Source organism: Spea bombifrons, chromosome 3, assembly GCF_027358695.1.
Source record: "Spea bombifrons isolate aSpeBom1 chromosome 3, aSpeBom1.2.pri, whole genome shotgun sequence".
Taxonomy (NCBI): domain Eukaryota; kingdom Metazoa; phylum Chordata; class Amphibia; order Anura; family Pelobatidae; genus Spea; species Spea bombifrons.
In genome coordinates, this window is record NC_071089.1 from 80193788 (window position 1) to 80337966 (window position 144179).

The 144179-nt window shown below is 39.8% G+C and overlaps 3 protein-coding genes and 2 long non-coding RNA genes across 5 annotated transcripts; 1 reads left to right on the forward strand and 4 right to left on the reverse strand.

The window, feature by feature from the left end:
* The first annotated feature begins 15455 nt into the window (after positions 1-15455).
* On the forward strand, positions 15456-15733 carry LOC128483725 (uncharacterized). Its single transcript, XR_008351098.1, has 2 exons — positions 15456-15547; positions 15647-15733. It is a non-coding gene; the product is annotated as an uncharacterized LOC128483725 (long non-coding RNA).
* A 20367-nt stretch (positions 15734-36100) lies between these two features.
* LOC128483723 (uncharacterized) lies at positions 36101-36446 on the reverse strand. The gene is made up of 2 exons (XR_008351096.1): positions 36332-36446; positions 36101-36292 (listed from the first exon to the last, which is right to left on the reverse strand). It is a non-coding gene; the product is annotated as an uncharacterized LOC128483723 (long non-coding RNA).
* Positions 36447-36534: 88 nt separating this feature from the next.
* Positions 36535-38902, reverse strand: LOC128483719 (transmembrane epididymal protein 1A-like). The gene is made up of 3 exons (XM_053459996.1): positions 38655-38902; positions 37412-38333; positions 36535-37372 (listed from the first exon to the last, which is right to left on the reverse strand). The coding sequence occupies exon 2, from the start codon at positions 38300-38302 to the stop codon at positions 37457-37459; it is 846 nt and encodes a 281-aa protein (XP_053315971.1). The 5' UTR covers positions 38303-38333; positions 38655-38902; the 3' UTR covers positions 36535-37372; positions 37412-37456.
* A 13327-nt stretch (positions 38903-52229) lies between these two features.
* On the reverse strand, positions 52230-78982 carry LOC128483717 (major facilitator superfamily domain-containing protein 8-like). The gene is made up of 13 exons (XM_053459994.1): positions 78784-78982; positions 76398-76481; positions 68518-68703; positions 68080-68142; positions 67567-67686; positions 61989-62068; positions 58259-58559; positions 57143-57216; positions 56973-57056; positions 54744-54873; positions 54457-54579; positions 52794-52924; positions 52230-52524 (listed from the first exon to the last, which is right to left on the reverse strand). Exons 1-13 carry the CDS (start codon positions 78806-78808, stop codon positions 52459-52461), a joined length of 1467 nt encoding a protein of 488 aa, XP_053315969.1. The 5' UTR covers positions 78809-78982; the 3' UTR covers positions 52230-52458.
* A 7119-nt stretch (positions 78983-86101) lies between these two features.
* On the reverse strand, positions 86102-88936 carry POLR2H (RNA polymerase II, I and III subunit H). The gene is made up of 6 exons (XM_053459003.1): positions 88839-88936; positions 87710-87798; positions 87541-87624; positions 87310-87403; positions 86990-87073; positions 86102-86879 (listed from the first exon to the last, which is right to left on the reverse strand). The coding sequence occupies exons 2-6, from the start codon at positions 87780-87782 to the stop codon at positions 86762-86764; spliced, it is 453 nt and encodes a 150-aa protein (XP_053314978.1). The 5' UTR covers positions 87783-87798; positions 88839-88936; the 3' UTR covers positions 86102-86761.
* Positions 88937-144179: the final 55243 nt, after the last annotated feature.

Consider the following 144179-nt stretch of genomic DNA (forward strand, 5'->3'; position numbering starts at 1 on the left):
CATAGACCCTGCTTTTTAACCCATTAAGCTTTTAAAGCCATTAACTTTCTTATCTATTTTATTGTGTCCTGTATTTGCTTTGAAGTTGTTTCCAGCACATAAGCAACCACAGAATATCTTTCAACAAGGGCGATCAAATAACGGTGTGTGGGTTTCTCTGGATAAACAGTTTGCAAAGTGAAGAAGGTAGGTTCCTATTGAAGTGGTCCTTTACCATGTGTACCACCTTCCATCCAGCTGTACTGACTTTTGGGCTGAAGTCATCATACATCATACATATAAATGTCATCAGGTAAACTTCTATATCATGTCAGCTTCTAGACTGAGGAAGCAATGGGCTTTAATCCCTTTGAGTTCATTTGGAGGCTAATTCATTGGCACTGCTAGTATCAGTAGATTCCTTGTAAAGTAGGGATGCTGTGCAGTAGTAGCATGAAGCAAAGCCTTTGGCAATTCATTCATTTACAGCATCAACAGACTCTTCAGTGTCATGCCCTGATTCTCATTAAATTGTGATGATGTCCACACAGTCACCAATGAACAGAACCTGGCTCTCGCTAACTATATTCCTGAATGACACCGGGTGGCAAAATCCACTTACCAGCCAAACAAACTATGTTTCAGTATGGCTCATTAATGCTGTCTGACCTGATACGTTGGCTTGTGTTGCCTGCTGGGAATTGTGGTTTCCAGTATTATAGCAGATTCTACATCTTATAGTTCTACATACTAAAAAAGCATCAGCTTTATCCATTTTTTCAGAATCTGCATGGTTATTCTTTACTTTGGTCTACCTAAAACCACTGAACTTGAGTCCTAAAGCAAGAAGACTGCATCTGCCAAAAGAGCTATCATACAAGGCAATATAAAAAGGCATGGACATTTATTCACAAAAGGGAAAAAAATACCCATCATGGATTTTGCAAACACAATGCAGATTATCTCCAACCTTTTGTTAGGTTGTAGGGAAATTCTGCAAAAAAAAAGATTACATTGCAAAAGCTGTCTGGAATATGACCCATCATGAAGTTGCTGAGGTTATTTTATTCCTCTCCTTCAATATAAATTAATTTCTTCCTTTTACATAGATATTTGGTTTATTGTATTTTTTATCGGAATATACGTAAACTGCGCGGCTTTACACAAATTTCAAAAGGCCACTGTTTCATTTTAAGGCAAAACATTTAATCTGTAAAATCCAATTAAAGATAAGAGGAAACATATCGTGCTTTTATTTAATGCAAAAAAAAGGATAGGTTGAAAGCCTGGGGTGTTTGGATAAACATGTGTCCATTAGTCCATTAATCCACCACCCTAGTGATGGATTAAATGAATGACCTGTTTGTATATCCACTGCCCCTGGGTGCAACCCTATCCTAAAAAAAAAATGCAGCCTGTCGGATAAAACCGATGCAAATTGTTACAAAATAATCTGTCCATGCCTTTTTGTTCCTTTCTTTTATCGGCGTTTGATTACTAGTATACACCCACATTTACATTCAATTCCGTTCCTACTAATTACCCAATATTGGATGTCAAGCTCACTGGCATGGAACTGCATTTAGAAAATTTCCAGTTAATTGGAATAGTAATTAGTTAAATTGTTATGCTTGCGGTGGTCGTAGCGGCTACGCTTTAACTCAGTGTGTTAATCGACCGTAGGCAGAACATAAGACTTTATGCATCCTTCCTGCTTTTCCATACAAACAGGGCATGTAATAATGTTTCCTTGTGTGCAGACTCCATTATCTGTACAATGTCCCTTAGGATCAAATCAATATGTTTGTCCTGTAATCATATTTAATATTGAACTTTCAATTAGCCACATTAGCACTGTGTACTTCCACCCCAATATTACATGTTGTGGTATCTATACATACAATGTAACTTTGAACAGGACTCTCCTTTTGTTGCTGTAAATAATAATAATATTAATACAAATAATAATTAATGTATTATTATTATTATTTAACTAAATGTTGTGTCCTGTTTACCCATTGCACAGCGCTCTAGAATATGATAAGGTATAAAACAAATATAGCAATAACAATAATGACATGGTAACTTTTGCCTCCCTAGTGTTTTTATAACCTATATAATATGCAATGCAATTGTTCTCCATATAAGGGCAAATGAGTGGATTATAACGTTTTTAGGTAAAACATAAAAGATCATATATACATTGTGCTTGCAAATGCGTGTAAAAAAGTATACTTTTACAATGTAGTTATGTCATGCTCCAGTTGCATTACGTGTGCTTGCCCACTGCATACTGCTTTGTGATTGGCACCTATATGTATTAGTATATACATTTGCATTATGAGTTAACGTTTAATGTGTGCTATGGTATCATTTATAGCGTACATGCAATCCTATCCTATCAAAGGGACACCCATATTACATGTCAAGTGAATATATTAAATATCTTTGTTCTGTTGTATTAAGAACTGCCAAGCTCTCCCTGGGTGGAAAGACCACTTTAAATTAAATCATTATGTTGACTTGTTTCCATGTGATCTCTGATGGACTGATTTCACTGGGTAAAACGTAACCAATTCATTTTGGCACATTCAGATTTAAAGTCTAGGAGCCAAAGCAGGTTGGCCCAATAATCTTGAGAGTCCACGTTGTTGGTCTGAGAAAATGACTTGTGGATGAGCGTGTACTGGATTGTAAACATGTATTTCCGGTGGAATAGGCTGAGAAGAACACCTGGAAAGCAGCCACAATCTTTCATTTTTAGATGCTTTTGGCATCTTCATCTTTATCAAACGTCTTGTAAATGTAATGAAGGATCAAATAGGAAATGATCTATAAAAACAAGGTATGACTAATCATGTATAATTAAATGATTCCTTTTCACACATCTTTAAGGGCAGTATTTTAATTATCTTAACAGCATTTCCAAGCGTGTGGATGCCTTCAGTGGTTTGTTACTGTTCATTATGAAGACATTTTTCATGTGTTATACTTTGTGTTTTTCAAATGTAGTAAGTATAATAAATGTACTATATAGTAATACGGGAAATTTACACCACACCTTGGGCGTCATATCTCAGTGCCATTAGGTAACAAATAGCAGGTACTGCGGAGATCTGCGGAGACCTCTGAAGTGTAACTGGTCTAGTTTCAAGGCTGGTCTTTGATCTCCCCAACAAGTCTATTAAGAGCTGTTATGCATTAGCGGGTCGAATGCCCTATAGGGCGATTGCCCATAGTGAAGTGGTTTGCCGCCCTGACTGTGAACATTATCTGCCCCATCTTCTGTTATCTATCATTGGAACATTTGGATGGGCTTGTCGACTTACCCCTGCCTGTGCAAAAAAAAAACAACCTATCCCTTAATGATACATATATCATGGTGACATAATTGTAGTATTATACGTTGAGCTATGTGTACCCACTATAGAATTAATATTCTACAGTCAAACCACGTGCACATATTGACAAATACTAAATGTATTTTCCTGTATAAGAAGAGAGAGGCTGGTTAATGCTATTATTCTCAGTGTGTGGGCCCTATCCAGGGCACTCCCAGAACCCAACACTTTTATGGATAGTCTCATAATACATCTGGAGCATGTCAGCATTGTAACTGTTTATTTCTTCAATTGTTTAATTTAGTAATCTAATAGCCACCACCCCCATCCCACAGCTGTACCCTTGTCAGACATGAAACATGGGTTTTATGTGGTTTGCGATCCGTTTTCCTCTCTGCTGCCCCTGTAGATACCGAATATTTTAGTTCATTTAATAGTTCTCGTTTGAAATATTCAACAGGTAATCTTTAGACAAAGTGCAAATTGGTATTGGACAATAATAAGGTTGTTTTGAATTGATTGGCCAGTTCATCGTATTTTACGCAAGTAGGGTAACAAAACAATCCGCATTTAGAAAGAGCGTGCGGCTGCTGCTCGATTTGGGGATTATAGGCTGCATTGTTCTGAGGCTTCTTACGTTTTTGGGCAACAATCCAGTCACCCGCCCAGCTGCACCTTCACCTGACACAAATTAATTGTCATTAGGATAAGCCTATACTTCATTTAAAGATACAATATGAACAAAACACTATTTACTGGGACAGAAAGGCCACGGCAGCTCGCAAACAGAAGTAAATCAGTCACATTGCGGCCGCTCAAGATGAAGAACACAGAACCTTCCTCAGGGCATCATCTTTCTATTTTGTGTATATGTTGATCTTGTATTGCAGCTTTGTTTCGCAATACTAAAAGCACTAAAATTAAGTAGTTTTCTCTACTTTAGGATACCCCCTTTAAACTTTGTTTTACTGTAGCTTAACAAACCATCCATCTCCTTCGCTTGCTGGTAATCATTAGGAGCAGGTTATACATTCAAGAGAAATATCACAGACTCCAGAAAATCAATCCTCAAGTGTTTCCTCTCTTCTAGTTTTAGTGTGGGGTCTCGGCCCCCCTGAAGCTCCGCACTGATGTGTCGCAGATGGAGAGAAGTAAAGTGTTAAAATGCGAAAGCTAATTGGCTTCACAGCCAAACTTCTTATGTTTTTATATACTAGATATTGAAGAAGTACAGAGCTATAAGCTTTTCATTCCACAAACGTAATATTAAGAGAACTAGTAACTTGTCACATCCTTAACTTGGTGATGTTTTCCAGTCCCGACACATAGATGGTTTTAAGGAAAGACATGGTGTTCAGGCCAACAGTGATCCCTCTGTGTTACAGTAGATTTGCGAACATGCAAATAGGGCTGCCCTTTCAGTGAGAAAAGATCATGTTGTATTTTTGGGGCCACTGTTTTTGGAAACGGGCCTGCAGTTTAAAATTGACATTTTAAGACAGCATTCATCCACAGGATTTTGTACGATTTGGTACGATGACATTATCAATACTTTAATCATAGTGATTAGGTGATGGGTGCGGCTGGTTTAGATATAAAACATGTTGGAAGTATGTAACATTAGAGTATTCCTTAAAAGCAATGGATGAGAGAACCGGCATTTATTTTTTTAACTGATTTTTTTTTCTAATTTTAATTTGTTTCAATTTGTTTTGAGTGTTACAAAACCTACTTTTTATTATTGGTATTATTATTTTAGATGTGGCACTTTCTCAAGTGGTTTACAAAGCAGGTGTTGGACAGTTGCATGATGATTCATTACTTGGGATAATATTCAGTTTGTATGTGAAACTGCCTCAGGGGTATGTTTGACTTTCAGGTTTTGATTAAAGATTTCAGTGTTTCTTAGGCAGATAAAAACTGCTGTCCCAGGAGCATTTTCCGCTCCAAGGTATTCAGTAATTTAGCAAAGCACTTCGTGGGAAATCAAGTATATGGTCCACATGGGTCCTGATTTGTGATGTTGCTTGGCCAGGCTTAGACCTAGTGGCACCACAGACAAGAATCATTTTGATGCCCACTTCCCATTCTTTTTGATTTTAGGTAATACTGTGCTTTAATTTGTAAACACATTTCTGCTTCGCTTTGGTGTTTTAAACATTATTGTGGGGATGAAGAACACAGTGATGCAAACCAAACATTCTCTGCTCTTCCTGAGACATCAGAAAGGAATGAGAAGCATAGCGATATGGGTCCCAATAGGGCAATCTGCCCCTAGTTAGTCTTCTCAATGGCTGTCAGGCCTCCATACCCATCTTGTTATGAAGAATATGCCACTGCCTGGCAGGCCTCTGATTAAGTTGCCCCAGGCAACTGTTGACTGGGCTTTCTTGACTGGGGCTTGATTTGCCATTTAAGCTTTATGAAGCGATATTTGAATGTTAAGTCTGTCCTTTTGGAAACCAGTGTCTGAACATTGTAGACATTCCAGTTCTTTCAAAACATTACTACCCTTGTGAAATGAGCTACTCAGGCACAGGAGGAATCTGGGCACTCATTACGGTCAGATTTGAGGACAGCAAAATTGGTTTACAGCCTGTAAACAGACTCTTAAGCGCTGTATGTGCGCTCGGTTATTTAAATAATATAGTTTCCAAGCCTGGATGTCTCAATCATGCTTCAGTATTACATTATGTAGTACAGTGCTTTTCTTAGATTTATTATGATTGTTATTATTATTATTGTATGTACCACCAATCAGTTACCAATACTTATTACATTTGTTTAACCCCTTAATGACAAAGCCCGTACATGTACGGGCTCAAAATGCATTGTTTTCAATGGGTTTTAAGACTGTCCATTGTCCTTAAGGGGTTAAAACTTGTATTTAATAAAAATAAATGTGAGATAATCATATAATAACAACTTATCTGTAATACATTTTGAAAATATATTTATTTTATCCCTCTCATCCTTATAATTCAGTTTTCATGTCTAAATCATGGATACAAGAAGGTCAATTGTTCCCTTGCTGTGCTTCCCAAAAGAAGTCCTATTATTCACAGACAAAAAGTCACATGCATCTTCCTAAAACACGGACAACTGTTCTGGCCACACTGAGCAAAGAACATTACCTGACACTGAAAATTGGTTTAGGCTATGTACCCGGCACTACAATATTTCCTTTCCTTTCATATCCTAGATTTTGTAAGGTTTCAATAATATTCTCTGTGATTCTTAATGGCAATCCTGACACAACATGTCATGTGGCCCAAGGCACAGGATTTTCGGCTACCCTGTTTCCTGTACTTTTAATTTGCCCCCTAAGCAAAAGGCAAGGCTTGTTCTAAACAATACATACTGTGTAATGCCATTCTTTGCTTTGGAATAATGCACAAATGCAGATTCATGGGCTGTAGCTGTAACAAATGTACATAGTAGGATCATTTTACTGACAATCCTAACGATGGATGTCAATATGATAAAGGGTATCCAAGATCCCCTTCAATACTACGGTATTATACTCAGAAATGTTGGTATTCAGTAATGGAAGGTCTTCTTCAGACCGCAGTCAAGCTGTGAAAAATATTACAAAAAAAGGTTACATTTGGTTGCTACTTGGTTCAAATGGTTTAGCAAGCAGTTCTGTTCCTTGCTCCAAAACTGATTCACTGTTCCCCGAAAAAAATAATAATTTGGGTGTAAATTTTGGATTTACTTTATTGGGACTGGAGGTTTTGAGCGACTTTTTGTAATTCTCTGATTTTATCGACTCTCTTAGGAGCACTACCTCATGGGATCAGCTCTGGATTTATTAGAATAACCCCTATGGTGGGTATTATTATCTATGACAAAATACTACCAAAGGCAAGACATTGAATTTAAATTGCAAATTAATAAAATTTAAAATAGTTGTGCTTATTGTAATAATAATAATAATAATAATATAACTGAACAGATGGTGAGGCTCAGCATTAACCAGTACTTGTCTTTCATCTCACGATACCCATCTTATTACATGTGTTAAAATCTTTTACAAAACAGAAACATGACCATTTAGAAGTGAATGCAGATAATGACATGGGCCTGTCTCTTGTATATGGCTGTGGCGAGGAATGCGGTACTATTACTGTTTTCTGTCTCGGTTAAGCCGAACGGTTTTGCATGTTTTGTCACTGCTGAGGGATTTGTGTTTGGGTGGAGAACACACATCACAATGATCTTGTCCTGACAACCAGCTTTTCTGCTTTTTTATTTTTTTTTCCTGCTCCTCCTCCTCCTCCTTTTTTATCTCTGTACTTAAAGCTTTTAAGGAATGTCTCAGAGCTTGACCTTTGTTTTAGATGAGCTGTACAGTATATTAGTCACTCTGTGTCTACCCGTCATAACTAGTCAACTAAGAAGGACCAAAAGCAAATATGTATCAACATCAAGGGACACAGGTCATATTGAACACTTAAAGGATAAATAGTCAACATAAGGTACGTTTATTCAAACATTTGGATAAAAAGGTTAAATAAAAATAAACTGACCCATGAGCGTCTCTGCATGTGCCCCCCAATTTCCTGAAGCACCTTCATTTTTAGGACCACTACTTCCTCCTAACCTCCCTCCACCTTAACCCTCATTGTCCTTTCTTTCAGCTCAATTGGGTACAAGAGCCAGCAGCTTCATCTACCTAGCTTAAAGACAGCACAGGCCAAGTATGTGTCAATCAATAAACTTCAAAAACCAGAAAAACAAAGCTCTGCATCGTGTGGCACATGTATGATTGCATGGGATGCATGATATGCTTCCCCTTTGGACCCCAGTGGTTTAAGTATAGTCCATGTAATCCTATTTTCACATGAAGGCCCTATCTTCCCTTATTTTGTATGAAACCAAAAAAATCTTTCTTAATGTATGAATGGTGGCATTGGTATGGTTCCATGGTTCCTTGAACTGTTTATGACACCAGACTTAACAGAATAACAGACTTAAACAGACTTTCCCCAGTAGAGTTGGCAAGAAACCCAATGTTCCTTAATTTCCTCTTTAAGGGTTTTCCAAAATAAAGACACAGGGCGTTCAGCCTATAACTGTAAACGTCCCAGTGTTACACATTCACAAGCTTGTGTGTGAAAGACTCTCGCTCCAGGGCCTGTCTGTTGCTTTTGTGTGTGTTTTTGGCTAAACAGCTTTTCCTACACAGTCAAGTAATAGACTTTAATTACATTGCACGCATTGCAAGGATTTCGACCTGAAGATCAGGATGTCTGTCAGCGCTTGCAAGACACTAACACATAGGCTGGATTATTATGACCCAGAGGCAAAGTGTACAGCACAGGGCTTTTGGCTCCCTTGATGTTTAGTCTGTATTGTCACTACGTTCATTTAACTTATTTTCGTAAAACTAGTGCGCTCTATCAAAAACACTTCCTGGATATATCTCTTAGCCTTCCCAAGGTCACTGGTGACAGCAAATCTCCACCCTGCTATGTCAGGCGGAATTCTGCCAGAGAGTTCATGTCACTGGTCAGCAGGAAAAAAATGGCAACCAAGTGGCATTCTCAGACTGGAGCAAGCTGACAGTTTACAAGTGACAAAGTGCAGGTCTCAGCAGAGCACACTGCCATCTCACTCAACCCCGCTGTCATCATCAATCTGAGGAACACTTCATTGTGAAGTGTTACTGCCTGTTGGTCAGATGCTCCCACTAACTACCCATTACAAACCAAGGGAGGTTTACCCAAGTGCGGCAGTGTGTCACATTTGAGGGAATTATACCGCTGTCTGTTATAGGATGAGGCTGTGCTTCATTTTTCCCCTATCCTTTACTGCTATGATTTAAAAAAATACAGCATCCATTTAACGCTCTTTGGACTGCAACGCCCAGTCAGCACAAGAGAACAAAAATGATCAGATTAGTCTGGATTCTTGCAAATGAACAAATCCAGATTGCCTAGATTGATTTGATGTGCAGTCTACAAACAGCTGAACGGAGGCAGGAAGTCCAACAATGCAACATGCCATAAAACTATTTCTTCTGTTGGAGAGTTTATGTTGATCTCATAAAACAAAAGTGAAGTTAAAGAGAGATATTTATTGTCTGAGTTAGATTAAAGCAGACAATTCCAAGAACTTTAGGTCTCTTCCCTAGCAGACCAGACTCCTTTAAATAGAATGGTTTTTTTTTCTTCTCTCTCAAGTATTGGGTTGCTTTCCTCCCCCCATTTTTCTTCAGTGTAAGCTCCTTGTCCCTCCCTGCCTGTGTGCCTATCCCTCTAAATCTCCATGTGCCTCAGTCTGTTTCTTTGTCTTTCTTTCTGAGCTCTACAGTCACTCCCCATTCCCCCTCCTCTTTCTCCCAGGCCCTGGGGCTGAGACATGATGGAAAGCAGAAGTGACTCTTTGGATTCACTAACAAGTAAATGGCTACAGAACAACATACACCAAATCAACTCTGTACCGTCTGTAGCTACAAATGTTATGTCCCTGTGCGAATGTCACGTCCTCGTGTCCCTGCCTGCTTTTAAGTGACGCTTTGATACAATGTCAAAGATTTAAATGAAAAAGGGAGGGGGTAGGAATTGGTGAGTGAGACGTTGGGAAAATATCAGGTTAATGGATAAAAAAGGAAAAAGGAATGAAAGAAAAAGAGAGTGCAAACTTGGGGGAGGGATAATGTGTAGGAGGCGATAAAGAAAAACCAGTGGGTGGGATTTTCAATAGTGGTGAGGGAATAGAGAACAACCAGGGGAGTTTGGATATTGAGGAGAAAAGGGGGCAGGGATGATGAGAAAAGAGAAAACACTAAAGCTACTAAAGGAATAACAAAAGCCAGTTGAATGGAGAGGAGATAAAGTAATGTGAAGGTTCTGGAGATAACTAGGAATGATTTATTGTAAGAGATGGATATAACAGAATGAGTGGGGTAAAAAAAAAAGAGTGGAACGTAACTTATGGAATTTATTATTGGAAAAAATATGAATAAGTGGTACTTAAGGGTTAGTACAGGGAGATGATTTCTGTTAAAGAAAAAATACAATGCAGCTATCGTGGAGTAATACGTGGGAAGGGGCACTGAATAAAAATATATATATATATATATACATACATTTTTAACTACTTTCCAGTGTGTTATGGTAAATCAACACCATGCTTGCATTAGTCTCTCTCTCTCCCCTATGTGCATCAGAAGGGGCCCAGACATTAAATAGGGGCCCTGCTCACTTGTTTAAGCTGCTTCTGTTTGCTTTTAATGAGAGCTGTATGATTCATGATAGCAGAAATATCTTATATTTTTGAAGAGCCGAGGAAACAATGCGGTATTATCTCAGGTAAAGTAAGCGACAACAAAGGGCAGGCTGAATCCAGGTGGTTTTGTTTTTGAGGCTAAAAGTAACGCTCTTTTGAGCATTATACGTACTGCATGACAAAGAGGTGTAAATTGTAAACTTTGACACGAAAAATATTCTCTGGGCATGAAGCAATTTATGATATTTTCCCTCCTTTTTGTGCTCCTAAAGTTTTTTTTATTTAGCCAGCTCTACAGGTTGTGCTGATTTAATGTGTCTGTGAGCAAGCTGAGGATATTTTGTCAGCAAACAAAGACATTATGTACAATGCTATGCTTCCAAGTTTGTGGGAAGAGTTTGGGGCAGGCCCTTTTCTATTCCAGCATGACTGTGTCTCAGTGCACAAAGCAAAGTCCATAAACACACGGTTGGGTGAGTTTGGTGTGGAAGAACTTGAATGGCCCGCACAGAGTACTGACCTCAACCTCATCGAACACCTTTGGGATAAACTGGAACAGAATTGTGAGCCAGAATTGTGAACCTGACCTCACAAATGCTCTACTGGATAAATGGGCCAGAATCTTGTGGAAAGCAAAGGGGGGACCAACTACATATTCATGTATTTGAGAATGTGATGTCATAAAAGTCCCTGTTGGTGTAATGGTCAGGTGTTCCAATACTTTTGTCCATATAGTATATGTATATGTGTATATATATATATATATATATATATATACACATATACATATACTATATATATATATATATATACACAAACATAACCATTTTCTATGTTTGTTAAACATTAATTGATATTAATGAATTAATCAGTGTGAGTCGTCGATAACTTAAAAGCATGTTACAAAATAAAAGCTGAAGTAGTAAGAAAATGCTTCAATTGCAAAGCCTGCACTTAAACGGTTCCTCCACCAAGTCAATTCATCATCTCTTTATCAACATATTGCATTAAGATGTTCCTCCTGCTACTCCTGGGAACCTTTTGTAAACCACTACAGATTTAATTCTCTGGACACTGAGGACATGATCTTCAGATATAGGGTCATGCAAACCATGGTTTCTAGAAGAACCCGTAGGCTTTCTTATATCTCCCTTTTACATTATATCTCTAAAGTTTCTTTTTATTTAGCTGGCTTTGCAGGTTGTACTGATTTAATGTGTTTGTGAGCAAGCTGAAGATAGTTTGGATTTTTTCTCAAAAATGAAAATAAAACTTGGTGTGAAAATTATACTAGCTGCATGAAATTAAATACTGGCAAAATATATCTTTGCATAAGTGTCCTCAGTTATATATATAAATTACCACCTTTTGCCTCTATATCCACTTTATAGAGGCAAAAGGTGTTCATTGTTGACCTTGTTTACATGCGCCTACCCAGAAACCTCTGTGGTTGTGGCAGCACCATGAGATTTCTCTGTAGAAGAGTGTTTAATAATGCTTCTACTGCCCCCTTAAATTTAAATGGAAGGGTTTCTATCACCTTTACCCACCATAACCTTTGTTATATATATATTTGTTTGTATACTGTATATACATGTATATATATGTATTATCTAGGTATCACTGTTATTTTAGGGGTGTTTGGGTATTTATATACCTTACGTACTTATATTACATACACTATATAAGTGTGTGTGTATATATATATATATATATATATATATATATATATATATATATATATAGACACACACTATTTGTATATATTTTATATATATATATATATATAATTCATATGAACAAAAATATAACAAAATAGACTTTTTTGTTCTATTGTATAGACTTTTATTTTTGTTTATACCATATTGATTATGTCTGTATAAAAAGGAAATTCAAGCTCAACAAAATGATTAAAAACAATGTCGCGCTCTGGTTTATTGTTTCAAACTGTGCCAACAACACAAAATGTAAAAAAATCTTCATATTTATATTGGAGCGTCTGTTTTGATAGTATAGCCTGCTTCATACAGATAATATTAATAGCCTGCATACTAGAGCGACAACTAGCAGGATATATATATATATATATATATATATATATATATAATGTAAAAGGGTGAAGCTGGATTAGTCCAGTAGACACAATGTCAAAAAATTCGTATTGCTTCGGACCTGATGAAGGGAGGATAACTCTCGAAAGCTTGTCTTTTAAATATTATGTTAGTCCAATAAAAAAGGTATCACCGCATACTCTGCAATACTCTGAATGATGGGAGTTGGGGTTGTGTGAATATTGTCTAAACATAACAAATAGTTGGCAATTATGGATTACAAATTTATAAAGCTGAAACCTTTGGCTCTCAAAGTCAGTGTCAGTTTGCTGAAAGCAGGCTCTCCCGTCTCTTTTGCTTGCCAAACTGGGAGGTGATTAATGGCTCATTAATGTCACAGGTTCCATCCCAAACTTCCTGCAGCTTCCTTGTGATTAACACCCACCCTGTAAACACAACAATTAGAAACTCGTTCATCAATCTCGAGATTAAGACAAGGATATTTACTGTCCATCTGACGTTAAAATAGAAGAGTTATAATAATATCACCTTCTATTCACACATTGACACTCTGTGACATCATTACAGATGAGCCCAGGCAAAATGTTTTGTGTCTGTAGGTGAGTTAAGTTTTGTGAAAGGTGACAAACTCTGTAGCGAAATGGATTCGTAAGGGCAGTACGACCTACGTCTGACCCTGTGCAGTTCCTCTAGACTTATCCTATCTTCCTTGCTCTGTGTCTTCTTCATTCACTACTTCTAGACATCCATAGTGTTAATTTGGTAGTAAAGTGGAGGATCAGATATCTCCCTAACCTTCTCATTAAGGTGCAGTCCAATAGGACAATCTGCCACTAGTAAAATTTGGATGTGGATGTGCTGCCTTTCTCCTGGGTTAGCCAACATAGGACATATACCACTAAATGAAGCAGTGAATGCAACAATATATACGTTATACTTTTCTGGTTAATTTGCTATTTGGCACCTGGATGTGTCGGAGCCAAAATTCCAGATGTCAATATTTACCACCAACTGTTGTCTAGCATCAGTGAACATTGGTTACATTTTAATACCGGTACAATCGCCTGAGTGACACAACCGTCTTGCCTTATTATCTTGTATAATTATAGGTTGGTATATCACACCTCATGTTATAAGATATGTGGTATGTGTTTTGTTGATATTGTTTTCTCTCAACAAAGTGTGATCTGTACTCAAACTCCTTGCAACCTCTTTCCTAATAAAAAATAAAATTAAAAAAATACACCGTGGTGCCTTAAGTATATAGAGAGAACACAACAATACGTTGATATTAGACTCACTATTACCAGAGTTTTATTTATTTGTTTCATGCTGGCTGTAGTAAAACTTGGGTACTGCTGACACGAAAACTAAGAATCTCCTGTTTACTAGATGTCGACTAATCCACAGCACCTCCACTTGTTTTGAGTATTTTTTCTGTTCTGGAAGATTTATTTGCCTGCTTCTATTTCCCACATAACATGTGCATTGCTACAATAGTGCCGAGGTGGGTTTTAATGCAACCTGTTGGGAGTTTTTTTTCCCATCTGTTAGCCTAAGTGTTAATAGCCTAGAGTAGAAGGCATAGAATGCCCATTATGTATATATGTATATATATATATATATATATTATCCCCAAACATCTTGTCAATGCCCTCATACAATGTATCTGTGCCATCTTTGTCCCCAAACAGCTTGTCAGTGTCCCATATTGTCTTGAAAATAACATAAATGATTCTAAAGTGAATGCAACTAAAGGTTAAAAAGCACATATGGGGCTGTTATTTCTCTTGTGCAGAGGAAATCTGCCTTTCTGTATTTCTGGTCTGGAGAACATTTATGGGTAAGATCAACATGATATGCTAATGCACATTTCTTTATCTGCAGTACCAGAAAGGGAGCAAAACATGTTTTAAACACCCTGAAGGTAAAGTTACCATTCTAAGGGACAGTACATCACATTACATTTATTTATAAAGCACCAGCAGATCCCGTAGCACCATAACTAAATCTTGCAAACAAGATATAAATCGTGTCCTTCCAAGGGTGTATGAGTAGAACCAGCAAGGTGGCAAATATTTTTCCATACTGGACTTTGGTAGCTGGATCAAAGAGTTTAGGCGTGTTAAGCAGATCGGGCACATTCAAAAGACCTTCTTTTTCCAGATCTGTAAACTAAGTAAACCTATATGAAGTTGCTTATGGACTAAAACAAGCAATATATTTTCTAATGTATTATAATAAATAATAGAAAGAAATTTGCCTTGTGTGTATAACATGAGAATTGCCATCTGGAGTGCCCCTTTAAGTCTGCAATTTATCCATCCATGAATCCACAGATTTTTCTAGACTTTCCACTGCTTTATCTTTTTTCCCTCATTTATATCCATATTTGTTAGTTATATTAGAACTCGTTGGGTGAGTTTCAGGCTTTGACATGAACTATTGTTTTGTGTCTCTCTTTTACTTTGTTTTTATATATATCTTGAACAAAATAAAACAACAAAAAGGACATGTTTTTACTGTATATACAGCTTGTGTGCCCAGACACATTGCAGGCCCCTTTAAAATCAAGCCAGTACATGTTGAAGGAAACAGTATTCCTCATGGCAGGCTTTAATATTGCTGTGATGTATTGCTGCGACCATGTTTATTATTGTGTCTGTAATATTTCATTTCAATGTGAACTATTGTTTGTGTCAGAGTGTGTTATTGCATGTGTCAGGCTGTATTACTGTGTTTCATGTTTTTAAGCCTGTATTATTTTATGTGTCTGTGTAACACTTTTGTTAAAGCTTGTTTTCCCATGTGTTCCCTCTCCCATTCTAGAAATCTTTGTTTAGCTCCCGGCTCTGGAAAAAGAGCAGAGACCGGGGCACTGAAGGTCTGAGGGAAAAAGGAGGCGAAGACAGAGATAGAGTGAGCATAATTCAAAATTCTCTTTTCTTTCAGGTCTGTTTTTCTCTGTGCAGTTATCACACCTCTTCCTTCTCCTCTCATCTCTCCTCTGTTCCACAGTTTATCATTGGAAGAGTTCCAGGAGCTAACCTTTCGACCCATGGGGGAGAAGAGGAGGTGGAGGAGAAGTTGCAAGAGAAAAAAGAAGGGATGAAGTATGACAGGAACCGGGGGAAGGTTTCTGAGGAGTGATAAAGCATGGATAAATTCCTTATATAAAGGTGTGTGAAAGCGATACAGGCAATCTCATTTATTATGTTTCCATATACGGTACTTATATGACAGTTTATACCAATTCCTTCATTTCAATATTAAAGAAAATGGGCATGTGGTTACGGGAGAGCATTAAACCGAATGCTATTGAGGTAGAATAGACAACATGGATGAAGAAATGTGTGTGGTGTCACAGAGAGAAGTTATCGTTACCGGAAGGAAAAGTGCAGTTGGATACTAGATGAGGGCAGTGGTGCGAAAAAGGATTATAAGGTCAACAGAATTAGGAGTCGAAGGTAGAATGTGTAGAAGTGTTGATATAGATAACAATTGCTCATCTGTAAAGCATTTGGCTATTAACTCAAGAAAAAAAAATCATATTTATCACTGTGACAATCTCTCAGCATCCACATGAGGTCATCACCCCTCTTAATCTTTTGTTCAGTCTTTGTACCATAGCACACCTCATGCTTTCGCAGTCTATGTATCATTGTGGTGGGATTCTGACCTCTAGGTCCCCTCATAATTGAACCCTACTGACAAGGTGAACACAAGCTTGATTTGCTGATTTGCTGATTAGCTGAAGATTGCCTCTTTGTTGTTCCACTGGTGAAGGATTCTGTAACCATTCCCAGACTCTAATGAGAATCACATGTTCATCTTCTCCTTGGCCCCTGCTGTGGCAGCCTGACCATTCTGGGGTGAGATGAGGACAGCAGCCCCCACACCCCCATGCTCCCCTCTGTTCAAATTTATTAGGGTAGTAAGAACGATGCAATAACTGACTCAGATATTTGGGGCAACTACTTTTTTTTTTTGCATTATTGGTGTAATATGAGGCAGGCTATAAAATGACTATCCAAAATGTAATGCGTCTATGAGACTGGAAGGAATAAAACTCAGGTTATATACCATTGACTGCTGGAGAGCTGACCAATCTCTTGCAGCGCTCCTTCACACTACTGACATTGTAATAGTTAATAGGCATGTGCAATACGTATCTATGGGAGAGCTGTATCTTATACGTCCTGCTCAGAGATGTCTCTGTGCTTCATCTTTTTTTTTTTGAAAAAAGCTTCTACAGAGATCATTTACCAAAATGGCTCCAAAGAAGAGGGTAGCTTTTGAACTCTCTTAACCCTTAATCAGAATTTCCAAAGTTATTTAAAAGTGTGGTTAGATCCATGTGCTCTTGTTTTAAGAACATAAATAAACATCTATGCTGCACATAACAGCATGCTTCTTGTCTGTTATCGGTTTTACTTGGTCCAACCACTAATTCCTTTTCTTAGTTGATTTAAATGGAAGTTATCACCTTGTTTCAAGGTATGTTAATTTGATGTGACAAGCGAATAGCTTAGAAATTTAGCATGACTCAAAAATGGAATGTTTTTTCCTTTTGCAATTGGAGATAGGAAATAAGACTTCTACCTCATTTTGCTCTTTCCCAAAACTGTCTCTCGTGAAATCAGAAAGCTTCCTCAACAGGACACTCCAGCCATCATATGTACCTTAATGCTAATGATAGCTGAGCGGTACCTTTAAAATATCATGCCGCTGGCAGGAGTTCATTGATTTAAACTCAATGTACTTTCCTGCCTCTTATAGGCAGCTTGTCAGTGGCACAAAACTTTGGAGCACAGAGGTGGCGTTCCCCTGCAGTTTCTCCTAAAGGCTGAATATAAACACTGGAGTGTCACTTCAATATTCAATATAAGTACTACCTCACATGTACCAGAGATGGCGCTACCAGGAAACGAGATTAAGCTGCAGTTTTTTATAATGTGATCATAAATATTGTGTTTCTTCATTTTAGCATAAGTATGTATTTCATCACTTGTATATGAGATGAGGCCTCTCTATATAATTGTGATTAGAGGGATTATTCATTTTGTAACCCGTGATAATTAAGCATTAAAACAATCGATTCATGAGCCCCTTACCTATAGTAGCCACATCACATGTCGGTCTATATTAAAATAGCAGACGTAACCTCTCATGTATATATTATCCTCTAGATTGTAAGATCGTATGAGCAGGGCCCTCCTCACCTGTTGTTTCTGTAAGTCAAATTGTTATCTTATATACTACTTGTTATGTGTTGTCTACCCACTGTACTGCGCTACAGAATTTGATGGCGCTATATAAAGCAATAAATAATAATTATAATACCGTATATATATAGATGCGTGTGTAGTTAGATTTCCATTTGTTATACATATATAACAACTGGAAATCTAATTCACAGTTGTTAATATTTTTAAAGCATTTGATAGGAGATTTGTTCTCATTAGACTTATTTTAGATGCCAAGAGCATGGACAGATATACTGTGCTACGATAGCTATACGTTTATTTTTCAGTAGCAGTGGTGAAATATATAAAATATATGTATAAAATGTGTATTTTATTTAGTATGTTTAATATACTACATAAGAAGAATATTCAACGAATTCTATTCTTTTCCGCTCTAAAGGTGTATTTATGGACAGCATATTTGTAATTAGGAATGGTGTCATGATCTTGAAAGGTAAGGCTTCGGCATTCACATATAAGATGTCTCTGGCAGGTATTTATTGGTAAGTAATGTTATATAATAACATTGTAAGTGCCTTTTTTAAAGGACACAAGATTTTAGTGCTGTGCATAAACTAACTGTAACACTCTAGGTGAACAGAAAATTGAGATTTGAGTTCTCTCCTTATCTGTCAATGCATTGCGGTTTTGCCAACCACATCTAGATTCTGCCTCTTAAACTAAACCACTGCAGCAGAGAATGAGGCTTGTACACAATACTATGAATCTGTCGGAATCAGTGCTAAAATTTCCATCTACGAAGGAGGTTCCTCTAAGAATTAGATCTGTATAATATAATAAAATATGTTTATAAAGGTACCACAAGTACATGATAGGCACAATGCCTACAACAGTGTTGCTGAATAATGACGTATATATAAAATGAGAGTTAACGGCTTTGGTGCATACAGTATATGTGTTGATGACACTATGCCATCACTTCCAAACAGATATTTGTATATGATATGCACCATTTTTTTTTTAGTGGGATTCTACTCCTTTTGTATATATAGATTTTTTTCGGTTCTCACGTTCTGGAAAGGGGTGTCACACCTTCCTAAATCATTATATCTTTATATGCATATACAGTATCTTTAGGTTATTTTTTTCCTAGAAGGAGAGCTAACTCTGCATTCCAAGTTAGTAGATTTCTGTGACTGTTAGAAAATAACATGTGGTATGTGATTAAAATTCTAGGGGCAGACTGAAGCCAAGGTTGGGAAATACGTGAGTTAGATACTAACAGGAAGGTAGGCCAAGGTCAGTGGCAGGAGACAGCTGAAAGGTCAATAGTCAATCCAATGTGATCAAGAGTAATGGGAATATATTTTCTGAGTAAACTGGAATCAAGTGACACCATGCCAGTCATTACTATGCCAACATTAGGCTACTAGATGTACCATCGATTTATCACTGATGTATTGTCACTATGGTTCTTTGAGATTCGCAAAAATGTATAATTAAAAACTTTTAATTAATGTTATGGACTGTATCATACGGGTAAAAATGAGGACTGAGGAGGATAGTGGAGAGTTCATTAACAGAAGACATGTAAGCTTGCGAGCAGGTCCCTCGCTACCTAATGTATCTGTTTGTCTTAGTCTTTTTCAATTTATTTTTGTCTTGTCATACCCCTTGAATATATCTATAGTATTAAGCTCTGCGTAAATTGTTGGCGCTATATAAATAAAAGATAATAATAATGATAAACACATAGAGTAGCATAAAAATTACTAGATTTTAGTGTAGGGGAAGGAGTTGTAAGAATCAACAGCTAATCTAATGTTTATGTATATATATATATATATATATATATACACACACACACACACACACACACACACACACACACATTATTATACACAGAACAGGATTCTCTTCTTCTGATGTTTTTGTATGTATTAAATTTATATTTGTAATGTGTGTTAACTGTCCCGCATAATTTGTTGGCTCTTAATAAATACAAACATAATAATAATAAATCTCGGACATGTAATATGGTGTGTGCCCAAGTGTACATACACAGTAACTGATAGAAAGAAGGATTTGTTCAAGTGTTGTCAGGGAAATGTTTTATTACGGGCATTGGCAGGACAGCATGTACAGATTTTAAGTTTATTTGAAATAGGTCTGGATACTAAATATGTGGGCATTTTTAAACCACATCTTTTTTCTTTAAGACAAGTTACTTATTGTAGATTAGATTTAAAGTCTGGCACATTTTACTTAAATAAATACACCAAGCACTATGGATCCATTTTAAACCTTCCTCTGACTGTTTGTGCATAAACTTCAATTAAAGTACAATCATCTACTGCCCCCTAGTGACCCAGCAGACTTAACAGCAAGTCATTAAAAGGCATGCAAATCAAATCAATTGTATTTTAAAGACAAGTAATACTGTAAAAAACAAACAAACAAAAAACAAAGCATAAGCAATATCTTCATATATAATTAAATAATATAATTAATATATTATAATATCATTTATTAACTATATAATTTGTTAATATTTTAAAAAGCAGCAAATCTGTAAGAATTGTACAATGCTGAAAAATATGGTAGTGCTATATGAATCAATGAATAATAGTACTAGTAGTAGTAATAAAAATAATAATAAACACGATGCAAACCAATACTTATCTGCTTCCTAAGCAGTCTGTAGCAGTCTGTACAGCTACTAGATGTCCAGTTTCCAGGACACAGACCCCTGTTTGGGACATAAATTGCTGGAATTGTTACTGAACCTCCTTAATCCTTAAAAAAGGTAAAGTATAATTCAAAATGATCTTGGTCTTTTTTAATGTTTTGGTTTTCTTTTGTTTTATTAACTCCAAGCTATACAATTTATATACGTTAAGCATTAAATCATATATTAATAGTATGTATATATATATATAACATAAATAACCTTAAATGTTTGGCAGGACAGACTGCCAAACTACCACATCAACATTCACAATTAACTTTTTTGTACGCAGCTGTAAAAGTGTAAGGTGTGAGTAGAGTGTGTATAATATTGCTATATACGGTATATGTATAATCAGACCCAGAGCCAGAGCATCCAGCATCGTACTTCCTGTGAATCATAATCTTAGAGTTCATTTTGCTGCGTTAGGACTATTTGTTTCTGTGGTTTGTTTCTGTGTGTTGGAAAGCAAATAAACACTGTAACGTGTAAACCAAGATATTTAACTACTTCAGTACCCCAAATCTTTTCGTAAAGTTTTTGTGTTACAAACCAAAGCACTCTTGATGACATGAAGATATTAGTTATGATAATATTTAAAAATTTCCTTTTCAAATTCCTATTAAGAGCATGTTCATTGTATGCAATTATAGAGTGCTGACCATTAGGGCACTACTAACTAGGTTACTAAATTGAATGTCTATTGGTGTTTTCCTGCAGAGGCTAACACCCATTGGTCTGTCTAATATATTATTGTTTATCCTTAAATTGTTTTATCACGTGAAAGTTACTTATAAGATTTTAGGATAAGGTTTTACTTTTTAATTTTCTATTCTCCAGCCAGAAATAGGTGATTGGATGTATCTTGTCGAGCAAAAAAGACATCAGAGATACAAGTCCTATCAGCCCAGCCTACACACACTGGTGAGAAGCTGGTCTATGGAACAGGCAAACTGACATTTGTTACTATGTTTTGGCCACTACAACTAAATCAGATGCCATTTGAGTTGGCCACTACACTTAAGAACATGCAATTTCCTCCAAATGTATCGGTTTGTCTTAGTCTGTCAATTCTTGTCTTGTCATATCCCTTGAATTTATGTAATGTATTAAGTGATGCGTAAACTGTTGGCGCTATATAAATAAAAGATAATAATAATAATAATAATAATAATAATAATTTTGCCTGCCACATCACTACTCAAGAAGTAAGAAGTGGCCCTTGCAAAACAATCCATTGAAAGGAGCACTGGGTCGCCGACCGGTTGCTCAGGAATAAGTTTTCAGCAACCGTTCAGCGCCTCTCACTCTCCTCTGCTAGGCTTCTGTCGTGGTGCCGGCATTTCATGCTGAGCGCCGGAATATGACGCTCAGCAGTGATGCGGCGCGCACCGCGGCAGAGCAGGAAGACAGAGGCCTCGCTATCCCTCCGCAGGACTTCTACAAGGTAAGTGAACTTCAAAGGTGGGGAGAGGGTAAATAGGCAGAAGGGAGTAGATAGGGAGAAGGGAGTGAGAAGGGGTAGATAGGGCAGAGGAGGGTGAGAAGGGGTAGATAGGGCAGAAGGGAGTGAGAAGGGGTAGCAAGAATATTGAAATAAAGAGTCAAAATGAGAGAGAGAGTGAATGGATTAATGTGTGGATGAATTGTGTGAATGAGTGAGAGAATAAATGAATTAATGTGTGGATGAATTGTTTGAATGAGTGAGAATAAATTAATTAATGTGTGGATGAATTGTGTGAATGAGTGAGAGAAGTAATGAATTTGTGAGAATGCATTAATGAATATGTGTAAATAATTTGTGAAAGAGTGAAAGAATAAATGATTGTGTGAATGAAAGTGAATTAGTGAGTGACTGTAGGTGCATGATTGATTTGTCAAAAAGGCAAAGATGGTACAGGCAGGGTGTTTATGGGACAAAGATGGCACAGGTAGCGTGTTTATGCGACAAAGATGGCGTACACTCGGCTGTTTGGGGACAATGTTGACTCATTCTGGGCTGTTTGGGGACAAAGATGGCACGTGTGTGTAATTTGGGTGCTGGTCAGGTTCTATGTGGGCAGTGTGGATGCCAGGGCTGGCTTTGGGGTGTGCAACCTGTGATCTATGCCTGTAATTTAGGGGGTTTTATCTATACCTTTAATGCTGAGTTTTTATGTGAATTCCAATTGATCTATACCTGCAAAGCTGTGTGTTGTGTTATTCTGTAGATCCATATCTGCTATGTTATGTTTCCATACATTATTTATGTTTACCTGCAAATACAGGATTTGTATGTCTTATTCAGTTGATCAATACCTGGAGTGCTGTTTCCATGTGTTGTTTATTTGATCTATACCTTAAGTGCTGAGTTTACATGTGATTTCCAGTTGATCTATACCTGCAATGCTGGGTTTGTGTGTTCTGTTGATTTATACCTGCAATGCTATGTTTCTATACATTATTTATGTATACCTGCAAATACAGGGTTTTTATGTCTTATTCAGTTGCACGTGCTTTTTCCATGCGTTGTTTATTTGATCTATAACTGAACTACAGGGAGTAAGTAAAAGAGAGGTGTGGTTTAGTGAATGTTATCCATCTTCTGGAGGTAGAAGCTCTCTGTTTTCATTCTGCACAGAAGAGCCAAAACATAAAGTGTAAATTGGCATTGTTTATACCAGAAGGGGGAGCCAGGATCCTTTTTGGATGGCAGCAGAGATGTCCAATAACCAAATATTTTTGCTCAATTAATGCCCTATGAAAAATGTGGACAGCCAGTTAAGACCACCTTTTGTCTAACACAAGGCACTTGAAATAATTATAGTGATCAGTTCTGCATGTTACAGAAAAAAAGCAGGTTTCTATTTTGAGAGTGATTTCTGTTTATGAAAAATAAAAACTTTTTTAACCCCTTCCGTACCGGGACGTACCTGGTACTTCCTGGTTAACAGTCACCGGTAGACCGGGACGTACCAGGTACGTCTCCTCCAAAAAACGCCCCCACATCACCACAATCGCGGTGATCGCGGGGGCGCTGCTGCTGCCGTCTGCCCAGGAGTCCTGGGCAGACAGCACAGCCTGTCTAAGCCCTCCCCCAAGCCTACGATCACTCCCACGGAGTGATTCTCTAGGCAGAAACAGCGATTGCAGAAAAATCTGCAATCGCTGTTTCAGCTGCCACAGGCAGCTTCAGGGAAGGGGTGGGGGTGTTGAATGGGTCCCCACACAAGTGTGGGGGCCTGATCCAACACCCCCCTGCTGCCTGATCGCTCCATGAGAGCATCAGTGCAGCGTTAACCCCTTCAATGCCGCGATCGCTGCATTCAATGCCGCGATCGCGGCATTGAAGGGGTTAATTCCCGTTTTTTAGGGGGTTCTGCTACTGGTGGTCTGCCTGGAAGCCCAGGCAGACCTCCAGCAGCAAAAACGAACCCCCAGAAGTCCTCTGATCAGCCCTGTAGGACTGATCAGAGAGACTCCTCTCCCACAATCTCCAGTCCACTGGAGATTGTGTCCCAGCTGCCAGAGGCAGCTTCAGGGACAGGGAGACAGGGCTCTTTGGTCTCCACATTAGTGTGGAGACCAGCCCCCCCACCCCCACCCCCCATAGTTAACCCCTACCCCCCCTCTTCCTCAATTAACCCCTTCAATGCTGCGATTGTTTATGACCCCCATCGCAGCATTGCAGGGGTTAATATTAGTCCCCACAAGCTTGTGGGGACTAAATATCAATCAATGCTGTGCTTCAATGGAGCATCAGCATTGAAAGAGTTAAAAAAAAAAAAAAAAAAAAATAATTTTTTTTAAAAAAATACTAATAAAATAATAAATAAAAAAATAATAAAAAAATAATAAAAATAATAATAAAAAAAATACCAGCACTGACCTGAAAGTCCAGGGTGCTTCCAGGTCAAATGCTGGGCTGATCAGATCGCTCCTGGCCAATAGGAGTGATCGGATCATTATGGCAGCCCACGGATGACCCTGCTCTACAAAGAGAGAGGGGTCATCTAGGGTAATTATGAAAAAACACAAATTATTAATAAATGAAATAATCATAATTATTACCTGATCACTTGTCGGTGACATTTTAAGTCGCTGATTATTGATCGGTCTCCCTGATTGATGTCAGCGGCCTAAACCTGTCACTTACAAGTAATCTGATAAAAAAAAATATTTAAAAAAATGTAAATGCACATGTTCCAGTTTTGCCCTCATAGCTTCCTCAAAAAATGCATGAACCATGCATGTGAGGTCTTGTTGGAATCAGGGGATCTTGGTGAACAAAATGTGGTGTTTTCTTCCACTGTTGCACTTATGGTGTGCAAGAAATTCAGTGCAACATTGAAATGTATGCGTTAAAAACGCAATAAAATAATTTCCCTGTGAAGTTTGGCAGAAACGAGTGAAGAAATGGCTAGCTGAAAACTGTCAAAACTACCCTAGTTGAACACCTTGACTTGTCTACTGTTCATAAATATATACTTTTATGGGGTAATTTACAGCGGGGGGCTTCCAAAATGTCCCAAATGGGATATGGGCCCAGGAAACCAATTTCTGAAAATTCCAAATGTGAAAACGAAAATGCGCATGTTCCAGTTTTGCCCTCATAGCTTCCTCAAAAAATGCATGAACCATGCATGTGAGGCCTTGTTGGAACCGGGGGATGTTCGTGAACACAATTTGGTGTTTTTTTCTGCAGTTGCACAAATTCTATACAAAATATAATATAAAATCTAAAGCAACATTGCAACATATGCAAAAAAACCCAAAAAAATATAAAAATACCTCAAAATTTGGCAGCAACTGGCGATAAAATCCCTGTTTGAAAAGTGTCAAAATGACCCTAGTTGTACACCTTGACTTATCTACTTTTCATAAACATATAATTTTGGGGGGATAATCAGTATCTGTGACAACTATTGCAGTTATGAGACTACCATGCCAAATTTGCAAAAAATTACATTTCAAAAACACGATGCATGCCTAGCAATATTTGCCCTATACTGGTCAAAATAGATGAAAATCCTGGCCATGTTGGGTGGTTTCCAAATCAGGACAAGTTAATGAATATATTTGGGATAATTTTTTCCCATTGGTTCAATGTGTGTACAATTTGTATGTATACAAAACTGTAAAAAAATGCGTTTTTTTCATTTTTTCACCACTTTTTCCAGTTTATTTCAAACAAAACAATGTACTACCCAGCTTAATATGGTTTCAAATGAAAGCCCTACTTGTCCTAAAAAAAACAATATATGATTTGTGTGGGTGCACCAATTAATAAGAGAGAAATTACAGTTGAAGAAAGACATGGCAAAAACACAAAAACGGCTCCGGTCCTTTAGCGACACGTTAGTATCAAAATCCCGGTCCTGAAGGGGTTAACCACCTACACACAGGGCCAGACTGGGACTGAAAAGCAGCCCTGGAAAAATTTGGAGACCAGCCCCATATAGTTTATCTCACGGTCGCGCTCTTTAACCACACGCACCCCTTATACACACCCGACTCACACTATTCGCCATTCTTTTTATCTCATTATTTGTATTCAAATGCCAGAAAGCAAAAGTGTTAAAAGGCCCTAATAAATGAAATACATTACACATAATGGGATCAAAACAGTGGAACAAAACAGTGATCACATTATTCTTCACGATATTCTGGTAAGAAACTTTTGTTTCTTTATTAATTCATGTAGACTATTTTTTTCATATTTAATATAAGCTATGATTGAGACATGTTTGTTTTTTTTTCCTTTTATTTGCCAACCTACCCCCGAGTTATGCACATCTGCCCCCAGGCTTGCCACTCTGCCCCCCTGATTTGCCTTCTAACCCCCTATATGCCACTCTGCCTCCAGAAATGCCTTATACCCCCTATATGCCACTCTGTCCCATGATATGCCTTTTAACCCCCTGTATGCCACTCTGTCATATAGGGGTCAAAAGGCATATCATGGGACAGAGCGGCATATAGGGGGTATAAGGCATTCCTGGAGGCAGAGTGGCATAAAGGGGGTTAAAAGGCATATCATGGGGCACTCTGCCTCCAGAAAAGCCTTATGCCCCCCTATATGCCACTCTGTCCCATGATATGCCTTTTAACCCCCATATGCCACTCTGCCTCCCTGATATGCCTCAACCCTCCTATATGCCCCTCTGCCCCATGATATGCCTTTAATCCCCTTTTTGCCACTATACCTCCAGATATGCCTTTTGACCTCCTATATGTCACTCTGCATCCAGAAATGCCTTATACCCCTATATGCCACTCTGTCCCATGATATGCCTTTTAACCTCCTATATGGCAGAGTGGCATATAGGGGGTTAGAAGGCATATCATGGGACAGAGTGGCATATAGGGGTATAAGGCATTTCTGGAGGCAGAGTGGCATAAAGGGGGTTAAAAGGCATATCATGGGGCACTCTGCCTCCAAAAAAGCCTTATGTTCCCCTATATGCCACTCTGTCCCATCATATGCCTTTTAATCCCCTATATTTCACTCTGCATCCAGAAATGCCTTATACCCATATATGCCACTCTGGCATATAGGGGGTTAAAAGGCATGTGATGGGACAGAGTGGCATATAGGGGGGTAAAAGGCATTTCTGGAGGCAGAGTGGCATATAGGGGGACACACTTACATACACACACATGCTGATTTTTTTTGTTTTTAACACATACAAAAAAATATTATACATTTTGTACAAAAAAAATACATTAATTTACTCACCTTCTACTTCTCTTGACTTCCGTCCTCTGGTAGCCGCACACCGTTCTCCTCTCTCTCCTGACAGGATGTCACTGACCTGACATCCGGTGCTGCAGCAGTCTGAGTGCGAGGGGGCGGAGCTTCCACCTCACGCTGCTCCCATCACTCTGCAGCCATCAGACTGCTGGGAATGTAATCTAAACGGCCGGTGCGTGCTGATGCCCCCGGCCGGAGCTACTTTAACACTTTTTTTTTATTTAAATGGTAAGCTGGATCGGCTCGCCATATAAAGTAAAAAAAAAGTATTAAAGCAGAACCGGCCGGCGGCATCAGCACGCACCGGCCGTTTAGATTACATTCCCAGCAATCTGATGGCCGCATAGTGATGGGAGCAGCGTGAGGGGTGAAAGGTCAGTGCGAGAGGGTGGAGCTTTCACCCCTCACGCTGCTCCCATCACTAGGCGGCCATCGCACACGGCTGCTGGGTGCCGATGCGGCCGGCCGGCGATACTGTAATACATTTTTAAAATTTAATATGGCAAGCCGTACCAGCTTGCTATATTAAATTAAGAAAAATGTATTATAGTAGCGCCGGCCGGCCGCATCAGCACCCAGCGGCCGCTCAGATTAGATTTCGGGCAGCCTGGGGGGCAATTGCCCCCCCTGGACCCAGCCCGCCCCTGGACCCAGCCCGCCCCTGGACCCAGCCCACGGACCTGCCGGCCCACCGGGAAATTTCCCGGTATCCCGGTGGGCCAGTCCGGCCCTGCCTACACATATTTGTGTGAAGAAAAAAAATAAAGCAATGTATGGGATTGAAAAGAAGGCAGTCTGAGCGAGTGCACATGCAGACAGAACACCCAAGAAGCCACATTGGAAATCATCAGGAACCAGCACTGGCGGTGTTCAGGAAACTATAACTTTTTATTTATATGTATACATATTGTGTCATACCTGCAGATGTCCACTTTAACTATAGGACAGAGATAAATTAAAATAGGAAAGAATAACTAAGCAGATCATGGGAAAATGACTTAAACACATAGTTTCTTGTACAAAAGGGATAGTGATCACAGCACTCAACTCAGTGTGGAGCAGCAACAAATACTGTAATAACCCTAAATTACCGAAAGATACAATATAGTGAAAAAAAGTGTAAAAGTGCGCTCAAAAAAATAAGAAATTATAGTCTACACAAATGGTGTAGAAAAATATATATAACAAGGAAATGCAACCTTTCGAAAATACAGATCCTCTGGACAGACCCTGGAGGGGATATCCTGTCCTCCGATGACCTTCCGCGTGACTTCAGGGAAGGGAATGCGCGATCGTGCTTATCGGCGTTTAAAAATGTAACAGTTTTCCGGCTTTCGAGCCGGAAGCTGTTACATCAGATCGGCAGGAGAAAGCTGGCTTATACTGTCAGGGGAGAGTCCAGGCTGTCAAACGATGTGTCTCTGCCGCTGCAAGAAGGGCAGGACGTACCGGTACTTCCATAGGGGATTCTTGGGATGCATTGTTTGGACGTACCTGTACGTCCATAAGGGACTGAAGGGGTTAATAAATAAAATGTCAGAATAATAATATTCTAAACTCTCTACTTGAATCTTTAAAACAAGTAGTTGAGGAGCCAACCCATAAGGTGGCCATATTAGATTGTGTTCACAAATGGAAATCTGGTATCAGATATTATTGTAGACATTACATTATATATACTCTTATAAAGCGTTATCAGACTCCGTAGCACTGCTCATCCAGAGTCAGTGAAATAATTTAAAATCACACACGGTAAGAAACTCGTACAAAAAGAAAAGAAGAGCCTGTGGTTGAGGGCGAACAGTAGGAGATGACTTCTTGGAAATGGATGAGTTGATTGAGTCAGGATGATCTGGATAGGCTGTTGGTCGTTCAGATGGCTTAATTGTGATGCTAGGTGATAGGGGGAAAGGCTGTACGATTCTCGAAAAGGAGGAAGTCTGATGTAACAGGGAAGGGAATACCAGAGAAGGGGAACAGAATGCGTAAAATCCTTAATACAGGAGCGGGAGTAGGTAATGACGGTACAAAAGATATGCAAGTCATGAGAGAAATGAAGAAGGCACTTAGGGATGTGTTTGAATAAGAGGGTAAAGAGATAGTGGGTGCAGAGTTGGTAAGGGCTCTGTAGGTCAGAAGTTTGAATTTGATTCTGGAAGGTATGGGAGCCAATGGAGAGATTGGCATTGTGGAGCAGCAGATGAGGAGGATTAGTCTAGCTGCAGTGTTGAGTATGGATTGGAGAGACGAAAACACCACACAAAAAGTTAGCAGGAATTATGAACAAAAACCCAGAGGGAACTGTATATATATATATATATATATATATATATATATATTTCCCTTGTGTATTGTCTATATTGTCTAATTGGTTCAGCCATTTTAAGGGGAATAGGAGAATAAAAATAAATATGATACTCCTAAAGCTTCATCAACTCATCTTACGGCATTACATCTGACATGACCTGTGTCTAAATGAAGCTCGTTACTACTTGTGACTACTGAGCTTGGACACAGAAAACTTTTACTATTTTTGTTGCAGGAGAACCGTTGTGAAGTTAGTTGACCCATGACTACTCAGATTTTTACCAATACCGTGGATACATCTGATCATTTGAAATTGGTGTCCTGGAATGTGGATGGTAGAAAAGAGAAAAGAGAAGAACAAGAAGATGCAAGAAACAGAAGTGGAGCTGCAAGACACGGAAATTGAAGTGGTCGGCATGGAAGGTAGGAAGACATTCAGAGACTGTGAGAGAGAAAAATTCAGGGGATTTTGCTTTGCTTATTCGTGGGGGTCTGGGATTGTTTTTCGGTGATTCATGCGAATTGACGAAATCGGAATGCACAAGTATATAATTCATGACAAGAAAATTGATCATGGGGGATCACTATATCATAAAAGTTATTACTACTAAAAAACAACCATTTCTTGTAGTCAATGTCTATGCCTCAAATAATGATGACTTTTTTACTTTTCTGTAACAGTTGTTATCTACTCAGTAACAGGACGTTATTGTGGGAGGTGAATTTAATGAACGGGACAAATTTGAGTCTTTTTAGGACTCTTTAAAATACATTAATGACAAACTAAAGGTGGAAACTGTTGGCCCGCAGAACACTGGATTAGCGAAGATCAGGAGAAGGAAGACATTTTAGATCAATGCCTTTAGGTTTTCAAAGTTTTGCTACAAAATGTTTGCAGTGATCATGTGACTGACACAGGACAAGGTGATAAAATGGTTAAATAAAATTAAAACTGATAAAGCCCCAGAGCCAGATAGTATGGATCCACGGGTACTTTGGGAACAAAGCCAAGCTTTTGATTTTCAAGGATACTCTCTAGCCTGGCATGATCCCTAAAGAGATTGACGTAAAGCAGAAGTGGTACAAATATTTAAAAAGGGCTCAAAAGCTCAGCCAGGTAACTACAGACCTGTGAGCTTGACATCTGTTGTGGGGAAATTACTTGAATTGTTGCTAAGGCATAATATTCAGTAATACGTGCTGGGCAATAACAACATTAGTCAACACGGTTTTATGAAGGATAGATCATGTGGAACTTAATTGGATTCTATGAAGAGGTGAGAAAAATATAAACCAGGGTCTGGACGGGGTTTATTTGGATTTTGCGAAAGCATTCGATACAGTTGATTACAGTAGGTTACTGTAAAAATTAAAATAGGCAAAATTAGGTGAAATTGTTTGCAAACCTAAACACAGTCCTAGGTCCACTGTTATTTACTATATTTGTTAACCCATTTCAATCTCAGGGATTTTTCTGGTATTTTGCCATTTTTACCATACTAAGATTTACCCATACAAATGACACATGCTTTTTTCTGAACAAAGATAGCTAGTGTGTGCTAGTGTCTACAAAAAAATATTTTTAATAGTTATTACTTAACAGGTTTGGGGGTAGTGAATTGGGGGGGTTATATATTTTACATGTAGAGCTGGGGCAATGGGATGTAAGGGTTTTTTTTTTTAATTATTTTGAAGACCTCTCAAACATGTTATTATGCAAGTGATATAAAAATGTTTCCACTTGCGATCCCCTTGCATTGATCACACACTCCATAGACTTGCTTTGGGGATTGCAATTTGTGTGATTGGACAGTAGGTGGAGCGATCGGATATCCCAGCAGCGTCTAGACTGACCCTGGAAGGGAGTGCCTGAACGCATGATCAGACATTCCTTATGTAATAGCTTTGTCTTTCGTCTTTCTTTGTCCGCATCTCCACAGACATGACCACCCGTAAAATGCCGAAGCTTCCGGTGTCATCCTCTCTTCTGATTGGAGGATCGGAGGAAAGGGGTCCACAATTTTTACCGAAGATAACCTCCTGTGAAAGTCTGCAAAAATGGTCACAGGAAGTACCAGCTTTTTTGTGGAAGTTCACCGGTGGTTTTGTCTGCAGGGATGGGGCTGAATAGACAGAAGAGAAAAGAGAGAGAAGAATATTGTTGCAGATGGATGCTGGGAAAAGAAGCGGAGCTGCAAGACACAGAAGTGGTCAGTGGCCAACATGAGAGAGATAGTGAATAAAAATCATTGTGTGTGAGAGAGTGGGAGTGAATGGGAGCGTCAGACAATTTTGTTTCGAAATCTCAAAATCTACCGATTTTCTTCCAAAATGAATGGGGAGGAAATGGGGAGTTCAGAGCAGAGCATGGTGGCCGAGCTGGATTAAAGGTACAATTTTCCCAGGATTGATTATTAATTTACATCACATCATATAAGAGGCACTTTGCTGGCCTTCTATAATGGTGTGTTATAGGGGAAGCCTCCCTTACTCTGTTTACAGAAGCTTGCACTATTCTGATCCCTAAGCTAAATCCTATCCAAGTTACCTCATACAGACCCATTACATTATGGAATCATGACTGCGATCATGGCTGCTTATTTACAGATATATTTGCCCTTCCCTAACTATTCACAACCGTTCTTCAAGGTCTTCGATCTAGGGTCTTGGATACATTTGGTACGGACCTTAATATTTTGCCTACCTGTATACCTTTCCGGAAACACAAATAAACATGAATGGTCAGCTCTCCCTGATACTTTTTAATATTGTGTTGGACCGCCTACTTCCTCCGCTGATTCTCTGAAATGTAATTTTCCCTATAGGGAATAAGGAGATAACATTTATAGTATTTCTGGATGATCTGTTATATATTTCTTATCCCTCTTGATGATTACCTAGCATTCTTCAGTTATTGTCCAAGTATGGCAAATTTACTGGTTTCATGATTAATACTGGAAAATCCCACCTATTGCATTTAGTTCCCTTGAGAAATCCTAAATATCAAAAATCCAACTATATGCACTTAACACACCATCTACTATAACATCTGTGTTGGCAGAGGTTAAGAGTGGGGTGTCTCTGGCACTTACCTTTTGGAATAGATCATCTCATCAGATTTCCAAAACCTTTGTATCTGTTACAACAACCCTACCTATTTTGTTGTTCTGAGATATGACAAGAAATTTGAACATGCACTACAAAGCAAGGAAAGTTGTACAGATACCTAGGACAGAACGCTTACATTTTTAGTCTTTCCTTAAGAACCCCACCTTCCAAGAGGGTGAGGCCTCAATCTCCTTTACCTAATGGGCACAAGGAAACATATCTCATTGACCACCTCTTCCATCATGACTCAATGATTAGTTTTATCTTACATAGATTGTAGAGAGAAATTAACTGTATTCCATTATTAGGAAGCGTATTAATTATACTCAAACCAAAGTGGATACGCTTCAATGGGTCAGAACATTGGACAGCATTACTGAAGAATAGACATTGGTCTTGAGTAAAATTTGACTCCATTCTAAGTACACAGACATGTATCATGGAACAGTATATAAATTGTATTGAATGGGCAAATGTCAGACTGTTGTCCTAAGTTTAGAGGGGTGGGAAGCATTCCGCTCGTTTTGGGGGAGGGGTGAACCCATACCCAACTCAACTTGCACTAACTACCATTTATTAAACTTCAACCTATATACATACAACAAAGCTTACAAGTGATGTATCATCATACCACCTGGTATGGTAACAGAGTAATTAGTGGTAGGCCACCTATTACAAATACATATGTTATCATTTAGACTTATGTTTTGTAATTCTTTAAGTGCAGCATGGCTTGGGTGATTCTGACTAGAAGGGGGAGGGAGTAATGGTCGGCAGCATGAAGTTACTGGTTTTGGTGTTTTGTGTTTTTGTTTCTTTGAATTGTCTCACTCTTTGATCTACGCTTGAATCAATAATTTTGTGAGTTTAAGACACAAATAAAAGAGTTAAAAGAAATACCTACATAGGTTTATTTTATATAATGAACTGTAAAAATTGGGATTTTGGAAAAGTGGTTAACATATTTTAAGTATGCCTTAGACCAGGGGTGGACTGGTACTTTCTGACTTAGGGGTCAAGTATAGTGAAGAATGATAACCAAACCATTTACAAATCTTCACACCCAAAAAGCAACATATCAGTTGTATTATTTGTGCCAGAAATCAAGCAATATATGCATATATAATTACCTACATTAAAGGTTAAAACAGAGTTGGAATATAGGCATCCAAATTACAAACAAAAGTTATGCAAGTTATTTAAAGTATACAAAGAATCTGCTTTTCTTATACATTTTGAAACTTTCTTTTCCGAGTAGATGAGCGGAATGGTTCTTATCAAAGTTGTTATCAAATTCCGTGTCTCGATGTTTCTGTAGTAATGCTGATGATAATGCCGTTTCCTGCAATTCAATCCAAAGGCATGATTTGAATCACTTGGTGATGACTGCATGTTCATGCATCAGTAGGTGTGTGAAAGGCCATGCTGTGACCCGAGGAACTCTACTATGCAACAGAAACCTGCTGCATACATACTTTACAAAAGGTAAAGCACATTCTATGCATACATATTACACATGAATGCAAAGTGTACACTTGCTAACAGGACCTACCTGAAATATCACTTTGTCTATTCAGCAATGTTTGCAATGTTTGCAATGTACCGTATTTGCTCGATTATAAGATGAGGTTTTTTTCAGCGCTAATGCTCTGAAAAATACCCCTTGTCTTATAATCGAGGTCGTCTTCTAATCAGACCTCAAATGATGCCCCCACCAGACGCCAGGGAGTCAGAAGCACTGGTAAGTCGGGGGGGGGTGTTGTATGGGTGGCATAAGGCTTTTCTGGAGGCAGAGTGGCATATAGGGGGGTATAAGGCATATCAGGGAGGCAGAGTGGCAAGCCTGGGGGCAGATGTGCATAACTGGGGGGCGGGAAGGCAAATAAAAGGAAATAAAAACAAAAAAAATATTTTTCTCAATCATAGCTTTTAGTAAATATGAAAAAATAGTTTACATGAATTAATATTTACTAGTAAAACTTTTTTTTCCTATAGCATCGTCTTATATTCAGGCTTTTTTCTTTTTTTCCCCCTAAAATAATATTCAGATTTTGGGGGGTCGTTTTATAATCAGGGTCATCTTATAATTGAGCAAATGCAGTAATTTAAGGGGCAATCTACTGCTCCGAACAGCCTCACCAAATGTGAATGCATACTTAGTACTTCAATAAGCATTTTTACATTTGTGAATAATATAAATAAAAAAAGAAAGACAAATATAAAGAAATAACTAATACAAAGAAAAAAGAAAACTTATCATATGAAAATGTTACCTGCAGAGCTGCATAGAAACACCCCCTCTTCTCTCCATGCTTAATGCATGTGCATGGGGGGTCTCACCAGAGCCCCTGGTAATCTTGAGCAAGCCAGAGCAGGAGTTAGATGAAGGCAAGTAACTTACACCTGAAAGGTCGTTTTTTATCTAATGGGGCCTGAGGTAAGCTCCAGACTTGGTCTTATCCCACTGAGTCCACTTGCTCCATTACAGTGCAAGGGAAAAGACCTTGGGTAGGCAATATATAGAGAGGATTCTGTTAAATCCCCCTGTGCATTTGGATACAAATAAGTGATATCACATAAAATATATTGTATCGATTTTTCTATATATATATATATATATATATATATATATATATATATATATATATATATATGTGTCTAACTATGAGAGTACGATCCAGAACCCCCCGCAGCACTGCAGAGGACCTGGATCCTCTCTCCTATGCGATGCACATAGACAACCTCCGTTGGACATTTGGACTCTTTTATTCAAAGAGTGAGTTTCCATAACATTGCTGTTGTGCTAAAGTTACTTGTAAGTGCATTTCTATTTCTCCTTTTCTTTATATGAAGATACTTCACTATTTTGGCACTTATTCTTCACAAATTTTAAAGAAGTTATTAAAGATACTTTTACTGAATCCTTGACGGGCCTGATTCACTTCATTCGTTGGTGAGTTATATTCACATTATCAACCACTGAGTGTCATTTAGCAATATTACACTATTGTTGTTTGTTTTTTCACACATGCGCCCCATTGTTTGTCGACTGGCTTTTCCATACAACCTATATATTCAATAGGGTTCTGTTACAGAATACAGCATGTCACAAAGCACAACTGCTCCATAACTCTTGGAATGTTTTATTTTTTTGTACACATACCAGTGCTTGAACACAGTTGTTTTAAAATAATACATGTTTGCTCAGAGACATTTTTAAGATCAGTTTTGTGTTCTTAAGACGTGGAAACCATAATTGCCAGAATGTCCAAGACTGACTTGGTGGTGGAGTGTTCTGCGCATTTTCTACTATAAAAACAATCCCAGTTTGAACACTGGTATACTGAATCCTGGTACTGCCTGCTATAATAAACTTCTATAAGAACGCATTTTAATAAAGTCATAAACCTATAAATCATTTTATTCCGGGTATAGCTCTATGACCTCAGATTTAACACAAATACAGCAAACAACAGATCCTTGAGATCTCTTTGAATCTGCCGGTGATATTGTTGTAAGCTAGGAGTGGTGGTTTGATGATGTATGTGTCCCAATACCTTATGAAGCAAGGCTTTTCCTACCTGGTCTCACTGATTTGGCAACACCCAAGACACAACAACACATCTGTCTAGGATTTCCTGCTTCAAAGTAATTATAAAATTATATTCAAATTATAAATCTTTACCACCTACTGCAGTCAGCTTCTCCATCTCTCCAGCCAAATGGTAGCACAGTGTCATATAGGGGGTATAAGGAATATCTGGGGGGGCAAAATGGCAAGCCTGGGGTTGACAAATAAAAGGAAATAAAAACAAGAAATTAATTTTTCTCAATCATAGATTTTATTAAAACGTAAAAATATGGTAATATGTGAATTAATATTTACTAGTAAAACTTTTTTCCTATAGGGTAGTCTTCTATTCAGGCCTTTTCTTTTTTTTATTATTCAGGCTCTTTCAAATTTTGGAGGGTCGTCTTATAATCAGGGTCATCTAATCGAGCAAATACGGTATATATACACACACACACACACAGGTATATATGCGACATGCCCCATACATTAACATGTTACCAAAGCAGAAATCAGTATATATGCTCAACAGCAGACAACACAGTGATACAGATATTAGACATATTATAAAACATTGCAATAGGGTTCTGTTACAGAATACAGCATGTCACAAAACACAACTGCTCCATAACTCCTGGAATGTTTTATTTTTTGTACACATACCAGTGCTTGAACACAGTTGTTATTAATCATTTTAAATAATACATGTTTGCTCAGAGACATTTTTAAGATCAGTTTTGTGTCCTTAAGACGTGGAAACCATAAATGCCAGAATGTCCAAGACTGATTTGGTGGTGGAGTGTTCTGCGCATTTTCTACTATAAAAACAATCCCAGTTTGAACACTGGTATACTGAATCCTGGTACTGCCTGCTATAATAAACTTCTATAAGAACGCATTTTAATAAAGTCATAAACCTAGAAATCATTTTATTCCGGGTATAGCTCTATGACCTCAGATTTAACACAAATACAGCAAACAACAGATCCTTGAGATCTCTTTGAATCTGCCGGTGATATTGTTGTAAGCTAGGAATGGTGGTTTAATGATGTATGTGTCCCAATACCTTATGAAGCAAGGCTTTTCCTACCTGATCTCACTGATTTGGCAACACCCAAGACACAACAACACATCTGTCTAGGATTTCAAAAGTAATTATGAAATGATATTCAAATTATAAATCTTCATCACCAACTGCAGTCAGCTTCTCCATCTCTCCAGCCAAATGGTAGCCATTTCGATTTATTTTTTCACCCCAGCGACGGTGTAAGATCAATGTGACCCAAAATATTACACCAAGTAACCCAACATTAAATGCTAAGTGCCAGCAGTAAAATGTTGTGAGAAACATGAGATCCGCATGATCACTAGCATTCCAGGTATGACCAGTTGGTGGATTGTACAAGATAAAGGCAGCATGAAAAAGCCATGTTCCCTGCACAAGTACTAGCCATGTTTTGGAAAACCATAGTCGTGGTTGATTTGGCAACCAGATCTCAATTATGAAGATAATACTGGTAAGGGCGCAAGTGACTAGCAGCAGGTAGTGAACTTGAACCTCAATCATATCTTTCCCATGACTATGGAATTTGAGAAGGAGGGTGGTAATGAAAAAAGCTGCAGTAACTCCCAAGTGTTCCAGCAGTGGCCAGCGTTGACGCAAACAGGACTGACTTATGATGTCCAGCATTCCGCTAACACAGAAATACCCATACATTGTGGCATGCTGCCACTCGCTTGGATTCTGGAAGTGAAAATCAGGGTCATCTGACCTGAAGAACCTAAGTTTCTGGACTCCAGGAGGAAAGAAGAACTCAGCTAAGACAGCCATCAAGCCATAAATCAACTTCATCACCCCTTCTACAGGCAGTGTCTTCAGGATGTTACCAGGTTTCTTTGTTCTAGGAGGGTACTGTTCTCTGCATCCATTCAGCACCATCAAGGAGTACCTGACAGCGTACAGGATTCCAAAAGACAGGAATGCCAAACCGGGAGAAATGTGACCAATGTACGTACCCATCACCAGAACGTGAGGCTACTAAATTGTGATGCTGCAAAAATATAGGAGAAAACATTTATCAGAGTGCCTGCAGTGTGAGATCAGTAATGTGTTGGACCAAACCTTACTAACATTGGACCAGATGCATATTTAACAATCACTGGTCTGAGACACATATTGATCAAGCTGCATGAGATGATCCATAAAACATGAACTTAGATTGCTTGTGCCAGGAAAGAATTTGAACTTACGATATTAAGGAAAATGTCAAATTAGTTACTATTCATTAAATACTAATTATTATTAAGCCAGTAAATCTGAGGAACTCTCTGATATTCTGATATTTATGAACATAAAAACTCAGACTACTCACCTGTGTATTTCAATGGTTTCTTCTTTTGTTGGCGCAAGAATAATAATGTATTGTGCTGACCTCCTTTTAGTTACTGCAGCTCGGTATACAACAGTCTCCTGGTGACAGCTTCTGCTGACCCTGATGAACAGTGTTCTCTTTTTTTCTGCTATGCTGTAGTATCTCGAGGTGAAGCCTGTCTCTGTGACTCTGTTGTCTGAGTGACAAGCTGCATACATCTGATGAATGTGTAAACCTGGCTAACAGACACACCCTGCAAAGGTGGTACCTACAGCACAAAAGGAAATGTTAGTATTTCTCTAATACAGAAACTAGTAAATGGGATATAGGAGTATTGGAGACAACCAACTAGTGAGAAATGTAAGCATGGAACAAATGAAATAGGGGCTTGTGAGTGTATAACCAGGGATATTTTCCTGCTTTTGGGAAAATATCATAAAAAATATCAAACCAGACATCCTTGTAATACATTTATATATGTAAGAGGCTTTTAATTAATGCAATGCATGTTTTTATCTACACGTGTGATGTCATAAACTATGAATTGTGTGCGCACTGCACTAGTGTGCAATTGTTGATAAGATGACCCACTGATAAATTCTACTGTCCCTAGAAAGGTCCCCTGAAACCCTCTTAAACACATGGGTAAATTATGTTTAAGCAGGGTCCTCCTCACCTGGTGTTTCTGTAAGTCAAATTGTTAGGTTATGTACTACATGTGGTATAGCTTTCTTGGGTATTTGTCCTATCTGCGTATCATTAGGGGTTTATGAAGCTGCGTCTTGCCTCCTGTACCCCTACCCCTACTGTGTTATCTACAGAATACAATACAATAAAACCCAAACTTTTTTCCTTGAAATGTTATTATTTACCATAGTATGAAAAACAATCAGGGAGATTGACTGTAAAAGAAAAAAAAGTTACATTTTGTTTTCACTACAGATAGTACACAATTAGAGTATGATTCCTTTGTTATGAATACATTTATTTCCATCCTGCCAAATACAGTGTATACTTTCTGCCCCTTTTGCCTCCTGATGCAGGCAGTCCGATAACATTATGTATAGAATGGACTACAAGTGTGATTTAGTGGAGTATACGTATGAATGATATGTGTGTAAAGTGCACATTGTCATTGTTCCATTCTGTGATGTTCACACCTGTTTCTTCACACCAAACTACTCTTTTATTTCCATCCGCCAAACAGACACTTTGGATTAATGTTCAGCGAAAAGCAAACACATGCTTAGTTGGGAGGAGGAGTGGATTTGATCTATGATCTGGTGGATGGAAAACTGTAATCACCAAAAACGAACAAACTACCGATAATGGTAGAGATACGTGCACTGTACATATATAAACACCAAAACCTATTGTAAGGAGAGCACGTAAGGAAAAAATGTATATACAAAGTAAATCTTTATTAAACAATATGATTTAAATATATATAAAAAAATATATGTAATAAAAAAGCATCTCGGCACCAAGACACATTATTATTATTATTATTATTATTATCTTTTATTTATATAGCGCCAACAGTTTACGCAGCGCTTAATACAATACATAAATTCAAGGGATATGACAAGACAAGAATTGACAGACTAAGACAAACCGATACATTTGGTGGAGAGAGCCCTGCTCGCAAGCTTACAATCTAGAGGGAAAATGGGGTGATAAACATAAGGCATAGAGAAAGGGTGAGAGATATTGTGGGGGTATCAATGACAAGGAAGTTCTAGCAGCTAAGATGGTGCAGCTTCTCTGAAGAAGTGGGTTTTTAGATGTTTCTTGAATGTCGGGAGGGAGGGTGAATTCTGAAGGTTCCTTGGGAGCAGATTCCAGAGATATGGGGCAGCTCGAGTGAAATCTTGTAGACGGGAAAAGGAAGAGGTGATGAGTGAGGAGGAGAGCCTTAGCCCATGGGAGGAACGTAGGGATCGAGTAGGAGAGTATTTGCTAATGAGGTCAGAAATGTACGGAGGAGCAGTATTGTGGATGGCCTTATATGTCAGTACCAGGATCTTAAATTTAATTCTAAAGGTAATCGGAAGCCAGTGGAGGGTTTCACAGAGGGGGGAAGCAGAAGAGGAGCGACGTGCAAGGAAGATGAGCCTAGCAGCGGCATTAAGGATAGACTGTAGTGGAGAGAGTCGAGACAGTGGAGTGCCAACCAGAAGAGTGTTGCAGTAGTCAAGACGGGAAATGATAAGTGAATGAACCAGAGTTTTTGTGGATTCTTGGGTGAGGAATGGGCGGATGCGAGAGATGTTTTTTAGGTGCAGGTGGCAGGATCTGGCGAGGGACTGAATGTGAGGGATGAAGGAGAGGTTTGAGTCAAGGATGACCCCAAGGCATCGGGCCTGGTTAGTAGGAGAGATAGTTGTGTTGTTAATGGTGATAGAGAATTCAGGTAGTGGAGTGGAGATGGAGGGAGGGAAGATAATGAGTTCCGTTTTAGAAAGATTAAGTTTCAGGTAGTGTTGTGACATCCATGAAGAAATAGCAGACAAGCAGCTGGTGATCCGGGACATGAGAGATGGAGAGAGATCAGGAGAAGACAGGTAGATTTGGGTATCATCTGCATATAGATGATACTGGAGGCCAAATGAGTTGATTAGTTTGCCAAGAGAGGAAGTATAAAGAGAGAACAGCAGAGGGCCAAGGACTGAACCTTGGGGGACACCAACCGAAAGTGGAAGGGGCGATGATGTGTTGCCTGAGAAGTTGACAGAGAAGGAACGGTTAGACAGATATGAGGAGATCCAGGAGAGGGCTGTATCTCGAATGCCCATAGAAGCAAGTGAGTCAAGAAGAAGGTGGTGATCAACAGTATCGAAAGCAGCAGAGAGATCCAGTAGTATTAGAATAGAGTAGTGACCTTTAGCTTTGACAGAGAGCAAGTCATTGGAGACTTTTGTTAGAGCTGTTTCAGTAGAGTGAAGGGGTTTGAAACCAGACTGTAGAGGGTCAAGGAGGGAATTAGAGGAGAGGAAGTTAGTGAGGCGATTGTACACAATCCGTTCAAGCAGCTTAGAGGTAAAAGGAAGCAGAGAGATAGGGCGGTAGTTAGTCAAACAGACGGGGTCTGAGGAAGGATTCTTCAGAATTGGTGTGATTAGCGCATGCTTGAAGGCAGATGGTACAGATCCAGATGATAGAGAAAGATTAAATAGGTGGGTAAGTGATGGACCAAGGGATGGACATAGAGACTTTGTGAGGTGTGAAGGGATGGGGTCAAGGGGACAGGTTGTTGGGTGAGAGGAAGAAAGAAGAGTGGCTATCTCTTCTTCGGTTGTAGGGGAAAAGGCAGTTAGTATAGTAGGAGTAGAGAGGGTGGTGGTGAGTGGTGTAGGAGGGAGTTGTAAGGAAGAGGGTACATATGAACAAGGGCACAGGACTACAGGAACTAGGATGGAAATACGTATGTATATGAAGGCACAAATAAGAAACACAAGGATGACCACAGCGATAAAGTAAAAAGGAACAAATGAAATAACATACAACAATGGTGCATCGGTGCTCAAAAGTTACTAACCAAACCTAGAAACAATGCTGGTACGCTCTATGGTCACGAAGAGTTTAAAAAAAAGGGAGTACCACCATCACAGATTTTAGCACAATCAAATGAATGTATTAAACTTAGCCTTAACCTATAGCTAGTGTTTTTTTTTGTTGCTTTATATGGACTATAATAGCTTTGAAAATAAGCAATCACGGAATGCAGATAGTGAGAAGGGGGATAGGGAGGGAGAGGGTAGATAGTGAGAAGGGGGGTAGGGAGAGGGTAGATCGTAAGAAGGGGGGCAGGGAGAGGGTAGATCGTGAGAAGGGGGGGCAAGGAGAGGATAGATAGTGAGAAGGGGGCAGGGAGAGGCTGGATAGTGAGAATGGGGGGCAGGGAGAGGGTAGATAGTGAGAATGGGGGTAGGGAGAGGGTAGATAGTGAAAAGGGGGTAGATGGGTTGGGGTGGGGGGTACCTGTAACGGGTTCACCAAGAGATCTGTAGTAACTCCCAGAGATCACCCACATGTATCCTCCTCTTGTCCCCGGAGTCACTTCCAGCACCAGCCAGCATGCGCACCTTGGAACCCTGCTATGTGTACCCAATAAGTAGACACACAACTACCTTGAATTGAGTGCAGCAGGAATGAACAGTTTATTGTTGTAAAACATAGACTGATATAGCCACAGAACTTCATTAACATTAATCAACATTAATAAACAGGTACATGTAGACAACCCAACCTTTAATCCCCTTTAGCTACTGAATATCCCCCTGGTAGCCATCCTGTTAATGGGATTACTTTACACAATGGAGTTCCTGCCTGTTTGGCAGCCAGGCTGGAGCCATCTCTGAGTACCTTGGGCTCCTGGATGACAGGTCATTCTGTCACAGTACCCTTAACAGATTCCCTTACGTCCTAACTGGCAGCACAAGAGGGGGTATTGCTGCCCCATGTGAACAATTAGGACAGGTGGAAAATTAATGATTTACACAATTAAATAAGCAATTAACCCCCTTTACCCCACCTATAAAGGGAACTCCACCCCTAATCACAGTGTGCTTTTTTCTGTCCTTTGGACATATTGGGACAGGTGGTGGTCTCTGTGTGAGACCTTGTGTTAGCTTGCTAACCTTTATTTTACTTTTTTTCAGGTGCCCTCCTGTTGGATTGTGTATCCTATTTTTATCTGCTGCCCTTCTGTGCTGCAGGACGGCCTCATTTCACCAGCATTATCTGTGTGTTTGTGCTGGATCTATACCTGACTGGTTTGGATGTCTCCTCCCAGCTGCTTATCTTCATGTCTGCTGATCTAGGCTGTGATGTTCTGGAGTTTCTCTATGCCTCCCTGTACTCATTTTAGCTGCTGAGGGGGAGGAATCCATTTCTTTTCCCTCAGCAGCAGTAATAATCCCATAGAAAGTTTGTTCTTACTTGGATTCCTGATTTTCTTTTGTGACTTCTGATGTCACTTTCGGGGGCGTGGCTTCCCATTTTGGCTCTCTGCCAGTATATATTAACCTGTTAGTGTCCTTTTGGCTGTCTCTTGGTACAGCTATTAGTTAGCCTTCCTAGAGTCTCCTGTCTATCTTTGGCTTTGTGTGTTACCCTTCCCTTGCATTTTCAATCCCGGGTAGGTATAACTAAGAAGATTTTTATGTTTAATAAAACTCTTTATATTATTTTGGTCATCTCTTTTGCAGATGTCATCCCATACTCCAGAGGATCCTGCTCCTGAGGGGCGCAAGTCCACTGTCAAGCACAGGCATTTTACCTGCCGCGGGTGTGATACACCTCTAGAGGATGCTTACCCTTATAGTCGCTGCTCAAGTTGCAGAGATCCCCCTGAAGCAGAACCCAATATATGTGATATGATGATTGGGTTAAAGATTTTGTTGGCTGCTCTATCAAGAGATTTGAGGATACACTCCAGATAAAGAGACCTAGGGCCCAGTCCCCTCCTAGGGTGGCCCCTATGTCTGAAGACGCTTATGTCACTGTAGATGAGCTTGACTCTTCTGAAGAAGAAGAACCTGCTTCATCGTTCTGGTTTCCCATTGAGAAAACCCAACGGTTACTAAAGTCCATCCGGTCGGGGGACCAGGATGTTGACCCTAAGGAAGCTCCAGAAACCACCTCTAGAGGGCAAAGGGCCTTCAAAGCGGATGAGTCTCTCATTAAGTTAATGGAGACTGAATGGAAATTCCCGAAAAAAGGTCCGGTTATTACCAAGCGGTTCAAATCTATGTTTCCGCTTAATGTAGACCAGCAGCGCCCATGGGGTCCTCCCCCTAAAGTTGATATGGCCATCGCCAAGATGTCCAAGAGGATCTTCTTTACAAGATGCCATGGATAGGCGCGCAGAGTGTTCCTTGCGCTGCAAATATGCGGCTGCTTCTGCCTCAGCTTCTGTGGCTATAGCCTCTAGTGAGGTTATTCATTTTCTGCACACCAGAATGTCTCAAATCCAGTCGGATATTGATGCAGGTGTTCCAAGAGACGATATCTTGAAGCAGTTTAAAACGGCTCAACTGGCTGTGGAATTCCTTTCGGATGCTGCGCCTCAACATCTGAAGCTAGCCTCCAAATCTTTGGCGCTATCTGCTGCTGCAAGGAGACCCCTATGGTTAAAACCCTGGAAAGCGGACGACGCCTCCAAATTTTCGCTTTGTGGGTTGCCTTACGAACCTGGCAAACTGTTTGGCAGTGAGCTGGACAGGATCATGGAGGGCCTTTCTGACAAGAAAGGCAAATCCCTCCCCCAGCAGGCTTCTAGAGGGAGGGGCAGACAGTCCAGAGGATCCAGGTCCCAGGGACCTTCTAGATCCCAATGCCGTCAGGGGACTCAGAAGAGAGGAGCAGGTCACTCCCGCGGGTCCTATGAGAAGAGAAAGGACGTCTGGCGCCAGAGAGTCTGGAGGTAACCCCTCCTCCAGTGCTAGACCCCCTGGTGGGAGGTTGTCTATCTTTTTTTCTGGAGGCTTGCGAGAGGTCCATACCAGAGCTCTGGGTGTTAGATGTAGTCCGGTCAGGCTACAAAATAAGTTTTGTTTCCCTACCTCCTCTGAATTTTGTTCAGACAAGGATTCTCTCGTGCGAGAGGCACAGAGTCCTAGAGGCATCTATCCACGCCTATATACAACAGAAGGCGTTGGAGGAAGTTCACAGGAGACTGGCGGATGATCATAGATCTTCGCTATTTGAACAAGTATCTATAGACTTGAAGGACGCTTACCTTCATGTTCCTGTTTGCCAAGCCCACAGGAAGTATCTGCGTGTGGCTGTATCCCTTTGTGGCAAAGTGAAACACCTTCAGTTTGCTGCCCTTCCCTTCGGAATCTCCTCTGCTCCTCATACCTTTACCAAGGTTGTAGTTGCCGTGGTAGCAATCTTGAGTCTAGAAGGCCTAGAAATCGTCCCATATTTAGACGATTGACTTCTAAAAGCCGCTTCTACAGAAATTCTGTATTCTCATCTTCAGCAGGCTCTGGCTTCTCTCCACCAGTTAGGGTGGATAGTAAACTACCAAAAGTCCGAGTTGGTTCCATCCACTTCCAGGAAGTTTCTGGGGTTCATAATTGACTCGACCCGGATGACTCTCTCTCTGTCTCTCGACAGACACAATCGGGTTGTCAGAGCCGCCAGTTCTCTAAGGACCCCTCAGTTGGTGTCCATCAGAACGCTTATGAAGATGTTAGGGCACATGTCAGCGACTGCGCATGTAGTCCCTTGGGCCCTTTGGCACCTACGCCCTCTCCAATCAGAATTTTGGGCATTTGGAATCGCAACCCATTAGGGTTGAACAAAATGTGCACCCTGTCTCCTCAAGTCCGTCGCTCCCTCAGTGGGAGCATCTGAAAGATGGGAGGTCCTTGATTCAGCCAGCCTGGATTCTGTTGACCACGGACGCAGGCCATCTAGAGGACATTCCAGTACAAGGTACTTGGTCCCGTCCAGAGAGCCTTATGTCTTCGAACTTCAGAGAGCTCAGAGCAATCAGATTGGCGCTCCTTCACTTTGCTCCTCAAATCCGCAGCAAAGCGGTGAGAGTTCATTCAGACAGCATGACGGCGGTTTATTATATCAACAAACAGGGTGGCACGAGATCTCAACCTCTTCTCAAGGAAGTGGGAATGATCCTATCGTGGGCAGAGCAGAACCTCTCCCACCTCTCTGCAGTCCACATTCGGGGATCTCTCAATGTGGTAGCGGACCGTCTGAGCCGGGGTCTCAGTGTTCCAGGCGTATGGTCACTAAATGGGGAATGCCAGAAATCGACTTAATGGCTACGAGGTTCAACGCCAAGGTGAAGATCTTCTGCTCTCTATACAGGGAGGACAATCCTTGGGCGATAGATGCTCTGTCCATCCCTTGGAGGTTCGGGCTGGCTTACATCTTCCCTCCAATTTCCATGATACCAAGGGTATTTATGAAGATCAGGCAGGACCAGACCTCGATTATTGCGATAATTCCATTTTGGCCAAAGAGGTCATGGTTCACCCAGCTCATGGGGATGAGTCAGGGTCTGTACTGGAAGCTTCCAATATCAGAGAACCCTGTGTTTCTGGGAACAGGTTCTCGCCTAGATCTGAGAATTCTCAATCTGACAGCCTGGAGATTGACAGCTCCCTATTGAAGGATAGTGGACTTTCTTCTGGGGTCTTGAGGACTTTGGCTCATTCGAGAGCAGAGTCTACTATTAGAGCTTACAACCGGATTAGATGCTCTTTTTCATTATGGTGTGCGAAGAACTAAGTTGGTTTCTCAGATCCCCCCATTTCTTCCATATTCCAGTTCTTCCATGATGGACTGGATAAAGGCCTGGCTCCCTCTACACTCAGAGTGCACACCTCAGCCATATCGGCTTTTTTAGGAAACCTCTGTCCCAAGAACCCCTTATCAGGAGGTTCCTTAAAGGAGCTGAAAGGTTAAAACCTAAGATCCTGAGACCAGTCCCTCAATGGGACCTTACTGTCGTGCTCAGGGGGTTATGCTCTCCCCCCTTCGAGCCTTTGGAAAGCGTGGACATGACGTACCTTTCCTGGAAGGCTGCCTTCCTAGTGGCGATCACCTCTGCCAAGAGAATTGGTGAGTTGCAAGCTCTGTGTGCCTTTGAGCCTTACACCCTATTCCTGCCTGATAGGGTTCTCCTAAGGTTCCTGCCAGCTTTTTTACTGAAGATTCCTTCGTTTCAGAACATTAATCAGGTCATTTCTCTACCTGTTTTTCACCCGGATCCCTCAACAGAAGAAGAATCTCTTCTACATACTCTTGACATCCCCAGATGTCTGCAGATCTATCAGCAAAGATCCGGTGTCTTCAGGAAAGATGAAAATCTCTTTCTACAGTTTTTTGGCAGGAACTAAGGATCTAAAGCTTCTAAACCATCCCTGAGCAGGTGGATGAAGGAAGCCATCAGAGAATCCTACTCAGCTCAAGGCTTGCCTCCTCCCGCCTTTGTCCGCGCTCACTCTACCAGAGCGGTAGCTACCTCGGCTGCTGAAAGGGGCCTCATCCCTCATCCCTTCAACACATTTGTGCTGCAGCCTCCTGGAGTTCTAACTCCACTTTTATAAGCCATTATAGGCTAAATTTAAGATGTTCGGAAGACACTGCTTTTGGGCGGTCTGTTCTGAACGTCGTTCAGCCGGAAGACCCTCCCTCATAGGTGATCTTCTAGCTACTTCCCCTCTTGTGCTGCCAGTTAGGACGTAAGGGAATCGTTAATTTCTAACGATAATTTGTTTTCCCTTAGTCCTAACGGCAGCACACTAATATCCCTCCCTCTTATATTTTTTTATTATTCTTGTTATAGCACACTGTGGTTAGGGGTGGAGTTCCCTTTATAGGTGGGGTAAAGGGGGTTAATTGCTTATTTAATTGTGTAAATCATTAATTTTCCACCTGTCCTAATTGTTCACAGGGGCAGTAATGCCCCCTCTTGTGCTGCTGTTAGGACTAAGGGAAAACAAATTATGGTAAGAAATTAACGATTCTCGCACTGGGGCCCTGAGGCTTCTAGTTACACCCATGGCACAGGTGGTTTCGCTTATGAAATAAACTCAATCACACCCTAATCAAACCTGCCAGAATCAACACACTTCCACCTGCAACCTAACTAATGGGACATAAATGAATGTGACATAAAGCGTACACATCCTGATATACAGGTAAGGCAAGTTGCTAATTTGCAACATATAAAAAAAAGTATATATCATGTATACTGTTCACACTAATCTGGAAATCCTTTGATATAAGTTGATTTTGTGTACTTAAGTATATGTTAGCTGCCTTTATAAGGGTAGGTGGAGTGACAGGATGAGGAAATGCAAATGTACTGAAAGCACTTTAAACATGGATGTGTTTTATAGATTGGTGCATGGTGTGTAAAGGAAAGGGTGGGTGCATTTAAAATGGTTGCTCAATGAAACCAGTGTGCCAGTAGATGAAAATACTAAACGCTGAAATGTGTCCCCATAAAACATAACTTTTAAATTATAAAGTTCGTTAAAAATAGCTATAAATTGCTCAAAGGAAATAAGGAAATAAAAGAAAAAAAAATTATAAAATCAATGTGTAGGAAAAATGTGCCCTATAAGAAATTCCCAGAAGTGACGTTATCATCATGGACTCCCTCTAATTACAAGGATACAAACACCAAGAAAGGATCTTGGTAAAAAAAAAATTGTTTAAAAACAGTCTCCAACGAAAATAAAAGAAAACTACTCAAAACTCCTTTAATACCCACCAACCAAACGTATAACAATATAGTACACCAGGGAAGTCTATCCATATGGGGTGTCAGGATTTCTTTGAAACCATTGGTGCATAGGGTGCATGAAAAATGCAGTTTTATTTTTTTGACATAATATGGTGAACTTGGGAAATTACTGCATAAAATGTGGTTGAATGACCCATGTGAAATATCTTAGGTTGCCTGCTTTACCTTTGTAAGCACTGCTAAGGTGCCATCATGCCCCCCAAAAATAGCAGTTTGCAAGTCTTCAAATATTTGACTATAAATATGGTAAGGATGAAAGAGAATTCTAGCAGTTTCCAAACTCAGGATGAGATTTCTATTTACATAAGCTATGTGTAATCTATAAAAAATGAGAACATGTGGGGTGTTCCCCAATAAAAGCACTATCAAGCTGTCCTGAAAAAATATATACAATTATGTGGGTTAACAATATAAAAACAAATAATATAGACATTGCAAAAGAGCTGATCATGCCTGGCACGCTGCCTTTAGAAAAACAAGGATTGGACTTCAACAGTACTAGAAATGATGTTTCTAATGCTGCACTTACTTACAAAAGCATTAAATTCACCAGAGCGCCTCTAACATTGAAAGCCCGATTTCACACAATTCTGTCAATTCAGAAACCAGAACTGAAGGTGGTGTTATATTTGCTAAATACATGACACCCAGCCTAACATTATTTTGTGGAAAACAGTTGCAATAAACCTATTTTTAACCAAAGATTGCTCAGGGAGGATTGATTCTAGCTTATGCAATGTTTTAATGAGGGATGTACTATACGTGATAAATACAACATGAACAGATAAGAAATTCATTTGAGTCGTTGCGTCAGAAGGACACAATGTTATGGGTTTCTAAAAATAGAGGCAAACATTTGTTCATCCAAAAAACAAATTACTCAAGTGTATTAATTAAGAGTATGTGAATCTTTTTTACATTGCTCACCTATTTGGAGCTGCAAGGTTGAGCATGAAGAAATCAACAAATGTGTAGCTATAGTTGTCATTTTACCATAAGATTTATTGGAATTTAGACACCAGAGTATGAGAACACAGGAGAGTTGGAGTTTCAATCTACTAACTTTACAAAACAGCCATCCCAAGAGAACTTTAACTGCAAGGAGAGTTGAGCCGGCCTTGATTAAAGCATAGTAAAATCAGTGAAATTTATTGAAAGTCATCTCACTGAACTTATGCATTATACAAGGCGAGCCCAGGGTTGGTATTTATTTACAAAATATAGATAGAAGACAATAAAAAGCCTCACCAAAATACACATTATATTTGATAGCAAAATGTATAGATAAGAATTTTCCTTGCACTACTCGGTCATTTTTCTTGCCCAAGATCGGTATAGAGACTTTTCTAATCTCTTATACAAACTAAATGATTCATGTTTTGCTGGCCAATGAACCTTGGATAATGTACACCTCTGGGAGCCAGACTTAAAGTTAAATTTTAATGCCTTGAATTCACTCCCTAATTCACAGGTGATCAAGTATTTAGATCACATTCAATAACCTTTGTGCCAATGAGTATGAAGGGAGAGAATCTAAAAGAGGTTTTTCTTCAATTTGAAATGTAAATGGTTGCAAAAAATGAGCATTACGTGTCTACACTTAACACCAAACCAGAATACAAATAAGAATTTGTACTTCACTAAGGCAGGATCAAGGCAACCGTGGGAGATTACCTAGGGACTGTGTGTTTGGTGATAAGTACTCATCATTGATATATTAAATGCTCGCATTCCATTTTCTTTATAGATTGTGTGTGTGCTAGAAATTCTTTTTTTTTTTTTTTTCTCAATACAATAAAGCAGCCAAATAACAGTATGTTAGAAGAGAACAGAGTTGAGTGGCCATGTGATGCAATTCTGCAAGGACAGCCCATGACCACAGAATGTTTGACTGTGATGAGACGGAGACATAATAACTTGTTGAAAACATTGGGTAAGAAAAACAAAAGAAAACATAATAAAACGAAAAAGGCGAGGCACATAACCATGTGTCATCATAGAAACAGTAAAATCAATGGCGAAAATAGATAGTCAACAGCGACCCAAGCCTAGAACTCACGGTAGGTCAACCACTACGACCAGGGATAAAGAGTACACAACAGTCGGCATCAAATCAGGAATCCAAGACCAGCGGAGAATGAGGGAGAGGAAAGGAATTTGTGCCACGGATACCACTTCAACTCGTGTTTGTGTGCAAGACCTTTAGCGGACATAATTAAGTCTTCCATTTGATAAACCAAAGACATTTGGTTAAAAAAAGTATTCAACCTTACTTGGACTACTAATCGAAATCATTTGTCAAACAACCAGACAAACCCATGCATGGGTGGTATCACTGTAATCAAAAGATGTAGCTGAACACATATTGGGGTGTTGTTTGACAGTGACATATACCAGGAGCTGTAAATTCACACCTGAAGTACAATTTGTGTGATACATTTTTTTGACAAAGGCTGGTGGTAAAATTAGTGCATGGAAGGGTTCAAATACCACTATTTTAAATACCCTGGGGTGTCTAAATTTCAAAAATATATGGTTTGATGGGGTAAATTGAATTACTCGGATTCAAAGATGGCCCTATTAGGGCATAGGGGCAGTAGGACCAGATGTTACAGTTCCAAATATAAGGTTTCATGGGGTAAATTGCTTTGGCCGCCTTTTAAAGATACCCTGTACTTATTGCAGAAAAAAGCAAAAAAAACCCCAAAACATTGGGTATTTCTAAACTCAGGAAAGAAACTAGTTAGCAGTTTCATTAGCTTTATTGGATGAGTAAAAGATTTTTCAAATAAAAGTGAGAAAAAGTGTGTTTTTTTAAATTTTTCTTCATATTTTATTATTTTGTTTATGGGAATTAGATATGATCAAAAAAATGGTAGAAAGACCTTCTTGTCCTGAAAAAAAACAATACATAACTTGTGTGCGTACACTAAATGGGTGAGGAGAAAATTACAGCTAAACACGAGCTCCGCTACAGTATTAAAACAGCCTTGGTCACAAAAGATAAAAGTAAAAATAAAAAAAAAAAACAGCCTGGTTCTTAAGGGGTTAATTGACTAACAAAAATGTATGGTAACATGAAATGCGTGGAGTTGTGAAAACTTGAGAATGTCTTTAGCCTACATGTATGTAAACTTTCAGCCTCAACTCAGAAGCCTCTTTTTGTGTGCATATATACTTGAACATAAAATTCAATTTAAAGGAAGTATTGAAAGAAAGGGACATAGGTTCCCGTGTCACTGCATGTGACATTTATATCTCTTCTGTGTAAAGAGGGTTAATGTCAAGTAATTTCATTTCTAATTAAAAAAAATGTCTGCACATAGAAATGTCTTAAGTGTTAATGATTCTTGTGTGTCGTGTGAAGAGGCAAGGCAGTGGGGTTTTACACCACTTGACCAGCAACTTAAAAAGGATCCTGCCTCTCCCCTAAAACAACTAATTCAAGTTCTAGGATACAGTAATATGTGGCTGCAGTGCAAAATTAGGCAGCATAACATATCAAACGTGTGCTCTTCATGGACCTCGGATTTCTGGCATTACAGGTTCCATCAGGTATCTGTAGGATACACCGAACATTATCTGCATGACAAACAAAATAAAAATCAGGAGAAAATTAAGAACTGTTCAATGTCAGTGCTTTCTGCCTAAGGATGGAGTAAAAAGAGTTGAATCTCACCAACATTCTAAATAAGGGGAAACTCTGGTGAGCAAGGGCTGGATAGGTCCCACATAATTCATTGTTAATGACATGGGATGAAGTGGTTTAACTAGTAAAGCCCACTGTATAATTGGAACCTATGGGATGTCCTGCAGATTTGGCCAAGTATGCCCTATGAGGACATTCTTACTGTGAGTAGGACAAGCAGTCCCATCATGACTCCAAGCATTATGTACAATTCTTCTATCAGACCCGCTGCCCACAAGGGCCCAAGGATTGTGGCCAAACCGCCTACAGCTCTTCGCACACCATGGTTGAATCCTGAAATTGTTAAAATTAAGAAAAAAAAAATTTGAGAGAGAGGGACACTGGTCAATTTTTTCTTTTGCGATTAGTTGCCTTGAATGATTAAAAGCTGTTCAGCTGTTCACATCATGTCTTACACATTTACATATAATAAATAAAACATGCACTAGACATGTTATTTAATAACAGTGGACCTGGAATACGATTTGTTCTAGGTGGTTAAGAAAGACATTAAAATGGTCAAAAACTAGATAAGTTGAGTAGGGGGTTACATTTCTGCAGATAACTAAATGAAACTGGTTTCAAATAATGAACAAATCCACAGAAGATCCAGTGTTAGCAACAGAAAATAGGGTTATGGGATAAGTATTGCTTAATGCAGTGAAGTCAATTTCAGTCCTTAGATGCAACTATGTAAAAAATGTAAGGATTGTCCCTGCTTGAAAATCAACGTGACATTTAACAAGGATACATATAGTATAACAGAACACAAGGGACACCTGGACTTAAACTTCCTTTTACTTTGTGAGTTTCTTACAAATTAATGTAACAAGTTTTTTTAGCTCAATATTAGAGTGCTGCTGAATGCACATCTCATTCGGATTTTTGACAGGAACATTCATTGCCATGTGACAGAAAAGTAGGCACATAGGAAGAGCTGCCATAGAAATTAATGTATTGTATTTATCTAAACCTGATCTACTAAGTTATGGTTGCTTAACAAACGATCTGGTTGATTACATTACTGCGTTGCGAGAGACTGAGCTGGAATAAGACAAAACATATTTTGATTACTTACAAAATGTAACTGCAATTCACCTTACTACATTCAAAACAAGAACTATTTTAATACAGCCAGGTATTTGTCTCAATCTACCATGATCTCTGTGCATACAGTCCCTACATCATAGTTAGCAATTATGGTGGACTATTCACAACAGCTATCCTAACCAATAGTGCTCTGCACATATGCAACACGATTGGACCCATGCCATTAAATGGGCAATGCGTGATGTGACACGGTGTCTCGGGTAACCTTCACAGGGTGTATCAAATGGGAATATCAGGTCGCAGTTACAGTAAATGTTCTGATGAAAAGGCACTAAAAGCTGGTGTATTAGTTGAAAAGCTGGTGTATAGTTGAAAATAATTTAGTGCTTGGTGGTTCCTACTTCAGGGAATAATATTGCCTCTAATGAACTCAGCTCGTTGGAGACGAGATCACCCCCCAGACATTGTTGGATTTGTAGCACCGTATTTTCTTTGAAATTAGATCTTAAAGGTGAATATAGTTCACTCCAATTAGTAACTTCCCAAACTTTCACTACCTGAAGGTACCCATGGATAAGAGCACACATTGAACACTCAATAACCATCTTGAAGATGCTCATAATACATTGGAGGGGACCAAAACCATTGATGAGAAGAACATGTCAACCAGAATGCTACCAAAGAAATCATGAGTTGTGTAGAAAAGCAATGAATGGAGTTTTGATGGATACACAAAAACATGTGAACTACCCTCTAGGCTAGTTGGACAAACTCACCCTGAGTACTCTCAGCTGTCCGCTTGGAAAACAGAGACACTTGGGACACTGATATGAAAGGCAGCCCAAGGACTTGTAAGAATACCCCAACCACAAACTCCCCCAACAGAAGTCCATAACTTCCTGTATGAGAATGGAGGAAAAAAGAAGTAATGAATTGTATAGTGTATAGAGGACAGAAAGGTGGCTAAGAATTTGATCTGTCAGCATTGTACCCGAAAGGAAGCTTGTGAAAATCACACTGTAACATGAAAGAAAACAGTGTATGAGTGAAAGGTATGACTAACCTTTGGGTTTTGCTAAGAACACTAGACACCAAATACAGGAGATGTTAGAGATAAAGAGTCCAAATGCGAGAAGAAGACGATCAGAGCTGCAACGACTGAGTGTGCGGACAAGGAGGAATCCAATCAACATCTAAATGAATAGAAATATATATAAACTAGATGTTTTATTTACCCTTTAAAACAGAGGTAAATAAAATACACTAATCTACAGTCAAACTAACCTACAGGATGAACACGTTACAAGCAGAGGTTTATAGCACAAACTACTAAGTATTAAAAGTACAAGTCAGATGGTGTATGCTGCCTTTATATTCAAAGTACAGGTTTCGAGATTTAAATAACAAATGTATAAAAAGTGAAAGGTGTAGGCAGTATTCATAAAACAGTTAAATAAGAACAGGAACAAAAACCCTCAAATGCTGAAACTCCAAATGGAGAAGGGAAACACTCAAAATGTATGTAGTACTATATTAATTGCAAGCACTCTTTCAACTATCATCAGTACTGGTTAGTCTTCTGCTGAAATAAACGACTTTTACTTGGCAAGTCTCAAACATTTACACCAGGTTTACTATGCCGACGGCTTCTGCATACCCTAACACAAAATATTATTTCAAACCTCAACACTTGACGCTAAGTCCACAGCTTAGTTTTTATGTGTAGGTAATGATTGACTGAATCTACAATATTACCTCCCTTGTCTCTACCTGTTAATCCAGGAGACAGAGCCAAGTGAGTAATATCAGGTTGCACTATGAATATAGCAGGTGTATACAGAACAGATTATCTTCAGATTCTGCTTACATGCTTTGGGTGCAATAATCAGAAACTCAAAGTCATATTTGGACTTTTCTTCAACAAATTCTGAAAGTGCATCCTTCATTCTCATTCTGAATTCCATTGTCATATTCTTGATTTTGGGGAGTATTTTTTTCAAGTCTGATCTGTGTTTCTTCTTACATTTTTGTTTGCTAATATAACAAATTCATAAAATAAAATTAATGGAAACTCACACGATTGTGCTTTAGAAGATATCTGCTATTGCACACCAACTGGCAACATGTAAAAGCAGATTTCAACCAAGAACAAGAGGGTACCTTATAACTACTTTATATATATATATATATATATATATATATATATATATATATATATATATATATATATATATATATATATAATTTCACTCACTGGCCACCCAGTAGTACTGGGTTTTGCCTTCAGAACTGCCTTCTTCCCATAGTGCATCCTGGTGCCGTGTGTTCTCCACGTAAGCAATGCACACGCACCCGGACATCCACGTGATGTAAAAGACTAGGCCACCTTCTTCAATTGCTCTGTTGTCCAGTTCATGGTCATGTGCCCGTTTTGGACACCTTTAGCAGTGGACAGGGGTCAGCACGGGCACACTGACTGGTCTGCAGCCTGCACAAGCCCCATACGCAACAAACTGCAATGCGCTGTGTGTTCTGACACCTTTCTATCAGAACCAGGATAAACTTTTTCAGCAATCTGAGCTACAGTAGCTTGTCTGTTGGATTTGACCACACGGGCCAGCCTTCTCTCCCCATGTGCATCAATGAGCCTTCGCTGCTCATGACCAGGATTTTCCTTCCTTGGACCACTGTAGATCGGGAATACCCCACAGGAGCTGCAGTTTTGGAAATGCTATGACCCAGTCACCTAGCCATCACAATTTGGTCCTTGTCAAAGAAACTCAGATCCTTCCACTTGCCCATTTTTCCTGCTTCTAACACATCAACTTTGAGGATGAAATGTTCACATTCTACCTAATATATCTCACCCACTGACAGGTGCCATGACAACAAGATTGCCAGTGGGTGGGATATATTAGGCAGCATTTCATCCTCAAAGTTGTTGGACTTAGTTGAAAGGGACAATTATTGATTATTCCCCTTCTTGGGAAAAAGACTAGTTAGAAAATTTATTTTAACACAATGATACAATCTAACTTATATTTTACTATACTCATTAAGTTTTTTCTATTGAGTAATTACAGAAATTAATTTATGAATTCTCTTCAAAATGTCGATATCCTTCTGAAGATGGGGTCTCCAGAACTATACACAACACACAGAGATCTGGCACTGTCCTATGTATGAATCAGAAGAATTCATTTTTATTTATGGGGACTGTGGATGTAAATTTACGTTTGCCACTCCATGACATGCACTTTTAATGTACTTGCAATGGTTTTCCAACACATACCTCAATTCCACATAGGAAATAAAGCAAAGAGTTCTGTAGATCTTGAAAACCCAGGTATGCCTGAGCGAGAGGGGTGACCAGAGTCTGAAAGAATTAACATCATAGAATATTATTAAAGCACTCACACAATTTACCATTGAACTTTGAGGTCTGGAATCTAATATACTCACCTCCAGCGCTGTTTGATTAAAGAAAGTTACAAACTGTGCTGTCAGTAAGACTATTATTTCTTCACGCAGAAGCCCTGAAAGCAAAAAAAAAAATAAAAATAGGAATAAAGGTTAACCTGCAAGGAATGTTCTTAGGACTCTCTTCTACAAAGACATACTAGATCAGTCACAAATACCAAAAACACTACTACACCTTAACATCTTGGATGACATTCTCAAGCGCTTCATTACTATAAGGCTCTTGAAACCAATGTCTTTAAAATATTTTCTTAAAAATAACAGTATAGATCTCTCAATACACTGGCAAACCAAAGAAGCTAGGACAGCATTCCTCAATATAGACAGAAAAACTATTCTCATTCACACCTAAAACACCTCAGTTTTCTGGGGAACAATGCATTTCAGAGGCGGGAGTGAAATTTGAAACCGAATACAGTGATAACATTTTTAACTGTAAAAATGTCTGGTACAAACTACCAAACTATACCGGTTATATCGCCTAGTTATAAATATAATCTGTGATGCATACACAATTGTTAGGTATGCAGATATTTAGTGTTGTAACAACTGAAATGTATAGCTATACTTATCCATCCCACAACTTAAAGATTTCGTTTTTTACATTTGATTTTATTTGTATTTGGGAAAAAAACTAATATTAAAGTTCTCAGACTGTACACTACTATAAAGCCCCACAGCCAAAAAAAGAAAGAATGCCGCAAAAAAAACCAAAAAAAACAGATACTGCTATCCTGAGATGGAGAACATGCCACAGGAGAAGAACTTTCAATACAGTGACTTATCTACCATCTCTCTTTTATGAAATAGCTTCCGCAAAACAAAACAAAAACACACCTAACTTAACCCTAAATTAAAACAGAAAATGTAAATCTCATCAAACTAACATTAAACTATTTAAACTAAATAAGCAATACAATACTGTTAAAGACACCATCTTTAATCTTTAATATACCATCATCTATAAAAATGGGAGCTTCTTGTTATATAAAAGTAACACCAATATCATTTCGTCGTCACTACCCCCAAGGAAGAAATGCATGTGAATGGCATTTGGCAACAGGGTGTGTACAATCCACACATACTCAGCCTTCTCACCCTTTACTGTCTGTACACTGTGCAATTTTCCAACTGATTTTTCATTTTCTGTATTATTTGAGATATTCTGAGAGAAATGATGATCATTTGGAGTATTGGAGAAGTCAACGTTGTCGCTTGGTGGTTCAAGGCTGCTGTTGATTGTGCCGTATGAAGGACTCGGTCCCTGAGTTGGAATTTCTGTCTGTTTCAGGAGAGGTTCATTTTCTTCATTGAGCGGTTCTGGGGGTTTCACTGGGAGATCGTAAAACATGAAAAGCACTATCAGCTGCATCAGAGTCCAAAGAGCACACATAAAGATCTGGAAGAATAAAAAGATTCACATTTCAGACCTTAATACTAACAACAAGGCTAGAGTTTAACTAAAACTTCAAATACAGAGCTAATGGCGGCTTTTAATACAGATGTTTGTGTAACACTATCAGCTATCATGGCTGTTACATATAGCCATCCAGAACAGCCGCCCGCAGAATTTGAACTAGGTGCATATAAAACAAATCCCAAATAAGCAGTACTGTGGTATTGTAAAAACAGAAAATGATTTTCTTTGTAATGTCCTGGTAGGTGTGGTGTATAAACACAGATTTCTAATAATCAATTAGCTTTTTAAACTTCAACTTGGATTAGCTAACACAATGTGCCATCGGAACACAGGAGTGATGGTTGCTGATAACGGGCCTCTGTACACCTATGAAGAAATTCCATTAAAATCCAGTCTTTTCCATTTACAACACTAACAGATGGTATTTCTGGTCCATTTTATGTTATTCTAATGGGCAAAATTGTCTTTTCTTTCAAAAACTAGGACATTTCTAAGTGACCCCAAACTTTTCAACGGTAGTGTGTGTAATATATATTATATTATAGGAGTATGTCGGGAGGAGGTGACGGGTGAGATCCATATATACGGTAAGGAGTGATTTCTTTCCACCGGGGCAGGGCACCTATTGTTGAAAATAAATGGACGTTTTTTGCATAAGCCTCTAGTTGCCCAGCGGTTCATTTTTGTTTGAGTGGAGTCATATCCCGGTTTTCTATCAGCTACTGACCGGTGGGAGCTCGGGGGCTACGGCCTGCAACCCAAAGTCCAAGAGGGGGCTTGCATTTTGGAATCCAAAGCAAGGTGGGAGCTCTTTTGTTTCTGATCTTATATCTGACTGATCTAATTTATTTTTTTAATATCCAATTTACAGATTAGATCCAGGATTTGATTTTATTAATAAAATTGCCCTGATTTGAGGTTTGAATTAGTCCAATATTTGAGATTCGCCAGGTCCTAGTGATTCTGGTGAAATGTTTTCCAATTTCAACCAGAATCACTATAACAGAAAGTTTGTCCTGTTTCTGCTACTGGGTGGCGTACAGCCTCAAATACAAAGAAAAAAAAAACAACAGAATTGTCTTCATATTGAAAAACATGAAATAATCAATTAAATTTTTTGTATTGTGAAAGGACTTCAGTTTTATTCAATTATCGCCTCTTGTTGCTGATCACAGTAACAAACATAGCAATGTCCCGCTTTTGCAGTGTCCACAGAAGATTGGGGTGTCAAGTTAAGCAAAGTGTTTCCCACAGAAACATGAGAGAGAACAGCTAAGACATAGGCTTCCTTCACTTCCACACGAAACAATCAGTGAAGGTCAGATGTCTGGACATTTACCACTGTTTATGTACAATTTTAAAATGTCTTTTTACTATCCATTGCGTATTTCTTGTGGATACAGAGCAGATTAAGATCAAGAAGCAGAAGCATTGAATTAAGATGTGCCTACCTTGAAATGTACAGACACATCTGGAGACAAAAAGGTCAAAAAAGGCTATAGTCTAGAGGTCATGTGTCTTGTACCGTATTTGCTCGATTATAAGACGAGGTTTTTTCCAGAGCAAATGCTCTGAAAAATACCCCTCGTCTTATAATCGGGGTCGTCTTCTAATCAGACCCCAAAAAAATGCTGGCGCCATGCTGCTTACCGGTCGCGAGCAGCGTCTCTTCTGTTAGAAGCAGGGCAGGAAGCTTGCAGCGTCCTCACAGAACTCTATCTCCCCCCTCCTTCCTCTGAGGGCGGGGCCAGAGAAGTTGCTACAGCCGGTCCCCTGCAGAAGTCTGCGAGTGGGAGATCTGCAGTTCAGGTGAGGGGGTGGGGGAGGGTTTTTGAGTATGTGTGAAGTGTGTGTGATTAAGGGAATGAATGAGTATTTAAATGTTTGTGAATGAGTGTGAGTGTGTGTGTGATAGCATGGATGTGTAAGGGGGGTGGGGGTTGTAGCATGGCATATGGAGGCTGTAATCCCACTGCTATCATCCCCAGGTTCCAGCATGTACTGGCTGCCTTGGCTTGATAGGAGTGTGATTGCTGTTAGCAGTTTGATATATATATATATATATATCAAACTGCTAACAGCAATCACACTCCTATCAAGCCAAGGCAGCCAGTACATGCTGGGTTAAAAGGCATATCATGGGGCTGAGTGGCATATAGGGGGTTAAAATGCATTTCTGGACCTCCAGAAATGCATTTTAACCCCCTATATGCCACTCAGCCCCATGATATGCCTATATACCTCCAGAAATGCTTTATACCCCCCTATATGCCACTCAGCCCCATGATATGCCTTTTAACCCCCTATATGCCAGAGTGGCATACAGGGGTATAAGGCATATCATGGGGCAGAGTGGCAAATAGGGGGGTATAAAGCATTTCTGGGGGCAGAGTGGCATAACTGGGGGGGGCAGGTTGGCAAATAAAAGGAAATTTAAAAAATATATTTTTCTCAATCATAGCTTTTATTAAACATGAAAATAATTTACATTAATTAATATTTACTGGTAAAACTTTTTCCCTATAGGGTAGTCTTATATTCAGGCTTTTTGTTTTTTTCCTAAATTAATATTTTGATTTTGGGAGGTCGTCTTATAATCGGGGTCGTCTTATAATCGAGCAAATACGGTAATTAATGGCAAAACTCCATCCGGTACCTCACTCAGGGTTTAGTTTGTGAAAGCTATGTCTCTGAAACACAGCACTGTGTAAACGTGAACCCATGGCAGAACGGAGAAATTAATTTCTGGTATACATCTAAAATTAAAGATGTATTAATCCAGGCATGGGATTTTTTTTATGTTAAATGAGTAGAAGACTTCTATTACATATCTGGAAAATTAAGTCTTTAGTCCTCATTTTTATTAGGCTGACAGGGAAGATATATACATTGTAAACATATTTTATGACCCACACAAGCTTTCAGTGCTTTTTTATTTATTTTTTATTAGTAACTAAACACTTGTATCTAAGAGAAACTGTCACCAACACAGGTTTTAGCATAACTAAATTCATTCATAAAACTTAGTGAAATTGTTTTCGAGATATTTTGTTTAAAATGATACAGTGGTGTGAAAAGATACCTAAGGGAAGCCTATGGAAGAAATGGCATTGATGAATCCTTATTGAAGTTATCTCCCTTCTCCTCATCTCAGACTTACATATCGACTTGCCAATAAAGGACAGGTAACTTAATGGAGAAGGATAATACTGACCATCTTTAAAAGAGGAATTTAAGATTCCTTTTCTCCACGGTACATACTGAATGTAAGATGTTTAATATGTGCATATTCATTTTTATTTCATAAATAACATAGGTGATCAATCCACTTTAAACCCATATCAGTAATATAAAGGTCATCTGCAGAATATATTTCAGACTGCATTGTGGCATAAGTGAGGTACTTACACCAGGAGCTGAAAATTTGTTCACATGAAAAGGCCCAAGTTGGAAATCACAGTACCTTAGGAATACATTGAATGCAGGACCTGAAACAACACAGAAACATCTACGTTAGAGAATCCGGTCATAATCAAGGTGTGTGTTCTCCCCTGAAAGTCTATAATGCTCCTGACATTAGGTGATTGTCATATACCCCATACCCTAGTACAAAGGAATCTGGACTTGTCACCTGAAAACATTTAATTAGCATAAAAATAATCAATGTATCTTGTTTTCCAGTGACAAGTTGTATGTAACTTGAGTATAGGGTGGCGCAGAATAACCCTTAATATAATCATATAAAAAATCTAGTGGGTGGGATTGGTAAATCATGAAAAAAAAGTATATTTTCATTATATTTTTTAAAAAACCTAACCCTTTTATGACCAGGGTTTGTACCACAAAGTGGTATTATCACTTTTGACCCTGTATAAGTGTCAAACCTATAAATATGGGATATTGTTGTACTTGGGGGATGTGCTAAGTACAAATTATACAAAAATATAAAAAAAATACGGGTTTCTCCTTGGTAGTTGCATTGGTAGTTTTTTGCTCCGTGTAAAAAAAATCCACAACAATACTTCTGTGTATGAATAACGTTTGTGTTGCTGAGACTGAAGAGAGTGAAATGGCTGCATGGAAAGTGGCAATATGACCCCAGTAAAATACTCTTTTCTGCTTTTCAGAAACATATTGTTGTAGGGCTCCTTTCGCTTCTACTTGTGATAGTGTACATGAAAACGGTAATGTGCAACTTGTAGAAGGAAATCATGTACACATACCTTAGAACTTTCTGGGTATGACCTGGGGTATCTGGGTCTTGCTCCTCTTTCTCCAGGGCCGTAGAGTAAAGTTTAACCATGCTCACTCCCTGCCCAATTCCCTTCCCATTCCCAACCCATTTAACTCAATCTTGGGCTAGTCCCACCCATTTGTAAAGCGGCTCCCATAGAAGAGGGAGAGCCCTGGGAAGTTCCCAGGTATGCCTATGCATACAATGTGGTTGCCAAATTACTATATAAGTGTGTTGCTTTAGATGTGTCAGATTGGATGCCTGATGTCTTATATGCAATAAATTACAGGTTACATGTATTCATATAGCATGAAAAGAAAGCCCGACTTGTCCTAAAGAAAACAATATAATATGTGCAGGTACACTAAATTAGAAAAAAGCTAAATTACGGCTGCATAGAAACATGGTAAGAATGCCAAATACTCTTATTGTTAAGGTTTAGAATAGCCCTGGTCATAAAGTGGTTAAAGCATGACTTAAAGCAATTCTGCATAGCATGTTGCCATCAGCAGATAGCTAAAATCCATTAACATATGTACATAAATGCCCCCTCTGTACATTACAAGGTTTCACTTGAACCTTATCCTGTTTTTACTACCAGAGAAGTTCTTTGGAGGATTGCAGCTGAGCTATAAGAAAGATTTATGTTAGGAAAGCAGAGAGCAGGGCACAGTTGTATACTTGTCAGTAAGTTATTAGAGCAGAGCCCTCTTGAAAGCCTGACACATTGTTATTAGGGCAGATCACAGTTGAAAGCTTGACACAGGAGTTATTCGAGCAGCGCAATAATAGGTTAGGTATTGAGTTACGATAACTAACATTTGGTCCTGTTATTTTCTATCCTTCCTTGTAGAAAAAAAAGAAAAAAAAATTGTGTTTTCTGAGCAGTAAATTTTTGCCATATTTAAACTGAGTTCATATAAAAGACATTTTTAAGAAGAGGGAGCCTGCCCTAACTTTTTGCTATGTCACAGGCAGATGGCTTGTAGGACTTAGTGCTGAAGTTCCTGCTGGCATCACCTCTTGTAGATTTAAAGGTTTCATGAAAGCTTTGGGATAATACTTTGACACTAGTTAGGACTGATTTTTTTAATAACTTGCTATCTGTCTTGTACCACAATATGTATACAACTCCATTTGGAAGCCCATCTTTACGACATAGCAAAAGATCTTCAAAGGGGTCCAGGGCATTTGTCCGTTTGCTATGGAACAGCCACAGCCTGACTTAGAAAGTGTTGGGTCATTGTGGTTCAGCTGCAATATTCAGACCGCTTACATTATGACTGACCTTAGGAGAGGTATTGAGCAGCAAGGAGGAGAGGGGGGAAAAAAGACAGGCAAAAAAACAATGGAAGGGATGTCTTAGATTGAAGGGCTGGTGGAAACACATGACTGACATAAACAAAGGCTTGCTCATGGCTCCATTATAATTAAAAGTCTTGTCAATTTAGGTCATGTATCTAGTTTGGCAATTCTGATTGACTGCCAAGTTTCAGGCGAGCTAAGGGTTGCAAAAGCTGTAAGTTTCACCATATAAATACACATCATTTGCACATGTAACAAAGCTAAGCATATCCCAACAGCTTTCTGACAGTTTATGCTTATATTTGAGGATATTGGTGCCTCTTTGTCTGCTTGCAGATTGCTACGGAGGTTTTGATGGCAGCGTCATGGTACATTTATGAGATATTAAGTATCAAACGTGCCCTATAGGAGGGGTTGGCATGAAATTGTTTGCGTGTCTAGACACGTTTTGCCAGTGTATATAACTAAAACCTCAAATTTCTTATGTTTACCTACTTTAACAAGGTAAGATAAGGCTGGAGTTTGCATTGTAAATCTTTTATTAAGGATATAATTAATCTACATGGTCACTCTACAGTATTACACAGTTTAGTGTCCATGACATCCTGTAATGGTTACTGAAGTAACTGGAGCCTAGGTTATTATTATTATTATTATCTTTTATTTATATAACGCCAACAGTTTACGCAGCGCTTAATACAATACATAAATTCAAGGGATATGACAAGACAAGAATTGACAGACTAAGACAAACCGATACATTCGGTGGAGAGAGCCCTGCTTGCAAGCTTACAATCTAGAGGGAATGGGGTGACAAACATAAGGCACAGAGAAAGGATGAGAGGTAGTGTGGTGATATCAATGACAAGGAAGTTCTAGCAACTAAGATGGTACGGCTTCTCTGAAGAAGTGCGTTTTTAGATGTTTCTTGAATGTTGGGAGGGAGGGTGAATGCTGAAGGTTCCTTGGGAGTAGATTCCAGAGATATGGGGCAGCTCGAGTGAAATCTTGTAGACGGGAAAAGGAAGAGGTGATAAGTGAGGGGGAGAGCCTTAGCCCATGGGAAGAACGCAGGGCTCGAGTTGGAGAGTATTTGTTAATGAGGTCAGAAATGCATGGAGGAACAGTATTATGGATGGACTTATATGTCAGTACCAGGATTTTAAATTTAATTCTAAAGGTAATTGGGAGCCAGTGAAGGGTTTCACAGAAGCAGAAGAGGAGCGTCGTGCAAGGAAGATAAGCCTAGCAGCGGCATTTAGGATAGACTGTAGAGGAGAGAGCGAGACAGTGGAGATGGGAAATGATAAGTGAATGAATGAGTTTTTCTGGAATCTTGGGTTAGTAATGGGCGGATACGAGAGATGTTTTTTAGGTGCAAGCGGCAGGATCTGGCGAGGGACTAAATGTGAGGGATGAAGGAGAGGTTTGAGTCAAGGATGACCCCAAGGCATCGGGCCTGGTTAGTAGGAGAGATAGTCGTGTTGTTAATGGTGATAGAGAATTCAGGTAGTGGAGTGGAGATGGAGGGAGGGAAGATAATGAGTTCAGTTTTAGAAAGTTTAAGTTTCAGGTAGCGCTGTGACATCCATGAAGAAATAGCGGACAAGCAATTGTAATACGGGACATGAGAGATGGAGAGAGATCAGGAGAAGACAGGTAGATTTGGGTATCATCTGCATATAGATGATACTGGAGGCCAAATGAGTTGATGAGTTTGCCAAGAGATGAAGTATAAAGAGAGAACAGCAGAGGGCCAAGGACTGAACCTTGGGGGACAGAGATAGGAAGATGACAGCAGTGTGCGGACCCAGAAATATGAAGGAACATACGGGACTAGAATGGTTCTAGTACTGAGGAACATGGTGTTCTGGAATCACTGGAGCAAGCTGGGCCTATGTAGCAGTATCGCAAGAATTAAGTCAAATCAGAAGACAGAATCAAAGTCACTGGAACAAGACTGTTCTGGTACTGTGGAGCATACAAGGAACAACAGGAACCACACACAAAGCTACACAAATAAAGGGCATGCACAAAAATGAAGGTGTTTCAAAACAGAAAAAAAACAGCAGGAAATTACCAGGGGTCAAAAAAAAAAAGGTGCATTGAAGTCACGCAGGTACACGCAGGCAGGGAGAGGCAGGTACGGAAGAAGCCGCACACCAAGAGGAGGCCTAGAATCAGTCTGCATAAAGACTGGGTAGGTGGAGGCAGCTGGTCATCGAGGGACTCTCTTGCAGAGGTGAGGCATGACACTACCCCACTATACAAGCATGAATATTAAAGCACTCTGACTATGCATTCCCATCTGACCTAGAAGTTGTAGTACTGCTGTAGCAGCTTCTCCCTTCCTTCATGGTCCAAAATTTTCTGTCACAGATTGGCTCCTTGAAACTACAAGCTTCTGTACTTGCATTTTACAATATATCTGTACTCGCTGCCAGTCATACCACAGCGTATAAGGTGTTGGTATATATGGTAATAACAATCTGCGAATGACTAACCCTTCCTTAATCTTAAAGCAGAATATTCTAGCTGTACTTCCATTGTACCAATACACACAGATGATGGGTGATATGCAAGAAAGAAAATATATACGCTGAATTAAAGGAAAGTACAAAATGTATAATGTGGAGGGATAATTAAAATAGGGAAATAAGGGGCAGTTACGATGGCACAGAGCAAAAAGAGAAAATGCAAACATAATATGGATGATGTGAAATAAGAAATAAGAAATATGACATGGAATCTGTGCAAGCTAAAGACAGTGTTATGGGCATACCTAGACCAAGGCTAGAATGTGGGGGTCCAATGCAAAATAGCAGAGGAAGCGGAGGGCAAGGAATCCTTTACAGTAGTAGGGATGCTAGGGGCGATAGTATGGAGAGACAACAGGAAGCAGGTCAAGCCAAGCCAGGGTTCAGAACCAAATAAAAATATAATATACATAAACAAATAGAATAGCCAAGGGTAAAAGGGGGAAGGTAACAGGGGCACAAGGTTTGATGGAGCAAGTCTCCATGGGACATGCTGGCTGTCTCCAACAAGAGTGCCCACCGCTTAGGTAGGTACTTTTCCTAACAGGTGGAATGAACAGATTACACCACAGGAAGTAGAGAGGAAGCATGTGAATCATTCATACACACACTCTTGTAACAGTAATAGGCAGTCAGTTCCAATCTAGAAACATGCAGCAATACTTCCATATATACATAACTATGCAACTGAAGAATCATTGGCAAGGTAACCCTAACAGATGGGCATGGTGTGGATGGGACTTGTCAGACTGAGAACCTTCAGTTAATACAATTAATGAAGTATTATTGAACAGCCATGGTGGAAATTAGAGGAACTTAAAGTGCAGTGAAGATTGATTTTTGGTTTTTTTAACTTATCATGGTGCACAGAAGAACACAGAAGAGCAAAAAAGTCCATATAGACACTTACCTATCAAAAGCCCTACTTGTCGGCATGCCATAGCCATCGCAAACACTGGTGCGCGATCTTCATAGCTGGACGTACGAGTCAAATATCCAAATATAGAAGCACCTGCACCTGCTCCAACTCCTGAGGAGGACACATCATAATTATCTACCAGAAGTAAACCCTACTCAAGTAATGCCAATGACATACAAATATTTACCATCCTGCCCAAACATAAAGGTTAAACAAAAAAACAGATTCAATTGTAAATGGGAGTTAAACAGTAATGAAACTACTGTAATAAAAATAATAAGAGAAATGCAAAAATATTCCAAAACTACCAAAAGCAAGAAGAAGAAAAAAGAATGCGCAAAAAAAAAAGTTTCAAAAAGTTTCAGACAGAAAGTAAAGTATATATCTTAAGTGTTTTTTGGCCCTTGGTAAATGTACATAAAAGTCAGTCTCGGCATTAAGAACAGAGAGTTTTATGGAAACCCAGTTTTAATAATGTGCTAGTCATCATCTAGTCAAGGTTACCTGCTACTAAGCGGCTAGAGAGGAGAAACCACTTAGAGATTCCAACAAAGTACATAAAATTCCCTATAAAGAGAAAAACAAAAGTTGTGATACAACAGACACAATGGATGATTTACAAATGGCATAAGCTGAATGGTTATATAGAAATACTTTGTTTGGTATAACACAATGCAAACAAAGTGCTAATAAAACTTGAATGCTGCATGAATAGCATGCGGATAAGGCTGTTAAATATTCCAGGTAACACATTTATCTTAGATATGTTGCACTGGATAAACATTTTAATATACAAAATTTTGAAAGTGGAAGTTACACCCATAATTATTAATGCTGTAGGTCAACCTAAATAATACCATAGGAGGTACTGTGAGTGTGCCTGCCACAGTTCCATGCAATGCTACCAAAGAAGTATTGGGAAAACCCGCTTCCTAGAATTACCTGCAATCTCAAAGCAGTTACTCAGTAGGATGACACTTTTGGTCTGTCCGGTGCGGTCTGACCAATATCCAAACAAAGGACCAGCCAGGAGCTCGGTGAGACTGAAAGCCGAGAGAACAAGACCCAAGAAGAAAGGCTGCGCATTCAGAGATTGCAAATATAACCAGACAGTGGGCAGAATCACAGCTGTAGGGGCAATAACAAAGATATTACCTACATGCAGTGCAACTGTGCTAAACCAAAATGTCAAACTGAAGGAGAATTCATTGAAAGATACACATGTCTGCTCAACATTAACACTTCTGTAACATTAGAAACAGAATTCCTAGTCCTATTGAATGTTCAAGCCTTTCAAGTCCCATTTTGTATAATTTTTTTTTTTTTTTTTTTTTTACACAGAGCATTTAAATGTCATATTACACAAGAACAGGCACCAAAATGGGGGGGGGGTCATGATATAACTTCCCAGTGGAAGAATAAAATGACATAGCTGATTACAAATAAACATTAAAATTAATGCTATGCAAAATTAACAATACTATGAATGTACATAAGACATACTGGCGCAGAAGGTGAAGCAATCAATGAAGCAATCAAGCTGAACAAAACATTCACACCATAAGCTAGATTCCTGAGGAAAAATATGGGGCAAAGTTCTAAAACATAAGCAATTGAAACAAATGGCACACTCCACTCATAATTAAGTACACAGCACCCAAATGGATCTTTCTAAATATGGTCTACACTAAAAATAACTAAGATATTTGAAATAATAACTGAAGTCTTATCTCCAAGGCTTGTTTTCTTTCTCAGCATCATATTGGGCATTTCATTCAGATTATATTACATTGCAGATTATATAATTTTTTTTGGAAATAATGGAGTTGGGTCTGAAAAGCTATTTCACTGAATTCAACAATGAGACCAATAAAAAGAGATGAAAGCACATGTTCCTAATGATTTCTGTCACTGATGATGTAGGAAGCAAACTTTATGATCCATGACTGCTCATATGTTTTTACTCAAGGCTGACAAGGGCACAGAGCTGACCCTCTTGTCACACAAATAAAAAAGGCATGAAAGCTTTTAAAAGGGCAAAGTTTGCTAATGTAAATGCTGAAATGACATAAGGTAGCTATATTTCTTGATACATTTCATAGCAGATACAAGAAATAAATGAGAACATAAAACACAATGGCACTTTGTATTTCACCATTATAAAGGTTAGAATAGGCATGTGAAAAAATGGATAAAACAGAACAAATTCTGGGGATACAGCTTTAAAAATACTCTGTAAAAAGAATAAAAACCAAAAATGGTGCAATAACGTTTAAAAGGTTTAAAACAGCCCCCACTAGTTGTGCCACACTCACAAGATTATAGTAGGAACTGCGCCTTCAAGATAGCCTGTATCTTAGGAATCCTGAAGATTTACTGGAACTTTTTAAAACCACCTCAAAGTTTTAAAAACCGCTCATCTGCTGGATACAAACGGATGATAGGCAGGCAGGGTATCTTCCAAAAGCTCTTTATTTAAAATAGCCCATTAAAAATGCTTAATGTTTTAAGAAACTAAGTCCAACGCGTTTCGTCATATGTTGACTTCATCAGGGACTAGTTATAATACATCAAGAAACATAAGCTAACAAAATATTGTTTATATTTTTTCATTTTTGTAGAACACAGTTACAACTGTATGTGAAAAAATGAATTGGTCCCTGTCTTGTTTTCTGCATTGTTGCATATTGCTCCACACCAAATACTTGCCAGATTATTTTGTGGGTTGTAGCAAAAACAGTAATTTTACTCACCGTAAATTCTCTTTTCCCAAGTATAGTGGCAGTACCGTTGGGTTTGCTCTCTTCCCCGGGACAAACACTAAAAAAGATAGAAGGGGTTAAGCTCCACCCCCCCCTTACCCTATAACTGCACATACCGGCGACCAGCAGTCAGTTAATAACAAGAGGACCAAAGGATGGAAAAACATTATCTTATAACGAAATTAGGGAGGGAAACCTGTACTGCCACTATACTTGGGAAAAGAGAATTTACGGTGAGTAAAATTACTGTTTTTCCCGGCGTATAGTGGCAGTACCGTTGGGATATAGCAAGATCCCCCCCAAAAAGGGAGGGAGTTAGATCTGAACAGCGTGCAGGACTTGACGTCCAAACTCAGCTGCCGAAGCAGAGGAAATGTCCAGTCTGCAATGTTTAATGAAAGTGTTCCATGAGGATCACGCTGCTGCTTCACAAATCTTCTCCGGAGAGACTGAAGACCTGGAGGCCCAAGAGACAGAAGGATCGTGTGGAGTGAGCCTTAATCGGAGGAGGAATAGTCGCACCACAGGAGTCATATGCCAGCCGGATGGCATGGAAGCCATCTGGCCAGGGTAGATTTAGATACAGCTTGACCTGAAGATCTTACATGGAACTAAAGGAACAGATGGGCAGATGAGCGAAATGGAAGCGGTACGCCCCAAGTATATGGTAAGAGCTCTCTTAACATCTAGACAGTGCCAGTCACTTTCTTCTGGTGTCATCGGGTTTGGAGAAAACGTTGGCAGGACTACAGGTTGGCTAATAGTAGCTTGAGATAAGACTTTAGGCAGGAATGACGGCCTAGGATACATAAGTACGTCGTCCTGATGAAAGATGAGAAAAAACCTTTTGAGGCTGAGAGAGCCTGGAGTTCCTCAATCCGTCGTACCGATGTGACAGCTACTAAAAATGCTGTCTTCAGGGAGAGGAATATAAGTGAAACCTTTTGGAGAAGCTCAAACGGAGTCGAGCATAGAGCCTTGAGTAGAACGGTAAGATCTCACGGTGGAAAAAGCGATGTAACAGGAGGTCTCTAATCGTGATGGCCTTAAAAACAAAAAATCTCCGAATGAAATGATCCGACGCCAGATTGAGTAGCAGAAAATGACGAACAGCAGACATCTGCCCTTTTAAATGATGCAACCTTGAGGCCCGCTTTAAATCCCACATGTAAAACACGCAGAATGACCGGAATGGGTGGAGGAGAAGACTGCAGGCCTTGAGACTGACACCATTCAAGAAATTTCCTCCAGGTTCCTAGATAAAATCTTGATGTAGAGAGATTTACTGACCCCAAGAGGAGAGTAGTCATAACTGGGTCTATACCTTGATATTTCATGATCAGCCTTGCAGCAACCAAGCCGTCAATCTGAACATTTGAAGGATGTGGAGTGGAATTCCCTTTGTCTCCAAAACGTCTGCGGACAACGGAAGGTCCCCATATGTTACCGAAAGCTGGCAAAGGTGGGAAAACCAGCTCCGGTTTGGCCAGAACGGGATAACTGCCAGTACTCTTTTCTTGTCCATCTTGACTTTGAGCAAGACTCGAGGAATCATAGACACCGGAGGAAAGATGTATGCCAGGTTGAATCGCCACTTGATCTCCAGACCATCCCAAAAAAAGGAGGGAAAACCATTCTGTATAGAGAGGCAAAAAAGAGGGACTTTCCGATTCAGTCTTGTCGCCATGAGATCCACTTCCGGCAGGTCTACTATTGCCATCAACCCTTGAAAAATAGGCGGATGAAGGGACCAATCTGCTTGAGAACATCTGTTTCTGCCAGTACATTGTTCTGACTTCTGATGTGGACCGCCGAGATAGCTTCTAGATTTTCATGTGCCCATAGCATGATTTTTGTGCATAAACTTTGGAGACTGGTTACTCTCATACCTCCTTGTCTGTTAATATAGGCTAGCGTTGTGGCGTTGTCGGATTGAATCTTCACTGGGATGCTCAATATCCACGGCTTGAAGAGTACTTAAGCCTTGAAGACGGCATTTAGTTCCCTGAAGTTTGTCGATTGACTCGCTTCCTGCACTGACCACTTCCCTTGTGCTGTGTGAAATTGGAAATGAGCTCCCCAACCAGTCTGGGATGCGTCCATGGTAACTATCAGCCACTGCTTAGGCTGGAAGGACAGTCCGCTTGTCAAATTTCTTTTGACCTTCCACCACTCTAGTCGTTGAAGTACAACCTGAGATATCAGAATGTACTTGTCTAGATCCTCGTCGGTCCCGGACCAGTGTGACAGAACGTGCCATAGCAGAGGCCTCATTCTTGCCTGTGCCCAGGCTATCGCCGGCATGGTGGAAGTCATAACTCCCAAGCTGCTCATTACCCTTCTGATAGAGCAGAGAGGATACGCTTGTAGCTCGGCGACACTTAGCCGAATGCGTATGGCCTTGACTATTGGAAGATAGAGGCGTAGAGATCTTGAGTTTACCTGAAACCCCAGAAACTTGATCTCTGTGGTCGGGTTAAGCGTGAATTGGCTACATTCAGAAGCCAGCCGTGTTCATTGAGAAGAGTGATCATCACTTGAAGAGCTGTTAAAAGTTGTGCAGCGGATGAAGCTTTTATCAGCCAGTCGTCCAGATATGGAACCACAGCTATTCCCCTCAATCTCAGTTCTGCCGCCAACGGAGAATCTTGGTGAAGACTCTTGGAGCAATTGATAGGCCGAAGGGTAGCGCCTTGAACCGAAAATGATGTAAACCTTTGCTTGTCTTCACTGCAAATCTCAGAAATCTCCTTGACTCTACTGCTATTGGAACCTGCAGGTAAGCGTCCTGTAGGTCTATGGAAGCCCCATAATCTTCTCTCTGAATCATTTGAGTAACCGAAGAGATGGTTTCCACACGGAAGTGTTGATATGGAATATATTTGTTGATGGACTTCAGATCCGGTACAGGATGAAGAGTGCCCCGGCTATGGGACCAGGAACCTGTATCTTTGAAACGTTTTCTATAACTCCCTGCTCGAGGAGTGTAGATGCTGCTATAATAAACGCTGCATACTTGTTCAACGCTGGGTAAGAGGATACTAGGAAACAATTGCATGGAGACCTGCAAAATTTTATGGTGTAGCCTTCTGATATAATCTGACGGATCCATGGCTGGTAGTCTGAAGGCGACCTCCCACTTTGACAGAACCGTCTTGCCCTATCTTGTCTAGCTGTTAAGGGAAAAATCTGGAATCTTTATGTTTCTGAAAGAAAGATCTATCCTACGGTGAGGATCACGCTGCCGTGGAATATCTCTGCCTATAATAGGGATACCTGCGGTTCCATGTAGGCTAGACATCAAGAATTCATTACAAAGCTTCAAATTCTCCAAAAGTTGTGAAAAAGATCCTTATCTGCATCCTCCAGAATGTGGCTTCCAATTTCTGGAGCCATAAGCCTTGAGCTCTCGCTACTGCTGCTCCAGCTGATGTTGCTTTGCTTTGATGACCTTGGAAGATTCTGCTATTAGCGGTCTCTGCTCCTATGTCCATGGTATCTTTTAGGCCGGAAACCTCTCCGATCGGCAACGTAGTTTTCTTAGACAACTGAGCAATCTGGACATCACCCTTAGGAAGCTCTCCCCACATGATGTCATCTTAAAGCTTGAAAATATGTTTAAAAGTGTCTAGAAACAAGCACACATCACTTGGATGTTTCCCCTCACGCTGTGCAAATTCCATTAGGTGAGGCAAAATTGGAAAACCCTTTTTCTTAGCTTCTGGATTCAACCATATCTGGTTTACTCCTGTAACAAATTTCCCCAGTTTTTGCGAAGGAAAACCGGATTCCGACTCTGAACCTTCAGAACTGGACACATCCATAGATGAACGCGAACATTCCCCAGACGACAACTCTGATGTGGATGAACTTCGATTGTCGTGCACCCTTGGTTTGGCAGCCTCCTTAAATGCTTGAAATGTTTGAGACAAATTATCCTGGAACCAGGATAGAAAGGACAGCATATCCTTCTGTTTCTCTTTTGCCCGGATATCTGCTAAACACTGCCGGCACATCTCCTCCTGTAGCCGTTTGGGAGAGTAGGTACATTCAAGGCAAGCCAACTGTTTAGACATGCATGAAGCCTTTCAGGGAGGAGCCGAAGGCACTTTATCCTTCTCTGGAGATGAAGGTTAACATATTTTTTGGCGTATCAAAAAGATCACCAAAAACCGTGTGGGGGGTTCAGACAACACGGAAACCTGTCCTGACACACACTCTTGTGGTCAGACAGGTTTGCACAGCATAAAATAGGCAGCCAATTTTGAATTTGGCGCCAAAATCGGATGATCCAAGCCGCGCATGCGCTGTAGCACGGCCGGATCATCAGTGGAACGCATAGCCACCCGGGCGTGCGTTCCACCGTACTGCGCATGCTCCTCCCCTGCTTGAAACAAATCACCGCTACAGATTCACTCTGTAACGCGGTGCTGCAAAGATCAGCCGAGCTCCCACCCGGGGAGCGAACGGACTTGCAGGAACCCCCTTTCACCGGACACAACCCGTGTGCCGGCCGATCTGGATCCAAGCTGCTGAGGCAGAAGAATGGAGCAGAATCCCCAGTGCTCGTCCCTGCGGGACAAAAAAGAACTGACTGCTGGTCGCCGGTATGTGCAGTTATAGGGTAAGGGGGGGTGGAGCTTAACCCCTTCTATCTTTTTTAGTGTTTGTCCCGGGGAAGAGAGCAAACCCAACGGTACTGCCACTATACGCCGGGAAAATATAAAGGAAGGAGGAAGAAACTTGTTTTACTTGTTTGGCATGAGTGTGGGAAAAATCAGCCCTCTAATAATGGATAATGTTAGGGTGAGGTGCTTGAAGAATGTGATAAACAATAAGGCCTGGTTTGGACTAATAATAGCTCTTGCAATCAAATTGATGGTAAAGGTTTGGGCGAGGACTGAATCCTGAGGCACAATGGAACCATGAATCACATCCAAGGATCTACAGGCTTTTAGGTTCTTATAGTGTGTGTTTATGACTTCAGCAAAATGACACCAGCCACACACTGGATTTGAGGCAGAGGTGCAGGATAGAAAACCACTTTTTTCTAAGAACATGGATACTCTGGAACAGCCTTTTGTGGACAATATGGGCCACAGCAAATAATTATTTTCACATTATGAGCCTCATACCAATGGCCAAGCATTCTGGTGGCAGTGTCATGGTTTGGGAATGCCGTTCTGCAGCAGGGCCTGGCCAATATATCATCATTGAAAGAACCATCAATTATGATTGTTACACATTTGAGTAAGGCAAGAAGATAATTATAGATACTTATCATGCATAAAGTTATTGAGAAACACATTTTCAGCTGTTTGTAGACACATTAGTTTGACTTTTAAAGTGGTAGAACACACAGGTAGGGACAGAGTGATTTGAGCCAAACGGGGACAGCCACTTAAAAATAAGTACAATTAGGAAGTATGCAATAAATAAAAACTTCACCTATAAGAATCAGCAATGCTGCAGGCTAGTATTTGGAAAACACTAAAATGATTTTCAACATTACCTTTTTTTTTACGCATACAATGCAGGGGTAAGGAGAGGGTAGATAGTGAGAAGGGGGGTAGTGAGAAAGGGGGGTAGGGAGAGGGTAGGTAGTGAGAAGGGGTAGGAAGAGGGTAGGTAGTGAGAAGGGGGGGTAGGGAGAGGGTAGATAGTGAGATGGGGGTAGGGAGAGGGTAGATAGTGAGATGGGGGGTAGGGAGAAGGTAGATAGTGAGAATGGGGGGTAGGGAGGGGGTAGATAGCCAGAGAAGGGGGGAGAGGGGGTAGATGGTGTAAGAGGGGGGGTAGATGGTGTGAGAGGGGGGTAGATGGTGTGAGAGGGGGGTAGATGGTGTGAGAGGGGGGTAGATGGTGTGAGAGGGGGGTAGATGGTGTGAGAGGGGGGTAGATGGTGTGAGAGGGGAGTAGATGGTGTGAGAGGGGAGTAGATGGTATGAGAAGGGGGTAGATTGGGCTGGGGGGGCCCTTAACAGATTCTCGCACCGGGGCCCTGAGGCTTCTAGTTACGCCCCTGCATGTGGTAAATATACAAGGGCCGTGAGTACTGACCGTATTCAACGCCACTGAGCAGAAAAATTAACCCAATTGCAACATTTGTCAGCTTTTGTTTCCTCTGCAAAAGACCTGTAGAAACTAAACACAAAACGAAGAAAACATTAGATGTTTCTCACTGTTGTCATACAATGAATGTATCATGCCAGACAACCTCTATACACTAAACACAGAGTTCACATCTCACAGACAGATACATACAATTTTAAATGAATCGCATTGGTTTTACTTGGCAGTATCGACTTGCAGCTGGAACCCTGGCTTTTCAAAATAAAGTCCAAGGTTAGTTGTCGGGTATGTGTCAATCAAAAGAAAAACTCACTTTGATCAATTGTTCATTCATTCAAAGAAAGTTCAAATCTCATTGACGCCAACACAACCTCAACTAAGGGCATTCTACAGTGTTAGTTCATTGTCATTCTGAAGTATTTTGATAAATCCTCACTTGTATGCCTAAAAACAATTGACCCCAAAAGTCAGAAGTAATGGGTATCATATGGGATCTTTGTGTTGAAAATATCTTGTGGATTCTGCACATTATTCAATATTTACATAATTGAAAAGCTGTCTATCAAATATGAAAACATGTTAGAGGTTCTATATTGTGCTTTCTGTTCTGAGCCACCCCACTGTTTTATATGATAAAACTGCACCAATCCCATTTATTATTTCATTTAAATATTTATTTTAACTTTAGTTTTAAGGTTCTCAATTTATTCAGTAGTGTACTTGGGTGTGGGGGTGTCCACAATTGCCCCCAGAGTGGTCCAAAAATGTTCACAAAGGATCAGTCTAACTTGGACCACCCCAGAGAGGCAGTGGTGTCACATAACATGAGATTACAGAACCCCCCCCCAGTTAAACGCAAAGCAGCTCGTAAGAAATCCATGATAAAGTTGATGCCAGTGAGGTAAGGGGGTGCAGGAGGGAGTAGTCCAAGTGTTTGTGTGTAAGGCTTTATGTGTGTGAGATCATGTATGTGTATGTATGCGTAAATTTGTAAGCATGTATGTGTAATGTTTTTAAGCAAGAATTTGGATGTATGTTTGCGTGAGCATGGATGTGGATATATTTTTGTGTGAAAATGGTTGTGTATGTATAAGTGCACGAGCATGAATGTGTATGCGTCGGTGCATGTATAAGTGAGTATGTGTGTTTCAACTCTTTGCTATTGTTACACATCATGTTATACATGCAGCAGAATCTCACTGGAGTTTGTGCTATAAGGTGATATCAATTCAGTGAAATGTTCAACTGTCTAGGAAACTATCACATTAGTGAATATACCCTTATGCATAGAGCAACACTGCTACTTTTTCTCAGTTGTAGGCCAGAAATGGCTACTGGGCAGAACATTTTATAGACACACTGCTGAAGGAATGTGTAGATGTGTAATTGTAGCCCAATTCTATGAGGCATAGTGCTAAAAGCAGGTACCTTTCAGCAGGTACCTTTCGGTGTTTACTATTCACGTACATTTCTTACATGAAGTTAGCATACGTTCTACCTAACATTCTCAGTCTCCACACCGTGGAATTTTCATGTGCCATTCGCTGCAGACTAAAAAGCCTTGCAGCCTACCCAAAAGAGTAACGTATCCCACTCACTGCTAAGCAAAATTATTTCCATGAACTAAAATGTAACAAATGTGTTTCTGTAGAATAGAGCAATCACAAAATAGAAAATGTATCCACAATCATCGTGTAGCGAAGTCAGGAGGTACACAGAAAAAAAAATTAATTTACTGTATTTTGAACTAGCTTGTTATAAGCACGCAAAGCATGTACAACCACACTGAAACACAATTTTAAAGGAAAACAGCATTTTTATTTTTGGATTACTTTATTGATAAAATAAAACTATAGGAAAACGCTCAAACAGTCCATTGCTAATTGTCAAATAAGCCATTGTTTTTAAAAGAGCAATCATTTGAAATGAACACCTTTACAAAGTTTACAAACCTTGATAAGTGGAACCCCTTAAAAAAAAAAAAGGCAAGTAAATGAATGATTTTTATGCACCCTTCATATTGCCCATCTACATTTGGGAAGGACTAGTCTGATGCATGTAGAACTCATGGGTCTCCAATTTTAAATTGCTGATCTGGTATCTAAAACAGCAATTATTATTAATTAGCCCAAAATAAAACTTACCCATTATACATATATACTTTACTAGCCTTCATGAAAACCCTGAGGGTCAGTAAGGGTTGGCTATAGAGCTACAAAGCTGTTCCAATCACGTGCTTAGTTACTTTCATAGAAACAGCTGTCCACATGACCTAATGATGACGGAGGACAGATTGGTGATGCATTCATTACAGAATCATTTCAATTGTGTCTGAAGCACATAATACATCCAAAAAGAAAGAAACACATCTTACTGTCAGTGTTTGCCAGGGGATCCATGAGCTATCTGGCTGCTGTTTACATGAATGGAAATAAACGCTTGTCATTCACTAACTTCCATCAGGTAACCCGTTAATACGACACATACATGAAGCAGCTAGGTTACCCAGCCTCCCCTCCGCCCTTTCCCCGCTTGTAAATGCAGGCTCCGGTATACTCTGGCCGGTAACCCGAGTTTCCGCTAGTCTCCCTCAACACGAAAACGGTTCCTATGAAGTAACACTCGCCCGTGAACCCTCCTGCTACAAGACATTATCGCAGCGCATTCCTTGCTGCCCTTTCTCCCCTTGGTCTGAAGTCCCAGAGGAAACCTGACAGCTTGAACAAGCACAGCTTTATTAGTTTCAATATAAACGCACAAGACTTGAGCATTATACGGTTCTGTTCTTTGAGTTACAACAAAGCTGTGCACCTGCTACATTTATTTAATGGAATGTGAACGGATGGCCTGTATATACATGTAAAAATCCATCACCTTTCAGCATGAAATTAGAATCTCACATTGCTTTATACCTGACAACTGTCTGAGTCTTCTCACAGCAGTGTTGGCTCTGCTCATCGGCATCTTACACTGCTCACTTTTGTTGTAGCTGTTAAGACTATGTATCCTAGTAGGAGATGAATTAAAAATGGTATTGTGCCTGTTTTACTGTTTTGCATTACTGCATGCAAATGTGTGGGGCACATAGACAAATGTATTGGTGAGATGCATAGCAGGAGAAGGGTCTAGCCAACAAGTTCCCCATCCCCCTTTTAGAGAATAAACTTCTGCACAGCGGTGTCAATGATGAAGGCCATAACCCCACTATATAGAAACATAGAAAGTGACGGCAGATAAGAACCATGAGGCCCATCCAGTCTGCCCAAAGATATAATACCAGAGGTTTGGAAAATGGGCTTCAGTGAGATTTGTTGTGGGTCAGGGGCAAACCCCCGAGAAGCCAGAAAGACTCACAGCTCACTCACTCTTACTCAGGCTCTATCACACTCTTACTCTTGCACGCTCTGTCTCACTCTCTCATGCTCTCTCTGAATGTCTCCCTACCTTCTCCACCGACCACTTCTGTGTCCCTGTCTACTTTTCCAAAGCTCTGCATCTTCTCTTGCCTCTTCTTATTCTTCTTTCTTCATCTTCCTCTGCCTGGTATCAGCTTTGTTAACCAAGACTCCTGGAGCGATTCCTTACAAGCGTGGACCTTCCTCACACTTTTTCTCTTAAAATCTGTAAGATACCAGTGAGTATGCTTTGGTAAGTCGGGGGGGGCACATCTTGGGGGCAGAGTGGCAGCATATCTCAGGGGGGGACAAAGTGGCAGCATATCTTGGCGGAGGGCAGAGTGGCAGCATATCTCGGGGGACGACGACAGAATGGCAGCATATCTTGGGGGGGCAGAGTGGCAGCATATCTATTACACTAAGAATCATATTTTTTCTTAAAAAAAACACCTAACTTTTAGGGTGCGGCCTATAATCGAGCCAATACGGTATATATCTGTTCATACATTACTGCAGGACCTCCAAACAATCAAGCAGGAGCCAGAGAATTCCCAGGTATGTTCATAAGGTCAACATGGGGTTGCTTTCCATACAGCTTTTGTTTGAGTCCCGTGCTATACCCAAACCTTTTAAGGATATACTGTAAAGGATAATTGGATAAAAACACAACTAGTTTATCCTGTGTCCAAACCACTTTCTGCATAAGATATGTCATATCCACATTGCATTCATTTTTATCTTTCTTGCATGTTGATTTTTGTCAGTGGTATTTATCTATGGACAAGCCTGGAGTATTAACCTGGCCTAATTACCCATTTCCCAACTGGCTCTAGTATCTAAATCAACACAGAAAACCAATTTATATTATAAATCGTATAGATTATATACAGCAAGGTAAAAGATGTATATCAATATGGGCCTGAGTTCAAAGTGTGCAAAGTTTTTAATGCTCTCTAGGAATTCTAGGCAGGGACATGAAGATACAGACACAAAGTATGTCTTTGATGTCGAACCTCCTGTTACATGGGTGTTACATGGGTTCCTACATTTGCAAATTCCACGTACTTTATACATACTGTAGCTTTGCACATAGCACAGGGTGGAATTGCATGAGTATGTCCTCTTCCAAAGGGGGGGCACTGAAGTCTACAAGGGTGGGGTTGAATCCAAAAGGAACAGCTCACTCCAACCACCAAAACTGTTACTTATTGACATATCTGGGAACTCCCCATTCCCTGCTCACTTCCCCTCCAAAAATGGCATGTGTCTCATGACATCAGCGGAACTGCCCACCGAGATCAGCGCAAGCACCCAACGATGTAAGCAGGACCTCCTACCCACACCCTGCAAGGGGGCTCAGTTAGCCGGAGCCAAAAATTTCCCAGGTATGCTTATTGATAGCTGTGCATAAGGTGTTTATAAGAAGAATACTGTATTTAACTTACACAATGTAATATATAAACATATTTCCCGCTGTATTTACTTTATTGTGACCTTTAGGGCTGTAGAACACTGTGATACACTCATATCCAGAAAACATGAGCTCATAGAAAAGATAGGAGGAAAAAGCGACTGTCACTCCTAGATACTTGGGAGGTACAGGCTAGAAAAAAGTGCAATGAAGAGTCCAGAGTAGCACTCTGTGTGCTTACCATCATCAAGCTCCAAATATACTTCAGGCTTCATAGCAGCACCAGCCTCAAGGCTGTAGGACCAAGTGTTTCCCCCCTCACATGTATTACACTTTATCACTCTTGTTACACTTCATGCGTTTAGGGCAGGAACATCATTCCTGCATTTAATTCTTAAAATGGCTATAGCCCAGAGGTGACTCAGGATATAACGCATTCTGCACACCTTCCAACTATCTTGTTTTCTGTTGGACAATCTAGATTTTTGCAAAAGTGGCACATTTGAGATCACATGGGCCAGTTGACATGGGCGCCGTGAGCTGGTGCAGCACATACCTCTATCACGGCTACCATGTGGCCACCTGACAGTGCTCAGATTTAGGGTCTTCGAGTAAGGCAGACGGGAGGTCCTGCCCCAACTCCAAAACAATACTCAACCAAAGTACCTGGGAACTTTCTGGCTCCAGCTACCCAGAGCCCCTTGAACCCACCGACGTAAGTGGGTGGTCCTGCCGACATCCCTGGGTTTACCAGCCTATTGTCAATGGGGAAGTGGGGCGTGCCTCAATGCCGCTCCCACGACCCAGAGTTTCCCATTAGTAACGCTTCACTCAGAGTCTCCGGACAAAACCCGGAGCGTTCTCAGGTATGCCGACCAAGCTGTCCCAGTGTGGATGCCAGAAAAGACATGGAGTGTGGACTACAAAAAGCACAAATATTTCAGATATGTGGGTTATCATCCCAAACAGTTATAGACAAATCAATTATCAATTGGGGTATATTGAAAGATGAAGAAGGAAAGAGAGAAACCAGTTATCCACACATCACATCACTAACTTTAAGCATCTGCTGAGGAAAACACATTCTTGTATTTGCAAATGTGATTAAAACGTATTATTATTATCTTTTATTTATATACACCATAGGAAGTCCTTCTTTTACATCTCCTTTAAACATAAAAATTGGAAATGTTTTCTTATTCGGAAACAGGTTATGTTTAATTTTTGCATGATTCATCATCAGTGCATTGTTTAGAAGTGTCAGGTTTTTGTTAAACAAGATAAGATAAGAATACCTTATGAATGATGTGACACCTTGCATAGCATAGCATAGCATTTACCTGTCATAGCTTAACCTCAACCCCCCCCTTCTGAAGCTGCCAAGTCATGCAGCTTAAAGGGAAAGTAAAGGTAAATAAAAAAAGTACAAATATGTCATAAGAAAGCAGAAAAGACCATTTTAACATAGCCATGTGACACCTTCTCGTATATTTAACATATGCATTCCCAGTGAAAGGCTTGACTGCTCCTTTTATCTACAGTGTATCAGGTTATTTGTTATCTTTGTGCCCATCATATATTTACTGGCACCATAGTGGCAATATTCTTTAACTTTTATAGAAATTATACCTTATTGGAGTACATCCTATGTGCCCCTGGAATCTCTCCATTTTGCACATGCAGAGCTGGCAAATTATCACCTGGAATGGCGCATGCCACCTAAGTAGTGCTTAGCCAGCTTATGATTATAGGGTACGGAGAGAAGCACAATGCTAGCGGCACCATGATTGAACCATATGGTAACCAACCTACATTTGAAGAGAGGTAGCACACAATAATGAAGCTTGTCTCTTAGCCTTTCCCATAAAAAGTTACCATCACTCTCACAGACCTAAACATCACCATGGTTGCTAGTTGGCAAGCTACTTATCTGCAGGTAATATATTCTACTCTTATCTCTGTTCTCTGCTCAATTAGTTATCTCCACTTAACAAAAGGATAGCTTAAAAATTAACTAAGAAAATACCATAAAGGTGCTTTACCTCACGTACACCAAAAATAGAAGTTAACCAGCCCATTATGCAATACTTCTCTACAGCAGGCTGGGCCATTTGCAATGGCAGGAAATTTTGGGACAGAGACAAAGGGGATTTTGGGCCAGGTCTGTTACTACTCACTTGTGCCTTGTTTACCCACCCACTGATCGTGAGAGACTCAAGGACACTGAAGGGCGACTGGGAAAAGAAACGCCAGTCTCAAGCTAGACCAAGTCTCTAGACCAAGAAGTCTCAAGCTAGACCAAGTGGTCCAGTCTACTCACACCTCAGTGGTAGTCCGGCCTTCCCGCCTCCAAAGGTTGGCCAGCAAACACCCTCTACAGTTTGGCCCAGAACTAGGCACTGACTTTGTGGTTGGGCCTGGCAATGGCATATGGCTGGGTGCAGGCATACCCCTCTGGTTATGGTGTCGGTCAATAACTAGCACTGATTGTGTGGTCAGGCAGTCAATGGCTGAATGGGGCTTTTGCCAGAGGCATGCCAGGATGCATATGGGAGGGCCATTAATGATAATGCCCCTGAGCGCCTCCGAAGAAAGCAGCTGGGTGGGGTGGTCCAGAGCTCTATTTCTCAGAGAGAGGAGTGGGCAGCTAGTTGACCTCCTAGCCTGCCCTTTGGACCCATGTGTCACGGCAGATGCAGGTTGATCTGGGTGCTGACTGGACGCTGAGTGCACGTAGTTGTCATCGAGGAGAGGGAATTCCGCATTATACGGGGACTCCGTATTTACTTTTTGTATAATTAATAAAAGAGACTTAATTTGCCGCAATCTCAGGTCTTTCAGTCTGTTTATTGTATCAAGGATATCTCAAAGTTAAGAACCAGGCCAGGGATACATAGTGGGGCATGTGTATCTTAATGGAAATATGATGCATGATGAATGCAAAGGCAGACTAAATATTTTAAATACAGTTAGTACAATAACAAACTATTATATATATATATATATATATATATATATATATATATATATATATGTGTGTGTACATACATATGTAAAATAGATGCTGTATATTTTGAAGCAAGGGGAAGATCATCTATCATTTGATGCGGTTCTCGTCTTCCCTACTCAACTGGGCACATGGGAACCTGGAGCATTAGGCTACACTGTCATCCACGACAAGGGATTTGTGGTGAATAAGACATGTTCCCAACCAGACATATACATCTGCACTTCCTTGCGCAAAATGTGATCAGTTTAAAATAGGTTACATATTGTATAAAGAAGTTTAAATACCAGCTACCCCACCACTAATAAAAACACCTCACTGTTGCTATTGTTCATTGTGCTTATTAAGAAACCTTTTTGTGCTTAAATGTTTTTGTTCCGTTCACTCCACAGCATTGCATGCATGTTCCTATGTACACTGCTAGTGTGTGAATCAAGTGGAAGACTGCCTCAAAGCCAATGCCCTGCAGACACCAATACCATTTGTAATTATTATTTTAAAGGATTATATATAAGCTATTTAAATCAGCTTGTGGAGATAAAAACTGGAAAGAGGAACATGGTAAAGGAACATATAAATTGGTGATATAACTTGAAGGTACCATGTAATATTTACATTTAGTCATTTAATCTACTCTTGTAGAGTTAAAAATTAACATCAAGGTTACTTTCCATGCTTTTAATTAGGCATTAAGGATTAATGGTTCAAGTGCTTACAGAACCATAAAAGTTACACTCCAGCTAGCCAATGCACTTTAATGCATACTATAGCCGAGAGATCACTTTAGGTTTCCATGGTGTCCCTATTGCAAATGCATGGTGGGATTCTGCAAATTACACTATACAGTATATATTTTGCACATCCTCTGGTTACTTTTTGTGCAGGAGATCCGTTCAACCGAACATGTCCCCTGGCTTGATATACTTACCACCAGTGAGCACCAACCGGCAGACTAGGGTCAATTGGAACTCCTGTGCATATCTATAGAAAGCGCTCCTATTGATTTCAGTGAGAGCACTTTCCTGACAATGATAGGCTGCTTCAAGCAGGCAACCTGTAAGGACTTACCAGATCCACCCATTTCCATGGTGGGAGTATCCTGGCAACTCTCCTCCCTATGAGCCACGTATGGAGTGATGGCAGAGCTACACTACAGAGGTCACGAGACTGCTTCTCCTACTACTGATGACTATTAGGTCCAGATACTACACGAAAGGTTACCATTTTATAATGTCTTCTCAGATTTTGCTCCAGAAATTATTTTCTCGATTTCTTGGTGTTTTGACCTGATCTGACTTGACATCAGAAATGCTGCATTTATGGTGCTATGCAAAAGTAGGAATGCAAGGAGAGTTTGCTCTATTAAACCAATGATACTTCTTGTAAGTAGTTTCTTCTGTTATTATGAAGGGGAATCCCTTGCAGAATGAAGGGTTGAGCTGGCCCTGTATAATGCATAATTCAATCAGTGGCATGACTTAAATATGAACAATTTAACTATGTGTTATATAGTTAATTTTCTTGCATGAGATCATTATTGGGCTTGTTCCTTCATGATGTAGAGGGAAGAATATACAGTGGGGATAGTTTTTTTCCCGCTTTCATGAATAAACTTAAGACAGAAAATTAATTACACTCGCTAGTATCCTAAACAACTTTGATTTGCCTTTTTACTCTGTTAACTTAACATGATCTTTTAAGAAGCATTTTAGTTCCTATGGCAACAATCTATATAAGTTAGTGGGTCAGACGACAAACTACAGATTTAGGCGTTGTACAACACTAGGAAAGGGGTTTCTGATGTTGCGTTTACTTGCGAAAGTTCTACATTCAGGAAAGTAGGTAGAATAGAACCTTTAAGAGGAAGACAATATACAAATTTACATATGTCATTTTGCATTGTTTATTCTTTGGAGAAACACAGTCCAAACGTGAATTAAGCTTTGAAATTCAATAGCTACTGGAATTTCGAGAAAGCAAGGTACATCAGTTTCCGCAACTGAAACTGTGCTTTACTCTCGCTGCTTCTCCTCTTACTAAAAGGTAAACGTTTGCAAAAAGGGTATAAAGCTGGCCCAGGATAACACATCCTTAATATAAAGGAAGTTGAAAAGCATCTGCCTCTTCTTGGAGCAGATGCTCAAGCTGGCTGTTCATGTATCAGAGAGCAGTCAGCACGTTAAAATGTTCAGTCATCTGCATGCTCCCAATGCTGGCCTATTCCATGTAAAAGTACACATTGTTTGAGCGTTTATTCATAAATGAATAGTAATCTTCCATCTGTGCTGACGTGATAACTGTTCTTTGTCTCGGTATGTTCCCTAACAGCCCTTAGTACAGTAACATTTTAAGGACTGCATGGACGTCCTCAGTAAACTTGGATCTCACTCATCACCTATTCCTTATTTTCAAAAGAAACAACATACTAAAAAAATATTTTATTAAATATAAAACCAGAGGAGAAATGAAATCAGTTCATCATAACGGGCTTCAAATCCAACGCTGCACGACCCCATCTGCATTCAGGCTTTTCCACAAATCAGAAAGCAAGTTTCTTCATTAACAGGTAAATGCGAGAATCTACCTCAAAACCATGAAGATTATTGGCATCTCCTTGAAGCCTCATGAGTAGTCCCCCATATGACACATATGCAGACCTGTGTGCAGGGGAGATAATAGGGGTTTCAAAGACACATGCAGAAGTCCATACTGGATAAGAGAACATTTAGACAATTCAAAGGCGAAAAAAAGAACACATTTTACTTACAGGCGAGTGGCAGCTTCTGTTGATGTTTCATCGCCCTCTATTCGGTAAACCTTCCCATACATGACATATTCAAACTGGTCAGCCCTGAGAAAGAAAGAGGGGGAATAAAGAGATGCAGATTAAAATTTGGAGTCAATAAGGCATACCTTGCTTCAATTGTGTTTTTGCCTTCTTCTGGATCAACTGCAAGGTTGAACTTTACAGACCTGTGTCTTCTTCAACCTAAATTACTATGCTATGTATATTCTACGAACAAACTATTTTTCCTTCATCAATTTACCACACCGATTTCCTAATGAATTTCCAATAGATTATGGCACCTGGAGGGGCGATCATCCGTGGGATTGTATTCACCATCATCCAACGTCCCATCCTCGTACAGTGTGCTAGCAATAACTAACCGGAACTTATCCCCTGAGGAAGAAAAAAAATACAAGATGAAAATTCCATGAATGCTGGAATATTATGCAGACGTCAAACAAAACCAAACTAAATACCAACGATAATATGTGATGATCTTACTTCTTGTTGCTTAGAAAAAAAACACTTACCCAACTCCACAGGGTATATCTGGATATTCACATCCAGAATCAGATCCATCTTGAAAGACTCACTTTCACAATGCAGACGAGAAACTGGAACACAGACACAAGAATTTACACAAGGGCAACAAAGAACACAAACGTACCTATACACAAATCAATTAAAGACGCTACCGACCTCTGTCAAATTTCCTTCCTTCTGGGTCAATGTCCTTCACATCAAATATGTCTTCAAACAAAATGCCTGCCATGGCTGAGCCTTTTTAACTGCAGGAAAAAGAGAGGGTGACTGGCAGTGCTAAAAGTAAAAGTAATACCCCATGGTGAGTGAATGGAGCTTACCTCGGTGTATGTATATTTTAGTTAATGCATTACAGTTTACAGTCCCAGAAAGAGAATACAATGTATAATAGATACAGTATTCAGACTGACATTTCAATCAGGTACAACTGGTATGAATACATTAGGAAAGTAAGTCCATACCCTGTAGAGCTTGCACTCTAGTATGGGTATATCAGAATTCTTTAATGTGTATTTACAAGGCCATCACCTCCACTGTTTGTGTTCTGTATAACGTTTCGCTGCTTGAGGCAGCCAATCACTTCTCTCTGTGTGTCATTAGATCCCCTGAAAACCATGCAAGCCAACTCAAACTGGCTGACAGAGAGCATCCTGTGCATCCACACTACTGTGCAGGAGATGAGTTTGGCCAAAAGCATTGCCTTCGATACAATGGCTAGCATACATAAATCCCAAAGCGTTTGTACGCAACAGAAACATTAATTTAAGGGTGACACTCATTTACCCTATGCATATACATACATACAATGAATGGCATGTCCATCGACATACCACATTAAAAACATACTAATATAGCATGACCACATGAAGAACAGATCTAACGTGTATTCTGGTTCCACACACTGTCATGTGGTACCCTCCACAAGCTATCTGCATTAACGTGATGTGATTAAATCCACACATCTTCAATATTAACAGACACTGCGTTATTTCTTGCACATACTAAACAAATCTACGAATCCTAATAGTGGAATAGAAAAACCCACATACAGTCCACAATGGTAGCTCAGTTACTATAACAACCCGCTCCATGCAATTATATAACCATACAACTTGTCTAACGTCCATTCAATAATCAGAAGATGTCATCTACCCTGTTTCTGTTCACAGAAACTAACATCGGCTCAGAAAACCCATCCGTTATAACAATTTAAAAAAAAAAAAGCTATAATATCGTCTGCTGCGATATAGAACAAATAAACACGCATTTATACTGAATAACTTACTTTTTACTACGGCTTCTCCACGCACGCCGCCTGTGTGGTACTTCCTGTTCCGGTGTGCTACGTCACTACCGGCGTAGTAGAGGCTTAGGTGTATACAGCCGTACTGTACATTGGCGGGCTGTTTATGGCTATCTAGGCAGCGGGTTAAGGATTTTTACGCACGGAATACATATATTGTACTTAAACACTTATAAACATACCATAAAATCCGAATGCTTACGTTAAGCGCGTGTTTACACAGAGCGCCTTCCGCACCAATCTTTATTATACATCGTTAGCAGCACTATAAGGGTTTCGTCACTAGTTGCCAAAATGATCTTTAGTTCACATGACCTATGAGCTAAAAGTGTAAACTTGAACGTTTTTGTGTGCGGGAAAATAAATGAGACGTTAGTACAATATAAAAGGTTTCACATGAATGGTAGGCTAATTTTTCATGAAGAAGTAAAGTTCAAGTGAAACCTTGCTGAAAAAGGCATTGAAGCTATTTACAATTCTGCCCCCAAAAGGGGGAAAAATCCTTCTTGACTCCAGCCTGATATGTCACCAGATAAACAAGCTATAACTAACCCTGTCCTTATAGCCAAATGAATCCCTGTTTATTCCGTGTCCTAAAAATTATCCCGTCAGGACACAGTCGAAGAATTTGGTTTAGATCTAGGAGCCATCCAAAAAAAGTTGGAGCAGTCTTTTTTTTCTTCTCCAATAATGTTTTAATTTTCATTTATTATCCCCTGATCTGCAGTTAACCCCTTATGGACCAGGCTGTTTTTTAAAACAAAATTGTACCCATCGTTACCAAGGCTCTTTTAACACTTTTGCGGTGCTCATTTTTAGCTTTAAATTTCTTCTCTCCCATCTAATGCACCTGCATAAGCTATATATTATTTTGTTTGTTTTTTTCCAGAACAAATCTAATTTCCTATAAAAAAAAATTATGACAAATTTCAAAAAAGCGCTTTCTCACTTTTATTTGAAAAATATTTTGCTCATCTGCAAAAGCTAATGAAAAAACCTGCTGAATAAATTCTACTATCTCTAAAACTCCTGAGTTTGGAAATACCCAATGTTTTTATGTTTTTTAAAAACATTTTTTGTAATTTTTAGGACAATAAGTACAAGTAGCCATTTTTTCCCATCTCTGGTGATTCTGCCTCATGTGGTATTTGTAAAACATTGTGGTAGCAATGTATTTTGTGTTTTATATCAAACAAATTATACTCCAGGTATGAATTTATAGCTCCTGGTATATGCCACTGTCAAACAAGACCCCCATATGTGTTTAGTAACATCTCCTGCGTACAGTGATACCCTCCATGCATGGGCTTGTCAGGTTATTTGGAGGCTAAAAGGCCACATTTGGGACATGCGCAATTCAGGTTTTCAACTTGGAATTTTGACATCTGCTCCATCTGTCTGCATGTCCTAATTGGGCCATCTTTAAAGCCGGGCCAATCCAATTGACCCCATCAAACCATATATTTTTGAAAACTAGACACCCTGTCAGGCCCCCAGGCGAGCACACTCGCAGCTCAGACACCCCTTACCTCCGTCCAGGCCCTTGGAGCCCTCTGCACGCCTTAGACCTACTATGGGACGCCACGCTTGGCTGCATCCCCAGCCTCGCGTACTTCACACGGCTCGCATTTTACTAATCACATTGCGATAAGAAAGCTGGAGAGACCCCCTTGGAAACATGTTTTTTTTTAAAGGGGTGCCTGCCGCCATCTTGTGAGGCAAAATCCCTTGCGGTAGTGATTGTGACCACTCTCCAGAGCGGTCACAGTGTGCCCTTGGGTGGGTTTTCGTGGTCGCCGAATGCCTTTGTTTAAGCTTAGGAGGCGATCAAGGAAGCTCTTTTAAATCAGACGTTCGCCAAACAACCGTCTTGGTAAGAGTTAATTCTTATTTACAAAAAATAGAGAGATTGCTTTTTTGCATATCAAAAAAGACTAACCATTTTTATAAACACAACGATTACAATTATCAGCATGACTGGGACACAGATGTTGTATTAATGAGTTCAGGTTTGGATCTTGCACATATATAAAATAATGGCTTATTTTAACCCCATCGACATCATAGTTTAAATATGTCCATGTTCAGGACCTGGCGTAAAGGTTTGTTTTATTTCAAACTCACAGTGATGTGTATATATGTTTACATAAATGTGTTGCGAAGGTTATTGTGCAAGTAATGTTGGTTTTATACCAAATTACTTGCTCTAATCTTTAAAAATTAATTTGAATGAAAGTATGAGAGAGGATGAATGACAACAAATTTAGTTTCCAAATGGAACAAACCTTCTGAATTTCATCTGAACTGAAAGGCCAGGAAACTACATTTATTGTTCCAAAACGAATGAACCAAAAACTAAACCAAAAATTTGTCCGAATCATTTGGTCTATTTTCCCAAATTTAAAATCTATAATGTTTCAAAACACTTTTTGCTTCTAGTACATAACTCAGGTAAATAAAACATTTTAAAAAAGAATGGAAAGCTGTAAATGCTCCATCCTCCAAAACCTAAAAATTATGCATGTGGGGTATAAGGATATGAACATATTTTCAATCAAAAGCCCTATTTCTGCTGGAAAAACTATATATTGTGTGGATACACTAAGCCTTAAAATAATGGTTTAACAAACATAGTAAAAACTGCAAAAAGATTGTTTAGAGTACAAAATACACTTGGTCGTGAAATGGTAATGGCATTAGGATAATATGTAGATATATTGTGGGTTGTGATCTTCAGGCTTGCTCTTCCACAAGTTTTTTTTTTGTGTTGGAGATAAAAAGATTTGTAACAGGGTTGATGTTCATGGATGGATACGTCAAATGGCAAATGATCTGGGTAAACTGGAAAAATGGGCAGAGCTGTGGCAACTGACGTTTAACGTGGATAAATGCAAAGTAAAGTATAAAAACCCAAGGATAGAATATAGCATACTTGAAACTGTCCTAACCTCAACGTTCGAGGAAAGGGATTTAGGGGTAATTATTTCTGAAGATTTAAAGGTAGGCAGACAATGCAGTAGAGCAGCAGGTAATGCTAGCAGAATGCTTGGTTGTATAGGGAGAGGTATTAGCAGTAGAAAGAGGGAAGTGCTCATGCCGTTGTACAGAGCACTGGTGAGGCCTCACTTGGAGTATTGTGTACAGTACTGGAGACCGTATCTCCAGACGGATATAGAAATGTTGGAGAAAGTGCAGAGAAGGGCTACTAAAATGGTTAATGGATTGTAGGATAAAACTTACCAGATAAAGTTAAAGGACCTTAACGTTTATACTCTGGAAAAAAGAAGTAACAAGAACTCAAACGGAATCAGCATGATAATGGAAAAGAGTTTATTTAAAAGAAGAAATACTACCGCAACAAGAGGATATCAGGAAACATTACTGAAAGGGTAGTGGATGCATGGAATACCCTTACAGCAGAAGTGGTAGAGATTAATACAGTGAATGACCATGAAAGCTATTTTGCCATTAGATAAAAACACTTTTAGTGTTACTTGGTATTTCCTGACATTTTTACATGTACACACTTATGTGTGTGCATGCACGTTTTATTCATGGATCTTTTAAAACAATCACATACGCCTCCATTATAAGCTAGTTAGATTTCCCCATATTCAGTGACTATTCTACTAAGGAAGCATTTTATTTTTCCTGGAATGCGACTGAGATTTCCGTAGATTAAAAAATGCAGGGTACACTGACTACTTTATGGATGTGTTCCATAATAAATACCTCATTTATTTCACATGACTTGCTGACCTGTCTCCTATGTATCCCTAAGACTTTTCACATTTCCTGTTATTTGTCACAGAATTTAGAATAGCGATGATCACTCTTCACACACAGGCTGTGAAAATATTTGAATCGGAACACTTATTCCCAAGAAATTAATATCAAGCCTAGATTGTGGGATAGAAAACGATTCAACTTTCTATATGTATATATATATTTCTCACATTATGCTCACATGTACACTAAGTGTAACTCATATAACCTCATAAAAATGAGTACAGAGGCCCAACATGGTATTTTTTTTATCTAATCTTTACACAATCTTGTAAAGTCATAAAAGATCCATAAAGTGCATAAAGAGTTTGTCACATGACTTATTCATGTTTACCAATGATGTCATTTTAACAATGTACTTTTCATCAATATCATTTTTGTTATTTCCCCTTTACCCTAGTGTTATCAGTGTTGCTTTACTGGATGTGTCAGATGCTTATGCATTCTAACCTTTGCCTTTGAAAACAATGAAAGAAACAATACAATGAAGCATTGCAATATATATACATATATATATACATATATATATATATATATATATATATATATAAATATATATATACTCACTGGCCACTTTATTGGGTACACCTTGCTAGTACCGGGTTGGAGCCCCTTTTGTGGTCATAAAGGGATGGACATGGTCAGCAACAATACTCACATGGGCTGTTTGAACGATGCTCAATTGGTACTAAGGGGCCCAAAGTGTGCCAAGAAAATGTCCCCACACTATTGCACCACTACCACCAGCCTGAACCATTGATACAAGGCGGGATCGATCCATGCTTTCATGTTGTTTATGCCACAGTCTGACCCTGCTGTCTGAATGTTGCAGTTGGAATGGAGACTCATCAGACCAGACAACGTTCATCCAGTCTTCCATTGTCCTCTGACATCAAGAAGGCATTTTTGTCCACACCACTGCCGTTCACTGGATATTTTCTCTATCGCACCATTCTCTGTAAACCCTAGAGATGGTTGTGCGTGAAAAATCCCAGTAGATCCGCAGTTTCTGAAATACTGAGACCAGCCCATCTGGCACCAACAACCATGTCACGTTCAAAGTCACTTAAATCCCCTTTCTTCCCCATTCTGATGCTTGGTTTGAACTTCAGAAAGTTGCCTTGACTACATCTACATGCCTAAATGCATTGTGTTACTGCCTTGTGCAGCTCACGATGTATGTTAAAGTGCTTTGTAACAAATGGAATGTTTGCATTCTTTACCTCAAAAAAGGCATATTACAATACTTCACATAAGAGATGTAGTAGTATATACTAGGTTAAACTAAGAGTTGAAAAAAGCTCAATATCAGCTAAGGAATGACACAATAATGCAAGGTGAATGACAACTTGTATATGATCATTAGCATTTATAGTCGATCTACTCAGACTTCATCAGCTTTCTCACAACCTAATTAGGGTAGACTGACAGTGGTCTTCCGCTTGTTTGTATTGTGTTAATTGACTCATTTACCTTGTACTGTTGTGTTATCCCTTAGTTGATATTGCAAAAATGTTTTACTAGTAAATATAAATTCACATGTAAACTATGATTGAGAAAAATGCATTTCTTGTTTTTATTTCATTTTATTTGCCAACCTGCCCCCAAGTTGCCATATAACCCCCTATTTGCCACTCTGCCCCCCAGATATGCCTTATGCCCTCCCCAGATATGCCTTATACCCCCTATTTGCCACTTTGCCTCCCTGGTATGCCTTATACCCCCTATATGCCACTCTGCCCCCAAGATATGCCACACTGACACACTCATTAACACAGATTACTCTCAGCTGAACTAGTGCACGCATTGTCTACCAAATCACACACAAAAATCCCCCGTAAAGCAGTATAACATTTTGCACCACTGGTCTGCCTGCACTCCCAGTTATGATGTTGCCACACTAAAGGCGCAAGGTATTGTGCAATGTCTTATTATTTGACCTCATATAGATCTCTGCAGCCAACAGCACTGGGGTGAAAAAGTACCAAGGGCTTACGAGGGTTGGGAGACCCATGCACCAGTGGTGTTGCCCCATGAGGAGGCTTCAGCCCTGGGTGTGCGTCTCTCAAGAGATGGACTATACTGCCCACCACTGAGGGAGAAGGGGGGAAAAAGTACCAAGTCCCAAGGGTTTGCGAGGGTTGGGAGACCCATGCACCAGTGGTCTATCCCCATGGGGAGGCCTTCAGCCCTGGGTGTGCGTCTCTCAAGAGACAGACTATACTGCCCACCACTGGGGGAGAAGGGCCAGAGTTGGGGAGATCATGGATCTCCCTCCTATTGTCCCAAGAATTAGGGAGTGGAAGGTCTGTTTATACAGACATCCATATCCTGGTCCCTTGCGATGCATGCTGGCTATTAATGATGAGTACCGTAATATGATATTCCCGTAGCTCAGCAGTGAAGCCGCAACCACGGAAGGCGGAACAAAAAGAGAAGGAAGAAGAAGAGAAAGAGGAGCTGCAGCAGCAAAGGACACAGGGACATGGGAAAGGTAGGAAAACATTCTGAGAATGTGATAAAGCATGAGGAAATGTGTGGGTGAGAGTGTGATGGAAGTTAAGGTGTACCACTCTCAGTGACTGGCTCAGTATAAAGTGACTGGAGTTAAGTTGTACTACAATGAGTGCTTGGATCAGTATAGTGATGGGAGTTATGCTGTACTAGCTTCATTGTCTAGTTCAGTATAAAGTGATGGGAGTTATGCTGTACCACAGTCAATGCCTGGCTCATTATCTAGCAATGGGAGTTATGCTGTACCACCGTCAATGTGTGGTTCTAGATATATTGATAGGAGTTAAGTTGAATAATGATGGGAGTTATGCTGTGCCACTGTCAATGTGTGGTTAAGTATATAGTGATAGTTAAGTTGTACTACAATCAGTGTCTGGCTCAGTATAGTGATGTGAGATATGCTGTACCACTGTCAATGTCTGGATTAGTATATAATTATGGAAATTATGCTGTACCAGCCTCATTGTCTGGTTCAGTATAACATGATGGGAGTTATAGTGTACCACTGTCAATGTCTGGCTCAATATATAGTGTGTCGCGTCTGTAACATTAGGATTGTGCAATTCATTAGGACAATACAAAAAAAACATAAATTCTTACTGTTGCCTATTGATAATACAAACTAAGCAAAAAGATAATTTATGTTGTAGTTCAACCTTTAGTATAGAGTTGCAAGGATTTTTTTTGTTCTTCGATGGTGGCTGTATTCTGACATTTAGTGAAAAGTTGGGAGTTCTAAGATGTATAAACCTTTGTGTACAGGTAGCAATAAAATGAGAGTCACTGATTGCTTAAGTCAAAACCAGTTAAACACAGTTACAGTGAATTTTGGCTAATAGCGCAGTGATTCCCTTCTAATTAAGAGCTGCAGATGTGCCATGTGGTAGGAGTTCTAGCTGATGGATTTTGAGCTGTGCGCTCAACGAAATGTACTTATAATATTTCACATAGATATGTGAAGTTAAAGATGCTGTCCCATTGATAATCCTTAACAGCTCTTTTATTGTATTCTGCAAATTATTAAGAAAATAAAAACACCACAAAAATGTTTAAAGGGACACTGAAGCTATCATATACCGTATTGGCTCGATTATAAGCCGCACACGATTATAGGCCGCACCCTAAAAGTTAGGTGCTTTTTTAAAGAAAAATGTTTGTAATAGATATGCTGCCACTCTGCCCCCCCTGAGATATGCTGCCACTCTGCCCCCCCCTGAGATATGCTGCAACTCTGCCCCCCTGAGATATGCTGCCACTCTGTCCCCCCCAAGATATGCTGCCACTCTGCCCCATGATATGCTGCCACTCTGTCCCCCCCAAGATATGCTGCCACTCTGCCCCGTGATATGCTGCCACTCTGCACCCCTGAGATATGCTGCCACTCCCCCCTAGATATGCTGCCACTCTGTCCTCCCCCTGAGATATGCTGCCACTCTGCCCCCCTGAGATATGCTGCAACTCTGCCCCCCCAAGATATGCTGCCACTCTGCCCCCGAGATATGCTGCCACTCTGCACCCCCGAGATATGCTGCCACTCCCCCCTCCCCGAGATATGCTGCCACCCTGCCCCCAAGATGTGCCCCCCTAGACTTACCAAAGCAGACTCCTGGGGGTCTTGCGGGGCCGGCGGGGGACATCTACGCAATACGTGTATACACTTCCCCGTATATAGGCCGCACCCCCACTTTAAAGACTTAAAGGGGGGGTGCGGCCTATATTCGGGCAAATACAGTGTATTTTAAAGGAAATGATAACTAGGAGGTCCCTTTAAATGAACTTAGCATCTCCCTTGCAAATGTATGGGTTTTTTTTGCAGATTCTTCTCCCTATGCATCCCCCCCCCCTATTTGCCATGCAGGAGATGTGTTTCTCTGAAGACATCTCCTGACATGTGGCATACTCTCCACCAGTGGAATGTGGAATAATCAGCAGGATAATCTATTGCTTTCTGTGGCAACTGATATATTTAGAACTCTGGCCAGTATTGCCTTTTCTAGGTATGGTACACATGGAGCAATCTCCACAGAGCCCAGTGGAGTTTGCTAATTGTTGTTCTTTAATAAAGTCACACTAGGTAACATAATATGTTCTTTCTTTGCCCACCAATCACAGTATATCTGATATTGATCATTTTATATTTTTTGCAAATGTTTGTTAGAATAACATTAAATGCAAGGCACAAAATAATATAGCTACACAGGAATCCATCTGTAACTGTTTTATCTGACCTTGTTAGGTGTCACACAAAGCTGCACACACAGAACATAGATCTTCATAGTGCTGATGAGGTTTGTCATTCACCAGTACCATAGACATTAAACCCCACATGCACACTATATGGGTGAAAGTACCGTAAACCAACCAATCATTGTCCTTGATAGATGGACCATGAGTGTAGTTTCATTCACTTCCCTGAGACTGTCATTGATTTTGTATATTTATATTTTATGTAAAGGTATTTGTCAAGTCTGGTTTAATTCCACATTTTTGTGTGGGTAGCATGCGTAGGTTTCAGCCGCTTGGCCATGTTCAGCATTTCATAAGGTAAATAACTCTCCTGGTAATAGATGCCACATATTAGTTTTTATGTTTGTTCAGTCCACATATCTGGGAATTGCCACTTCCACAGGCTTTAATGTTGTCACCTGCATAATTTTTGTCTCAGGTTATGTGAAAGCAACGTGACTTTCCCTTGAAGCAGTTTGTAGAACCTACGTAAAATTTCCATACTGTCTGTAGTGTTGAAATGAAGGCCATGTGAATGGAGAAGTGAGACTTCTTGAAAGAGAGACGTATCCTTTTTCATCAACTTATTTATGAGACCTGTGATGTCTCTGATACTTCGGGACAGGTTCTTTAATTCATTAGATATGCACTGTGGGCTCTTTGCTTTTTGTGTAGCTTCTGAAAGAAGGCTGAGCTGTGAAAGAACATCTCCAACTTGCTGGGACACCTAATATTAAAACAAAACAAGCAAACAGTATGTTAATTGTCCAGGGAGGTAAATACCACCACCCTTCTCAATGACTCTGTTGCTACCAAGCATATTTTTTAGTCTTCAGAAATGAAAACAAATTCAAGCCGCATAAATTATACAAAGCCAGTAGTGTGACATCATAGATGGAAAAAAAGATGTATTCATGTTTTTGTTACTGTATATTAATTTAGGGATCGATCAGACATCTAGTTAGAAATAGAGACAAGGCAGTTAGTGACACGATTTAAGAGGAAAGGAAATCAAGTGAGGATAGGTAGATCTGAGTGTCGTCAATATACAGGTACTAAAGGTACTAAAGGAGGTAGTGTAAAGTGAGAACAGAGGGGGTTCTATGGGCACTTTGAGGTATACCAACTGAGTGGGAAAGATGCTGAAGGTGCAATCAGAAAGGTAATATATCTCTTCTTCTCATTATATCTCCTTCTCTTCATCTCTCATCCTCTTTATCTATTCCTTTTCTTCTTACCTATCTCTATTCCTACTCATCTCCCCCTTTCTGCCCATCTGTTCCCTTTCTCTTAATCTTTCCTCTTTAATCCTTCCCTTCCTTCATTATCTCGGACGTTTCTCTTTATCTCATCTGTCACTTTTCTTCCTATCTCTCCACTTTCTCTTTATCTCTTCTCATTATATGCCTTTCTCTTTATCTCTCCTCTTCTTTGTCTTTTCCTTTTCTTCCTAACTACCTCTATTCCTACAGACCTCAGTTTCAGTGCTCCATTACAGCTTTCAGCATCAATAGACAGGACAGTTTGCGAGGGATCAGTGAAACTAAGGTCCATTAGGAAAAGGTCCCTTTTTTTCGACCTCTTGCCAACTGGCCCTGCTGCTCCAGTGGCGGGTAGTCCAGTCCGCCTCTGGAAAGAGCTAGCAGGAGGACAGACATCAATATCTGTGTAAAGACACCTTGCCGAACCCTGAGTAAGAGTGTTGGAAGGAATGGAAAAAACTATGAGGCAACATGAGAGAACAGAATAAAAGGGAATGGTCGGGGGGGGTAAAAAAGTTAGTATGTGAGGATATGCAAGAAAAAAAATAAGGTCCAGAGTATGACCATCATTGTGAGAAGGGGAGTTGGTATACTGTATAAGATCAAAGAGGAGGTAATAGAAAGGAGCTTAGAGGCCACAGGACTCAAAGAGTTGTCTACTGAGATGTTGATGTCTCCACAGATGAAAAAGAGGACATCAGATGAGCCAAAGTGGGGAAGCCATGAGGAGAAATTGTCAAGAAAGCTATTAGCGGGACCCGGGGGGCAATATAATCCAGTGATGCGTAAAGATTGAATAGCCGAATAGCATGTATAGTACTGTGCTTTCTGATTTAGGATGTTTACAAGGAGGGTAGATATAGCTTTCTATTGATGCCTTTTATAGTCATAGTTCATCATTTAGTATGACGATTATATTAAAAAAGTAAAAGTAACATAGAAACATTGGATTTGACAGCAGAAAAGAGTTATTCCACCCATCTAGTCTTATTTTTCTTAATGCGAGACTCGGGCCTTAATCAGTCCTTAAGTCAGTTTTTCTTACATTCAGGATAGTTTTATGCCTGTTACATTACATGTATTTATATTGTGCCAGCAGATTCCGTAGCGCTGTCACAAAAGAGTCAGTAAAATAAATTAAAATCACAAACAATAATAAATTAGAACAAAATAGAAGCTGAAAATGTATCCAATGTATGTTTAAAGTCCCTGTATTAGCCTCTACCACTTCTGATTGGAGGCTGTTTCATTTATCTACCACACTATCTGTAAAGTAAAACGTCCTTTACATTGCATCCAAGCCCCTGACACTCTAGTTTTCGATAATGTCCTCTTGTTCTAAGATTCTTCTTCCTTTGAAATAAACTTCCCTACTATACTTTGTTAAATTCCTAAGTATTTAAATGTTTATTTTACATCTCCCATTTATCTTCTTTTTTCTCCAAGCTATAAATATTTTTATCCAGTAAACCACTTAGCAATTTTGTCTCTCCTCTGAACTCTCTCCAATATGCCAATATCCTTACATAATACATAATACTCTAGGTGAGTTCAGACCAGACATCTGTAAAGACATCTGTAAAGTGGCAGAACTACCTCTCTCTCTTTCTGCTACTAATGCCTCTAGCTATACAACCCAGCACCCTGCTTGGTTTTAATGAATGCGTTATTGCATTGCCAACTTATTTTTAAGTCCTTAGAAATAATTGCTTTCAATTTCTTCTCTTCTGTTGTCGCCGACAGAACAGTTCCTCCAATGCTATATTCTGCCGTGGGGGGGGGGGTCTGACCTTGATTTTAGGGCTTCGTACAAATCGCCAAATTTACCAAAATTCTGTAAATTTGCAATTCGTACGAATCCGAACACACAAGTCTAATGGACAGACATCCTTTGGTGATTTCTGTTTTATCTTACAGATGCCAGTGCTGTCACGGTGATCACTTTTTAAAAAAAATATATATTTCCTTTTTTATTTATACTTTGTTTTAATATTTGTATTTGTTTTCTTCATTTGTGCCATAGCCTTGCAGTGCTGATTGCAATCTATGTGATCAGCCAGCAGGGGTCACAATCAAATATCCCAGCAGGGTTTGGACAGGAGAGTAAGTCTGGCTTCTTCTGAAATGAGAGTTTCATCTCTCATGCAGCGGCAGCGAGATGTCTCTGCCACTGCAAAAAAACAAAACATACAGTATGTCGTTTTTCATGTTTTTTTTTACTTTTTGCTTTGGGGGGCAGCAAAGGTTCTTATTTAAAATTTAACAAAAAAGCTTATTTTTTAATACTTTAAACATTTTGTTTTAATTTTTGCAATTTTATTTCTAGTTTTGAAATAGTTTTAATGAGTTATACTTTTTTGACTAGATATGCCTTTGGGGGTTTTTTGGACCTCATAAATGTCTCCTGTAATAAAAACGTACCCCTGATGATGTCATGGGACATCACTGAGGTCCATATAATTTTTTTCTTGTTCCCACAGTGTTCTCTCATGTTGAACACGTTGTAATTAGAAAGAATGGCTATGTGTGCCCTGCATTCCTGATTACAGTTTAAGCCAGGGGTGTCCAACCTCCCATACTCCTCCGCCAGCCCCTTAACTGGGAGATGTAGTCCTGCAGCACCTGGAGGGCCGCAGGTTGGACACCCCTCGTTTAAGCAATGGGCCACCTAGGGGAACTCGTTGGTTCTGGCTGTGTCTTCATTCACACCACTTTAAGGAAATGCCTGATCATATTATCAGCCTTACAGACAGTGAAGGTGTACCAACCCTACAACAGAGCTATCGGCACACAGACAGTTATGTTGGCTTCTGATGACTTTTGCTGATCTCATGTGTAGCAGCAGAAATCCTAGATGCTACAAAAAAGTAGCTCATGGTATGATGTCCTTATTCATTCTGACCATTGTTTAAGGATATCATAGTATATTCTGATACCTAAAGGTGTTAAGTGAGCTTTTTTTAATTGTTCAGTTGGGTCTCTGAATTGAATATTATAATATAAATGCAGGCTAAGCAGTAGTCTCACCGGTAATTAACACTAGGTGTTGTGTTCATGTGCAGTGAATAACAATATAATATCACTCATGCTTTATTCTTTCTTACCGTCATATTCTGCCAGTCTGCAATTCTGATTTCAACATTGGGAACAGGGACAGGGAGTAGCAGTGTTGTTGACGAGCATTGTGCCTGAGGAAAGAGACTGAGTGAGGTCCTGTAAGAAGAGGTAAACCAAGTTTGTACAAGTACAGTATGACATCCATGTGACTCCTTTATTGGGAGAGGAAGATACTCCCTCACTTGTTCAACAGTGAGCTGGACAAGTTAACACACACACACAGTCTCTCATATATTTGAAGAGTTTGTTGGTAAATTATTTCCCCCAAGAATCTTTAAACGTTAAAATAATTCTTGTAACTTTTTTAATCATACTTAATAAATATGTTATCAAGTGTTCTTTATGGATACAGAATTTTTCAATAAGATGCAATTAATGATTATTGTAAATGGTCATTAATGAACAGTCAGGACAGATCATGGAAATGTGTGTGTAGTGTTAAAGAGCCAGTAAACATTTGATATCACTGTAGCATCTCTGATAGAAGCCAAAGTCATACTTTATGATCTGTTGGAATTTTCAGAAAATAATGTGTATATATTAAGATACACCTAATTTTATTTAGCTGTCCAACTGACAGCTAATGGCCTGCAGAAGCGTGCTTATCGAATGATCTTCCTCCTGCATTGAGATACAAGGAATATAGTAAATCTTGCAAAAAAAATTATCATACTCTGCAGGGGACTGAATCATTGTCTGCTAGCAGTCTCGCTGTGCCTGTCATCCTGGGAAAACAGCTTGTTACTTATTACAAGCTGTCTTTTCAAACTTTGAAGAAACTATTAACATGAACAAGACTACATTTCACTTTATCCCGAGCAGCAATAAGATTCAGCACATCCAGGTAAAGCCAGATCAAACTTATAAAATCTTGCTTCTTCCAACTTCTGCTTCTGTGTTTTTGTTCCTACCCCATCAGGTAATTACCGCGTTTGTTATCTTATTTGTGGGTTCTCGGGGATCCTGGGGCCTTGGGCGAACTTTGGCTTTTCTTCTGGAAAACAAGATCCAGAATCTGAGCCCGTTCTAAGGACGCACAAGTACAGCCTGAGACTGCCCATGAGACTACTAGGACTGAACCAGCTTGGTTAGTCATCTCTACAGATGGCAGTCTGAGGGGCAAGGGTGCCTCATTGATAGAGGATTTTCTGCAAGTCATCTCCACATCAATCTTCTGAAAGTTCTTGCCATCTGGAAAGCCCTACAGTCCTGACAGAACAGGCTCCGGGGAAGAGCTATGGAAACCCTCTCATACAGGAGTTCCTGGAAAGGAGAACTATCCAGAAGATAGGGAGATGGGCTGAAGAGAATGTGTCTCATCTTACAGCCGTCTACATCAGAGGGAAGGAAAACATAACTGCAGAGTGTCTGTGCTTCCAGGAGCCTAGACTACTCTACATTTCGGAGGATTACAGAAGAATGGAGTATGCCAGTACACCTCATGCCTTCAGTAAACAACAGAAAGTTGAATCTATTCTGCTTCCTGTCAGCAGAGAGCCATCCTCTAGCCCCGAATACCTTCTCCCAGAAATGGAACTTTAGGATGAGTTGTATATTTATCCTTCTTTATTATTATAATCTTTTTATTTATATAGAGCCAACAGTTTACGCAGCGCTTCTCACATTCAAAGGGTCTGACAAAACTAGAATTAACAGATTAAGACGAACCGATTCAGCTGAGAAAAAGGATCCTGCTTACAATGGTCTGCCCTTTATATCCAAGGTACTGAGGAAGATCAAAGAAGAAAAATCCATGGTGATTGTCATAGCTCCAGATTGGACCAGAAAAATTTGATACCCAGAATTGGTGCCAGAAGATTAGAGGTCAGACAAGGGTGTACATACCTGAAATTGATGGCATAGTTTTTGAAAGGAAGAGATTAATTCTATCTAGTCTCTAAATTGCAGAGTCCTTGATGCAAAGCAGGAAACAGGTTACTAATCTACGATATGGCTAACTTTGGAGACTTTCTATACATTAATACCTTATGTGAAATTTTTTGAGCACAGAGAATTTATTCGCATGCCTCCAAAATGTATTCTCTCCTTTCCACCTATACCAGGACATTGTTTTGCAGTTAGTTTGCCCTAGACCTAGGAATGAAGATCATCTAAACTATGTTTTGTTTGCTGTAGTTTGGAAAGGACTTGCAGCTTCAAGGAATTTGATAGCATGGTAGCTAGTACTGTCGATTTCAGAGACTTACAAGGCCACCAAGGAAATAACTTTTCCCGTGAAGATCATTACAATCGGGCTACCTCACCATCTTGGTCTCAGGCAGCCGGAGTCTCCATGGACAAGCTTTGCAGAGCTGCGTTCTGGAACAGTGGGCAGACCTTTGTGAAACATCAGCTAGAGACCTCTTGTGTAGAAGATGCAAAGTTCAGTACAGAGTGCTGGGTTGTTATTTCTTAGCCCACCTATTGGCTTTGTTATATCTCCTATGCTACTAGGAGTGACTTGGAACCAGTAAATTCTTACCTGATGGTTTATTTTCCTTGTCACTGGTAGCAATATTTGTCCTACCCTAATGGCATTTCTTTTTCTTGTTTAATCGCTCTTTTGTAGGGGGAGGTTCTGGGGACTTTATAATGTCCTGCCCTACCTGGATAGGCAGAGCTATCTCCTATGCTCTCGGAAAGTGACAAGGAAAATAAATTCACAGGTAATAATTTACTGTTTTTTTTTCTGGTAGCAGAAATTCCTGTGGGGACTTCTTTACATCAGATCAGGTCCAGAAGAGATCACTTTGGATCATTATGTGTAAGGTTTGTCTTACCAGAAGGAATCCGATATGCAGGACTGGAACACACTTGCTCAAAAACAGAACACACGCAAGGGGCCTGGTGAGGATAACAGGGCACTTGGTGGTGTAACTGCAAGCACGAGTGGTCAGAGGGAACCGTTTAGTAGACCAGGGTCGGGACGCCAGAGGTACACGTAGTCGGGTCGGATAGCCAAGGTCAGGATGCCAGAGGTAAACGTAGTCGGGTTGGATAGCCAAGGTCAGGATGCCAGAGGTACACGTAGTAGCAGGGAGAGCCAGGGTCAGGAAACCAGAGAAACACAGGAAGCCGTTTAGCAGACCAGGGTCGGATACCGGGAGATCAGGAACAAGATAAATATATAGAGGATACGGGAGGAGCTCACGAAATACGGACTGAACCAGTATAACTGAGCACTGTGGATACTGTGCTCGAGGTTTAAATAGCCCGGGGGGGCGTTCCCCGACGTCCGGGACGTGATCGCGTCCTGCGTCGCCATAGCGACGCAGCGGAATCCAGCCGGCGGTCAGCTTCATGAATATTCATGAAGCGGCCGCGTGCGCGAGCGGCTGCTTCAATCTCCAGTCTGCGGTGCCGGCGTTTCTGCCGGGGAGGAGAAGAGGACGACCGGGAGCTGCTTAAGGTAGGTGCCTTACATTATGTGCTGTGCGACATCTGTCAGTGTTAGTCTACCATCTAGAATATTCATACTGTCCCTCCCTTTTGAGTAGGTGAACATTCAGGACTACTTGGAACTAATAATTCAGGATTTATGAAAAAAAGGGTGCTTGTTATGGTTCCACCTACAGAGGAGTTTCTGGGAAAGAATCGTCCAGTTTTCCTTATCCCAAGGATCTGCGTTGCCCAACCATAAAGCTGGATGTCCTAAGTCACAACGACTTTCTTGCCATGCTCACACTCCAAGAAGGTTTACATGTTATGGTCCGGGAGAATCATTGCCCTCCAAAAATATCGTAGCTGAGAACAATCTGCAGTTCTATGCCATGCCTTTTGGATTTTCCTTTACCCCCAGATCCTCTCAAAATGATTTGGTGTTGAGACAACTCATCTTTGTTTATAAAAGTTTACCTATGACAAGTGATTGATGTTGGCTCCATCTCCATCTTTGCAAGCTTAAATCAGCAAGACACTGCAAATGCGTTATCACCTGGGATGGGTTTTCAACCGAGAGAAGTCACTGCCAAAGACTGACCTTTTTGGGAACCATAATCGACACCATGCAGAAGAAGGCCTCTCTATGGAGGGGTTTTGTCATCTGCAAGATCAAGTCAGGCAGGCACCTGTTGAAGTACCTCATATGTTAGATCATACAGGTGATGGTCATGCTTGGAACTAATGACTGCCCTGATATCGCCCTTGCTTTTTCTTTTATGTCAAGTTCTGTTCACTTGTATATTTATTAGCATGTAAATAAAAAAATAGATATAACAACAGAACCATACATACAGTCACAACTCATGAGCTGTTACTATTCCATTCTCAGTTGTCATGTTGCTACACACACAGCCAGATCACCACCCAAGTCACTTCTCACCACTATCCTTTGCATATACGAGGCACGATCCACATACTGCTCTAGAAGACGAGGGTGACATATCATGCTTGTTCTCATCCTTCTCAGGTTGAAACTCAGAATCAGGATTATCAGAACATAGGCTCCTATAGGAAAAAATAATAATTTAATAATTAATGACTTGACCATAAAACAATGTTATTGCTTTAGTAAAAGTAATTTGTTTCTAAATGGAAGGAATGATGTAAAACATTATCATCATCATTGAATCCCATTTAATTAACCTTAAAACTCCTTATTTTTGTGCTCTTCTTACAGTTAAAATAACAAATGCTATTAAAATAACAGACATAGCTATTTCTTATTATTGTACACTCTTGTATATTGCAAAAAATCCTAAAATAAAAATAGCTTTGTAAAATAATATGAGTGTACCCCAAAGGTCAGAACAGAAGATGTTAGCTATGACATAGCTGTCACAATTGGCTCCTGAGATTAGGACAGGATGTTGCAGGCATGTCACATAGGAGCTGCTGCAGGAAGTAACATAATGATCCATTTATGTTGTGTTACAGTGAGGAACATTATCAATTTAAAAGATGGGAAAGGGCATTCACTTAATAAAGATTATTTTTGAAGATCTGACCTGATAACAAAAATGGAAATTGCAATATTAGATCAAGAGAACATGGAGTCTTTAGTTGAATTTGAAGCATTTTATTGGATAATACAGAAAAGGATGTTACCTAAGTTACATAAATGAATCCTTCCAAAGAAGAAACCAATTAGATCCTGAAAGCAAATATAACTCTACATTTTTTTCTAACCCAATTAGTTGCTTTATGTACAGGGTAGTTTATCTCTGCTGCACAAGACCAAAGACTTCAAGACGGGCTGGAGTCTGTGACCTGTGTGTTCAATATAAGGGTATATCGACAAAAGGGGCGCCTGGACATGTGGAGAAAAATAACAATACAATAGTGTAATAAGTTCAAAAATATATCTGTGTGGTGAATAAATATTGCACTCACAAGAGTAACTTGTAATAGAGGCTCATCAGATAGCGACTGTTCTTCGTAAATTCTGTAATGTAGATAAGAGAACCACCAATGGTGCAGTATTGTAGAAAATATATTTAATAAGAAAAAACTGGATAAACTCACAAGTAAGTTGGCACAACAGAAATGTTATGCTAAAAGCGCAGTGTAGAAACAAGCATCCAGCAAAATAAGAAGTATCCGTATGGAAAAGATCTCTCAACGCGTTTCACCAAACTTGTTTTCACCACACAGATATATTTTTGAACTTATTACACTATTGTATTGTTATTTTTCTCCACATGTCCATGCACCCCTTTTGTCGATATACTGTTGTGATACACTTGTGAGGAGTGTTGTTTTGGGAGCTGCAGAACCTGTGGGGAGTATATATATATATATTATTATTTTCACTTTCAGACACGTGAGGGTGTTTTTTATTTTCTCGTATTATTATCTGTTCAATGTAAGGGGCCTACACATAAAACTTTCTTAAGTGATCTATGATTCTTCTCTGCTATATCTTACCATCTTTTAGTGACAATTTAGCAGGTGTAAGCTATTAAGAGGGCATTCTAATGTCCCTGACACCCCCCTGTAAAGAAGAATGCATATTAACCACTTCGTGACACAGGATATATTATTACATCCTCTGAAACATGGTCTAGGTGACAGAGGACATAATAGTACGTCCTATGGTTTTTGCATTTGGCATCCTGGCACCTTATCATTCAGCATGGGTAACTTGCTGCTGACTGATCCAGTGTAACCATGGGTGTAGGAACCCCTAAAAATCTGGGGGGGACAGCATTTTCCCCATCAGATCCCCACTTTCTCCCCATCTCTCACACTATCTACCCCCTCTCCCCTTCTCACACTATCTACCCCCTCTCCCCCCTCTCACACTTTCTTACTAGCTACCCTCTCCCTATCACCCCTTCTCACTAGCTACCCTCTCCCTACCGCCCCCTTCTCACTAGCTACCCTCTCCCTACCCCCCTTCTCACCAGCTACCCTCTCCCTACCCCCCTTCTCACTAGCTACCCTCTCCCTACCCCCCTTCTCACTAGCTATCCTCTCCCTACACCCCCTTCTCACTGTCTACCCCAGGGGTGTCCAAGTTTTTTCTTCAGTGGGCCACTTCATCAGAATTGTATACGTGCGCGGGCCGCACTCAATTTTTAACTGTGAGAAAATATGGCCTTTAATAACATATGCAGATTAAAATAAAGTAAATGACACAAAACCTTTACTTTTCCTCTCACTGAAATTTTGTGACTACAAATTCAGGACTCAGGATAATTAAAAATGAAATAGTTCTAGTTATTCTAGGGATGCACCAAAATGAAAATTCTGGACCAAAACATTCACGGTTCACTTAGCCAAAACCGAAAATGACCCCCCACCTCACAGTCCCATCATGCCGCTCACCGACTTCAGCAGGGGGCGTGGCCTCCCTCTGCGTGATCTGGTACTGCACAGAGGAAGCAGGACGTGATGTGATGTCACGTGAACGCTGCTGGTTTCCGCTTCCTCTGTGCAGTACAGAAGACCCTCCCACAGGTAAGTAGCAGGGCTCTTGTTGTAGCAGGGCTCGAGGTGCGGACCGCGTAAGATCGGTTGCCCTGGCTGACGATCTTATGTGGGCCGCACCTCGAGGTCTCGCGGGCCGCATTTGCGGCGTTTCTATTGGGGGGGTTCCTACGGCCCTGGGGGGATTTCTTCATTATCGGTCCCCCCGCATGAGTTATCCCCCCCGTCCCCCCCCGGTTCCTACGCCCATGAGTGTAACCCCGCTTGATGTGGACGCCAGGTACAGTGGAATAACGTATTCTCTGCTGGCTGTGTCAGTCCTGTTATCACTGGAAACTATTACTTTCAAAAATTTTCCCAAAGAGACTTTCCAGACCCTCTTGAAACATCTGATGAGGTCCCCCTGCAGGCTGTTCACAAGTACAGTGATCAGCAATGCTGTAGAATGGAGCCCTGCTTGTGGATAACTTTGTAATCAACAGAAATGTGAAAAAAAAAATACTTAAAATAATACAAGTATTGCCATATAAAACCCTTCAAAACTGCTACATGAATTGAGAGTGAAACAAGTCTCAATCACATTTTTACAAGAGACAAACTTCAGAGAGGGCAAAGAACCGAAACTAAGAGACTCGCATCTATATGTCCAATACTCCATATTCATAATCAAAGAGGTTGCAATCTTATTTTCAAAGAAGGCCAAATAACTGTTGAAGTGGGAGATATATACATTTTTTGAAGGTTATATACCACAAACAATGTACACCTTTGCTAATGTGCATGCTCCTAACAATGTTCTGTTTATTTCTAAAATTCTAACTAAACTGGTTTTGCAGAGGGGGTGGTAGAGACTTTTCACTAGATCCTAGGGTAGATAGTTCATTTGTGAGAACAAACACCTCTGCTAAAGACCTGAGAAGAGTAAAAGCTTTGCAGTCTCATACCAGACAAAGATCTGTAGTGGTTATATCCCTATTTCCTTACTTAATGTGGACCCTAAACCTTTAGCAAAAGTTCTGGCCTTGAGACTCCAGCCAATCATACTTAACCTTATACATAAAGATCAGGTGGAATTTATGTGAGGTTGTGAAACACAACAAAAATACTGAACATAATACACTACATGCAGACATTAAAATTGGAAAGCCTGCTTTTGTCCATGGACAGGAGAGCTGTGCATAAACAAATGCCCACAAACCTCAATGAACTGAACATTGTAAAGAAGAGTGGGCCAAAATTCCTCCACAACGACGTGGGAGACTGATAAAGTCATACAGAAAATGATAGCTTAAAGTTATTGCTGCTAAAGGTGGTTCAACAAGATATTGAATCATAAGGTGTACTTGATTTTTCCCACATGGCTTCTCCATTTTGGCTTTATTTTTGTTGAATAAATAATAACACAGTTTAATATGTCATGTGTTGTTCATCTGAGGTTGAATTTACTTAATTTTTAGACCTGCTAAGGAACAGATGATCATTTATGTCCTAATATGTAAAACCATAGAATTCAAAGAGGGTGTGCTTTCTTTTCTACACCTCTGTAGTTGATTTAGAATGCATTTTGGCAAGTGTCTCTGTAGGCTGTATTTATCACTTATGAACTGCTGGCCCATGTTTGCCCCATACCAACTAAAGGCTGCTTGAGGCTTGCACTGTATGTGACTAGTTTTGCCGCTTTGTGAAGCAGTCCCCAAGGAGTGTTATAGTTCCAACGTATGATTCCACCCCGTGTCACATCTCTGCCTTCCCAAACCTGTTCCTGCCTCATACGGATGAAGAAAGCTTCAGGAGGTTAGCCATGGGAAGTTCTGAGTTTAGCCTATGAGTTAAATTGGTAATTTTAATGTTTGATGGGTACATTGTATGATTTTGGAAAGTCAAAATGCAGGCAGTGTTTTATTTAAATACGTTATATTTTTTTTTATGAAAGCTGCATATGACGGCTTGCAAAAAAAATTTTAACTGGTAAGAAACTTTATTTGTTTGAAGGATGTGGTGCAGATTATATTGCACAAGCTGAATGCAGAGACACCAATGTCAAGAACCCCATAATAGGCTTTTGTCACTATGATAAGATTAGAAGAAGCCCAGCTGTTCCTTGTTACTGAAGACGTGCTCTACAGCAGACTCGTATATAGCATTGTGGGCACTTGACCTTGAAAAATAATGCCATAATGCAAACAATCAAGAATTCTAGGCAACTCTACACAACATGGTGTGTAAAGTATGTGCCTACAGAAACAGTGGTGCTCTTACTAAGAGAAAATAATTAACTTCTAATAACGATTGCAATGATTGTAGTTAAATACATGTCTCTTCTTCTCTTACAACTCTCCCTTTAGTGATTCCAGTGTGTATTTATTTATGTGAGATCTGCACGATCTTAGATATGATTCCTGTGGATGCTACTGTCAAAGAGTTTTCCAAACCCAGTCTGAATTGTGCCGTTAATGCTAGGGGTGAATATAATTAAAGGGGTGAAGTTCCATAATTGTAATTGTATATAGGAAACGTAGTAATCCTACTGACCAAATAATACTCTGTGTATGTGTACACTGATCAGCTATAACATTATGGCCTCTGACAGGTGAAGTGAATAACACTGATAATCTTGGCACCTGTCAATGGGTGGGATATATTAGACAGCAAGTGAACATTTGGTCCCCAAAGTTGATGGGCTAGAACAGAGCAATGGAACAAGGATGTCTGGTCTGATAAATCACGTTTTCTTTTACAACATGTGGATGGGTGTGTGTGTCCCTAGCTTACCTGGAGAACACATGGCACCAGAATGCATCCATGAAGGCCTCACCACCCACCTTACAGGATCTGCTGCTAATGTTCTGGTGCCAGATACCACAGCACCCGTGGTCTAGTGGAGTCCATGCCTTGACGGGTCAGGGCTGTTTTAACAGCAAAAGGGGGACCTACACAATATTAGGCAGGTGGTCATAGTTTTATAGCTGATCAGTGTATATTTTTTGTGTAAATGGGCCCCAACTGATCTTTAGATGACAATGTATGTACTAAAGATATGGTCTTCAGTACTAGAATATGCAACGTGAAACCTGCAGTGATGTCAGAAATAAAACTTGTACTTTCTACTTTCAGTGTGTATCTTATTGAGCTTTCCTGTAACTTTGTTGTAAGGTTCATCACATGAAAGGCATAAAAAGTATACTAAATGAAGGATATTCCATTCCTTTCTTATGTTGCATATACTCCTGCTCATGGTATTTAAATCTAGAAGTAAACGGAGACCCTTAAAAATGTTTATGAAATCTGTATTAATACTAAAGTACTAAAGAAGGTGCAACTAACAAAAACATTGAATTTAGAACTCCTCCAAAGAAAACTATGGCCCAATGTTTCTTAGCAAAATAATCCTGTATTGTAAACTAAATAAAATTGTGTGTTATTAGCAAACCAACAGTTACCCTACCATACATCTGAAGGTACCATAGCATATATCATACGTCATAAACAAATTCAGTGCTGCTACCTTTTAGGAGACGCACGTAATTCCTGTTTTGAGACACTTTGTACAGTATCTAATATTCAGATTAGCATGGAAGCTAACTCTGATAACTAAGAAGACGCAAGCGACAAGGCAAGGTCCCTTAACAAGCATTACTGGAATCATTTGCCTCTCTGCCCCTCCTGCTTCCTGACCTTATCTTTTCCAGGAAGCCATGTTAAGCAGAAGATTAATTGTTATTCTTTAGGACCCGTAGCATGTTTTTCTTTTTTCTCCCTTATGTAGATTTACATTTAGAACACAAAGAAAAGATGACATATTCTACACTGGTGTCATGCGAAAGAGACAAAGTAGCAAAAACAACAGAACATTCTCCCAACATCATCAGTAGGGTTAACAAACAGGAAAAAAAAGATGGATTGCTGATGCACAAAACCAAAAGTCCACATATTGAAAGCTATGACATTGTGCCTAGTACAATGAGAAAAAAAATAATATAGTTATATTGGTTCAAGAAAAGATTAAGGGTAGTACATTTTATGGGCCAACATGGAAAAAGTAAAGTTGTATAACATTTAGGAACTTAGAAGGTTCCATCTGCGGAAGAGGCTGCTGAGGTTGCACACGGTTATGTGACTACATCTATTCATAGTTATAGTGATATTTTCTTATAAAAGGTAGCGGTTTTGCCTAAAGACTCTGCTTATTGTACATAATTTTTGTTTCTTACCTACCTTGAGTTTTCTTTTTTTAGTTTTACTTCTACTTTCATAACAGAACATCTAGTAGTGTATCCATTTTCTTAAAGATGTCTGAAAGATGTTCTTGTTTGCTTTTCTTAAACATTTCTTCCAAAGGAAGCTCTTTATCTTTTCGCAAACCTTTAGTTGTTACTGTGTAACCATCATCCTTGGAACGGATTAGGTTTTCCCTCAAACCTGCGAATTCCTTCATCATGTGTAAGAAATTCAAAGTCTGCCTTGCTATACAATGCAATAATGTTTCCCTTCAAGAGAGATTCAGAAGCAATGCATGTGGAGGATAAATCAAATCTGACCAAATCTGTATATACCTATTATATATATATATATATATATATATATATATATATATATATTGTGAGGTAGGTCTGGGATCGCCCCTCGCTTTGGTTAAGGTACAAGTGCCCGTCTTCATTCACACCAGGCCAACAGCAGTAGGTTTGTGCAATCTGACACAAGGTCAGGTTTATTGGAAAGGTTGCAAAGACAAAAAATATAACAACACAGCAACAAAAGAAAAACCTTGCCTGTCCGGCACTTACCATACAAAGGATGTCCCTCACTACCAGCTGGAGAGCTTCTCTCTGCCAACTTAACAATAATATGTCCAGCAACCTTTACTCACATGTCTCTTCCACAGACAGGCTTTCTGTGTCCTCAGCCAGAGAGCTACCTGCCCTCCTGGCTTCCCTTTTATATCCACCCTCTCATTCACCTAAATTAATCACCTAGCAGGTGGAAGACTCAGGTGTTACTTCACATAGGAAAGGAATCTAGGAGAAACATACCTCCCTTCCACCACCAATCCTACATGAATGTCACAATATATATATATATACACACAACATCATTCTAAAGTTTGGGGCCACTTACAAATGTCCTTTTGGTTTTTAAGATCAGAATTACAGAGTAGACATTGTTGATGTTGTAAATGACTATTGTAGGGGGAAATTAGTGATTTTTAATGGAATCTCTTTATAGGGTTACAGAGGTCCTTTATCAGCAACCCTTACTCCTTCGTTCGAATGGCATATTGTGTTCGCAAATCCAGGTTTAGCTTTAAAAGGCTAATTGATCATTAGAAATCCCTTTCACACTTACATAAGCACATTAGCTGCTAATATAAGCAACGCACCCGGCCATCCACATGATGGAAAAGAAAACGTGATCCATCAGAGCAGGCCACCTTCTTCCATTGCTCCGTGGTCCAGTTGCTCACGTGCCCATTGTAGGTGGTTTCGGCAGTGGAGAGGGGTCAGCATAAGTACCCTGATTAGTCTGCAGCTACGCAGCCCCATACGCAACAATCTGTGATGCACTTTGTGTTCTGACACATTTCTATCACAACCAGCATTAACTTTTTCAGCAATTTGACCTACAGTAGCTTGTCTGTTGTATTTGACCACATGGGCCAGCCTTCACACCCACATGCATCAATGAGCCTTAACCGTCATGACCCTGTCGCCGTTTACTGCTTTTTCTAACTTGAATCACTTCAGACTGGGAACACACAAGATGCAGTTTTGTAGATGCTCTGACCCAGTCGCCTAGCCAATTTGGCCCTTGTCAAAGTCACTCAGATCCTTATGCTTGCCCATTTTTCCTTCTGACACATCAACCTTTAGGACGAAAGGTTCACTTGCTGCCTAATATATCCCACCCACTGATAATGTTATGGCTGATCTGTTATGGCAGATTCTGAGATATGTTTCATATATTGACTGTCATAATATATTTAGACTGTTTGTTCTCTAACCGAGCTCTCAGTCCTCCAGCACAGTTCAGAACCTCCTCAAATAAATAAATATGGACTATGTACCGTCTTGGAAGTTCTAGAGTACCGCTAGCAAAACAAATTAAACTTATTTCAATATTGTTATGTCAAGAATCCTGCTTAAAATTCAAAGTATACAAACTTTCCAATGATCACTAGTAATCCTGGGTGAAACATGCACCTATAAGGCAGGGTTGGCTTTGCCTTAGCCATAGAATTCCACCTGCAGGCAGGTTTTTCAACCTGGTGAGTCCTAGGAAGGATCGAAATAGCTTATAGCAAGCAAAATAGATGACAAATGAAAGTGCCCATTTAACAGTGGGTAAGAAATCAATAAATTAAATACCTAGTGCCCTTTTCCAAATGTCTCCAAGAATGTAAGTTCCTTGATAACATTGTAAACCTTGCACTTTTTAATTCAGAGCAAGATTGTTTTAGGTATACCCACAGTGACATAATATTATTTATTTTCAACTATTATTTATAAGAAATATATAACTTTGTGTTTGCATTTCAAAATCCACTTGTGCAGATACCTTAGTTGGATGAGATGAGAGAGATTAAAGAGGTACAGAAGTATGATGCTTTTTTAAAATGTTAAAAAGTAAAATACCCTTTAGACTAATAAACTGATTGAACAGTACATAGCAAAGTGTCAAGTGAAATCAGCGTATAAGGCCAAGAAATATGCAAGAAGATTTAGACTGGGAACTCCCATTGAAAATATTTCTAGCTTTATTTGTAGGCTTAGGGCCGGGCTGGTGTTGAAAAGGTGACTCTGGCTTAAGGCCAGCGGCCGTCCAATGATTTGAGTGCGGATGGCGATGGATATGCATGGCCACATGCTAGTGGTCGGTTGAGTATGTGGTACAGTCAGCCAGTATCCCACCGGACATTTGCCCGGTGTTGCAGATCACCAGCCTGGGGCTGAGTAGGCTCTATAAAGCGACACTAACATTTTCAGATCTTAATATATTTTACATATATTACCTGAATGAGTCATACATTTAGCTGATTTCATGTCAGGTACTTCAGGTAAAAAAAATATACTTGCCAAAGGAATCTAGTTAATCATTAAACTCACTAGCATACATTATAGTTGACATGTATGTGTTTTCTGGGCTATTTGCCATCAGGCTTGGTGCCTATACCCAGAGCGAGTGGTTTTGAGAAGTACAACATTTTCATGGATTACGTACATTTTTCATCCAGATAGCATTAGTCATTTTTGCTGCCTTTTCAGTTGTGATGTAAATATATACATTATTTATGACGCACCTACTATTATCTTCTAAATATTGAAGAATTACTGCTCTTCACTTTTAGAAGAGGAATATGGAGTCAGATATATGAACTAGGGATTGCCTTATAATAATGAAAAAGATTAGAGAGCAAATTACAGGGTCTTTAAGATGCGTAGTGAATTGAAGCAATGCCCAGCGTATACATCCCCAAAATCTACATGCTATTGTATCCTTTAATATTTTAGGGGAGCACATTATTTTCAAACAAAATGTAGCTAGTTCTGACATTTAAATAATTAATTTGCTGATAACCAGCAGGTCACATGCGTTACTTTGGTTTGCAAAACGGGAAGAATAAAGTTAGTAGGAAAACAGAAACAAAACTTGAGTGATTTGTAATCTACAGTACTTACGATTTACATCCATCCCCAGTGAGTTCCTATAGTGTCTCCATCATATTGCTGAAGGAAGCACAAGTATCTCGGTCCCAGGTCCATTTATACAGCCAGAGAAGAGTTGTATTAGTGAATATGGGAGAATGGTAGGAATGGACGCGAACGCAATAAAACAGAAATCAAAAAAACTTGTAGAACATAAAAGCTAATAACAAAAATAATAAGAGATTTAAATGGAGAATTGCAGGGAGATGACTTAAGTGTCAGCGTTTCTGACTGCAGAAATTAGAGACTTTGCAGACACAAACTCTGGACTTCTTGCCAAGCACAAGAAACATCCACATCCTGTTGTTCTGAGAGATGTCAGGGCATCGGGCAAAATGTGAACGTGGGTCCTTTGTGTGGGAGCGTGCATGTCTTAAGAGAAATCCCGGCTGTTAGGACATTGGGGGAGGAGAAAGAGGAGTAGACATCATGAGATGAATGCTGTAATGAACATCTCTTTATATGTTTTTCATATAACCACATAAAGACGCACATTACAGGTGTAATATGGGTAGCACAAGCTCAAGTAACACACGTATGTAGACTGCCACGTTTTTGAGAATCTCATATGGCTGTCTTGCGCGACATCCCTTACTGACTGTGAATTATGGACTTTCCTTGCTACAGTTATATTTAAAAGTAAGCCATCGGTGTAGTTGCGTGCATCCATTAGCTGGTCAAATGCTATAGGAGTTGACCAAGCAGATGGAAGGGGAGTTGGAGGTCAGTCAGTGGCCCACCAGGAATGGTCCAGTGCTGGTCAGTCCAAATGTGTCTTAATAGAAATATTTTATTTCATTTTCACAGAAGTATCCACAAACCCAGCAATTCATTTGGTAACTGCAATCGGATTAGATGCCTTCCAATGAATAACACACCTTAGATTTCTGCTATCCAAAATGCTGCCTGTCTGTAATGTTGAGCTTGTAGCACTCTCAACTAAAACCATGAAGGTGTGTTTTTCATTGGAAGGCATCTAATCCGATTGCAGTTACCAAAGGAATTGCTGGGTTTGTGGATATTTGTGTTGTGTCGCTTTCCTCATTCTTGTGGCGTCTAAGCAGTTTTCCTATTGAATTCCCCCACAATATTCTTAGGGCCTCACAGTTTTTACAGCCACATTTAAACCACTTCCAAATGAGAAAAAATATTGCAAAAGTATGTGTTGGTGGGAATTTGACATTCCACAGACAATCATTCTGAAAGAATGGGTTCTGGCAAGAAACAATTGCTATCTCTCCATTTTAATCACATTAAAATCATATATATATATATATAATAGATTTATTTGTTTTATTTACACAAGCAACTGTGTGAAAACCCCAGTCAGCTCTGTCCCCAGGAATCATATTTAAAGGGACCAAAACAAATTTAGTGGGACTTAATGTCAAAGTCCTCACCCCATTCGCTCTAGATTGTAAGCTTGCGAGCAGGGCTCTCTTCACCTAATATATCGATTTGTTTTAGTCTGCCAATCCTAGTCATACCCCTTTAATATATGTTTTGTATTTAAGCACTCCATAAAACACATCAAGGTGTGTGCAGAATAGCACGTCAAGGTTATCTCCTGTTAATTGCTTCTCTTTTTCTTTTCCTGAATATATAAATCCCCCCAATGATTGTATTCAGTATTTTTAAGTGTTATATTGCTCAACTGGAACCTTTTCTTTAATAACTGCTTGTTGAAAGGCTAAGAGAAGAGCTATTTTCCCAACCCATTGGAGATTATTTATTTAATCAAGATTGCAAGCTTGCAAGCAGGGCTCTCTCCGCCTAATGTAGTCTGTCGATTCTAGTCTGGTCATACCCCTTGAATACAGGTATTGTATGAAGCGCTGCATAAATTGTTGGTGCTATATAAGTAAAAGATAATAATTCCTTTTGAATCCTGGTAAGTGAAAATGGTAAGTGGAAAATGATCATTGAAACTAATAGGTAGACAGCATTTTAGCGTTACATGGAGATAGATATATCGGTACACAGAATTTTTGAGATTCAAAATCGGAATAACAGAACCAAAATGGCATAAGCGACGATAAACATAAACGGTACAATATACAGGCTAGCAGCTCCTATGTGTTGCTGTGTGTTGTGTAGTATAGTGGCTCCTTTGTGAAAGACTAGACTGTAAATAAATCATACATTGGGATGGGGTCCATTCTAAACAACAATTTGTACTCTGTGGTTGCCAAAAGGTCAAGATTTGAAATACCACTTCTGCAATTATATAGACTAACTGGGGCGCATATTTCTGAATGTGTCAGCTAGGGAGGGGGTTATTGCAGAGTTAAGATTTGTGAATGTCTTTAATACTGCAACTGAATTCATCAAATGGGGGAAGAACAATTCTATTAGAATAGGATGATGAGAAGTGAACATACTGGTATACACATAGGGTATGCCTCCAATTCATTTTTTCATAATTGTATTTTGTAATTACAATCAAATACACACATCATTAAGGTGTAGATTTTGGGAAAGTGAAATATCCACTTTATTTAATCCACTTTATTCATATTAAATCCAATTCCACATCATGTCACCAGGTGAACTGTAGAGAGCACTGCATAGCTTGAATGATATTTTGATAAAAGGTAAAGAGGAGAGACTAGAGAGAGTTTTGGTAACTTTAGAACTTGAAAACAAAGCGGTTACTCACATGGGTGTGATATACACTCCCCGTGGACAAGCGGAGGAGTTAGTTGAAGAAATAAAATTAATATTAAATGTTAATGAAAAGTAAAGTTATCGTTATGGGAGACTGTAATCTCCCTGATTCATACTGAACAGCCAAACAGCTGGGTCAGCTAGTAGAGACATCCTGGATTATGTGTTAGGCAATTGGTATAAGAGCCAACAAGGAAGAAGGCTAGTCTTTGGGGCTCCAGTGGTCACCAATCAGTGTGGTTTAACATAAGAACAATGGCTTTAGATATTAGAAAGGCTGATCTTTTTAAAATGGAAAGATATGTAGGGAGTCTTTGATGGTCTGGACATGAGGCAAGGAGGCATTATTAGATGCACCAAACACACAGATGAGGTAATTGCCAGGTTAACAAAAAAGGGTGACTTTTCTATAGTGTACTATTTGTGATACTACCTGCTTAAGGAGTTTGGGGTAGCGCAGGTATCGAGGAGGGGGAGGTCATATTTTTTTCCTTGTAGTGGCAATAGGATGGCAGAGTAGTTTTAAAAAAAATACTATATCTTCTTTATATTTGTTTGCACTGTTCTCCTAAGTGGGGTCTTGCGTGTACGTCTATAGAGGCATTAAGGGGTTGAAGACACATTGAGTTATATAAATGCAGATAAATAGCTAGCCAATAAATGCTTCTGTTCAGTATTTACAGATGACGTGAAGGGAACAGACCTTAGAGACATGAGACATGCAAAGGTTTGGAAGAAGTTTTATCTGAACTTTACAAAACAAACAAATCTGTGGCCTGATGGAATACATTCAAAGTTATTAAAAGAGCTTAGAGAGCCCAGGAAAACCATTAGTTATTTAACAAGTAAGTAGTTCCAGAAGACTGGAAGTTGAATATTGCAGTACTATTTTGCAAAAAAAGTGTAGTTGGGAAATTAATGGAAACCATGGAAGAGGAAAGGTTTGTTAAAATCCCGAGTTGAGTTGGTATAATGACCCATTTACATGGGACATTTCTTGAATATCATCTTAACAATTTAAATATGCATTGTACAGTGTACACTCTTACAGTAGAACATCATTTGGGTTGGCCTTTCCTAATGCACAGTGAAATTAAGACGTAAGCATAAAGATAATGTTTTTACTCTTCAGAAAATGATTATGCAAAGTCTAATTTTATTAGCATTATGATCAGAAAACAGGTAAGTCTCTATAAGATTATACTTCATAAGTGCGGTTTGGACAGCCAGGCACAAACTGGTCTAAGAGCACACCAGGCAAATGCCCAGTGGGGTCTCCCAAGTACCTTTACTGCTGTTCGTGTGGCCTTCTGGAGATACTCTGCTGCACACTACAAAAATGTAAGAGTATAACATAAGTCATACGTATCCAGCAGGCAGATGTCGCAGTTCCTTTATTGAATGCGAGTTTTAAAGGGCCAGGGCTATTTTTTATTCCTAGTCCGTTCCTGACAAGTGTTATAGACACTACTGGTGCCTGCACTGTCCATTAAACTTACCTGTCAAATTAAATACCTGCTGTCGGTCTCTGTAAACAAAGCTGTAAACACATAAAGCAATGCTGCATACTAATAAAGAGCAGACAGGAAAAAAGTTTTGTTTTTAGTGAGAATGCCTTATGCAGCCCTTTCACAATCGCATTCTATAACAGAACATACAAGAATATCCAGTCCTAGATCCAACATAACTCTGAATCTGAATTACAGGTAGGGTTGATTGTTGACCACAGACATACACTATATACCAAATCCCTTTTCAAATTCATGGGCATTAATATCAGAGAAGGGCTGGCACCTTCTGGTCTGGGAGTGGGGAAGGTAAAGCCCAAGCCCATTTACCCCTTGTGCCCCTCCTCTGGCAACACACATATCTACATAGTCACACTAACACGCTCTTACACATACTCACTAATAATTAAACATGAAGTATAAGCAATGCCTGGGTATCAATATTGCCACAGGGGGACCACACTCCCTGGCGCCTTAAGGCCAGTGGACGACTGATTACATTAGCTCAAGTAGCATGCAGTCAGCCATATTCACAAAATTTATGTTTTTTTTAAAACACTTAAAATTACTTATTTTAGAGAGAAGCTGCAGCCCCAGGACTGTAGAAGAAAACACTCCCTTTGTTGGCTGGTGTTTTATGACAAAACAACCAACCGTTGGCAAGAAATCTTTCTCCTGGAACACTCGCCTAGCCAGCTCCGGAAGTTGACAGAAGGTAAGTATATCATATGTCACAATGTTATGTGTTTCAGGGTGAAATAACTAGGATGCAGAAAAAAACGGTAAATGCCTATAGAGGGATTCAGCAGAATTACCCCATTCATTTGCAACGGGCACCACAAAAATGTAAAGGGACAACTTAGCTAACATATGTATTAAAGTTATTTGTCCTACTTGGCGACAAAGATGGCACTGATAAGCAGTTTGGGGCAAGAGCTATGCGCTCCTGTGGTTTTTAGTTACACTCCTGGCTGGCAAAGTAAGCCTTGGTAGCGGGACTGGTTGATATATATCATTTTATTTACTATATAATTGGCTTATGATATCTCTTTCAGCACCCTGTTAACCATCAAATTTAAAATAGGTCACATCTAATTTTTTTAGTTGCTTCTCAGTAGGATCTGACTTTTGTCCATTTCCTGTTTCCTGTAAGCCGTCTGCAATCTGAAAAGGAAATTCATAACTGTTCCACCTAAGATACTGAGGAAAATTATTTGACTGTAAATGAATAAATCACTAATTTTCTTATGTACCTTTGACTTTGTGCATTGAGATTAGCCATTTATATTCCATTTTTTTATTTTTTTTTCTAGGTCAGGACAAAGGTGTGTCTACGATTATTACAGCCTCTGCTGGAGTACTCTTAGCAGATGGACTCCAGTGGACCTATTATATTCCTTGCCTAAAATGAAGATCGCGAGTTAGTGATTTTGTTTCAAGCAGGGCCAGACTGGCCCACCGGGATACCTGGAAATTTCCCGGTGGGCCGGCCAGTCCGTGGGCCGATTTCAATCTCGCTCGCATCCATTTAGCAGCTGTCAAGAGTTCCTCGTGACAGGGAGAGGATCGTCAGGTTGGAGGAAAGCAGGGAAAAAAAAACACAAAAATTTAAGTTTTACCAAAAAATATAAAACAGGGGGTGTGTGGCCGGTGGGTAATACACATGGCAGTGGGGGGCATCAACAATAGACAAGAGTGTGCTTGGGCATCACATTAACCAATACAAAAGTGGTGGGGGCACTAATACACAAGGGAGGGGGAGTTCATGACAAAGCAGTGTAGAAAATGCATTTTTTATGCTCCAGTGTGGCAGAGCCTGTGTTGGTGTGTATTTGGGTGTTAGTGTGGCAGAGCCTGTCCTGGTGTGTGTGTTTTGATGTTGGTGTGGTAGAGCATGTCCTGGTCTGTTTTGGTGTCGGTGTGGCAGAACCTTTCCTAGTATGTGTTTGGATGTGTCGGTATGGCAGAGCCTTTCCTGGTGTGTATTTGGGTGTCTGTGTGGCAGAGCCTTTCCTGGTGTGTGTGTTTTGGTGTCGGTGTTGCAGAGCCTTTCCTGGTGTGTATATGGATGTCTGTGTGGCAGATCCTGTCCTGGTGTGTGTGTTTTGGTGTCGGTGTGGCAGAGCCTTTCTTGGTGTGTATATGGGTGTCTGTTGCAGAGCCTGTCGTGGTGTGTGTGTTTGGGTGTCGGTGTGGGAGAGCCTGTCCTGGTGTGTGTGTTTTGGTGTCAGTGTGGCAGAGCCTGTCCTGGTGTGTGTGTTTGGGTGTCGGTGTGGCAGAGCCTGTCCTGCTTGTGTGTGTTTTGGTGTCGGTGTGGCAGAGGTTTTCCTGGTTTGTGTGTCTGAGTGTCTGTGTGTCAGAACCTGTCCTGGTGTGTGTGTGTTTGGGTGTCGGTGTGGCAGAGCTCTGTCCTGGTGTGTGTTTGGGTGTTAGTGTGGCAGAGCCTGTCCTGGTGTGTGTGCATGGGTGTCGGCGTGGCAGAGCCTGTCCTGGTGTGTGTGTGCCTGGGTGTCGGTGTGGCAGAGGCTCTACTGGTGTGTGTGCCTGGGTGTCAGTGTGTGCACTGTACTTACTGTATTAATACATTGATTTATTTGATGTTTACTTATCCAGAGATAAAACACCCTCCTGAATTTGTAGTCACTTCAGAGGACAAAACTTTCTAGGCCCAGAAATCAGTGAGAGGAAAAGTAAAGGTATTGTGTTATTTACTCTTCTTTCAATCTGCATATCTTATCACAAAGGATTAATCGCAGAAACTTGAATGGTGGTTGGGATCTTCAGAGTGAAACCCAATTTAGTTGTAAGAATGGATTTCATTATTTCTGTTAGTTTCACTGTCCTTCCCCCTTAAGAGAGGACCTTTTACATAAACATACTGGCAGACCACTTTGCACCATGAACTGTGTGCATTTTTTTTTTAAATAATAATGTATCTGGGACGAGATAAACTATATGGGGCTGGTCTCCAAATGTTTCCAGGGCTGCTTTTCATTCCCAGTCCGGCCCTTGTTTCAAGGCACAAAGGCAAAAAACATTGCTAACTATTTAAATGCACATACATGCAGCACCCCTTTCTTGTCCAAACCACTATGAAGCTAATAATACGGATAAGAAGTTTCCCTTTATTCTCATCACACACTTTTGCCACAGCAAAAGCATATTACAGCCAATCATAGAAAAATAATTGTTTGATGACTTTTCAAAGTAACCTATTTAAACACCTACATGTCCGTTAGACCTTCCTTGTGTAAGCACTAAAGGAAAGGAGAATAAAGAGAGACAGAGAATACATTCAGATGTATTCAGATTCAGATGTATACATCAGATGTATTTGAGTGAGCGCGAGAAGGAAAGATCAACTTACAGATTCACATAATACACAACATATGTCATGTTTAACACTAAACATTAATATTTAATAATTAATATTTTATTTTAAAACAAATTACTGGAATAGGTAGCTCCACCATAGCCTATGTGTTTGTATACATTATTCCCATTGATCCCGCTATATCCACAGTCAGATTTTATTGTACTTCCCAATAAACATTTCTCTTTAGTATCTCACTCTACGATATACTCTGGACAGTGGGATGTTCTGTTAAGTTTAGTTATTTAGAGTGCTGTCTAGATTTTGTTGCAAAATCTTATTTATAGTGAATAAAGAACTATTTGCAAAATAGAAACATATAATATGACAGACCATAAGAAGAATTCTGTCCATCTAGTCAGCCTATTTTTATTTTTTGTTTATGTAAAGACACAGGTTTTAATTAGTACTTGGTCTTCAGGATACCCATATGCCAATCCGATGCATGCTTAAATTCCTTCAATTTATTTTCCTCTACCAATTCTGTTTAGAGACTGTTCCACCTATGTACTACCCTCTCAGTAAAGTAAGACTTCCTTACAGATATTTATTCTAAGGACCTCATTACAGGTTTGTCCATTCAGGGGTGATGAAAGTTAAGAATAATTTCTGTTTTAGAATTGTGTAAAAGTAAATATTGTTTTTTCATATTAATGTAACGAAATATTACAAATAATACAGGAATACATTATTAATAAACCTAATTATAAATGTATAAATGAAAATTATTATTTGTCTGTTTTACCATCAGTACATTTTAACATGTTGCCAATTAAATATATTTAATTGGTTAGTGATATTGCCTACATTGTTGCTGTTTAGTTGTGGTGCCATAGAAAACAGCACAATGAAATACAATAAAGCAAACATAAAGTGTAATGATACAAAATAAACACTTGGTGTCACTATAAGCAACGAAAGCACCAATAATCCCACAGTAGAGGAATTTATTAGGATAGACTAATTAATTCAAAGCTGGTCCTTACATGGGTCCCATTGGGTCCATGGGACCCAGGCTGCACTCTGACAGTCTGGATTTGTGTGTGTCTGGGTTAGCATGTTTTTCTTGGTATGTGTGTGTGTGCCTGTATGGGTATGTGTGTCTATATGGGTATTTGTGTCTGTATGGGTAAGTGTGTGTGTGTGTCTGTATGGATTTGTGTGTGTCGGTTATTCTTTATAGTGAACGGACCCCACTGTGTGCATGGAGCATTACTGCCCAGGAACCTCAGCAATACTAAGTGACAAGCTAAAAGCAATTGGGATTTTTTCAGAAAATCACCCCATGTCTTTAAGCACTGGTCCTTCCACTCCTTATAAAACTAATTTTGGGTGTTGTACATATTTGCTGAGTTTGTCTTTAACCTTTGTATGATTTATATCCTCAATGAAATGTCAGTATTCATCCTTACTGCACTTGAGAGGGCATTTGTGATATCTAGGATTGCAGCTCAAATAATAGTAAAGGGCGTTTTTCAAAGGGATTTCCTGTGATTTTTTTTTCGTTGTTTTAGTAAGTTCAAATTTTTTATAGGGAAGCATGAAAACGGTTTGTCTGTATTCCACAAATTATTCCATCTCAACCACTGTTCAATGCCATGTATTAAACAGATCGTTGCAGAAACACGCAGTGAAAAACTTAACTCTGCTTTCTATGGAAATCTTTACCAATTAGATACTTCCTAGACCCTGTAAACACAAGCCAATAGAGCTACACAAACTTTAGAAGTAGTAGGTAGTATATGTAGTATATAAGTTACTCCATTATTGCTTTATTTAGTGTGGGGTTTTTTAATGCATTTTTTTAAAATTCATCCATTGCATTTTACGGTGTACTCATCTTGTATAGAGACATTTTTAGAAATAGGGCCTTAGGGGTTCATTCACTGAAATAGGAGCTTGCAGGAGAGTTCTACTTTCAGTTTACCAATTCAATTATGAAATGTTAACCTTAGTTAGCTTCTCCAAAAAGTACTGACGTGGCCCAACATAATATGTGTAATGTATAGATACATACAACAAAGCAAGAGATCACTGCACACTCAGTCCAAACTATTTAGAAGAGAGAGCTACAGTAGAAAAATATATATAATAGTGACATCTAGTGTTGGTTTTGCAGAATTACATTTTCAAAGCACATACTATTTTTTGCTTTTCATTTTCCAATGTGATGAAAATGATTGCATAATACTTAATGAATTACTTTTTCAGTGCAGACAATATAACTGTCAGGAATCCCAGTCTGTATTAGGAACACATACGAGTCAACAAATGTGTCTTAATACATGCTCAATAAAAGAAAATGCAAACTAAAGACTCCATAAGAAATCTGACTTTCTTTTGAAAAGCTGTTGATATATTGGTCTCTATGTACTGCCCAACTTGTCCCTTCATACCAGTTGTCTACAACAGAATTACTACATGAGAACAAAGTGAACTGGGGATGTAAGAAAGTTTTCCATAGGGCAACTGGCAAAGAGGGAGCTGTGGATTATTAGGCATTGTCACTGTGGCCCCTATATTGTGAGTAGTGTATAGGGTGCAGGAATGGAACATCAACCTAACAACAGCCAATAAAATATCATGAGCGATACTTCATATCTGTAGGATAGGACTTTTAACCCAGCACTGCCCAAGTAGCTGGATATTTGCCAGTTCAGCAAACCATTCAGTTCAGTTTGCATAGGTGGTTGTGCAAAGGAACCTGATGGATTTTTTTTTCTTGATTAAAGGCCAAGTAGGTTCTACAGCTACTTTATCATTCTCAAGCAGATGATCATTTGTAAGAAAAATCATCTTGGAGACCTCAGAACTCCCTTAGGAAATAGACTCTTTTACTTTTATATGAAATTGTCGACCCCCCCAATAATGAGTGCTATCATAGGAATCAAATCTACTGTAGCAAGCTAAGTAATTAAAGATTTTTTACAGCTTCATTAAAGAACAAGTTCCAGCCTTTGTATTTTTTTCTTGTTTTCTTTACCATTGACTGCTACCTGCTTCCTGGGATGACACAGTTGGGTTTGCTCCACTGGCAAAGTTCCATATTGAACCGTTTGCTTGTCTTGTTTTATAATTAATTTATTTCATAGTATCTTAATGTTTCACATTTTAATGTAGCTTTCATTGGTAGTGTACATAGGAGCAGCAATATGTTTTACAATTACCTCCACTTATAACAAAAGTATGGAGGGACAGCACAGTGGTCTGTAGTCAGGGCCGGCCCAAGACATTGTGCTGCCTGGGGCGAAGTGTGAAATGCTGCCCCCCCCCCCGCTTCGGGGAAAAAAAATCTGCAAAAACTGTCCTACATCCATTATTACAAAGTTCTATGTATCCCTACAGTAAGTAAAGTGCCAGAAAACAGATAACCAAATACACACCAGGACAGGCTCTGCCACACCGAGGCCCAAACACACACACATAGTCCCCACTATAAAGAAATCAGCAATTGTGTTTCACAAACTCCAAAGAACCAATTTAAGTTTCCTTTTTCATAAAATATTCAGATTCACTATAATAACACAATACCTTCACTTTTCCTCACACTGATGTCTGGAGTTTTGTCCTTTGACGTGACTAGAAATTCAGGAAGGCATTTTTTTCTCTGGATAAATAAAAATTACAAAGTTCTATTTATCCCTACAGTAAATAAAGTGCCAGGAAACAGATAACCAAATACACACCAGGACAGGCTCTGACACCTGTCAAGAGCATAAAAAATGCTTTCCACATTGCTGCTTATTGTGTGTATCTGACTGTGCCCCCTGCCAGGCCCCTTTGTGCATTGATTTATTTGATGCCCCCCCTTTTGTACTGGTTGATTATAATGCCCCCTATACCCATGTGTATCACCCCCCCCCTTTGTGTATAGATCGTCCTAACCACCCTGTTGTGTCCTCACTCCCCAGCCACCCTCTAGGGGCATGAACCGGCTTAAATCACTCAAGGGAGCCGGAGGTCTGTTAAAGACCTCCGATATAGCTCCCTTGCGAGCCTGCTCCTCCAGCGGCGGACATTACTGTCCGTCTCTGGAGGGGTGCCGGGTGCCCCCCTGATGAGCGGCACCTGGTGCGCCCCCCCACCCGCTAGGTACGCTGCTGGCGGCAGCGGTACGCTACGGAGGGGTCGGACCCCGCGGCGGCACCCCCTGGAGTGTGGCGCCCTGTGCGGTCGCACAGGTCGCACACCCTAAAGGCCGGCCCTGTACTTACGTTTTCTTCTTCCACCGACGTGCTCTTCAGCCTCTTCGCGCTCCAGATCTTCTCCTTGTCACGCGGTGACGGGCAACTGCTCTGCGTGAGCCCGCCCCCTTGAGCGTCACGGCGCATCAAGGGGGTGGAACGAAGAGCCGAACCGATCGGCACGCTCAGGGCCGGCCCTATAATGGGGCAGACTGGGGCAATTGCCCCAGGCGGCACTTTTGAAGGGGCGGCACTTTGCCGCCCCAAGTGCCGCTGTTTTGCCATCCGATGCGGCTACCGGCGCCGGTTTTAACATAAATGTAAAACCGCCGCCGTTTAATTACTTAAAATCTTGCCTGCGTGCAGCGTGCCGATCGGTTCGGCTCTTCGTTCCACCCCCTTGATGCGCCGTGACGCTCAAGGGGGCGGGCTCACGCAGAGCAGTTGCCCGTCACCGCGTGACAAGGAGAAGATCTGGAGCGCGAAGAGGCTGAAGAGCACGTCGGTGGAAGAAGAAAACGTAAGTACAGGGCCGGCCTTTAGGGTGCCACACTCCAGGGGGTGCCGCCGCGGGGTCCGACCCCTCCGTAGCGTACCGCTGCCGCCAGCAGCGTACCTAGCGGGTGGGGGGGCGCACCAGGTGCCGCTCATCAGGGGGGCACCCGGCACCCCTCCAGAGACGGACAGTAATGTCCGCCGCTGGAGGAGCAGGCTCGCAAGGGAGCTATATCGGAGGTCTTTAACAGACCTCCGGCTCCCTTGAGTGATTTAAGCCGGTTCATGCCCCTAGAGGGTGGCTGGGGAGTGAGGACACAACAGGGTGGTTAGGACGATCTATACACAAAGGGGGGGGGGTGATACACATGGGTATAGGGGGCATTATAATCAACCAGTACAAAAGGGGGGGCATCAAATAAATCAATGCACAAAGGGGCCTGGCAGGGGGCACAGTCAGATACACACAATAAGCAGCAATGTGGAAAGCATTTTTTATGCTCTTGACAGGTGTCAGAGCCTGTCCTGGTGTGTATTTGGTTATCTGTTTCCTGGCACTTTATTTACTGTAGGGATAAATAGAACTTTGTAATTTTTATTTATCCAGAGAAAAAAATGCCTTCCTGAATTTCTAGTCACGTCAAAGGACAAAACTCCAGACATCAGTGTGAGGAAAAGTGAAGGTATTGTGTTATTATAGTGAATCTGAATATTTTATGAAAAAGGAAACTTAAATTGGTTCTTTGGAGTTTGTGAAACACAATTGCTGATTTCTTTATAGTGGGGACTATGTGTGTGTGTTTGGGCCTCGGTGTGGCAGAGCCTGTCCTGGTGTGTATTTGGTTATCTGTTTTCTGGCACTTTACTTACTGTAGGGATACATAGAACTTTGTAATAATGGATGTAGGACAGTTTTTGCAGATTTTTTTTCCCCGAAGCGGGGGGGGGGGCAGCATTTCACACTTCGCCCCAGGCAGCACAATGTCTTGGGCCGGCCCTGGGCACGCTGCACGCAGGCAAGATTTTAAGTAATTAAACGGCGGCGGTTTTACATTTATGTTAAAACCGGCGCCGGTAGCCGCATCGGATGGCAAAACAGCGGCACTTGGGGCGGCAAAGTGCCGCCCCTTCAAAAGTGCCGCCTGGGGCAATTGCCCCAGTCTGCCCCATTATAGGGCCGGCCCTGTCTGTAGTCCTCTCTATCTGGTAGTGTTGCTGCTTCACAATGTTTCCATGCAGCCATTGTCCCATCTTCTTCTGGGACCACACCTGAATATGGTGAGCTGCATTGCTTATAGGGGGACCTCTTACACATTCTCTGTAAGCAGAAGAAGGGGTGATGCTTCCTTATAACAGCTTAGGCACTCACATAGGACAGTTTAAAGTATGAGAAGAAGTGCCTATATAAGTATGGCTTTTTTATTGGATCCTACTCAATCATTTTGCATTGGGTCCCTGAAATTCTAGAGCTTCTCCTTGGAAGGAGATACCTACACTGGTGTGTTCCTATTGTTTACTCCTTCCATTCTCCTTCTTTGGGAGTGATCTCCTTTGTGTTTCTGCTCTGGATATACATGGACCACTTCACTGAGATTCTCCATGCAATATCCTCCATGCTGCTTTGAGACAATTCTGCCACCTATTGGTCAGACTAAATGATGCAGCAGCAACTATCACCACCTGCCATTCCTCATTTCTTCCAGAGTCTGTAGATGGAGCAAGTGAGTGGTGAGAAGGATCTGCTATGTATATAAACAAGCAAAGAATTCCCCCACACAAGGATAAAATAGCTGAAGATAAAATAATCTAGGACAAAATATGACAACATATAGCTAGATAATAATAAGGCTAAAATTGTTTGGAAAAGAGTTTGAATAAATCCTAGGGCTATGAAATTAAGTTAGTGATGTAGAATATATATACCGATCACCCATAACTTTATGACCCCCTGCCTAATATTGTGTAGATCACCCTTTTGCTGCCAAAACAGCCCTGACCCATCAAGGCATGGATCACTAGACCTCTGAAGGTGTGCGGTGGTATCTGGCACCAAGACGTTAGCAGCAGATCATTTAATTCCTGTAAGTTTAGAGGTGGGGCCTCCATGGATGCATCCTGGTGCCATGTGTTCTCCAGGTAAGCAACGCACACACACCCAGCAATCCACATGATTCATCAGACCAGGCCACCGTCTTCCAATGCTCCCTGGAAGGCGCTTTCGGTGGTGGACAGGGGTCAGCATGGGCACCATGACTGGTCTGCGGCTACGCAGCCCCATACGCAACAAACTGGGATATGCCCATTTTCCAGGTTCTAACACATCAACATTGAGGACAAAATGTTCAGTTGCTGCCTAATATATCCCACCCGCTGACAGGTGCCATGATACCAAGATTATCAGTGCTATTCACTTCGCCTGCCAGTGGTCATAATGTTATGGCTTTTTGTGCTTCTCTCCCCTGTGCCTAGCAGCCATCCTTGAGTACCTGATGCCTGGTCTCCATGCTTTAGCAAAGTGGTCTCTCTTTCTTTGTGCACTTCTTTTCCATCCCTCCACTCCTCCCTTTAGGTAACCTGCCAAATGTCACTGATGTGTGCCTCTCTAAGTCAGTATGCATGTTCTCCCTCCATCCTGTTTTTTGGTTAATGCCTTCCCTTCTCTTCATCAGTTAAACTCGCACCTCTCCATAACCAGTGCCCTTTTTATTCTAACCTACCTCAGTTCTCTCTTCCTTCCATCTTCAATTCTTCCATCTTTTTGCCATAGTTTTATAGTCCATCTTTTTTATGCATATAATACTTAGAATGAGCAAGTGGGACATTTTGTAACTTTTTGTGTTCACATTTATTGTAATATGCATAACATAACATCCTGCACATGGCCATGTAACATTATGACCTGCTTGTACCAGTCACTTCTCCTAGTAGCACTGCCACTGAAGATTATTAATTACCACACAAATGGTGGTGGTGGTGGTGTACATTCATAGTAACGTAGCATTTAATTATCTAACTCTGCCCCACACAACGTCAGTCATTTTTTAATAGCTCCCAAAAAACACAATCTGCAAGTTGTTTGTCATTTTAATATAGACGTCGAATGGTGTACATGACAGGCCCACTTTAAATTCCATGGATTGTACTATGTAATGCAACTGTCCTCTAATTAACCTTTCAACCCAACTAGTCTGCCCATTATTACCGCTGTAAATACTCAAACATTAACCATTCCTTGGTTTTATTTTATGCTGAGGATAGCCAAATGCTTATCCATTCATGTTTACATTCTCTTACTGTATTAACATCTGCAACTTTTGCTGGAAAGCTTTTCCATTGATCCACCACCTTCTCAGTACCTTCTCTTTACATTACCTCCAACCCTCTGGTTTTAGACCATGGCCTATTGTCCTCACATGTCTTCTCCTTTGAAATTGACTTCCCTCCATTACTATGTTAAATCCCTTTATGTATTTAAATGCTATTATCAATTGAAGGTACAATTGTGCTCTGTGAATAAAGGACCTCTTTAATTGATACACACTCAACTCACACTCCAGTTTTTGGGGTAAATTACTAAATGTTTGCTGTTCCCTATTCCACATACATTTTATTATTACAGTCAAAGCAAACATCAGCTAAATTACAAAACCAAAGAGCAGGAAATAAAGGACAATTATCAGGGTTGGTTCACAAAACAAACTGAGCTGGAATGGCAAATACACAAACTGGTAAACAAACCAAATGTGTAAAAAGAAACAGGCAGAGTAAACAGCTGAGAGGCCTTCATTTTCCCACATATCTCGGTGAATGTGGGAGATGTAGCCACTCTGCACGGGAAATCCTTATTCTACTGTTCGTACAATGGTGGAGAAATTTCACTTAAATTGGATCAAATAGGAGAAATACCTCTGTCCTCTCAATTTCCCCCCTCAAGTTACCGTAGTACTCTTCTTTGCCCCTTAAGTTCAAAAATGTATCCCTTTAAGAACAGTTAATTTTGGACATTACACATATATTCATGTCATGTGACCTGATATGAAATACCCCCAGGGGTATTCATTCCCACTTCCTAGCTTGAAGCAAAACTATTTTAAGGTAAATAGGTCAACATATAAAGTTTGCACGCTGTGAAATGTCTCTACTTTCTTTTTGTAAATTCGGTACATATCTAAATTTGTTGAAAATAATTTTGTAATTACTCTATTCACATTGGCAACTTTCTTAAAATGCAATAATCAGCTACATACACAACCCTTTGTAGGTTAAAGAGGATAAAGTACAACATTTGAGCAGATGTTAAGTCATGTGAGATAGATTGCCCTCCAGGGGATCAATGTTGAAGGCCTTCATCCATAGTCGTACAAGTTTGTGTTGAAACCGCACATTCAGAGTGGGAGATTTTGTAATGTTTTAAAGTGTCATGGGCTGAGTTTTTAAACTCATAACATTTAAAGTGGAAAAAAAATACTTAACTCAATGTGTGCTAGAGGGAAGTGTGTTTAGCAATCCTATATTGCTATATTATACTTCCCACGATATAACTAGCCCAAACAAGGGCATTTTGTGGGGCAGTGACGTATCCTGGCCTTAGCTGGCAGGTCCGAGGGGCAGCAGTCCTCCTGGTACAAAACTGGGGTCAGATCGCCCTATTGGGTGATCAACCCTCCTAGTGTTCCGTTGCACAAAGGGCCGGTTACAAGAGAGATCTCCCTGACTGGCCTATTTACGCTATGGAGCCGCCATAGACTTCATTGAAAGGTGCCAGTCATATCCCGGCACTACGTTTGTTAAAGGAGCGTAACAACTTTTACTGTATTTGGGTTGTGGGAAAAATACAGGTCGGGCCTAGGGTGGCCCCAATGATATGTTGTATTTGCTATTTGATTTGAAAATCGGAATATAAAAAAAAAAATCAAAAACCAAATTCACATCATCCACATCTACACTAAGTCGCTGTCTTTAAAAAATGATAAGAGAAAGGGTTGGGGAGGAAAAAGGTACAGTAGTGTAAATTGCATTTGTTTTAGTAAAAACTGCACGCTTTTCTTCCAATATCCAGAAACAGCAGTGAGAAAGCACACACTTTATTTCATCGGAAAGCCATCTAGACTGGTACAGATGTTTCTGTGTAGGACACATATGGTTGCTGATGTTAAGGAAAGATGTTCTCTCACTGCTCTACACTCACTATCATATCCACAACTGAGCCCTGATTCATTCGTTTTTGTTAAGGCATAGAGTAACTGACTACAGAGTCCTATATATATATATATATATATATATATATATATATATATATATATACATATATGTACAGAAACCTGGTAGCATTTTGGTTTGATAATTACAGCAATTACTTTAAGTTGGTCTTTACACTAAAATTTAACTAGGCCCATGTCTGACAGCAGCAATGCATTAAGTTTCACAGGAACATGTTGTAGCGCTGTAATAGTATGACAATTATATTTTCTTAAGATGAGGCAACCAAGACCATAGCTGGATTACCATGAAGCCTTAACCAATTTGCACCTCTCCTCTCAGGTGCCTCGGTTGCCATATGAATGATCCGGCTCTGCTATAGACCACAAAGCAGCCATTTTGTCTAGTTGCTTTCTGTGTCTTCAATGTTTATAATTCCCCTTCTCGTGAGTCCTTTTAAGCTTGATATAGCTCAACAATTCATGATAATATTTTGCAATATGTAGACGCCTTTGTTACGTAAAACGTGAATGAATACAGTTGGTTTTTATTATTATTATTGTTATTATTAATATTGATTTATATAGCATTATCATATTCAAGAGGGCTGTAATTAACAACAGAACTTGCATAAACAAATGTTATTCAATGAAAAATGATAGACCTCAGTTGTTTATAGCGAAACAATGAGCTAATTGTCAAACCACACGTTCCTTGGCAGTATCATACTGTAATTTTCATTCAGGACGATGAAGACCTACATAGCAATTACCGTCCAGCCTGGAATGATGAAGAGTGTTGTAAGTGCAGGCTTATGGGCATGTTATATAGTGACATGGGGAGAGAATACCTACTGAGCCACTGTTAAAGTAGTCCTTGTTCTGCTATTACAGCCAAAATAAGGCCCTACAGCTAGGACCGGCTCAGTTAGAAATCCCAACAGGCTATTGGAAAGCATTTGCCCTCATCATCATTTTTGCCGGCGAGTCCCAGTAGACATGTGCAGATTCTTGGACTTGTGAATTTAGCAACTCACAATGTGTAATTTATTAACAATGAAATAAATACATTCTGTTAACTCAATCCCACCACTGTTTTAAGTATTATTGGCTGTCTGCAGATTTTGTGGAAATATAAGCAAATCGCATGCCTAATTTGTGGCACCAAAAATGATTTCATGTTATAACCCCTTTGTCAAAAATATCGGGCCACCCATGTACTGATGATATAAATATGTGAAGTTCATTAAGGACAAACCTTAGATCATGTATACTAATCTAATGTGTCCCATCTATATGTATGTATGTGTGTATAGATATAACATATATAATATATAATATTTAGTAACAGCTATATAAGGGGAACAATAACAATATTACTTTAGGGCCCTACCCGCTACTAATTTGATATTATCAGGGTACATTATCTGTTTGAAAGATTATTCAATGGTCATACTTTAAATACAAAATAAAAATCTAGAGCAAATATTTCTATGTAAATAACACCATTATTTTAGAAGTTCCTATATCCTAATGGATATGTTTGAAAATCCATTGTATACCATTTAATTTTTTTTTTTTAAATGTTTCGCTTTTCAATCGCTTCGGTAATGTGCGTTTTGTTAATTGGTTTATCCTTTGTCCATTGTTTTAATTTATTCACTCTATTCACGGGAACTTTTCTTAGTAGGTGAAAAGTACATAATTAAAATACTGAGGTACCCAATTCTTCAATCACTTCGTGGGTATAATACCATATTGTATCTGATTACAAAAAACGAGCCCTTCTCTTGAATGTGACAGTATCACACTTAGAAACAAGAAAATGAAATGCATCTAGAGGAGGGTGAGTGTGAGAGTTCCACTGTGATGTTGTTTGAGTGTGAGATTTCAAGACCTCCCAGTTCTCTTCAAATGTGGAGATGTTTGAGGTCTGGAAATCTCATGTACAAACATCTTTGAGGTGAACTTTCATGTGGCTGCATTAAAAGGTGTCACCGAAAACAGAGTAAACAGATTATCACACTTAACACTTCAAAGTGCATGTTCTCAGCCAGAAACATCTGCAGGACTCCTCTTGGCTCCCACATGCTGTATATGCTTACTATGTACATAGTACACATTATGTTGCATTACAAAGATTTATTTTTTATATATACCATACTGTACTATGCTGATCACCGATGATCGTGAGCTTTGGGACTCTTCTTTAGGGTGGAGTAAGGCTTTTTGATCACTGACTTGTACATTTTTCTGCGATGTTTAAGGCCCATACAGTACAGATACAATGGGTATTGTGTGATATCTGCCCGACTCGCACTTACTTAAGAAGCCATTCAGCTCCTTTAGATCAACAGTGTAAGCAACCAAAATATTTGGGAGGTATTTACAGTTGTGTCTGTGAAAGACCAACATCTTGACTAAAAGAGCAGTGAATGTTTTTACCTTGGCTTATCACAAAATTAACTAGGCTCATCTTAGTGTTTAACAACAATATCATTTCTCAACAATATCATTGTGTTTTGTAAACCATTGCTTATTGAAAGTGTTTACATGTGTGTATGTTCCTTTCCAGTAGAAGTAGAAGTAGAAAATCTTATTGGGTGAGAAAATATGTCCTTCTCCAAAAATGAGTAAAAAGTAGCAGGTTCCATTCCGAATATGTCCCATGACCTTTCCTACCCTCACAAGATATATGGCTTTTCAGAAAATGTTATGTGCACCTCTGGTAGCAACAATGCCACTTACAAATGAGTAATGGTTTTACAGCTATGCTTTTTATATTAGTTTTTTGAAAAGGTAACAAAATAGCTTTTAGGAAGTGCCTGCTCGAAAGGTAACATCTAAACTATGAAGACGATACGACTGCAACGAATCATGTAGAGAAAAAAAATATTTCTTCTGTAATTTAATCTTAATTTTTGTTTATAATGAGCTAAAACATATTTTTCCCATATTTTTCCCTACTTCTTGGTCAGCCTACAGCAGTAGTAAGTGGTTTCACTAGGTATGACACCATATCATATGCGTTCAGTCTTTGAAACGAGTCCCATGTTACCATCCATGACCAATGTGAGCATGTATGCAAAGCTGGATCACAAATGCCAAGTGTTCCCAAATTTTTTCGTTAGATTTATTTTAACTTCTTTCTGTTTTGCAACAAGACCTATGGAGTAAATGAATACACCCTTTAAAGGTGCCAACTCTGTTGAGTTTAATACTTTTATAAAACCAAACATCATACCTAGTACTGTTGAAACTCTGCCATAATTTATCAGTCGATGCCTAATTGCCATGTGACACAAAAGCTGTCACTGTTACTAGAAACTGAAAAATCTTAAAAGTTGTGTTGTTTTTATGTGATTAACATAGAGACATAGAATTTGACGGTAGATAAGAACCTTTTGACCCATCTAGTCTACTTGTTTTCCTGCTGTAAAGACTTCAATCAGTGTTTGGTCTTGTCTTAGATTCAGGAAAGCTTTATGTCAATCCCATGCCTATCTCTTTAAACCTTCAGAAAAAGAATAACATGACACATTTACTGTTTAACACGGTACAGAATGTGTTTAATGTTGTTTTGTTTATATTCATTTGACGTATTCCGGCTTGGCTTTCTTTAGGACATCCATTATTTAACTCATCTCTCACATTTATTACTCCTGTACGCTATCAAAAAATACTTATACATGGCACAAGCAAATATCACAATCAAAATGTTGTGGCAATTGAAAATACCCCTGAAATTGTGTGCTAAGAACTATGAAGAATCCACCCAGGTGAGCCTTACCTGCCAGTGTGGAAATGCATAGTTACATTGTCTTTATTTCTTTAATGTCACCTCTCCAATTTAAGTGTGCATGATGCAGGGACAACTCGCCTTTTCCTGTACAAGAAACTTGCCAGTGCCCGCATTTCATAAACCATAGTGAAGTCTGAAAGCTGAATGTTTCATCTCAATGTAACTAATTCACATTCACACAAATTCACATATACCTATATATATGTGTAAAGTTTGGGTCGAACATAGTGTGTATTCTTTGCTCGAAGCATGCAGACTCAGAGTGTACTATCCTAATTCCAATATTCCATTGTTAAATCACATTAGAAAGCATTGTCAATCTATGTCAGTTTACATGTATTAATGGATTTCTGTGATACTGAAAACTGCAACAAAATTATTTTCATTTTAGGAGGAACTCGGTTCACATTTAATGTGGTTCTTTTGCGTCAGTTTTAGCATTTATGCAAAGGGACACTTTGGTATATTTTCAACGGAAGGAGCTAAAACACCCCCTTTAGTGATTAGAAACCAAAGAGACATCTTCATTCTGGCTATTCTGCTGTTCTTCTGTCCTGCGTGTGCCATGCTGCCCCTGGCTATTCCAGATCACCAATAACTGCTGACTTCTTCACTATGCCCGTTTCACAAACAGTAGAGTTTTTCAGCGTGTTACTGTGTGAATAATTCACATATTTCAATCAGTCAGCTGGTTATTCTGATATAGCCATAACTGCTCCAAACCAAGCTTAAGGAGTCTTCGAAAACAAAGCAAGGACAACGTTGTCTAATAATTTCTAATGTTCTGATAAATAGTTTTGAAGTTCTATTGTGAAATACCGGTAATGTGTTCTTGGACCTTTGTCACAGAGAAAGTGAATGGGTATATGGGGATAACAGTTATTCTACTTGTTATATTCTGGGGAGGTTTCATGTATTTATCTTTAATATGATTATTAACATTTCTGTTAAATAGTTAAAATAATTTATTTCATAAATTTGCCTCAAGGTGATAGCAAATTTTCACATATATGAAATTTTACTATTACCAGATCTGCAAAGGTTTTATGAATAATAATTATTTATATGTTATATTTCTAAATCTGTAGAGGATTCCCCCGTGTTGGTGTTACAGCATCTTATCTAGACAATACAAATAAAATTATATATATATATATATATATATCACTTAAATATATGTATTGTAAGAAGCGCTCCCTAAAATGTTGGAGCTATATAAAAAAAAGATAATATTATTAATAATAATAATAATATATATGTATGTATATTGAAAGAGAAAGAGAAATATGGGGCCAACCTCTACAGATTATGACAATTCTGACACTAATTCAATTTCCAAAATAATGAGTGCAAAAAATGCTTGTATTTTAAAATTTTATATATATTTGGGTGACCAAACAGGTAAACATTCAATCACTTTTTTGCAACTGCCATCTTGAACTGTTGAGCAGGCTAGAGTGTTAGTGGCACAGAAGGTCCCAGCTTGGCTTAGACCTTAACCCAGCTGATAGGGGAGAATGCATTTGGGGTGCTTGAATGCCCAGGAACACACCCAGGTAGCAGCTTGGGAAGTGGCCTCACCGATTCTTGAAAAAAGAGAAATATTGCTGCTTAAAATTAACAGGTGGGGAATGTGTTAACAATTTTACCTGCTTAATAGTGGCTTTCCACATGATTTTGGAGCATGTCTGTGGGAATTTGTGTCTATTCAGCCAAAACAGCATTTGTGACGTCAGACACTGATGTCGGACGAAAACTCATCGCTTTCAATCGACATTCTAATTCATACCAAAGATGTTTAATGCGGTTAAGGTCAGGGCTCTATGCAGGCCAGACAGGTTCCTCCACATGGACTATGTCTATGGATCTTGCTTCGTGCACAGGGACACAGTCATATTGGAACAGGAAAGGCCTTCCCAGAACTGGTGCCACAAAGATGGAAGCATACAATTTTCTAAAATGTATTTTTATGCTGAAGCATTGACATTACCCTTCACTGGGACTAATGGGCCTAGCTCAAACCCTGAATAATAGCCCAAGACCATTATCCCTCCTCCATCACACTTTACAGTAGGCACTATGCATTCTGGTAGATTCGTCCATCGGACATCTTCATAGTGAGGTGTGATTCATCACTCCAGAGAACATGTTTCTGCAATGCTTGGCATTGCACATAACATGCAGCTGCTCAGCTATGGAAACCCATTTCATGAAGCTCCTGACACACAGGGCTTATGATGATGTTTCCAGATACAGTTTGGAACTCTGTAGTGAGTGATGCTATAGGGGACATGCGCTGCACACTTCAGCACTCAGCAGCCCTGCTTTGTGACGGTGTGTAGTCTATCGCTTAATGTCTGAGCTGCTGTTCATCCTAGATGCTTCCACTTCACAATAATAGCACAGTGGATAGGGGTAGATCTAGCGGGGCAGAAATTTCTGACTTGTGGCTAAGGTGGCATCCTATGAAAGTAACACGTTTAATGTCAGTGAGCTCTTCTACTGCCAATGTTTGTCTACGGAGATGGCCGCCTATGTGCTAAAATTGTTTGCAATGGCTATGGTTGAAACATCTAAACCCAATAAATATGAGTGGTGCCCTGTGTGATGCATTTCTACGTGCTCTTGCAGACATTTTGAGCACATTATTTAGGGCTTTAACCATAAGGATAAACAACACAAGCTGTGTAATGCAGAGCAAGGAGCTATAAAGGTTACCCTCAGTGTGTTGTGATCACTCAATTAATATAGAATTATGTTTATCAGTATAGGCTTAGGTAGCAATTGGTTTCTTATCTATTGCATGTAATGTCAGAGTGCAGATTATTTGGAGAGGCTCAGTCGGTGCTAGGTTTCTAGTACAGAGTGACCTTATGATCACAGATTAGCAATGTCAGGATATCAGTATAGAGGTCAAATTCTTCCTGACTACCTTAATGTACTTTGATGAATATTTCATTTGATCTGCATTACCCTACAGATTACCTGAGTTTTACTAGGACAATAAAACAGTATAATACAGTTCAGAAACCATGGGTTTGATTAGATCCATTGTGATGACTACACAGCAGGGAGCAACTCAATGGTCAGAAGAGGGACCAAAACCGATGCTCTCAGAGCCTCTTCTCTCCTTTTAATTAGTACAATCACCATAATTGTATCCAATTAGTTCAGCGTGAAGTGAGTAACGAGGAGGCAGAGATGCAATGAACATCTTGTCACTCTGAAAGAGGATGAGCTAATTCGCACATTCACCCCCCCCAGTCCTTGTGAACAACACACCTGAGCGAATATGGCTTTTCACCATACACACAACAGTTTTATTTTACATTTGCAAATTAATAATAAACATTCATTCAGTGGATAAACAAATGTGCTGCAATCAACAACCATTTTATAAGACACAGACAGGACCTATTTTTCAGACTGTAAGAGTGGTTGGTAAATAACATCCTGACGGAGTGTTCTGGGTATTGGGCGTCTCGTACGTTCTTATATCAGCTTAATACATTGGACAACCAGAGACATATTTATATATAACTTATTGCAAAATGTAAGCAAGCTTTCTACCTAATGTATAGGATTGTCTTAGTCTGTCAATTTTAGTTTTGTCATTCCATTTGAATATATGTATTGTATGAAGCGCTGCGTAAATTGTTGGCGCTATATAAATAAAATAAACCTGTGTATTAACCCAAGAATGCTTAAATGCCTACATTTAGAAGTCTGTCTATACAGATTATCTTATAACAATATGGTCCATAGCAGCATCTTTTTTCATATGTATTTTTAATACATATGAATACATACATTTATATTCAAATAGTTATGTCCATTGAAAGTCCATGAAGCACTTAAACATGTTAATACAAATACATACAGAACACTAACCGTTGATTAATATGTTTTTCTTAAAAGTTCCAACCCTCATGGTGTATTACAGCAAAATGTAATGGAAATAGTGCTTTGCCCTAGTCTGTAGTAGAACTATGGCAGAAGACATCGTTTCTAGTTCCTAGTTAAATAAGCCATGAACTTAATTTCTTTATATGAAATCGTTTTCATTTTTCTTCACCTACTCCTTGAAAAAAATTGGGAAGATAATCTCTTGATTTCTAATTCGGAACTGATTTACCAAATAAAGTATCTCTTCAAGTGCCATAAGCCTATCATCCTCTAACGGAAAAATATTTTTGACATTCTCTGTTTATGCCGTGCACAAAGCATCCTACTGTTCTTTCATTGTTGTTGATGGTTATCTCCCCCCTCCCTCTCTCTATTATTGATATCAATAACCTGATATTAATTAACTATATCACAATGTATATCACTCTTGGTCAGATTTCTAGCTCCATTCACTTTGATCATAGTGCATAAATCATATAGCAGCACAATCTGTGCCTTTGGGTAACATAATTTGTGGTGTCATGATTTTTTTTTGCCCCATTTCAAGTGTTGTGGAGACTCTAGTCTTCTTCTACTCTTGCTATAATCACAATTTTTAATAGGCAAAGACTGATTTGCACCTGAGTAGGAACACAGTCTCAAACTGAATTACAAATATTCAAGGTTCCAGAAAGGAGCGTACTCTGGACCCAGATTCAACTGTTACATTTATATTAATGGGCCCAGACTGGCCATCTGGCACACCTGGTCGATGCCTGGTGGACCAGTGGCCGGTAGCGCAGCATCCTTTCTGATCCTGCTGTTCCAGACCAGGTCCTGGAGTGCGCAGGCTCTGGCTGGATTTGCACAGCTGCATGTTACGCAAGTATAAAAATGTAACGCGAGGCTGTACATATCCAGCTGGCAGCCTCAGGTGGGTTATTTGGTGGCCACTAGACTTAAAGTTCCAGGGCCGCCTAGTCATCCCCAGTTCTGCACTGCAGGCCTGTTATTTAGTACAGATCCTTGTTTTATTTTTTACTTCAAATATCAAACATCCACTATGCATTCTAAAAAATTTGTTTTGCATCTTTCTGGCATGAAACCATTTGTATTAACTACTGACTATTTTTATAACAAGTTATCCGTCCCTGTGCCTAATGCACTCCTCATCCATTTGGTCTCCTATTTCTGCTCAATCATGACCTGCCTGAAAAATAGTTTTTTGAGTTTACATTGCGGTACAGAAAAAAATATTTTTGTCCTGCAAAGAAAGGCATGACATACAGGGCTATAAATAAAATTAATATTTTAGAGCTTCTAGATCCAATGAGAAATCCGATTGCCTTTTGGAGTCAAGAAGGAATTTTTTCCCCTGATGGCAGAATTCGAAGTAGCTTAATTAGGTGTGTTTTGCCTTCTTTTGGATGAAGAGTAGGACGGTTAGGTAGAAGGGTTGAATTTGATGGACTTAGGTCTTTTTTCAACCTTATGTACTATGTAACTATACTATGTAACTATGTAAAGTGTATGACCTATTGTGAGAAATAGCACAACACGTTAGAAAACATAACCTAATACTTAACATAGGAATGGACTTCAGAAATACATCTTATTACATCTGTACTAGTAAATTGTGTAATTGAGGTTATTGTTTCAATATTCACAGTTAAGATAATCCACTATTTTTCTAGACAGTATACACGCTTTGGTGTTGCATTTAGACATTTGACCAGCATCACCTATTATATAACACTTTATTCCATTGAGCCTAACCCGGGCATAGCCCTCTCATATTATCAACAGATAAAGAAGAGCAGGTTGCTTACTCATCTCCTACTGTTAATGAGGACATGGTGTTTTCTTTTTCCTTCTAGACTGGAAAGATTGGTATTTTGGACACACTCGGCTGTATTCACTAAACGTTGAGTTTTTAGGAATGTTGAACATTAAATCTGCCAGACTGCACTATGATTTATGGATGGCCTTTTCTTATAAATTTCTGCAAAAAAAAAAAAAAGGCTGAGTTCACCTTGCATTAGGCTTTGTGAAAACAGTAACTTTCAGAATTCTCCCTCATCAACTTTGCATGATACATGATGAACTAAACACTTCTTGCAGAAGAAGCTCAGTGGGGTTGATCCTTTATAATGCATAATAAGTCAGGAAGTTGAAATCTCATGCAACTCCCGCTTTAGTGAATACACATCTTTTTAAAAGCTGTCTATCTATAATGTTAATTGGGCCTTGGCAAGTCTAAGCTTGTGGCACCCAGTAGCTTCCCAAGCTCCCTGCATACCAGCTTCTCTTTGTCTCCCCTGCCAACCTATTCACTGTTCCCCTCCCTCCACGAAAGCTCTCCATCTCCTCCTGTTCCTTCCAATTCTGTCCAACCTTTGATTTTCTTCTTTTACTTCAGAATCAAGCACCTTGGTAGGGTTCCTCTCTATCATCTGTCCATAAATATAGCATCAGTTTGTTGTGAATCAAAATTATATTAGTTGTGTTAAATTTATTTGGTGCTGTACCAATTTAATGGAATCCTTGCCTCATTAAATCAGACTCCCCGTTAATTACTCTAGCTTTGAATGCTTATAGATAAATCAACCTGTTAAGTGAAGCATACGCTCCGTCCCCTTGATACCCCACAATCTGCATTCTCAAAGAAACTGCTTCCTCCACCTGCAAGATCTGAGAGTCCCTGTGGGTGAGCTTTCCTGAAATCAAGCCATCTTC

Coding starts and splice junctions, on each gene's coding strand:
- LOC128483719 (XM_053459996.1), bottom strand. CDS start 38,302: ATGGGTACGTACATTGGTCACATTTCTCCCGGTTTGGCATTCCTGTCT.
- LOC128483717 (XM_053459994.1), bottom strand. CDS start 78,808: ATGGATCCCCTGGCAAACACTGACA. Junction 68,704..76,397: donor GCTCAGTGGCGTTGAATACG/GTCAGTACTCAC, acceptor TTGCCCCTACAG/CTGTGATTCTGCCCACTGTC. Junction 67,687..68,079: donor CTCTAGCCGCTTAGTAGCAG/GTAACCTTGACT, acceptor TGTCCTCCTCAG/GAGTTGGAGCAGGTGCAGGT.
- POLR2H (XM_053459003.1), bottom strand. CDS start 87,782: ATGGCAGGCATTTTGTTTGAAGACATATTTGATGTGAAGGACATTGAC. Junction 87,625..87,709: donor AGGAAGGAAATTTGACAGAG/GTCGGTAGCGTC, acceptor TCTGTGTTCCAG/TTTCTCGTCTGCATTGTGAA. Junction 87,404..87,540: donor GATATACCCTGTGGAGTTGG/GTAAGTGTTTTT, acceptor TTTCTTCCTCAG/GGGATAAGTTCCGGTTAGTT.